Consider the following 144,179-nt stretch of genomic DNA (forward strand, 5'->3'; position numbering starts at 1 on the left):
GTTATCTATGCTGGAAAATTAGGGAAATCTATTTTCTTCAAAATCACCGAGCTTTGGAATAACCTTCCTGCCCTGCTGCCGAATCTGGGCTCCTTCCAATTATTCTGAAAGCATCTGAAAACTTGGTTATTCTCTAAAATGTAAATCTCACTACCCTCTTTATAATCACTAATTCTTATGTTTTTCCTTTCTTATATTAAAGTTCTTGTAAACCGTGCCAAGGTCTATCTTTATAGAGAGGATGCGGTATATAAACTTAAGGTTTAGTTTAGTTTGCAACTGGCGGGAGTAGCATTGCTTGCTCTGTTTGCCGGCTCTGCTTTTTTAAGCATCAGAGCGGCTCTGCTGAGCTGCTCTAACAGCTTTCAAACTCATGTTGAGGGGTGCTCCTTAATTTAATTTATAAATTTGAATTTAAGCTTATTCTGTTTACAAGTGTGGAGGCTAGGGAACCATATTGCCTGTAATGCCCTAGGGCAGGGGTGTAAAAGTCCCTCCTCGAGGGCTGCAATCCTGTCGGGTTTTCAGGATTTCCCCAATGAATATGCACGAGATCTATTTGCATGCACTGCTTTCATTGTATGCTAATAGATCTCATGCATATTCATTGGGGAAATCCTGAAAACTGGATTGCGGCCTTCGAGGAGGGACTTTGACACCCCTGCCCTAGGGCATACCCTGCTTATATCATTGTCTTTTGATAGATACATTCCTGCACAACATTTACAGGAATTTCATCACATTTCTCACACCATTGCCCTAGCTAGAAGATATATGGCAAGATCTGCTTATGATGTGTTTGAATCATCTTCCAGAGCCTCAACTATGTCAGTGGCAATGAGACGTCTTGCATGGTTAAGAGTCTCGGATATGGACATCCAATCTTCAGGACAGATTAGCGAACATTCCCTGCTTGGGAGATGAGCTGTTTGGTGACGCTATTGAAAATGCCACATAAAAGCTCACTGATCATGAAAAACATTGGATGCTTTGCTTAAATCCAAGCCTAAATCTTTTAAGGCTTCTTTGTATCAAATGTAAACCTTTTTGTCACCTGGACTCTGTAAAGCTATCACCTTTAATGAATCTCAAAGGGAAGCCTCAGCCCCACCACTCCACCGGAAAGCCACTTTTCAAATTGCGGGAAGCTTTACGTGGTGCCTCATCATTGGCTGTCCGCTTATTTGTAATAAAATATTCCTTTTTCTAGTGTTTTTGTGAGTCCAGTGCGTTGATCGCATTTCCTCAAATAAATATGAATAAATATAAGGTGCTTATATGATAAGTTTGTACTTAGCTTGTATCACAGCCAAAACCTAGGAGTGTGACCCGACATGTTTCTCATATAATGCTGTATTAAGGGTCCCCCGAGGCCGCTGCTGTCATCCTACTCCAAAGTATATATTCACAAAAACACTAGAAAAAGGAATGTTTTACTACAAATAAGCGGACAGCCAATGATGAGGCACCACGTAAAGCTTCCCACAATTTGAAAAGTGGCTTTGCGGTGGAGTGGTGGGGCTGAGGCTTTCCTTTGAGATTCATTAAAGGTGATAGCTTTACAGAGTCCAGGTGACAAAAAGGTTTACATGTGATAGGACTGGACATCAAGGAATATTCTAATTTATGCTATAGAATTTTATATCAAAGGCATTTTTCTTGAAAACCAGCTGCTCCTCCTAGACCGCAGCAGAAAAAGCAAAAACAGCACCCTCAGAAATCTGTCAGCAGCAGCTCAAAAGCCTGCTCAGTGTTTTTGATAGGCTTCTAGAGAGCATAGCCGCTGTTCCTCTCTCGGCCTCTTCTTCCTCAATCTATTGGAGATTGGCTCCAATTGTATTCCGTTGGGAACTGATAACCACAGACCTAAACTAAACTAAAGCTTAGCTTTGTATACCCCAGGATCCAAGATGGCCGTGGCAGCCGTTTAATGGGAGAGACGCCGAAGAACTTTTTTCCCCTTACATACTTTTTCTGCCTTTTACGATGCCCAAAAGGAGGGGAAAAGTAGTTGGTGGAGCCTCCTGATATCCTGAGACCCCTTCTACCGGTACGATCGACGAGATTCTTCGGCACCTTGCAGGAGGTGTAGATCGGTCTGGGAATCGCCTGCTGCCGACGCCGGCAAGTGACGCCACTGCAGACGACTTGGCGATGCTGAGCCCAGACTATAGAGTCCCGCCCCCACGGCCACAGCAGGCAAGCTCTCCGCAGGAAATGGGCATGCCCGGTGAGGCAGGGCTCACCCTACGAGAGGCTAATCCATCTGAGGGCTTGCCGTTGGAATCAGCGGGGGAACTTGAGTCCCTGGAGGTGACTGAGGCTGGAAGATCTTTGGAGGAGCAGGTACAAAGGACATTAGAAGCAAAACCAGCGACTGGTAAGACTGTGTTGCTTTTGCAAGACTTTTCTTTGCTAGTAAAACCACCAGAAGTTACCCTGGAGACCATTTGGGATTTAGTGGTGAATTTAGGAAAAACTTTTTCCCCACAAGTCAAGGAAATTGAAGGGAATTTAAAGATACAGAAAGAAGGAATTTTGCAGCTGAAGCAGGAAGTTGAAATAAGGAAAATTGAGACTCAAAAATTGAACACAGATTTGAAAACAATTAAAAATCTTCAAGAAGCTCAAGTTAAAGACAATATTAATATGCAGAGAAAAATAGAATCTCTTGAAAATTATAATCGAGCAAATAATTTATGGATTATAAATTTTCCTAAAATCCCTATGACAACTCCTCACGATATGTTGAAGAGATATTTCTTGGAGGTTCTGAATGTTCCAGAACAATCATTACCCACTCTTGCTAAAGTGTATCATCTTCCTGATAAGAAATGCCAGGAACAATTAGATCAAAATTGTCAGGATAAGCCTTTTGATGTTTCCGAATTATTGGAAACTTCTGAGGAAACTCTTGTGAAATCAGCAACGTTACTAGTAACAGTGGTGTTAGCACCTGATAAGGACTGGATAATGAGATCATTTTTTAAGAATAAGTCAAAAAAAATTTTGGGACAAAAAATATTAATGTTTTCAAGGACACTCAGAGAAGAAGGAGAGAATTTTTGTTGATGAGCCCAGCGGTTACTTCTATTGGTGGTGTTTTTTCTTACGCTATCCATGCAAATGCATAATTAGATATAAATCCTTTAAATATGTTTTCTTTGATCCATCCCAGCTGACTGGATTTTGTCTCTTAAACGCCTTGATAAAGAATAGATATGACAACCTCTAAATGAAGAATCAGTCTCCTACCATTATAGGCTGTCTCTTTCTTCTTTCCTTATTTTCCTATATTATGTTTAGTCACTTAATGAATCTTGGTATCTCTAGATGTTGAGGACTTGAAAATGACAGAATTAATTGAATTTTTGAAATATGATTTGTTGTTCTTCGTAAATTGGTGATTTTATTTCTGTTTCTTTCTGTTCAAGATGTTTATGCTTGGAAATGTATTTTGAAAATTGCATAAATAAATAATAATTAAAAAAAAAGCTTTGTATACCAAGTCATCATTCTGAGAAGGCTTGACTCGGTTTACAGCAATTAAATAAACAGGGAATGATTTACAAATGATAAGTAGATGATAATAGCAAAATTTCAAAATACAGTAATTCATTTTCAAAATGTTTGGCAAATAGAGTAGTTTTTAAAGATTAATTGAAATGAACTGGAACTCTTTAAAAAAAAAAAAAAAAAAGGGGGGGGGGGGAGATCATTCCAGAGCTGAGAAAATTTAAAGACCAAAGATTGACTGAAGATCTTGACTCCTTTAATCCGTTGTTTAGAGTTTAAATTGTTGGATACCTCTTGCAAAGGAGAATCGATAAATATTCCAAAATAAAGGAATAAGAGGATTAAAGATAACATGTAGAATTTTAAAAGAAATACAAGTTCATTTAAATTTAATTCTAAAATAAACCGGAAGCCAATGAAGACTCTGAAATTTATGTTTTCCAAAGATCAGCTTCGCAGCAGTATTCTGAATTAATTGTAATCTATGAAGACAAATGTTTGTAATGCCGAAGTAGATAGAGGTTGTAAAGGTCGTTCAAGAGGAATACTCTCTTCACTTCGTCATGCCTCCAGAACATCCACCAAGAGAGTCCTCTTTCAAACCTCAGCAGACATCCCTTCTTCGGGAGATAGAATCCCTTCGTCTCAATGCTATAGAAAAGGGTTCCACCTGCGCAGAGAAACCAGGCGTTTTACTCCCAATATTTTCTTATCCCAAAGAAGACGGAAGGTCTACATCCAATCTTGGACCTCAGGGGCCTGAACAAGTTTATAATGAAGGAAAAGTTTTAGATATTGTCCCTGGCAATTTTATATCCCCTTTTAGATCACAATGACTGGCTATGCTCTCTAGAAGACCTCAAAGAGGCTTATACTCGCATTCCAGTGAATCTGACCTCCAGGAAATTCCTCAGATTTCAGGTAGCACAGCACCATTATCATTACAAGGTCCTGCCCTTTGGCCTTGCATCCTCTTCCAGAGTATTCATCAAGTGCCTGGTTGTAGTGGCAGGTGCATTGTGGACTCAGGGTCTCCAGGTGTTCCCCTATCTGCATGATAGAAACATAGACATAGAAGATGATGGCAGAAAAGGGCTACACCCCATCAAGTCTGCCCACTCTGCTTACCCACCCCCTGTCTATGCCCTAATGACCCAATTTACTTATCTTGACCCTCGTAGGGATCACACATGGGTATCCCATTTATTCTTAAAGTCTGGCACGCTGTCTGCCTCGATCACCTGCACTGGAAGCTTGTTCCAATGATCAACCACTCTCTCTGTGAAGAAATACTTTCTGGTGTCGCCATGAAATTTTCCGCCCCTGAGTTTGAGCGGGTGCCCTCTTGCAAGGGGTAATTGCAATTAACAATTCTCTTTCTTCAGCAGTTGGGCTTTGAAATCAATTTTCCCAAATTCAACCCTCTTAGAATCTGCAATTTATTGGAGCTCTGCTAGAAACCATTTATCTCAGAGTATTTCTCTCTCAACAAAGGCTAGAAAATTTGTTTCAGTTTTGCACTCAGATTTTTCATCTTCCATCACTCTCGGCCAGGCAAATGATGGGTCACATGGCTTCCATGGTGCATGGTACTCCATTTGCGAGACTTCATCTCAGGATGCCTCAGTGGACTCTTGCATCTCAGTGGTCTCAAGCTCTCGCCCCACTCTCAACACATTACGGTCACTCCTGCACTTTGACATTTTCTGCAGTGGTGGATGAACTCTTCCAATATTTCCAGAGGTTTGTTGTTCCACACACCTCCACATCAGAAGGTTCTAACAACGGACTTGTCCACCTACGCTTGGGGGGCTCATCTGGACGGTCTTCGCACTCAAGGTCATTGGTCTGCCCAGGACCAGCTTTGCCATATCAATCTGTTGGAACTCAGAGTGATCTAGAAAGCTCTCAAAGCTTTTCAGCACATTGTCCATGCGGATAAGAGGACGTGGTTGAAGACAATCAGGTTGCAGTGTATTACATAAACAAGCAAGGTGGCACGGGCTCTCTCCGTCTTTGTCAGGAGGCCCAAAAGATTTGGATTGGGTGATTGCTTACAACATATTTCTGAAAGCAATGTACATTCAGGGAGAACAGAATTCTCTTGCAGACAGACTCGGCAGGTTTCTTCAGCCACACGAGTGGATACTCAACTCTGCAGTTCTGCACCACATCTTCTATCAGTGGGGGACTCCTCAGATATACTTGTTTGCGTCCCCTACAACCACAAGCTGCCTCAGTTTTGCTCCAGGCAGTACTCTCCTCAACCTCTAGAAGCAGATGCTTTTCTACTAGATTGGACACTCAAGTTTCTCTTTGCGTTTCCATCAATCCCTCTCATCCTCAATATGCTTGTCAAGCTCAAATGGGAGGATGCCACCATGATTCTCCTAGCTCCTCGGTGACCCAGACAACCCTGGTTTTCCCTTCTACTTCAACTCAGTATCAAGGAACCAATCCCTCTTCAGATTTCTCCATTTCTTCTCATGCAGAGTCATGGATCTCTTCTGCATCCCAATCTTCAGTCGTTGCACCATTGCCTGACCTTCATCTTTCCCAGCCTGTCAGACTTATCTTAGAAGCATTAAGAAAACCGTCTATACAAAAGTGTTATCAGCATAAATGGAAATGTTTTTCCACGTGGTGTACTCTTAATCATGATGCTAAATCCACCTCTGTATCTTTAGTATTGGATTACCTTCTACATTTTTCCAATTCAGGCCTCAAGACCACTGATTAGAGTTCATCTCAGTGCTATCAACGCTTTTCATAGACCAGTTGATGGAAAACCTCTCATTGCTCATCCTCTTGTATCCAGATTTATGAAAGATCTTTTCAATGTCAAACCACCTCTAGTGTTTTGGGATCTTAATGTGGTTCTTGCTAAACTAATGAAGCCTCTCAAATACCTCACTTGGAAAGTTGTTTTTCTCATCTCCCTTACTTCTGCTCAAAGAGTAAGTGAACATCAAGCGCTGGTGGTGGACCCACCCTTCACAGTGTTCCACCATGACAAAGTTGTGCTTCGCACCCATCCAAGGTTCCTCCCTAAAGTTGGCACTGAATTTCATCTCTATCAATCTATTGTATTTCGTGTTTTTCTCTAAGCCTCATTCTCATCCTGGAGAGATGGCTTTTCACACTCTAGACTGCAAAAGCACGTTGGCTTACTATTTGCAGAAAACTCAGTCACATAGAACTTCTCAACTTTTTGTTTCCTTTGATCCTAACAAGTTGGGACGTCCTATATAAAAAAGAACAATTTCTACATGGTTGGCGGCATGTATCGCCTTCTGTTATGCTCAGGCTGGGCTCCAACTGGAGAGTTGACTCTCAGCCCACAAAGTCCGAGCTATGGCAGCTTCAGTTGCTATCCTATGCTCCACTCCTATTGATGAAATCTGTAAAGCTGCTACTTGTCCTCAGTTCATACATTCACATCACACTACTGTCTGGTATTTTATTCCAGATGGGATGGTCACTTCAGCCAAGCAGTATTGCAAAATTTATTTTCCTAATAGCCAACACTCCCTCCATCCCACATGTGAGAATATGCTGCCTGCTTGTCCTGGGATAACACAAAATTAGAGCTATGTCAGCTTCTGTAGCTTTCCTGAGATCTACTACCATTGAGGAAATCTGTAAAGCTGCCACCTGGTCCTCAGTTCATACCTTCACTTCTCACTACTGTCTGGAGTCATTTTCTAGATGGGATGGGCACTTCGGCCAATCTGTATTACAAAATTTATTTTCCTAAAGGCCAACTCTCCCACCATCCCACTCCTGTTAGCTTGGAGGTCACCCATACGTGAGAATATGCTGCCTGCTTGTCCTGGGATAAAGCACAGTTACTTACCGTAACAGGTGTTATCCAGGGACAGCAGGCAGATATTCTCGCAACCCACCCTACTTCCCTGGTTGGCTTCTTAGCTGACTTATCTTAACTGAGGGACTGTGTGCTCTACGTCGGGCGGGAAGGCACTCACACATGCGTGATTTGGGCTATCTCAAACTTTCTAAGATCTTAAAGTAAAGTGGCGATGCACTTTTAAAGTAGTCCGTACCGGGGCTCCATCAGGGACGTCACCCTACGTGAGAATATCTGCCTGGTGTCTCTGGATAACACCTGTTACGGTAAATAACTGTGCTTTACTTACCATAACAGGTGCTATCCAGGGACAGCAGGCAGATATTCTCACAACCCACCCTCCTCCCCTGGTTGGCTTCTAAAGAGCCACGAGCGGCGTCAGGTAGGAAGGCATTCCCGCCTGCATGGTGTGGGCAGTTCACAAACTTTCTCAAGTTCTTAAAATGGCGATGCACTTTTAAAGCTGTCTATACCGGAGCTCCGTTGATGATGTCACCCATGTGAGAATATCTGCCTGCTGTCCCTGGATATAACACCTGTTACAGTAAGTAACTGTGCTTTATCTGCCTTCGTGTTTCTATGTTTATATTTTATAGAAAGGGGCATGAAATCAAACTTACCCAAAGTTAAAATAAAGAGGTTCAGAAAAAAAACTCCAAAAAGCTGTGTTGAAAAATAATGCATAGACACAAAAGGAATTGTGATTTTAGATGATATTCAAAAATCAATTATATCGTGCTACTTGAACCTGGTAATGGTTTCACACTGTCTGCAAGACAAACCACCGACATGACATATATGCTATGAGGAAAAAAGATTTAAGGTCAAAGCACTTCTCACATAAGGGTTAGCTTATATTGAAAATATGCCAATATACAGAATGATCCCAACAGATAATGGCTCTGTTCAGAGATGGGTTCTATCGGTACCTATATACAACTGCAAATACAGGTAGTAGAAAGTAAAGGAAGCCCAAATGGCGAAGGACTGTGTTGTCATATTTTCTCAAATATATTAAAACAATGAGAAAATTGCAGTGAAAGACCTTAATTACCATTTGAATTAAGGTAAAGTGGTGTTTCAAACAGTAAAGGTGCAATTAAAAAATAAAAATGTAATAAAAACAAGAAAACCCCTTTAAAAATAAGTAAAAAGGATAAAAAAGCAAATATTGACAGTCTCGATGAAATGATGTACTTAAAAACTTAAAAAACCCCAAAGGAGTCTTAAGTAAAAGGAGGGGAAAAGGAAGAAAAGGCCACCCAGGGCACTTGATAGTTGAAACAGTGACACATGTTTTTCACGTACATAAAAAAAGTGTAGGCGAACTCATCAATAAATAAAAATGGGTAAAAGGGGGACTGACACATGAAGATAGCTGTAAAAACATCAATAAATTGTCATAAAAGGGTTTTGTTGCTCTCAGTTCAGCTTTCTCCTAGGATGCTTTGATACCAGTGAAATTACAAGAGATGGTGTAAATGTACTTAGGGCTGGATTCTCTAACCAGCGCTGCCAATCATGTAACAGTGCTGGTTACAGAATCACGCCTCTGGCAAAGATGGGTGCTAGAAATGTAGACCAGGGTTTTCTAGGCCTACATTTTCGGTGCCTATCTTTGATGTGAATTGTGCTTATGGAGGTGCAATTCCAGTGCAGATTAATTTTTTTAGGCACCTTGAAACTCAAAAATGTCATTATTAAATGGTATTTTTTTTTTACTGAACTTAGGTGCTATTTAGAGAATCTGGCCCTTACTGTATAAACAGACCACTCATAGCAGCAAGAGTCTGTTTACAGTCATCCTGATTAAGGCTTGATCCAAACCTGTAGAAAATCCATGGTTAAAATGCATTAAAAAGTTTACCATTTTGGAAACTCAATATTCATTATGAATACCCTGCAAACCTTAATGACCATATTATGAGGGTTCCAAAATGTATTCAAATGTCTACAGGAGTAGCCTGGTTGATAGAAAACAATAATAATAATAATAACTTTATTCTTCTATACCGCCACAATCTTGCGACTTCTAGGCGGTTTACAATCAAGAGTGCTGGACATTCAGCGAAATACAATAAGTAGATATTCAGAGAAAATACAGAGATCAGAGACCTCAGGAGGCAATAGTATAGAAATACAATTTGCTGAGTGAAAATGTAATATGTACATTTTAGTAGGTAATGTCCGATAGGACCTGTTGGGGATAAATAGCAACATAAAGTTACGATAAGATAAAGATAACAGATTATATTTATAACAGTGCTGTGAGTTCAGGTGGAATAGGGAGGGGAGAGGGAGAGCGGGTCAATTGTTTAGGTATTTCTGGATCAGGTATGTTTTTAGGCGTTTCCTGAATTCCCCGTATGTAGTGGGCGAAAGCAGTTGGTCTAGATCTTTGCCCCATAGGACTGCTTGGTGAGAGAGAAGGTGTTCGTTGTGTTTTTTCATTTTGCAGCCTCTAAGTGGAGGGGAAATGAGTTTTGGGTGTGTGTTTCTCTTGAGTTTGTTATTAGAAAATGCGAAAAGGTCCGTTATGTACTTGGGAGTCAGGCCGTATAGTACTTTGAAGCAGAGGCAGGCAAATTTAAACCTTACTTGGGCTTCCGTTGGTAGCCAGTGCAGCTGCCGATAGTAGGGTGTCACGTGGTCGAATTTCTTCAGCCCGAAGATAAGTCTGACCGCAGCATTTTGCATTATTTGGAGACGTCTCATATTCTTTTGTGAGATTGCTAGATAGGCAATGTTGCAGTAGTCAAGCTGACTCAGTATGAGGGATTGCACTAGGATTCTGAATGTTGACGTATCGAAGTATGATTTAATGGTTCTGAGTTTCCAGAGAGTAAGGAAACCTTTTCTGAATAGGGAATCCACTTGTTCCTTCATTGTTAGGCATTGGTCTAGAAGAACACCTAGTATTTTCATGGTGGGCTGAATAGGGTAGTTGAGTTTATTGATGCATAGTGGGGTTTTATTGTTAAGCGGGTGAGGGGAGGCAACGAAGAATTTTGTTTTTTCTGGGTTGAGCTTGAGCTTGAAATCTGTCATCCATTGTTCCATCTCATTTATGGCATCGGATGCCTTGGGAATGGTTTCCGAGATGGAGTTGGCGAATAGGATGATGATTGTAAAGTCATCTGCGTAGCTGAATAGTTTTATTCCTAGTTGTGTTAGTTTCACACCTAATGAGGACATGTAGATATTGAAAAGCAGTGGGGAAAGCGGTGACCCTTGTGGCACTCCGGATGAGTTGCTCCAGGTATCGGAGTGTTCGTTGTTAAAGCGTACCTGGTAAGAATGGGATGTGAGGAAGCCACAAAACCAGTTTAGTACCTCAGCTCTGATACCAATGGCGTCTAAGCATTGCATCATTTTCTCATGGTCTACCAAGTCGAATGCAGAGCTCATGTCGAATTGCATGATCAGGGCGTTGAGGCCCTTACTAAATAATAGGCGCAGATAGTCTAGGATGGCAGTGATTACTGTCTCCATACTGAATAGGGTTCTAAAGCCGGATTGAGTTTCATGCAGGAGAGAGAACTGATTAAGGTAGTCCATTAGTTGGGTGTGTACTAGTCCTATGATTTTTATAATGAATGGGATAGATGCTATTGGTCTGTAGTTTGTTATTAGCGCTGAGGATTCTTTTCTATTTTTTGGGATGGGAGTTATTATTATGTGGCTGTTGTTAGTGAGGAATGAGCTAAGAGGCAGGACAGCTAGGATGCAAATACCATTTCTGCCAGTGATGGTGCATATTGTCAGTACAAACTCGCATTGTAGGCCCTCTGAAAACATTTACTGTCCCTACCCATTGTAACTTGCCTTGAGCTCAGGTTTTAAGAATATGACTTGCTCAAATCATTATGTACAGAACTGACCTGCTGAGGAGGAATAATGCAGTGCTATATTTGGGGTGGCACCTTGGTGTACTTTTCTTATAATAGATTTTCAGATATAAAAAGCTTAAACTGTGAGTTTAGTGGGGTTCATAGATTTTGGGAGATGCTGCTATCTGTTGCCAGTAGATTGAGGCCAGCTACAGTGCATGCACCTCAGATGTTCTATTTGTCCAGGTGGCTACAGAGTGTGGTTGGGGAACATGGTCATTCAAGGGCAAGGTATAGAGATGGTGGAGTACCAATTTTCACTGCGTGTTAGCTAGTGTCTGGTATTACTGTGACTGTTGTTGCCAATTCTGGAAGGAAAGTGCTTTATTGCAGGAGCGTGGATAGGCAGTTGATTCTTCCAAATTCCACCTACCCATGGATTTGAGCAGTGGGAAAGCCGCTGCACTGCAGTGTCTGTTGAATTTCTGATTTGTGTTTTGTAGTTTACTGAAAATATTGGGATAAGCTAGAATGCTTTGCAGATTTTAGGATGTCTTCTTAACTAGCACTTTATTTCTCAAAAACTGTATTTCATGCTCTATATGCAAAATAAATAATGGTGTGCTAACTGTATGTTGTGTAAGCCTCTGCTGTGGGATTTGTGAGGGATTAAATATAGATACTGTAGAAGGCTAAAGCTGGGCTTTGGGGTCTACTTGATGGTTATGTCTTCAGGGTATCCATTTTCCATGCAGCCAAGTTCTTGTCATCAGAAGGTTAACTTATTGAGAAGCGATCTACAGTCTGGTTGTATCCATTCCACTGTTTCTTATAGCCACAATGCAGAGCTGGATATGTAAAAGACAGTCTGTTCTTTCCCATGTCCATAGTGATCTGGTACTCGTACATCAGAGAGGTCTCAACATAACTGAAGCTTTTAAAAACACCATATGTACCTGATAGCCATTTCTCTCCACAGTAAGGAACAACATGGCAGGGAACAAAAACTAAGTCTTTGAATTAATGTAAATAAATTTGGATGTGCTTAAGAGTTTGCTTTTTTTTCTTCTGTATATTTGGAATACTTGATCTAGAAATAAAACTGGTTTTATGGTGTGGGTTTTTTTTGTGTATTTGCTTTAGAGTTTAGATGGAAACATTAGACTTTGATTACATTTTGATCACTTCTCAAAATACCATTCCTTATCTCTGCTGACTGGCTCAGACAGGCAGATTGTATTCTTTCCCTTCCAGCTGATGCAGCCTGCCAAGTCTCCAGTATTTCTCTACCTCTAGCACAGGGATGTCAAATGTCAGTCCTCGAGGGCTGCAATCCAGTTGGGTTTTCAGGATTTCCCCAATGAATATGCATGAGATCTATTTGCATGAACTGCTTTCATTGTATGCTAATAGATCTCATACTTATTCATTGGGGAAATCCTGAAAACCTGATTGGATTGTGGCCTTTGAGTACTGACATTTGATACCCCTGCTCTAGCAGATGCTGAAGGTTGATCTTGGACAGTACAACTCCCCAGGGCCTAGCTTTGTACCCTTGTGGTGGAATACTTTGCTCCTAGGGTTCAGTCTGTGGACCTTACCCTAATTGAGCCAGAAGGCTTTTAATCCTACTGTTGCACCAAGCTTTAGCCCATGGGGTACTGTTTAGCGAACAAGGCCACCAGTGGGGGGTTGTGATGCATCCTCCCCCACCCCCAGGGCTCTTGCAGCTTATTAATATTATAGCAACCTGTCTGATCCTTTATGCTCCTTGTTGGGAAGAAAGTTGGTTGAAGAAAGTAAAGAAAAGTGTTACACATTTTAGTGTATGGATTATGACAGTGAGCATGAGCTATGGGGATATACATTTCAAATCTGACACATGTAATAATTTTATTTTCTATTTTGTGATAACAAAACACACTTGAATGTCGTATAACTGTTAAGTTCTATGTGGTTCACAAAAGAATTTGTGAAAACACTAAGTAGAAAAATGCATCAATTACCCAAAGAATCTAGAAAACAAATATGTTTTAAAAGTCATCTAAATCGATAGTAGGTGTTTGAAGACATAATTAAATGATTCAGGTCCTTGCCCCAGGATGCTGCCTGATAGGAGAAAAGGCGTCGTCGATACCTTGACCAATGGAAAGGAAAATAAATCATGTGAATGTCTATAAGGCTTTTACCTAACCAATGTAAATGAATCAACAAGATAGTTTGGTGCAAGACCTACCAACATCTTGAAGCAAAAACAACCAAATTTAAACATTACACGAACCTCAACTGTTAACCAATGCCATTGCCTAAAACTGTAACATAGCCCACCTTAGATCAAAGCTCAAATGGAGAGCCACATTCTGAATATATATAGTCTAAAGATTTTTTTGACTACCTACAAGATGACAATAGTCAAACTCACTTAGAACCAGGGATTGCATCAGAACTCTAAAAGATGAATTATCAAAATATGCTTTAATGGTGTGCAATTTCCACAAAATATGAAAACCTCTTCGCACAAGGGTATCAACCTGGTTCTTTATAGACAAACTCGGATCCAGAATTACTCTCAGTATCTCGATAGTGGGTTGGATAGGATAAATTTTATTATTTAATACTTATCTCAATACAAGTCTGACGTGCGGATGTGTAAAAGAATTTAGTTTTTTTCTGAATTGAGCTTTAATTTAAACTCGGCCATCCATCGCTCAATTTTCTACCTTTTGTTGTCTGGCCATTTTATTATTTGAAGCATGTTCGTCCCAGGCTCTGATTTCTATTTGTCTTCTGTTAACTCACTCGCCAGCCTTTCCTGCCCATTTGACATTTTCTTCTTTCTCCATGCTCACATCCATCTTCCATCTCTGAACCGTCCCTTCTCCTCCCTGCAGGTTCTGCACCATCACCCTCAATAGTCCAGCACCCTTTCTCTCCCTTCCCGTCAAGCCCCCATTCCACTGTCTTGCTCCCCTCCATCCTGGCCAGCACACTCTTCCCTTTCCTCCAGCCCACCCCACCCCTCATGACCCCTTGCAACCATTATTGCTCTCCCAATATCCTAGAAATCACTAGCACATCAGTTCTGGTTTCCTTAGCTCATAAAAGATAGAGCAGCACTAGAAAAAGCTCAAAGAAGAGCAAACACGATGATAAAGAGGATGGAACTCCTCTCGTATGAGGAAAGACTAAAAAGGTTAGGTTAGAAAAGAGATGGCTGAGGGAAGATATGATTGAAGTCTACAGAATCCTGAGTGCAGTAGAAGAGGTACAAGTGGATCGATTTTTCACTCCAGCAATAGTTACAAAGACTAGGGGACACTTGATGAAGTTATAGGGAAATACTTTTAAAGCCAATATGAGGAATTTTTTTTTCATTCAGAACAGTTAAGCTCTAAAATGCATTGCCAAAGGATGTGGTAAAGGCAGTTCATGTAGCTGGTTTTAAAATATGAGTTTGGACAAATTCCTGGAGGGAGTCCATAATCTGTTGGTGATTCAGACATGGGATGGTAGCATGGAATGCTGCTACTATTTGGGATTTTACCAGGTACTTGTGATTTGGATTGGCCTCCATGAAGATGGGCTCGATCAGGGATCTCAAATCCAGTTGGGTTTTCAGGATTTCCCCAATGAATATGCATTGAAAGCAGTGCATGCACATAGATTTCATGCATATTCATTGGGGAAATCCTGAAAGTCCGACTAGATTGTGGCCCTCAAGGAGGGGCTTTGAGTCCCCTGGGCTAGATGGACCATTGGTGTGACCCAGTAAGGCTATTCTTATGAGTGCCATTTTGCTGCCATGCCCTTTCCTAGTATTTACACTTCTCCCTCCGTATCCGCAGATTTGCTTATTTGCAATTTTTCAGAAGCTGACTCTGCCCCCCCCCCCCTCAATTATGTCATTAAAATTATTTTTCCTTTTACTGTACTGATAAAAGTGTATCGCTGCTACCATGCTTTCTTCCACAAAATTGCTGCTTTCATGGAGAGAAAGGCTTCTTCCTAGCATGCCTGTCCAGAAATTGCTGCAGAAAAGTTATTTGCGGTTCCAATAATAAAAATGGAAGGCTTTTTCTTAAAAAACACAAATAACATTTAAAAAGTTATTCGCAGTTTTTCCTTATTAGCACCTATAGTCCACCCACATCCCCCGCGACTACAGAGGGAGAAGTGTAATCTTTTCACCATCTCCCCTGCCCCGCATCTGCCTTTAGATTTGGCAGTAATTTATGTTCAATATATTTATTGATTTTCAAAAGGAACAATACACACAATCGGACAAACATGGTGTTCAACAGAATACATGAATACGGTCATTCTCCCAAACTTCACCATAGTCCTAAACTCCCACCTGCCCCCCAACCCACTCCACCCCAAAACCAATCCCAGTACCACAGAAAATATGCTCCATTCCAAAATAGACCACTAAAGAAAGTCAAACATTAAGCAGATGACTGCGAGCTCTGTGTGTTAACGTAAGCCAGAATGGTTCCCAACAAGCGCTAAACGCTTTACCCCCCGCTGTGTCCAAATCAGAAAATTGTAAACGTTCCATAGATGTGCCAATGTGAAAATGTGGGGGAGTCAGGCGAGATCCAACAGTGCAAAATCACCTTATTCCCCAACAACACCGAGCGAGCCAAAAATCCCTGGAACCCCTTCGGAGAAGGGAGAGGGAGATGGTCCAATGTAAACAACAATTCAGGGTGGAGAGCAAATTTGTAATTCCACATGGTCTGAATGTGTCGATGAAGCTGTTGCCAAAAGACGTGCACTCTCGGGCAGGACCAATATTGATGTCCAAGAGTAGATGGAGAATAAGAACATTTAAGACATTGTGCCGAGGTACACATGTTTGCTCGAAATAAGTAGGCAGGAGACCTATGCAAACGAAGCAAAAATTTAAAATTCATTTCAATCAAAGGCACACTAGGCGTCAGACGTGCCGTCCCATGGAGTCCTCTCTTTATCATTTGAGCAGTCACTGTGCAGGAAAGATCCACAGACCATTTGTCTGCATAGAACTCATAAGAAAGTTCACCCAATTGTTGGCAGTAATTTAAAGAGCGGTCCTCGTGACCCTGGCACTTCTCTTTACTGTAGCCCACCACAGCGGAAACAGAAAGTTGTTAAGAGAGGGTCGGCTGCAAGGTTGAGAAATGCCAGGGTCATCAGGATTGCACTGTGACACTGCCACCGCCAACAAATCTAGGGGAGGGAGAGAGGGTGAAAAGATTAGATGCTGAGCTGGGGAGCGGTAGAGTCAACCAGTAGGTAGACTGTTTAGTGACAAGATGCTGTGCCCTCAAGACTAGACATACAAACCAACGCCCCAGCATTTATAGATAGACTTTTGTTTCCGTATGACCCCTCGAGTGTACTTTTTCTTTTTTCAACCATCTTTATTTTCTCTTCTTTATTAATTTCCAGGTACTTTAGTTAGATTGTGAGCCTTCGGGACAGTAAGGGAATTTTTTAAGTACCTTCTTACTTCTCATTTATAATCTTAATGTATATTTTCTTCAAACCGCTTAGAACCTAACGGATGTAGCGGTATATAAGAAATAAATTACATTACATTACATTACTTAGATCTACTTCACAGTTTACCCTTAACGTCCCTTCCCTGAAAATAATCAGAACTCGCCGTGCTCTTATTTTTTCTGTAACAGCTCCTATGACTTGGAATTCTCTTCCCCTATATCTAAGAATGGAACGAGATTTGCAGAAATTTAAAAGCAGTTTAAAGAGCTTTCTTTTTAAAGATGCCTTTAACTGAAAATACAATGCCTTTAATTAAAATATATTACTTATCAATTTTAGCAGTTTCCAAATTTGACATATATCTTTGCCAGCAATCCTTTTCTTCCCACCCCCCTTATGTACTTTCCTTTTATGTACTTTTTCTTTAAAAATTGTAGTTCTCCCCTACTTTCCTATTGTTTCTTGTGGCTTTACAAAGCAGTTTCTCAAGTATGTCCTTTAATTTCTTAAAATGTTTAATGTCCTTTTATTTTTTACTCTTTGTACCTTTGGATAAGCGTTTAATCAAAATACATTAATAAACTTGGAACCTTGACATGGGGAAGCCACTGCTTGCATGAAATGTTGCTACTCCTTGGGACCTGGATTGGCTACTGGGCTGGATGGACCATTGGTCTGACCCAGTAGGGCTATTCTTAGGTTCTGCAGCCTCAGTTGGCCTCATTATTGGGTCGCCCCTGCAGACAGATATGCAGTGCTTGTCAGTGTCTCCCATCATGAATAGTCATGGTTGCAGTGGAGAGGCTGCCGTTGGTGGGGGGGGGGGGGGGGGGCAGGATCGTGCACTACAACTCCCATAGTGCTTTGCGGCGTAAGTAGCAAAACAGGACCGAGGAACTGTGAGCATAAGTAATGTGAGTTCCCGGGGGCTGGGGTCGAGTACGGCGGATCTCGCAGTCCCTGGCCTTTGCGCGCTGCTTCCACCGTCGGAGCGCGTTGAAGCGGCCACGCCGCTCTAGCCCCCGCCCCCGCTCTCTACGGCGCCTGCGCGAGGTGCAGGCCGGCAGGGAGGCGCCTGCGCGGCCGAGGGGTTGAGCGGCCGGCGCGCGCAGGGTCTCGCGCCTCTTTGTGCTGGTTCGCCATTTTGCGTGAGTGAGACGCTGATTGGGCTTCGGCCTCCGGTACTGGAGCCAATCAGCGCGGGAAGGCAACCGGGGAGCGCGGCACGGTGAGTGCGAGCAGCCAATATGGAGCCCCCGCTGGCCCGGATTGGCGCGTCCGAGTGGCCAGTCAGGAGGCGAGAGGCCCCGGATGAAATGTGGCGGGCGGGGCGCGCGCGCGCGACGGCCCCTCGCTCGATGGCTGAGGAGGGGGAGGGGACGGGCCGGGCCGGGGCTCCCCGGGGCCGCCTGACGAGCCGCTGTCTGCTCTTGTCGCCCCTGCAGGTGTCGGGATCGAGGGTCCGCCATGGAGCAATACACGAGCAGCAGCAACAGCTCGGCGGAGCAGATCGTGGTTCAGAGCGGCCAGATCCAGCAGCAGGTGCGACGGCAGGGGTTAGCTTAGCAGGGTTTGAAAAACATAGGCCTAGCATGAGCAGCGTGGAGTCTGATGGATGAATAGGACTAGAGCAGTGGCCCCTAGCAGGCTTATATGCAAATCTCTCTCATGCATATTCATCAGGGTAGCCTGGTGGTCCTCCAGGACAGGGTTGGGGACCACTGGTCTAGATGACTTTAGAACAGGGGTGCCCACACTTTTGGGGCTTGATCTACCAACAATAACATTTTTAAAAAACCACAGAGAAAATGTTAATTATCATTCCTATTCCGGGGTTTTTTCAAAGAGGTCAAGGCAGATGACTCTATGCACTGTCACCTCAGTAACATCCATACAAAAATAGACAAATATACCCCCCTCCTTTTTTACTAAACCACAATAGCAGTTTTTAGCGCAGGGAGCTGCGCTGAATACCCTGCTCTTCTCTCGACACTCATGGGCTCCCTGCGCTAAAAACCACTATTGTGGTTTAGTAAAATATAAACAGCAGATATAAATTCAGACACATTTTGATCACTAAATTTAAAATAAAATCATTTTTCCTACCTTGTTTGGTGATTTCATGAGTCTCTGGTTGCACTTTCATCTTCTGACTGTGCATCCAATCTTTCTTCCCTTCTTTCAGCCTGTATGCTTCTTCTCCTCCAGACCTCATTCCCTCCCCTAACTTTTTCTTCCTCTCTCCCTGCCTCCCTTTCTTTTTTTCTGTTTCCCTTCTTTCCTTCTGTCTCCCTGCCTGCCCCCTTTCTTTCTTTCTCCCTACCCTCCACCAAGCCACTGCTACCACCATCGGGGAACAGGCCCCAAAGCCGCCGCCGCACCAAGCTCTCTCTGCTTCCCTGCGGGCCGACCAGCATTCCTCTCCCCGATGTCAATTCTGCTGTCAGAGAGGAAGTTCCGCCCAGCCAGGCAGCGATTGGCTAGGCCGAACTTCCTCTCCGACGGCAGAATTGACGTTGGGGAGAGGAAGGCTGATCGGCCCGGTAGATTGCCAAGGCAAAGTGAGTCTGATCGACTCACTTTGCCCTGACGATCTACCGGTCGATCGCGATCGACCTATTGGGCACCCCTGCTTTAGAAGAACCATCAGTTGATTGAAGTTCAAGGCTTCTTGGAAGCCACTTTAAAACAGCTCTTTCTACTTGCACTTCTAGTCAACACAGAGGTCTAAGAACATAAGAATAGCCATATTAGATCAGACCAAGTGTCCAAGTACCAAATAGCAACATTCCGGGTCTAGTGTCTGTTCAGTTGTGTTATCTTATGAAAGAGAACTAGTTTGCTCATCATACCACATTGGGTGTTCCCTCTTGATCTTATGCTAAGTCTTCTGCAGCCTTTACTGTTGGATGGTGAGAGGAGAGTAACTGTGTTTTATCATACACTAATCCTGAAAACACATGTACTGTGTTTCCCTGAAAATAAGATCGGGTCTTATATTAATTTTTGTTCCAAAAAATGCATTAGAGCTTATTTGGGGAAGTTAAGTCTTATTTTTATTTTCATGTACAACAGTCCTCTCTCCCTTTCTCTCCTCCACCCCAATTTTTCTTCTTTCCTTCCAACCCCCCCCCCCAATCAATTGCAGCATCTTTCCTCCCATCCCCCTGTGCGCAGAACCCCACTGACCCTCTTACCATGAGAATGACGTACCTTACCTTTGAGGCCTCCAAAAGCAGCGGCAGTGCTCTTAACAGGCTGCTTTGCAGTCTTCTCTGCCAGGGCTCCAGTGGGTAAGACCGCAAAGCAGCTTGTTCAGAGTGCTGCCACCGCTACTTTAGGAAGCCTTGGAGTAGAGGTATGTCAAGTCTCACTGGGTGGGGGGGGGGGGGTAGCTGAATTGACGAGTCCGATTTTTTTGGCAAATCGGGCAGCACTAGTATCGGGGATGGAGTCAGGGGGCTTCAAGGGTTGATCTTAACTAGAGCTTATTTTTTGGGGTAGGGCTTATATTAGGAGCATCTTTAAAAATCATTCTAGGGCAGCGGTCTCAAACTTGCAGTCCACGGGACACATGCAGCCCCCTGGGTTCTATTTTGCGGCCCGCGGTCTAGGGCAGGAAGTGATTGAAATCAAGTTTATTTTAATTTGATGAGTCGCTTAATTTAATTTTTACTAAGCGAGTTACAACATTGAAAAAAAAAATAACATCTATTTTAACTTAACGTTTAAAAATTTTAAAATAATAGTTAAGACCAACAGACTTACAGACAAACCGAGACACTAGGTAAAAAAAGGGCAGAACTACAATTCAATATTTTTAGAGTGCAGGAGAGAACCATAAATGGAAAAACATTAGGGGGGGGAGAGGTGGAAACCTGGAAGAAGGTAATGTAAAATTTTTGAACAAAATTTAAAGATTAAAAGCATCTATAAAAAGAAACCTTTTTAAGTTACTTTTAAAATGACTCAAATTATTTTCCTCTCTCAATTGCTGAGGTAAAGTGTTCCAAAGTTGTGGAGCCATCACCGAGAACATATCTTGTCGAGTTCCAATAATTTTCAGGGAGGGAACTACTAAGAGCTTTTGGTTAGTAGACCGAAGGGAAAATACATACTATAAGGAATAAGTGATTTATTGATAAATTGGGGTTCGTTAGTGACAAGAGTTTTGAATACTAGTAATAAAATTTTTAAAGTGATGCGGTGATTAATAGGAAGCCAGTGAGATTTGATCAGAAAAGAAGTAACGTGATCATATTTTTTACCGTTATGAATAAGTTTAACGGCAGTGTTCTGAATTATTTGTAATCGCTTCTTTTCTGAGAAAGGAAGGATGTTAAACTTTAACTGTGAGGGCTGCAGAAAAAATAGTTAATGTCTTATTAAAGAAATGACAATTTTGCATGAGGTAAAACTCTTTAACTGTTAAATTCTTTAATAAGACATTAACTATTTTTTCTGCGGTCCTCCAAGTACCTACAAATCCAAAATGTGGCCCTGCAAAGGGTTTGAGTTTGAGATCACTGTTCTAGGGCTTATTTTCAGGGAAACACGGTAGCTGTAGTCTAACTTCTTGATGGTGCCAATCTTTTGACTGGATTACAGAAATTTAAGGGGTCTACAAAAGTATCTTTTTGGTTAACAAAGACCAGAGTCTGGCTGTATTATTTTTGAGTTTTGGTCTAGCTTTATTCTGTTGCCCAAGGCCAGAATGCATTGGTACAAATAAAGCTACTCCTTTTTAGTAGCCATCTGATTTTTCTTCCTCTTGGATCTTGTTCTTCCCACTTTACCTGTCCTGTACCTTTTTCTCATTGTCTTTGCTCACTTTTAGTCTCTCTCTTTTTGTATGTTTGAGCTGTGAATTTCTTGCTGTCCGACAGTTCTCTGTCTTGTTCCTGTTCCCAACAGCAGGGCACTGTCACTGCTGTCCAGTTACAGACAGAAGCTCAGGTGGCATCGGCCTCAGGCCAGCAAGTGCAGACCCTTCAGGTAGTGGTGGTCATTCTGTCTGTGTCCTTGTGCTTTTTCTTCAACCTCACGCATGACTCATTCACCTATCTTGCATATTTACATCTATTCTAGTCTTTTGTATTTGTCATTCCTGAACAAAAGCAGCAGTTTGTGAATGTAAGAGTTGAGTGGTATAACTGCAGGTACTGTAGTATTGTTTCTGCTGGTGTCCTCACATTGTGCTTTTTTCTCTGTCTGTAGGTCCAGGGGCAGCCATTGATGGTGCAAGTCAGTGGTGGTCAGCTAATCACATCCACTGGCCAGCCAATCATGGTGCAGGCTGTGCCTGGCAGCCAAGGTCAAGCTATAATGCAGGTGCCTGTTTCTGGAGCCCAAGGACTCCAGCAGGTCAGTGCATATGATTGAAAAGGACATTGTGGACTAATAATGCTGCACCCAAACAAGTTTTGGCTTATGGTTTTATGAAAATATTAAACTATCAAATTATCACAGCTCTGAAATAGTCTTAAAATACTATACTTTATTCTATACGTGATACTACATATAATGTTTTGTGAAATGCTCAGACCCTACACCCCGTGATTTAGTGATAACACCAAACTGAGGTTCATAAGGGGACCATCATGGCTTTCATCGTCCCCTTTACCAACCATATCAGACTAACTCAAAAAAGTGCTATTTGCCTAACACTTTACTAGATTACTAATGGTAGTAATTATTTAATAACTTATTTGGAAATGGCGGTATTGTTGATTGTCGTGAACCCCAGTCAGCCCTGTCTCTGTTGTTCATCCATTTTGGAGAGCCAATCCAGTGTCCTTCCCTGAAGAAGACGCGAAACTCGAGTCAGGGGGACGGGGACATCAACACAGTTACATCAAAAAGAAAATAAGAACAAAAGAGAAGAACTTGAACCGAGTAGTTTTAAAATTGGGGTTCACGACAATCAACAATACCGCCATTTCCAGATAAGTTATTAAATAATTACTACCATTAGTAATCTAGTAAAGTGTTAGGCAAATAGCACTTTTTTGAGTTAGTCTGATATGGTTGGTAAAGGGGACGATGAAAGCCATGATGGTCCCCTTATGAACCTCAGTTTGGTGTTATCACTAAATCACGGGGTGTAGGGTCTGAGCATTTCACAAAACATTATATGTAGTATCACGTATAGAATAAAGTATAGTATTTTAAGTCTATTTCAGAGCTGTGATAATTTGATAGTTTAATAACCAACATCACAGAGGAATAAACAGTATCTCCCTATTAATTTTTGATTTATGAAAATATTGACATCCTGTTTCTTAAAGGGGTAACATGTTTTCTAGGTCTATATTGGTGTTTGCCTTCCCCTCTATGAGGGGTAGAACTCGAAAGTGATTCATGGAGTGGTACATTTAGGACCTGATCTTCTTCCCTTGATTTTTGGTGCCACTTATTTGCATTTTAGGCGATCTTTGAAATAGGTTTATATATTTTTGTGTGTAATTCATTGATATTGTCGGTTATCTTATTGTAAAGCGCAATAACTTGCAAAGTACTGTGGTATATAAATAAAATTGTAATTGCCGCAGCTTCATACATAAATGCAGTCCACACGTTAATGCTTATATTTGAACTTTGATTATGGATTAGTATTTATTCCAAATGAATGGAGCTAAGATAGACAGAAAGCACACATTTTTGGAGGTATTGAGAACAGAGTGGCGAGTTAGGGGGAAAAAGGATGATTGCTGTGTACAGTCACTACAGTATGTTGTAAGATGTTGTCTAGCTAGTTTTCATATTAATGGTGAGAAGTTTGATGCCAGTAAGTCTTCTAGTGTTTCTCTGAGAGACAGCATAGAATCAGCACCAAGAATCTTCATTTGTAACTTGCCTTTCTCAAACCATGATGTTAAGCAATATTTATGATTTTCAGTATTTTTGTTCTTTGTAAATTTTTTGTAATCTTTTGTAAACCGCTTTGATTCCAGTAGCAGATGTAGCGGTATTAGCATGAGCATTGTATTTCCTTAGTTTAGCTTTCTTTGCAAAGTCTGGACATGTGCACCTTAGGCTCCAGCCACTGCATTTTGCCATTGAACAATAACTGCTGTCAGCTCCCTGCTCTCCTTCCGAGGGAATGTGAATTCTCAACCTCTGCAAAAAGCAAAAGGAAGCCTCAAGAATTACAAGAAAAGATGCTATCATTCTTAACCCTATACCTATCTCATTTCTAGCAGCAGCAGCCACATGTAGAGCAAAAGCCAGACCCAGGCTTTTCTGCATTGCATTGGTGCAAGGCCATACTGGCCCTAGGGATTTTATAGAGTGATGAGGAAGGAGTTCTTGTCTCCTGTAGTGTTACAATAGAGGCTGCTAAGGAAGCTGAAGGTGCAATATATTGCTAGTTTAGTAGTTCCCTGACCGGCTGCAGAACACAGGTGTGCTGACAGCAGATGATTCAGGGTTTGCTTTATTGCACTTTCTGCAACAGATTCAGTTGGTGCAGCCTGGGCAGATCCAGATTCAGGGAGGACAGACGGTCCAAGTGCAAGGTCAGCAAGGACAGACACAGCAAATCATCATTCAGCAGCCACAGACAGCAGTCACAGCGGGTCAGAGTCAGGTATGTACCTTTTAGATGGCCTGTGCAGCAGTGATGCACACGCTTCAACTCATACACTATGTTCCAACTTGTTGTTTCCTGTATCTGAAAAATTTTTTAGGATACCACTAGAAAGTCCATCTTCTCAGTCATAGCCTCTTCACTCTGGAATACTCTTCCCCTGCATATAAAGCAAGAATCCTTCAAATCAAAACTTAAAACCTTTTTATTCAAGGATACCTACGATACCTAATCCATTCAACTCAGGTCATCTACTCCAAATGCCTCCCTGGAGGCAAATTAACTCCTACTGTTCTAACCATCCTCCTCCCTCCTTTATATATATATATATATATATATATATACATTTTTTTTTAAATCTTGATGCATTTTTTACCACCTCTTGTTCCTTCCTCCCCAATCATGTCAGTCTTAAATGTAATCTCCCTCCTCCTCCACACCTATTGATTATGTGGTGGATTTTCTTTTTTTTTAACTTTGTTACTAAATTCTTTTATTGATTGTAAACCGTCTAAATAAATTTTAATAGACGGTATATCAAAGCTATAATAAACTTGGAAACTTGAGAGACTCCTGTGAAAGAATGTGTCAGACCTTTGTTTTCCTTTTTTAACAAAAATATTGTATTTTTTCCCTATTCCTCCTATATGTCTCTTATCTTTTGCTTTTATAATTGGCTTTTTCAGTATGATGTATCGTTACGTAATGTTTTGGGGGGTTTTCCCCTTTGTATTTTTATTAGACGTAATGATAGGCGGGATATCAAATGTATAAAACTTGAAACTTTGATGATAACAGAAGGAGCTTTTTCTTGTTTCCTCTTTTCAGAACCAACAACAGATAACAGTTCAGGGACAGCAGGTGGCACAGACTGCAGAAGGACAAACTATTGTTTACCAGCCTGTGAATGCAGATGGAACAATTCTGCAACAAGGTATAGACTCTGGGTACCCCAGCCATGTTTGCTATGCTTCTACCAGCAGCTAAGGCTTATTGATATGGTTGTCTTTTCTTTGTCCTTTGAGTGCTAACTAATAGCAAATGGACTAATGCTCTTCCTTCTGGTGTGTATGTGTAAGTTACAGTCCCTGTTACAGGCATGATCACCATTCCAGCTGCCAGTTTGGCAGGAGCCCAGATTGTGCAAGCAGGAGCCAACACGAGCACTACAAGCAGTGGACAAGGGACAGTCACAGTGACATTACCCGTCACAGGCAATGTGGTGAATTCTGGCGGCATGGTCATGGTATGTATAATATAAAACTTTTGTACAACACAGATCCCATTAGCACACGATAGTTTAGACAAAACGAGATTAATCACTTGATCATAAACAAAATCACAAAATTGTTCATAAATATTAAAAAAAATAACAGTCTTAACATATACAATTTAAAAATAATTTTTTCACTTCTAATTTCCACCGGAAGAGAATTCCATAAGTTGAGGAGAACCATGATAAATAGTTTCTTACAAATGGAACCAATACATACAAGAAACGGTAAAAATTTCAGACTTTTATTTTAATGTATTGAGGGGTCCTTTTACTAAGGCATACTAGCGCATGTTAAACGCTAATGCATCCATAGACTATAATGGACGTGTTAGCGTTTAGCATGCGCTGAAACGGCTAGCACGCCTTAGTAAAAGGACCGTTGAATGATTAGAGACCAAAGTTGGTCTAATTTTCAACAGTGATAGTATATGGGATTTGTCCATTATATTTAATGCTTAAAAAAGCAAAACAGAGATCTAAATTCAGTAAAAGTGGCCACTGGTATCCAGAGAAGATTTCTTAAAAATTGTGTAATCTTCACCATAGTGTTTTGTTTTGGTTTTTTTTTTAATTTTTATTTATTCATTTTTGAATTCTTACAACAAGTGAATTAAACATATTATAACCAATTTTCGTATATCACTTGTATTTACAAACAAATCATCTTGTAATATAGAATAAATACCCCCCTTTTTATCAATATTCCTAATTCCATATGATATACATTTCCCACCCCTCCCCCACATATCTACTACCCATGTGCCATAGTGTTTTGTAATAATTGGTCTAGTTCAGGGGTAGGCAATATGCATGAGATAGATTTGCATCTCAAGGAGGCAGTGCATGCAAATCTATCTCATACATATTCATTGTGGATATCCTGAAAACCTGACCTGGCTCCGGCTCTCGAGGACCGGAATTGCCTATCCCTGGTCTAGTTAATAAAATCTTATAAATACCCAGATAAAGCAAGTTGTATTCATTTTTTTTCATATTTCATAAAAACTTACTTTCCAAAAACAATTTATAAAATATAATAGACTCGTCAATTCGAAAACTTATATATAAAATATAATAGTCTTCGTCAATTCAAAAACTTTGTTCTCTTAAATCGGGCTCGCCAATTCAGTGACCAACCCTCTTCCCTGCATAACTGGGCCTCCTAAACCAGTAGTGGCAGCACTCTGGCAGCAAAAAGCCTGTCCTAAGCGTTGCCTCTTGCTGGCCAGCCGCTGCTGCTCCTGTTCGATAAGTTTATTACTTAGTGAGTTTTATTATTGAAATTCTATTTTAAAAATATTTGCATTTTTTACTGTATTATTGTATTTCTCTGATTGTCCAGCTCTTTTTAGTGTAAACCGCCTAGAACTTTTGGTTATGGCGGTATAAAAGAATAAAGTTATTATTATTATTTATTATTGGTGGAAACAGGAAGTAGCCAAAATTGAAATGAGTGCTTATCTCTCTGATGCCATGTATGACCTGTTGTGGGCATCGGCCAAGTCCATGGCTCTCGGGGTGGCCGCTCGTCGTACTTTGTGGCTTCGGGCTTGGTTGGTGGATGTGGCATCTAAGGCTAAGCTGACAAAATTTCCCTTTTGGGGATCAGGAAAAGTTGGTTCAGACCTTAACAGACTCTAAGACCGTGCCTGCCCGCCTGCTTGGGGTGGCATTGCTCGGGGGCATTTACGTGATTGCCGTAGATATTGCCCTGGTCGAGGGGCTGCTTCTTTTCCTGCCTCTGGGTCTCCCCGGGGCTGTTTTTTCATCCTTTCGGGGGGGACACGTGATTCCTCCACCAGTTCCTCTGCTGCCCATCCCGCCCAATGACTTGTTGCTGGCGCCTCCCTTGGTTCCGGTGGTCTTTCGGTTGTGAGATTTTTACCAGGGGAGGGCCAAGATCACAACTGATCAGCGGGTCCTGGAAGTGATTTGGGACAGTTATGCGCTGGAGTTTTCCTGCTCCTTGCCAGATCACTTGTCAGGCGGCATGGAAGAAGGGGGCTTTTCGTCAGACGCTACAAAGATTGCTAGATCTCATAGCGGTATTTTCAGTGCCTCTGCAGGAGTGTGGCACCAACCAGTATTCCATTTATTTCATGGTGCCCAAGAAAGAGGGAACTTTTCAGCCCATCTTGGATCTGAAGGGGGTCAACAGAGCTCTTTGAGTTCCATCTTTTCGCATGGAGACCCTGAGATCTGTCATTCTGGCGATTCAGCAGGGAGAATTTCTGACCTCAATCTGATGGAGGCCTACTTGCGTGTTCTGATTCACGCCTCCCATCAGCGGTTCCTTCTCTTTGCAATCCTGGGACGGCACAATCAGTTTTGTGCGCTTCCGTTTAGTCTGGCCATGACTCTGCGGACGTTCATCAAGATTATTGTGGTTGTGGTGGCGGCCTTGCGCAAGGAAGGCATTCTGGTTCACCCCTATCTGGACAACTGGTTGATCTGAGCAAAGTCCTTTCAGGAGAGTTCCCAAGGTTGTAGATTTCCGGCAGTCACTGGGATGGGTAGTCAACCTGTCCAAGAGCCGGTTGGCTCCATCTCAATGCCTGGAGTATCTTGGGGTTCTTTTTGACATCAGCTTGGGGAAGGTCTACCCGCTGAAGGCCCGAGTAGTCAAGTTGCAGTTGCAAATTTGCCTTTTGATGGTGACCCGGTTTCCCCGGGCGCAGATTTTTCTACATGTCTTGGGGTCGATGGCGGCTTCTCTGGACGTGGTTTGGTGGGCTCACATGTGCCCGCTTCAGCATGTTCTGCTTCAGCGGTGGTCGCCCCAGGTGCACGATTTGGACTTTCCTGTTTCTCTTCGGGGGTTAGTTCGTACAGTCTTCCAATCTGGTGCAGGGAGTGAGTCTAGATCAGCCCCAGTAGACAGTGCTTCTCACGGATGCCAGTCTCCTCGGTTGGGGAGGTCAGTGTCTCGGTCGCTTGGCTCAGGGCAGCTGGTCTCCGGAGGAGGCATCTTAGTCGATCAATGTTCTGGAGACCAGAACCATCTGGCTGGTGTTGCTAGCGTTCCAGACATTGTTGATGGGCAAGTCTGTTCAGGTTCTCTCGAACAATGACACAGTGGTGGCTTATGTCAATCGTCAGGGGAGAACCAGGAGTCATCTGGTGGTGCAGGAGGCTGCTCTGCTCATGGTTTGGGCATCTGGACATTTCAGCTTTCCACATAGCAGGAATGGAGAATGTCCAGGCGGACTTCCTCAATCGTCATGTGCTAGATTCCGGAGAGTGGTGTGTCTGTCCCGCAGCTTTCAAGTTGATTGTGCAGGCTTGGGGTCTGCTGGTCTTGGACCTGATGGCCACGAGTGTCAACGCCAAAGCACCCCGGTTCTTCAGTTGGCACAGGGATGTTCAGGCTTAGGGGCTGGATGCGCTGGTACAGCCTTAGCTGGCGGTGTGCAGAGTCCTTTGCTTTGCTTGGCACCCTGGCCGCTTGATCCTGGTGGCTTCCGAGTGGTTCAGGTGCCCATGGTACGCGGATCTAGTTTGTCATCTTGTGGCAGATCTTCCGCTGCCCCTCTCACCTGACCTTCTGATTCAGGGCCCCATTCCAATGTTCAATCTGAGTCCCTTTTATCTTACAACTTGGGTCTTGAGAGGGAACAACTAGGTAAGAAAGATTATTCAGATAAAGTGGTCTCCACTCTTTTGGGGTCCCAGAGGCTTTCCACTTCTCAGGCTTATGTGCGTGTTTGGCGTATTTTTGAGGAGTGGTGTGCTGCATATGGAGTGGTTTCCTTTCACGCTTCTTTGCCTCGCATCTTGGAGTTCTTGCAGGATGGCCTGGATAGGGGCCTGGCCTAGTCTTCTATCTGGGTTCGGCTTGCAGCTTTTTCAGTGTTTCACGGTTTGCTGCAGGGTAAGCGTTTAACTTCTTATCCGGACATAGTTTCACTTTTTGAGGGTGGCTAAATTGCTTCGGCCTCCCATGCAGCCTTCGGTTCCGGCCTGGGATCTCAATCTAGTCTTGTCTGTGCTAGTGCGCCCTCCCTTTGAGTCCATAGGTTCCTGCTCGTTGAAGAACCTTACTCAAGGTGGTTTTCCTTGTGGCCATTACTTCTGCGAGACATGTTTCAGAGCTGCAGGCTTTCTCTTGTAGGCCTCCCTTCCTGGAGTTTTTTAGTGAGCGGATTGTGCTGCAGCCTGTTCCTTTCTGCCAAAGTGGTCTTGCCTTTTCATGTCAATCAGTCCGTGGTCTTCCCGGTCTTGGGTAGGTGGGAGGGCTCTTTGGAACAGAGGCAGTTGCGCAAGTTGGATGTCTGTCAGGTCCTTCAAGACTGAAGCGAAATTTGAAGAAGGGAAAGTCAGAGATTCTAGTGGGAGACTCGATCCTGAGGCATGTGGAAAGCCACATAGCAGGAGGAAGAGAGGTGACCTGCCTCCCAGGAGCAAGAACCAAGGACATTGTGGACAAAATTGGGAAGATCCTGGAAGGAGCGGAGACGGAAGAGACCGCAGTAATGATCCACATCGGGACGAATGATGTCAGCAGGAGAGACTACAGAAGAAGCACGCTGATAGAACAGTTCAGGATTCTGGGAAGGAAGCTGAAGATGAGGACCCAGAAGATAGCGTTCTCGGAGATTCTACCAGTACCGAGGGCAGATGTGAAAAGGCAGGAGGAACTACAATCAATAAATGCGTGGATAAGGAGATGGTGTGAGGAAGAAGGGTTCCACTTCGTGAGGAACTGGACAAAGTTTTGGGGCAAGAGCAAGCTCTACAGGAGAGATGGAATGCACCTGAGCGCGGCGGGAACAAGAGAGGAATAGAACAGGCTTTAAACTAAGAGGAAGGGGAAAGCCGACAGTCGACCTAGTGTCGACGATGCGGAAGAAGGTATCCCGTGAAGATACTAAGGGGAAAAAAGGCTGGGAAGAAACAAGGGACGAATTACAGGACTCAACTAACCCAGAAGAAGAGGTTAGAAAGATTGTATCAAAAGCGAAGATACTAAAGACCGAAGCACAGGGAAAGGAAATGAAGACAACAAAATGCCAGGATCTAAATTGCATATATACTAATGCAAGGAGCCTAAGAAACAAAATGGGGGAACTAGAAGCCGTGGCTAATGCAGAGGACATAGACATCGTTGGAATCTCTGAAACATGGTGGAATGAGGAAAGCAAATGGGATACAGCGCTGCCGGGGTACAAGCTCTATCGCCAGGACAGGTCAGGACAGAAAGGAGGTGGGATAGCCCTATACATAAAAGAAAGCATACAATCGACAAGAATAGATACAGCGGAGACAACCAACAAGCTGGAATCGCTATGGGTTAAAATACTGGGTAGGAAAGGACATGAAATAAAGATGGGCCTATTCTATCGTCCACCCGGGCAAACCGGAGATATCGATAAAGAAATGGAAGCTGAGATGAAGCGAGAATGCAAAAGCGGTTACACAGTTATTATGGGAGACTTCAACAACCCCGGGATAGACTGGAGTCTTGGAAGTTCAAGATGCACTAGGGAGACAGAATTCCTGGAGGCTACACAAGATTGCTTCATGGAGCAGCTTGTTAGAGAACCGACGAGGAAATGCCACTCTGGATCTAATCCTAAATGGGTTAATGGGACCTGCAAAGGAAGTGGAAGTAGTGGGACCATTGGGAAACAGCGATCATAATATGATCAAGTTCAAGGTTGAAGTAGGAATATCGAAAAGAAAGAGAACCATAGCGACAACTTTCAACTTCAGGAAAGGAAACTATGAAGCAATGAGGGAAATGGTAAGGAAGAAACTTAGGAACACTTCCAAGAAATGCCAAACGGTGGAACATGCCTGGTCTTTTTTCAAGGACACGGTGAGCGAGGCTCAAAATCTGTACATCCCCAGATTCAGAAAGGGGTGCAAAAAGAGTCGAACAAAAGATCCGGTATGGATCACTAAAATAGTGAAGGAAGCGATAGGCATTAAGAAAAATTCATTCAGGAAATGGAAAAAGGATAAAACTGGGGAGAACTGGAAAGAGCACAGGAAGTATCAAAAAGAATGTCACCGTGTGGTTCGTAAAGCCAAAAGAGAGTATGAAGAGAGGCTAGCCAGGGAGGCACAAAATTTCAAACCGTTCTTCAGATATGTTAAAGGGAAACAGCTGGCTAGGGAGGAGGTGGGACCGCTGGACGACGGAGACAGGAAGGGAGTAGTGAAGGAGGAGAAAGAAGTCGCAGAAAGACTTAACATGTTCTTTTCGTCTGTATTTATGAACGAAGACACAACCAACATACCAGAACCTGAGCAATTCTTCAATGGAAATCAAGCAGAAAAATTAACATCCATGGAAGTTAGCCTTGAAGATGTGCGCAGGCAGATAGAAAAACTAAAAACTGACAAATCCCCGGGTCCGGACGGAATCCATCCAAGAGTTCTGAAAGAATTAAAGGAGGAGATAGCAGAACTACTGCAGCAAATTTGCAACCTATCCCTGAAAACAGGAGTGATTCCGGAGGATTGGAAGATAGCCAACGTCACGCCCATCTTTAAAAAGGGATCAAGAGGTGACCCGGGAAACTACAGACCGGTGAGTCTCACCTCGTTTCCGGGGAAAATGGCGGAAGCACTGATAAAAGAAAACATCGATGAATATTTTGAAAGAAACAAACTTCTGAAAACAAGCCAACATGGTTTCTGCAGGGGGAGATCGTGCCTAACTAACTTATTGCACTTCTTCGAAAGAATTAACAAACAGATGGACAGAGGAGACCCCATAGACATCATATACCTGGATTTCCAAAAAGCCTTTGACAAGGTGCCACACGAGCGTCTACTCCAGAAACTGAAGAACCATGAGGTGGACGGAGACGTACATAGATGGATCAGAAACTGGTTGGCGGGAAACAGAGGGTAGGGGTGAAGGGCCACTACTCGGAATGGAGGAGGGTCACGAGTGGTGTTCCGCAGGGCTTGGTGCTTGGGCCGCAGCTATTTAATATGTTTATAAATGATCTAGAAACAGGGACGAAGTGTAAGATAATAAAATTTGCAGACGACACCAAACTATTTAGTGGAGCTCGGACTAAAGAGGACTGCGAAGAATTGCACAGGGACTTGAGCAAATTAGGAGAATGGGCAACGAGATGGCAGATGAAGTTCAACGTTGAGAAATGTAAAGTATTGCATCTGGGAAGCAGAAACCTGAGGTACAACTATACAATGGGATTGATGTTAGTGAACAAGAGTACCCAAGAAAGGGACTTGGGGGTAATGGTGGACATGACAATGAAGCCGACGGCACAGTACACAGTGGCCACTAAGAGAGCGAATAGAATGCTAGGTATAATCAAGAAGGGTATTACAACCAGGACGAAAGAAGTTATCCTGCCACTGTATCGGGCGATGGTGCGCCCGCATCTGGAATACTGCGTCCGGAACTTGGAGGCTGGATGGTGGCTGGCTGACAGTTGAGCTCCCTCCTTTTACATTACATTACATTACATTAATGACTTCTATTCCGCCTGTACCTTGCAGTTCTAAGCGGATTACAACAAAAAGATAACTGGACATTTCCAGGAATAGGAATACAATTAACGACGTAGGGCCTAATACATCTAAACGATAGCTGGACGTTTTCAGGAAGAGGAATACAGTTAAAGGCTTTAGGTCTAAATCACATTTTGAAGGGAGGATCCTAAGAAGGGGGGAGAGGGGAGAAGAGTGGGGTTAGGAAATTAGGATGTATTTCTTGAATAGTATGGTTTTGATTTCTTTTCGAAAAGCTTTGAGGTCAGTTGAAGCTGTCAGTAGGTTGGTGATGGAGGGGTCCAATTTAGCTGCATGTGTTGCTAGTAGGTTGTCGTACATCTTTTTGCGCTTAGTTCCTTTATAAGGGGGGTAGGAGAAAGGGGACTGGGTTCTCCTTTGTCTGGAATAGAGGTTCCTATTTAGGCGGTTGTTTAAGTGGGAGGGTGCCGTTCCGTTTAATGTTTTGAATATTATGCAATATAGCTTAAATTGGATGCGGGCTTGTATTGGAAGCCAGTGTGAATCTAGGAAGGCGTTGGTGATGTGGTCAAATTTTCGAAGGGAATAGATCAGTCTGAGGGCAGTGTTCTGGACAGTCTGTAGTTGTTTTATTAGGTAGGTAAACAACAATTCTTCATCTATTTAATTATAAAATCCTCTAAAAGGACATCAACCAAGCAAAAGAAGCATATGGTATATGCGTTATGAGAAAAGACCAGCTGTAAATTCTAAACATCAGCAGATACTATGAGCTCCTGCCTTTTGCCTGCTCTCACCGTAACTGACATCTCCAGGGCTCGGCGTGTGAGCGAGCTCAGCCCCCCCAGAAGCAGCCGGGAACCCTCCTGAACTGCGGCAATTGAGCCGTTCGCCTGCTCCTGCCTTTTGCCTGCTCGCACCGCAGCTGACATCTCCAGAGCTCCCAGGCCACCTCTCTTCCTCCGGGGCTTGGCGTGTGATCGAGTGCTGCCCCCCAGAAGCAGGCAGGAACCCCCCTGAACTGCGGCAGTTAAGCCGTTCACCTGCTCCTGCCTGTTCCCTGTTCGCACCGCAACTGACACCTCCGGGACTCCCAGGCCACCTCTCTTCCTCCGGGGCTCAGTGTGTGAGCAAGCTCCACCCCCCAGAAGCAGCTGGGAACCCTCCTGAACTGCGGCAGTTGAGCCGTTCGCCTGCTCCTGCCTTTTGCCTGCTCGCACCGCAGCTGGCACCTCCAGGGCTCCCAGGCCACCTCTCTTCCTCCGGGGCTCGGCGTGTGAGCAAGCTCAGCCCCCCAGTAGCGGTCAGGAACACTCCTGATCTACGGCAGTTGAGCCGTTCGCCTGCTCCTGCCTTTTGCCTGCTCACACCGCAACTGACATCTCCAGGGCTCCCAGGCCACCTCTCTTCCTCCAGGGCTTGGCGTGTGAATGAGTCATCACTGGACCTTCCTGCACCTCAGCGCAGTTGCCAACTCTGCTGCAGAAAAAGAGGAGGAGTTAATGTGCCCCCGACCAACATGGCGCCCAGAACAGACCGCCCCCCTCCCTTACGATGTCACTGTTCAGTTTTTATCAGGCATTGTTGGGGCAAGTCGCGTCAGTGAGGATTGCCGAGTTGGAGCTGAAGTATGCGGGCAAGGAGATGCCTCCGGTGCAATCGCTCACCCAGCCCCTCCATCCCATCATCACCGTCACCCCTGTTGCCGAGAAGCCGGCAGCCAACCCGGCGCTCGCCCGCCGCTAGAGGCACCCAGCCCTGACGCCAGCCTGGGCCTGCTGACAGCGTCGACTCAGAGAAGGCGCTACAGCTGCTAGCTTCGGCCATGATGAGGAGCGACCCCCACGACCACCACGAGGGGGAGGCCATGGTTGGCGCCGCTAACGGTCAGAGAGACGCGAGCGGTGCCAGTCCTGAAAGGAGACAGATTCAGCGAATTTGACATGCAGGCGGAGAGAATGAATATCTTAGACGAGTTGATGACCGGAGACACTGGATTTGGGGCTTCCGGTTTGCTGACAAGGATCGGATGACATCTGGAGAAGTTTCGCAGCCAAAGCAGTGAAGTCATTTCAAGCTGGACTTCAGTCTTGACTGTTTGTTTTTATTTTTTCACTTTCTTTTTTAGTTTATGATATTTTATTTTTAAATCTCATTCATTGTTTTGCCACTTGGTTTTTGTTTCCTACTTTATTATTTAAATTTCATTTAAATTTCCCAAGAATTATATAGTTTCAACGGTTCTCCCTTCTGCTTCTATTTCCTAACTCCCCTCTTTTTCAACCTTTCAAAGTCCTTTAGACCATTGTAGTCTTATTAGAATGTTTATTTTCTTATTTTTTCTCATCTAGCTCTATTTTATTTTTTCATTACTCTACTAATTGTCATTTTTCTAGGTACTTTAGTTAGATTGTGAGCCTTCGGGACAGTAAGGGAATATCTAAGTACCTATTTTACTTATAATTTTAATGCACCCTATTGTCTATTTTTTCTGTAAACTGCTTAGAATCCTAACGGAGTTTAGCGGTATATAAGAAATAAATTACATTACATTACATTACATACCTTAAGAAGGATATGGCGTTACTCGAGAGGGTTCAGAGGAGAGCGACACATCTGATAAAAGGGATGGAAAACTTTTCATACGCTGAGAGATTGGAGAAACTGGGTCTCTTTTCCCTGGAGAAGAGGAGACTTAGAAGGGATATGATAGAGACTTATAAGATCATGAGGGGCGTAGAGAGGGACAGATTCTTCAAACTTTCAAAAAATATAAGAACAAGAGGGCATTCGGAAAAACTGAAAGGGGACAGATTCAAAACAAATGCTAGGAAGTTCTTTACCCAGTGTGTGGTGGACACCTGGAATGCGCTTCCAGAGGACGTAATAGGGCAGAGTACGGTATTGGGGTTTAAGAAAGGATTGGACAATTTCCTGCTGGAAAGGGGGATAGAAGGGTATAAATAGAGGATCACTGCACAGGTCCTGGACCTGTTGGGGCCGCCGCGTGAGCGGGCTGCTGGGCACGATGGACCTCAGGTCTGACCCAGCAGAGGCATTGCTTATGTTCTTATGTACAGCGGACCCAGGAGTTCCAGAAGTCGGATCATCTGTTTGTTCTCTTAGCAGGTTTCTCGTAAGGGGGACGGTGCTTCCAAGGCTACCATTGCGTGCTGGATCAAGGAGACTATTGCTTCCGCATACCTTCTTCAGAAGAAGCCTGTTCCGGAATTTATCAAGTCTCATTCCACTCAAGAGTCAGGCAGCTTCTTGGGCTGAGCCTTCTCTTGTGCCTCCAGTGGATATCTGTAAAGCTGCGGTTTGGCCTTCTCTGCATTTTTTTGAGCGACACTATCATGTGGACGTTCAGGCATGTCGGGAAGCGGTGTTTGGTGAGCGTGTTATGGTGACAGCCCTCCCTGGGTCCCACCAATGATGGGTGCTGCTTTGGTATGTCCCATCAGTGAACTGTACAGGTCTGGAGAGATGCTAAAGAAGGAGAAATTTGGTTCTTACCTGCTAATTTTCTTTCTTTTAGATTTTTCAGACCGGTACAGTCCCCACCCTGTCTGTCTGTCTGTCTGTTATTCTTACAGAATTTGCGTGAAGAGTATGTTTTTCCTGCGGGTTCTTGTATGTTTATAGGGTAAGGGAGATCAAAAGATCAGTGGCTTTGGCTCAGCTGGCGAGCTGTGGGGACGTTTTTCTGAAGGGGTTTCTTCTGTGCAATTTCCAACATCATTGCTCTGTTAGTTACTCCAATTAGGAGTGTTGTTACTGTTATAATTAGCACTTCTTAGCTATTCGGCAGACTGGTTATGTAGAGGGAGGCTGGTTATGTAGAGGGAAGAACAGCTATTAGTACTACAATCAAAATTTTTGTCTCAGTCTCCATCTGCTGGTCATGATGAGCTATTACCCATCAGTGAACTGCATTAGTCTGGAGAGTCTAAAAGAAAGAAAATTAGCAGGTAAGAACCTAATTTCTCCTTTTTGCATATTTTGTTTTTGCAGTTATGTGCCTAATAAAGCAATAACAAGCTAATGCTATGCTCATTTGCATAATTATTTGATTCCTAGACCTTTCTTGTAATGCCATGCTATTTTTAATGCTCATATACAGATGGTACCTGGAGCAGGATCTGTGCCAGCTATCCAAAGAATCCCATTGCCTGGAGCTGAAATGTTGGAAGAGGAACCTCTTTATGTGAATGCCAAACAGTACCATCGGATCTTGAAGAGGAGACAGGCTAGAGCTAAGCTTGAAGCAGAGGGGAAAATCCCTAAAGAGAGGAGGGTAAGGCCTTTGAGAGAGGGGCAGAAAAAGGTGTTTGATCCTTGTCCTCCCCTTCCCCCACCACCATCACCATCATAGTTAGCTTGCAAGAGATACTCAGATATCTAACCTGTAAGAGCTTCTGTAGTCTTGTTGGCCAGAATATCCAGCAATATCTGTTGCCTTTCTCCATTATCTGTCTTTCTCATACCCCCTTTTTTCCTGTTGTCTCTCACCAAGTTTACTTTGGTGCTGTTGCCTCTGAGCCTCCTTGTTTCCCCTTTAAAGGGGGAAGGTTTGTGACTGACCCCCAATTCTCCTTTTTTCATCTAGGCCAGAAGTGGCACTGAGATTGAGAGAGAGGGGATTATAAACCATGATTGACCTTGTTAATGTCCCGTTTTCAAGTCCAGAGTGGTATGGGCTCCAGAGGTGGAATGCTGTGATTGACTTGGATGTGGCGAGGGAGGGGGGCAGCATGCAGTTTTCTAGTGCAATAGGTGTGTCATTCTGGATAGTAGAGTATTCTCCCTATAATCTTGAGTCATACACAAGGAATCCACTCCAGGTTGTCAACTCCTCCTACCAAGAGCTCTGCTGCCCCTTTCAGGTATATTTCTGATCTGCTTAATTATTTTTGGCATGTTCACATTTTATTGTGGCTTTTTGTTGTACCAGAGCTCCCCAGTGTGGGGGAAGCTCTACCTGCATGGAGAAGAAGCAGACTTGGGGGTTTGCAGCTGGCAGGTTAATCCCTTGGGGACCTGTTTGGCCAGCCTGAAAAAACTTTCTGTACCTTGGGGTCCAATTCCTAGTAGCTTAGAACATAAGCAGTGCCTCTGCTGGATCAGACCATAGGTCCATCGCACCCAGCAGTCCGCTCACGCGGCGGCCCATCAGGTCCAGGACCTGTATAGTGATCCTCTATCTATACCCCTCTATCCCCTTTTCCTTCAGGAAGTTATCTAATCCCTTCTTGAACCCCAATACCGTACTGTGTCCTATGACACCCTCTGGAAACGCATTCCAGGTGTCCACCACCCTTTGGGTGAAGAAGAACTTCCTAGCATTGGTTCTGAATCTGTCCCCTCTTAATTTTTCTGAGTGCCCTCTTGTTCTTGTAGTTTTCGAACGTTTGAAGAATCTGTCCCTCTCCACTTTCTCTATGCCCTTCATGATCTTGTAAGACTCTTTCATGTCCCCTCTAAGTCTCCGCTTCTCTAGGGAAAAGAGCCTCAGTTTCTCTAATCTTTCAGCATATGAAAGATTTTCCATACCTTTTATCAATCGTGTCGCTCTTTTCTGAACCCTCGAGTATCGCCATATCCTTCTTTAGGTACGGCGACCAATATTGGACGCAGTGCTCCAGATGGGGGCGCACCATCGCCCGATACAACGGCAGGATAACTTCTTTCGTTCTGGTTATAATACCTTTCTTGATAGTACCTAGCATTCTGTTTGCGCACTGCCGACGGCTTCATTGTCTTGTCCATTATTACCCCCAAGTCCTTTTCTTGGGTACTTTCACCAATTACCAGCCCTCCCATCGTATAGCTGTACTTTGGGTTTCTGTTTCCTACATGCTTTACATTTCTCTACATTAAACTTCATCTACCATCTCGTTGCCCACTCTCCCAGCTTGTTCAGGTCCCTGTGTAAATCTTCGCAGTCCTCTTTAGTCCTAACTCCACTAAATAGTTTGGTGTCGTCAGCGAATTTTATTACTTCACACTTCGTCCCTATTTCTAGGTCATTTATGAATACATTGAACAGCAGCGGTCAAAGTACCTACCCCTGCAGAACACCACTCGTGACCCTCCTCCAGTCCGAGTAGTGGCCCTTCACTCCCACCCTTTGCTTTCTACCCGCCAACCAATTTTTGATCCATCTATGTACGTCTCCTTCCACTCCATGGTTCTTCAGTTTCCGAAGTAGGCGTTCATAGGATACCTTGTCAAAGGCTTTTTGGAAATCTAAGTATACGATGTCTATGGGGTCCCCTTTGTCCATCCGTTTGTTTATTCCTTCGAAGAAGTACAATAGGTTTGCTATGCACAATCTTCCCTTGCAGAAGCCATGTTGGTTTGTTTTCATCAGTTTATTTCTTTCTAGATGCTCATCGATGTTGTCTTTTATCAGTGCTTCCGCCACCTTCCCTGGCACCGAACTCAAACTCGCCTACTGAATTGCAGGGGCTTGAGCGCAGCCTATTAGGCATCCCCAGTGGGCTCAGCAGGGCTCCTCAGGGTGCCAGCTGTGATTTCACCTTCTCTCCCTTTTCGTGTGCGTTTCCACAGGGGTTGAGGATCAGGTTGACCTCGGTCCGACTGTCAGTCCAAAGATCTCGGCATTTGAGCACTGATTGAGACAGTTTCTTCTCCCAGATCCAGTTATTTCTTAGAGTTGAGGCAGACTAACACCTTCAGAGCACGTAATAGTGAGTAAGGGTGTTACAGCCTATGGGTAAAATCGAGGGGGAGAAGAGTCTGACCAGCACAGAAACTGATGGGTTTACGCTCTTCCACCAGCAGGTGGAGACTGAGACACTAGCTTTGGCTACAGTACAAGTGGACTGTGTAGTCCCGATTACACTCGAGCCTAGATTTTCAAAAAAACCATAGGCTTCTAAAGCAGACGTTCTGGTAGCGATTTAAAAAAATGCGAGTCATTCTCCAAAACACACTCATGCAAATGAGGTTGACAGAGAGTAGTGAATTTGCATGTGCCTATTGCTGGTGATACACATGCACAGAATAAACGCAAAAAAGAAAAAAACTAAACCAAAAACACAACAGCAGGAGGAGATGTCCACTCTCTCCCACTGCCAACCAACACCCCTACCCCCCCACCCCAGCAGCAGGAGATATTCCCACTCTCTCCCACCGCCAAGCGACCCCCCCCCCCCCAAGCAGCAGGAGAGATGCTCATTCTATCTCGCCGCCAATCTACCCCCTCAGCAGCGGGAAAGATGCTATTCTCTCCAAATGCCACAAAACCTTCCCCTCCCCCCCCCCCAGGTGCCTCCAACAACCGGTACACTCCTCCTTACCTTGATTTAGATGGCTGACCAGAGGGATGCCTACTCCCTCCAGCCAGCTGGCCTGCCTCTTCAAAATGGGCCTTAACCCTAACCCTTGGTGCATCCTGAGGCTCTGATTGGCCCAGGTTGTTTAAAGCCCCTCCTAAGGATGGGGCCTTAAGCGTCTGGGCCAATTAGAGCTTTAGGCTCCTCGTCAAGTCATCTGGGGAAGGACATAAGGTTGTGATTGGCCCAGATGCCTAAGGCCCGCCCATAGGAGGGGCCTTAACCTGGGCCAGTCAGTCTCAGGCCCCTCCCCTGTGCATCCCAGGATGCACCGGGGAGGAGAAGACCCATTTTGAAAAGTCTAATTTGTCAAAATTATATGTGAAACCACCATCTGTGGCTTTTAGAATGTACATCGCCTAGATATTACGATAGGCGATTCATAAAATGCTAATAATAATAATAATATTTTGGTGTTTGTTTTTGAGCTAATTAAGAGTTCTTTGAGTGTTGGCATTTCTGTTTCATGCCATTTGATCTATTCCTTTTCCAGGGGAATTAAATAGGTATGTGTGTCACTGAGTTAGCACAGTGAAGGCACAAATGGAGTGGAGACTGCAAGACAAGCAAGTGGAGGATATTAGGGCACATGATATTTTTCTGGTATTATCCAATCAACATCTATTTAAATCCCCCTCCCCTCCTGTAAATCTAAAATCAGCCTACATATAATCATGAATAAAATTACATCTTTTTAGAAATACTTGCATGAGTCCCGACATCGGCATGCTATGGCCCGGAAGCGTGGAGAAGGTGGCCGTTTTTTCTCTCCCAAGGAAAAGGACAGCCCACATTTACAGGTAAGATGTGTTCTCCTTCAGCCACTGATGGAGACAGGCACTAAGTTTAATTGGCAACAGGCCATAGTCCTCTTTAGATAAGAGCAGATTACACAGTCTTTAGTTTTGGGTTGGGTTTTTTTTTCTCTAAATGGGGCCACAGGCTCCCTGGTCATCCTAGGAGACTGAGACTAACATCAACCTTTCATAGAAAATGGAGAGCCTCGTTAACTGGCTTATGGTTTCACCTCTGCAGCGCAAGATGATTAAACAAGAAACCTCTGGGTAAAACTCCATCCTACCATTATGTAGCTACAATTCACTCGGGGGAATTGCTGTTAGTAGAGGAAGCCTGGAATTACCATGGACCAGTGAGCCAAAGCAGTTAGAAGAGAAAACTTTGTGAGTAATCTAGAAGGGTACTGAGCATAAATCGAGAGGTATTTTCATGCTTACCTAGAGAGCTACGCTGTATGCACTAGTAGTCCCTTTCAAAGGTGCAGTTTAAAGATATAGAGATAAGCAGTTAGAATGGCAAGAAGATTGGGAGGGGACTTCATAGGAACAAAGCTGAAAAATGTTAGCTTGGAAAAGAAGAAATTATCAGGACCAGATGAGGAAAAATGTGAAACACTGGGGTGCCATTGCCGGAAATACAGGAACCTCTCTCTCTCTCCTGTACCTTGACGGGTGATTGGCTGGATCCAGAGTGTTTTCTCAGTTGTGTCCTTCCTCCTCTGATGAAACTTTTCTGTATAGTTGGGATGCATTTGAGGGAAAGCTCCGGATACGGCTGTCAAGGTACGAGAGAGGGAGAGATGCTGATATTCTCTGATTTTGAGCAGAAGAGCAAGATGGTGGGAGAGCGTGAGTATGAGTAGACTGAGGTAGGGGTGAATTTGGGTGGAGAAGTCAGGGTATGTGGAACTGGGAGAGAAGAGCACACAGTAGTTGGTGGAGTCCAGGTTCCAGAGGGCCAACGTTTTGGGCTGTCCTGAGGGGAAGTCAGGGTTGCAGTGTTGCTTTGCCAAGTCATTTCACCCTTCCATTGCCTCGGGGGAGGGGGTGCGTCCTGGCAAAGTGTTGATGCCACTAACAACCGAGGAACTCTGGAAACCGGTTGATAAGACAACACTAACACTGAGGTGATTGTGTATTGATAGCTACAGAATCTCTTTTTGTTTCATTTGTTCATGCAGGATTCTCAGGGAAGTGATGACGGGATTGGACAGATTATCCGGGTGTCTCCCTAACATCCTCATCAAAATAAAGAAAATGATTACACTATTCCCATCTCCATGAGGCCTGGAACAGGAGGTGCCTGTATCACATTCTCAGTAACTTGCCTTTTCCCTGCTGTGGGCAGCAATGAGTTAATCCTGCTGCCACCCTTCTGATGAGGCAGTAATTTCAGCTGGTCTCTTGGCAAGGAATATAACTTCACAGAGTGGGCACAGAGCTGATGTGATGCTATCTGGGTCCCTTGTCCCAGGCAGGCTGGTAGAACCTTTGTTTGTGTGAACCAGCACTGCAGTATTGATTTGTGTGTGTGTGTGTGTGTGTAGCATGCTCTCAGCTGGACTGCCTGCCATGACGGATTTCTAGAAGAGGAGTAGCGGATGAAAAGAGTGGGCCAGCTGGCAGATTGTGCGACTGCTCATTGTGCCAGCTTATGCTTTTAGGAATGAACGAATGAATGTTTTACATGTGGATAGCGGCAAGGTGTCATGAAATAAAACGCTGCACTTAGAGCAGGCAGATATTTAACTGCTTGAAAAGCTGCTGTGGAATTTATTTTCTTGGGTTAAGTTTGTGGTTTGTTTCTTGTTTTGGGGAGGGCAGAAGGGCTTTCAGTTGTGACTTCTTGGAGGTTTTCCTTCCCTCTTTTCTAACTTGTCTCCTATGTAGTTAAACAATTGCACAAATGGTTTTCATTCAGGGACCTCAGGAGCTCAGCACATGAGTATCCTGTCGGGCAGTTGTTAGGATTCCCCTCTGTAGCTGTAAGAACTGCCTACCCCCCCAAAACAAAAACAAACATGGTTACCCTCTGAAACACTTGCACTTATCTGTCTACCCTGCCTCTGGGACATCAATTGGAGCTGATCTGAACTGTCACTACTTACAGATCCTGTGTAAGGAGTAGAGCAGAGCATGCAGGCTGCCTGGTTTTGCAGTCATTCTGTAATTAGTGTTGGTATGAAGAGAAGATTCAATGAGGAATGGCTTTTCTTTTCTGGGGTTCTTATATTGAAACACATTATCTGGTTTGGAACCCATCTTTGACCTTTATACAACATGAATCTGGTGCTCTGAATTCATGATTCTAGGCTGGCACATTTTGGGCATCACCAAAGAATTGAGGATGTGGGTTTTCTAGCTTGTGTTTATAGTTTTCTGAACAGATTGTGGTTGGCTTGGGAAAAATAAATCCTGTGCTGCAGGTAGGTGAGTTAGCACATCCTTGTAGAGTCGTGGAACAGTCAAACTCCGTATCAACATTGATAAGGGTCAAAGTCTTTGCATGGTCATATGTTTTTACCATATGATATGTGGGTGAGCAAATATGAACTATTACAAATGGTGAATTTGTTATAGAAGGCAAAAGTGTATATAGAGAATGTTTATAATTTTTATATTCTCTTTTTCCAAGTGTAATTTTGTCTTTATTAGCTGTGCTTGTAAGTACTGTGTACATTCTCCAGCTAATAATAAAGTTTGTAAACTAACTTCACTTGTAAGGCTGTCTCTGTGATAGGAATGAAGTTGTTTACCTTCATCAGGTAATTAAAATACTTGGTTTAGGATGGTGGTGGCCAACAGTTCTCGCACCAAGAGTAACAAAACCAGAGCTCCCTATCCCCCCTACTCCTGAAAAAGGGAACGAATGCTGTAGGGATGGGTGCTAATTAACTTTTCTAAATGATCTGGAAATTGGAACGATGAGTGAGGTGATTAAATTTGCAGATGACACAAAACCAAAGTTGTCAAAAACACATGTGGGCTGTGACAAATTGCCAGAAGACCTTAGAAAAAACTGGACATCCAATAGCAGATGAAATTTAATGTGGACAAATGCAAAGTGATGCACATCAGGAAGAATAATCCAAATCATAGTTACTGGATGCTAGGATCAATATTAGGAGTCGGCACCCAAGAAAAAGATCTGGGTGTCATTGTAGACACTACACTGAAATTTTGTTTCCAGTGTGCGACTGTGGCAAAAAAAGCAAACAGGATGGCATCACTCCATGGTGCATCCTCACCATGAGTATTGTGCACAGTTCTGGTTGCTGTGTCTCAATAAAAGATATAGCGGAATTAGAAAAAGTTCAAAGATGAGCGACCAAAATGATAAAGGGGATGGAACTCCTCTTGAATGAAGAAAGACTAAAGAGATTGGGGCTCTTCAGCTTGGAAAAGAGACTGTTGAGGATATGATTGAGGTCTACCAAATTCTGAATGAGTAAGAGTGAATTGATTTTTCACCCTTTCAAAAAGTACAAAAACCAGGGAAGAGACTCAGGAGTAATCTACTGAATGTTATTGCACGGAAAAAGTGGTGGTGGTGGAGATAGTGTAGTTGCTTACCTGTAACAGGGGTTCTCCATAGACAGCAGGGGAATGTAGTCACAGTTCCCCTCCCTCCTTCCCCTCTAAAATATGTATATATGACTTCTTCAGCTAGAGACAAAACTGAGCATCAAGGGGAGGGGCTACTGAAGGCGGGAATCCCTGCACATGCTCAGTAAGCCAGAGGCTTACTTTTGCTATGGGAGAGCACTGACACACAAATTCCCCTGCTGTCTATGGAGAACCCCTGTTACAGGTAAGCAACTACACTATCTCCACCACCACTTTTTCCGTGCAATAGCATTCAGTAGATTACTCCTGAGTCTCTTCCCTTTCAACTTCATCCTGTGCCCCCCATTCTAGGACTTCCTTTCAGTGACAGGTATTTAAATCTCAAGTCCAAAACAAGCAGCAACACAGTCGGGGAGACGATGGGCCAAATGCTTTGATGGCTACTGCCCATTTTAGTAACCATTTCTGGATCAACTCCATCCTATCTCTATAACTGTACATCCTACTCTAAATGAGGTCTCACTAGAGACTTACACAGAGGCACTATTACCTCCTCTTTCCACGTGTCGCTGTTATCTTTTCTACCTGTTTGGTCACCTTAAGATCATCACATACAATGACCAAGTGCTTCACCCTCTTTACTACCACCACCACCTTTGGTTCTTGTAGCCAAATGCATGACTGCATTTTTTAGCATTAAATATTAGCTTCTGAATCAGATTCTAGACTATTCAAGCTTTCTACTCTATCAGGGGTGTCTACCCTATTGCAGCTTTCTGTACCTTTATTTATTTTTGGAATATTTACCATTTTTTTTTATTTTTCTGCCTGTTTTGAACTGTTATACCTTATTTTGTGGAGGTGGTGGTTGTTTTTTTTTTTTCTGATTGACTGGTTTGGCTCCTACCTTTTTGCTGCAGCATTTGGGGGCAGGCAGACTGTGATGGTATCCCTTTTTGAGCTGATTGAGGTTTGGATTTTCAAGTTTTCGATATTTATATTTTATTGATTTTAAGATTTGACAAATTTCAAATCAAGAGAAAAATACAGTGTAACCACAGTCAAACATAGAATTAAGATTTAGGAATTTAAAGAAGATATTACAAAGTATAGTTAGTCCACCATTTAAATGAAAGCGGAGCTGATGATTAGCTGAAATTTTAACAAATAAGCAAATAAAACAAAAGGAAAATGAAGATGCAGTCTAATTGCTCTTGAACTATTCTTTCTGAGCTATCTAAGAGCCAGCCATACCCATAATTAATCAAGAGTTATAAAAGACATAGCTGTCCTCCTTATAAGCCAATACACATTTACAGGGGAATCGCAGAACAAAAGTTGCCCCTAGCTGAATAACCTGTGGTCTCAAAATAAGAAACTGCTTTCATCTTTTCTGGGTAAAGCGAGATACATCAGGAAACATTCTGATAGTATTAGTCAAAATTGGAACATCTTTATATTTAAAAAACAATTTTAGCATCCATTTTCTATCAGAATCAATAGCAAACTGTACCATCAATGTAGGTGACAACCTGAACCTCAGTCTCCAACTTCTCAAGGAAATTAGTTAAATCCAAACTATCAGCAGATAAATTCTGCTGGTTTGGATTTTGAGACTTAATTCTCTTTGGAAGGTAATATGGATTTTCAAGTTTTGACACAGCTCTTGTCTTTTATTTATAGCTATTAGCTGTAAGACTTTGAGATCATCTTTGCAATTTAAGCATTGTCATGTTGCAACAGAATCTCCTCCTCCTGCTTCTGAACTTTTTAAATCATTCTTTCAAAGTTTTCAAGGTTGCAATGTAACACTTGAGTTGTCCTGTCCTCTACAAGTTTGCCAGCCTTTCTCATTTAAGACATGGCCAATGTTGTCATAGGTCATCCACTTCAGTTTTGATCATAGAAATCATCTCTTTCTGGTCCACAATATTTACATCAATGCATTCACAAACATCTTACATGCAGCAGTGAAGTTCAATTGGAACAACACCTTCAGAAATTCTATCATGCTGTGTTGCTTAAATCGCACCTAGTGTGCATTGCATGCTTTATTTCATAAGCAATAGCAAAACAGCCTCTTCATAAAGATTCTTCTAGCCAACATGTGAAGGAAGAGATTTTGAAAAGCAAGTAAGCTCCTGTGGTGGTTAGTGCTATCATCTGTTGAATTATGCAGGTGGAGGTATTATTTTTCATTTATTTATTTTAAAAAACTTATATTCTGCTTCTACCTAAAGCATGTTACAAAACAAACAAACATAATCATAAGATAAAAACAGTATAAAACAAAACAATATACAGACACCTTTTCCATTAATCACTTCATTCCTTCAGTCGCTGCTTCTTAACCACTTAAAAAGCTGCTATAAAAAGAGATGTTTAATAATTTTTTTAAACTCTGAAAGTTATTATTCATTTTCAGTTGTCCAACCAGATTATTTGGGAGCTTTACCCCTGCCACCGAAATACGAGGGGGGCTACTGAAAAGTTCTCAGCCCAACCAAGAAGAGAATGATGTGGAGCCATGAAACTTACAAGTTATTCCACACTTTTCATTTCAATGATATGGAACAAAAAGTGTCAAGAAAAGTGTGGAATAACTAGTAAGTTTCATGGCTCCACATCATTCTCTTCTTGGTTGGGCTGAGAACTTTTCAGTGACCCCTTGTAGCCATAGCTCTGGTACTAGCATACCTTACATGCTTTAACTCATCAACAGTTAAGTGCATCATGTTCTCCGATCTTAAGGACTAATGGGGCTGATGTAATGTTCCAGCATGTAAAAGATACCACAGTATCCCTCGGTGAATTTCTTGAAAAATCAATACCAACACCTTAAGATTTAAAAGGTAGCTAATGCAATTTTTGTAGTAAAGGTATCACATGCTCAAATTTGCTCTGTAAAGATCTACATTTGGCTGATGACATACCCAACCACAGTGCATTACAATAATCCAACCTTTGTAATACAACTGAACTAGAAGATGAAAATCATATGGTTTTAATCTACTCAAAAGCCGCATCTGAAAGCGAGCAGTTTTAATGACAGATAAAACCTGATCCTTTATGGATAAAAGAGAATCTGTCCAAACACCTCAAATAAAGGTAGAAGAGGTAAGGAAGCTCTGAAATGAAGTCTTAAAATGTGGGTGAAAGGCAACAGGGTCAGGAGTAATCTGAGGAAAAATTTCCTTATGGAAAGGTAGTGGATGTATGAAACTGGTGATGAGGACTGTATCTGAATTCAAGAAAACCTGGGCACATGGGGCTGTATTGGTGTTTATTTGCCTCATTTTCTCTTTCTATGAAAAATGAACACTGAATCAAGATTTTTACTATGGCAATAGAAGAATCATGAAGAAAGTCTGTTCTACTGGAAAATCCACAATCTTTTACCCCATGCTCAGCTTTCTTTCATTGTAGAGTTAGTACAAAGGATCAGAAAAGATTATTTCTCTTATGTTTGCCAAGGGAATTGACTCTTCCTGTGGCTATATCTCTCCAGGCCTCTCTGATTTACCTGCATCTTCTGTACAAAGTTCTTGCTTGTGCTTGGGAAGCAGGTGCAAACGTGCTGTAATGCTGGAGTCTTGTTACCTGCATGAAAAAGCTTTTCCACATTTTACCAAGATCAGACAGGTGATCATAACCAGAAAGAAAATCCAGCGAAGTATGTCCCAAACCTGGTAATGGCTTTTTGTGTAGCTGATTGAAGGGGGGAAAAAGGAGCATTAATGACTAATAATATACAAAGCAAGTATTACAAGTTGCTAGTCGTTCCAAGTATATGCACAAAACTGAGCCTAGGATTCAAGATGCTGAGATGCAATAGGGGCACAGTAGGCAGTGTGAATAAATAGTTTTTAGCAGGGGCAGCAGTACCTGGATGGTGTAGGATCAATCTGGGAAGAATTGGTGTGTTGGGGGAAGTCAATGTTGGAGATAGAGTTGATAGAGCAGATGGTAGGTGGTCTTTCTGATTGGATAACTGGGCCTGTCAGGAGAGAAAACGTAGTGCTCAGGGAGCATTCTGATAGTACAGCATAAGAGCAGCATAGTGGGTCAGACAAATGGTCTGACCCAGTCTTCTGTTTCCAACAGTGGTCAATCCAAACTATCGATCCAAGGCAAGCAGTGGTTTCCCCCATGCCTGTCTGGCAGACTATGGACTTTTCTTCCAGAAACTTGTCTAAATCTTCTTTAAATCTACCTACACTAACTACTGGAACCACCTTCTCCTATTTGTTTTAAAAGTATTCCCATGTAATTTCATTGACTGTCCCCTGGTTTTTGTACTTTTGAAAAGGGTGATCAGGATTTTGTAAACCTCAATCATATTCCCCTTAACTGTCTTTTCCAAGCTGAAGAGCTCCAACCTCTTTAGTCTTTCCTCATATGAGAGGAGTTCCATCCACTTTATCATCTTGGTAGCTCTTCTTTGAACCTTTTCTAATTCCACTATATCTTTTTTTGAGATTCGGCGACCAAAATTGTGTGCAATACTCATGGTGAGGGCACCCCATGGAGCAATATAGAGGCATTTTAATATCCTTGGTCTTGTTTACCAACCCATTCTTAATAATTCCTAGCACTGTGAGCATGCTTGGAGAACCTAAAAATGAAAAAAGTGAGAGAGAATGAATGAATAAATAAAAAAATATGACAAACCCAAAGTTTATTATAATAAAAACCTAACTATCAGATCTGTATAAGAACAATTTCCCCAAACTGGAAGTTCAGAAGATGGACTTCCAGTGCGATGGCATATGTCGGGAGTCACAACAATCTGGGACCACAACTAAAAGTACAAACATCAATCAATCAAAAGATGTGATGGACTATAACATTTTCAAATAACTGGCTCTTTATCTGCCATCATTTACTGTGTAACATGGTTTAAATCTTCAAATTGTTAAGTAAGGCACTTCCAAACATGATGATGGCGAGTTGAAAAGGGGTTCCAGAGTTGTATAAATCTTTTCTTTACCACTTTGAGCCATCATTCTCTCTATATGGAGCGAATGGTACATTAAATTTCGCCATAAAACCAGTGTGGGGGATTCAGGTTGTATCTATTGGATTAAAATATATTGTTTAGCAATTAAGCAAGCCTTCCTCCCACTGGTGGGGATGCCAAGCCCTGCCAGCTGAAAACATCTGTCTGAGTTGCGCCTGAGGCAGGCGTACTTTGGCTGATAATGCCAGCTCTCTCGCACATGCTCAGTTCAGGTCTAGCTAGCTATGCTCCTGCTTCCTGGCAAATGATGCTCATCTCTTTCCAGCTCTAGATTATCTTCCATGTCCAGCAGACATAATCTTACACTCTTAATATAGACTGGCTGAAGAGATGTTCTACATGCCTCCACAAGTTTATCTAGATACTTGTAATATTTGGGCACATCCACCAACAATGAAAATATGTTGTGTTATGACCCACTGAATACTCATTAGCTTGTTCTAGGCAGGTTTCAAGCAGCATAGAATTCTGTGTAGAGTTAAACATGCTATAAGGAATAAGTTATGCTACATACAGTCTGAGGTAATATATCAAAGATAGCAGCTGACCATTAACATTGTGACTTGTATTATTAGTCTGAGTCTCTTTGTACCCCTGGTAGGGATTTCTTAAAAAGCTGCATTTTTAGATTTTTGCCAAACGGTGTGCATACAGTGGTTGTGCGAATTTCAATGGGAAGTGAGGTCCACACTTTTGCTCTTTGGTAGTTGAATGATTTGCTGAGAGATAAGAACATAACATAAGAACATAAGCAGTGCCTCCGCCGGGTCAGACCATAGGTCCATCCTGCCCAGCAGTCCGCTCCCGCGGCGGCCCAAACAGGTCACGACCTGTCATAATCATCAGAAGGGGCTCCCTTGCCACCTTGGCTTCCCATTTAAGTCCTATCTTCCCATCAAAGTCCTCACCCTCTGGTCTTGCCCATGCACGACCTGGTTGGCTTTCTATACTTATTACCTGGTTAGCTTTCTATACTTGTGTTACATCCCAGCACCTCTCTCAGTATCCCACGATCCCTTTATCCCTCAGGAATCCATCCAATCCCTGTTTGAATCCATGTACCGTACTCTGCCTGATCACTTCCTCCGGTAGCGCATTCCAAGTGTTCACGACCCTTTGGGTGAAGAAAAACTTCCTTGATGTCTTGTATTTTACATCTTTCAGAATTAAGAATGATAGGATCAGGCTGTTAGAGTTACATTGGTTCAGTAAATCTGGGGAAGCTATTAGGGACATCACCGTATAGCATTTTAAATGCCACACAGCATAGTTTGAATTCTATTCAGTTACTCCTGGCAGAATTCCTCACCCCCTCAGGACACACAGAATTGTACAAAAGCAGTGCCGACAAGGGCAGTAGAGGAGGAAATGAACCGCTGCACAACAGGTCACTTCCTCCTCCTGTGCTGGCTTAGACCCAACTGTTTATGTGAATCGCTGTCTCGCATGTGCAGAATTCCACCAGGAGTAACCAGTGTAGTTCTCTAAGCAGTGGTGTGACGTGGTGAAATTTTGATTTGTAGTATATGAGTTTTGCCATAGTGTTTTGTATCAGCTGGAGTTTTTCATTAGTTTCATAGAGTAGAGCATTGCAGTTGTCTAGTAATGATAATATCGTTGACTGCCCTGGTATCCTGTAGTGCTGTTGGAAGAAGTATGGTTTTACCATTTTTAGTTTTTGTAGTGTGAGAGAGGATTTTCGGACTAAGTTGTTAACATGATCTTCAAAACTTAAGCTGGCTTTTACTAACCTGTGGTAGAGGTTTCTGCTGTGGGCCAGCGAGGTAAATTTTCCAACGCTCATAGAATTCCTATGAGCGTCTGAGCATTTACCTCACCAGCTTGCAAAAGAAACTTCTGTAAAAGGAGCCCTTAATGAGCTATCTAAAGTGACTCCCAGTATTTTAGAAGTTTTCTCACTGTTGAAGCTGATTCCAGTTGTCAGAGTAATGATAGTGGGATTAGTTTGATTTTTTTCAGTGTTTAGTCTGAGATGGTATCTCATTGCCCATTCTTGCACTTGAGTTGTTATTCTTGTCATGCTTGCTTGGTTCAAACTTGCAGAAATTAGTAGAAAGACCTTTGCGTATGAGAAGAGCCTTTCCCTTGGTCTGAGGATTATCTGAAGCGTCTTTTCATCAAGAAGCCTTGGGACCATTGTAATACCATTCCTGAAACTCCTATTTCAGCTAGTCTGATCAGCAGCAGAATGTGGTTGACATCGAACTGTAATAGTAATATTTGTTTACCTGTGCTTAATATTGATATAACTCTCGATGTTAGATCAATCAAGGATGTTTCTGTATTGTGTTCATTTCTGAACCCATGTTGAGAGGGCAATAGTAGATTCCATTTTTGAAATATAATCTTTAGCTGGGCGGCAACTACAAACTCAATCAACTTTATCATGAATGGTACCAGTCTGTAGCTTGCAGCTTGGTATAGGTCTAAGTATGCTTTTTTAGGGAGGTGTAAGTAGAATTTCCTCAAATTCCTCTGAGAACCATCCTTGTTCTAGTGTAGAGTTAATCATCTTGACTAACCAATTTAGCATGTCTTCCAGTATAGGTGGGATGGACATAGATCCAGTTAGCATTTTGTTTCAGATAATCTATTTACCAGAGGTCTTGGTTCTGTTGTTGTGACTATATTGAACGCTGTCCATGGTCTGTTCACTGGTATCGAATAAATTACTTTCAGGATTAGTATCTTCAAGTTGATTGCCATATTATCAAATCGTTTAAATATATTCTCTTATCTTATTTGTAAAGTATGATGCTAGTGAGTTGGGTGTGGGGAAGAGCTATGTTTGAGGCAGTTATTGCTGTGCAGACTGTCAGTTTTGTTAGAATTTTGAACAACTTCCTTATTTTTGGTTATGTTCTATATGTCTGTTATAATATGCATGTTTCCTCCGTCGGTGTCAAAGTGCTTGATCTCCTGATAGCTTTTGGCATCCTCTTCTCAGTTCGGCTTTTCTCGCTTCTGGGTACTTTCCTCTCTACTACTGGAGCTATTAATTCTAATGTGATCTCTATGGATTCCATCCATTTTTTTTATTTTGGTCCAGGTTTCTGTTTGTCATTTGTAAAGAGGGTCCCAGTTTTCCCAGAACATTTGGGCATTGATTTTTCCCTCAAGATTTGATTGATTTTCTTTTTGATCTTGGATTGGTGTGTGATGTTTCACGATTTAAAGTGAATCTACATATATAATGATCTAACCATATTAGTGATGACCATTCAATAAAGGACAGCAGTTTTGGATCATTTGCCATGGCCATGTCTAATGAAGGGCCACTACTCGGACTGGAGGAGGGTCACGAGTGGTGTTCCTCAGGGGTCGGTACTCAGACCGCTGCTGTTCAATGTATTTATAAATGATCTAGAAACGGGGACAAAGTGTGAAGTAATAAAATTTGCAGACGACACCAAACTATTTAGTGGAGTTAGGACTAAAGAGGACTGCGAAGATTTACAAAGGGACCTGGACAAACTAGGAGAGTGGGCGACAAGATGGCAGATGAAGTTTAATGTAGAGAACTATAAAGTCTTGGATGTAGGAAACAGTACAGTACAGCTATACCATGGGAGGGCTGGTAATGGGTGAAAGTACGCTAGAAAAGGACTTGGGGGTAATAGTGGACAAGACAATGAAGCCGTCAGCACAGTGCACAGCGGCCTCTAAGAAGGCAAATAGAATGATAGGTATTATCAAGAAAGGTATTACAACCAGAACGAAAGAAGTTATCCTGTTGTTGTATCGGCCCATTAGGTCCAGGATCTGTATAGTAATCCTCTATCTATACCCTTCTATCCCCTTTTCCTTCAGGAAATCATCTATACCCTTCTATCCCCTTTTCCTTCAGGAAATCATCTAATCCCAAAACCGTACTCTGTCCTATCACACCCTCTGGAAGCGCATTCCAGGTGTCCACCACCCTTTGGGTGAAGAAGAACTTCCTAGCATTGGTTCTGAATCTGTCCCCTCTTAATTTTTCCAAATGCCCTCTCGTTCTTGTAGTTTTCGAACGTTTGAAGAATCTGTCCCTTTCCACTTTCTCCATGCCCTTCATGATCTTGTAAGTCTCTATCATGTCCCCTCTAAGTCTCCGCTTCTCCAAAGAAAAGAGCCCCAGTTTCTCTAATCTTCAGCATATGAAAGATTTTCCATACCTTTTATCAATCATGTCGCTCTTGGTATGGGTAGGATTACAGGTCTATTGCATGTGATTGTTTTTAAGTTTCTCCTGGAGCTGTATGTGTGACCCCCTCCACACTCCCACATTTATGACAGTTACCTGACCTGTCCTCCCAAACCCTGCTAAGCCCTCTGGGATGCATGTAGAATCTGTAATGCAATTCCCTCAAAGAACTACCAAATCTACTCCATATCACACTCCTCCAAGAAATCTCCTGATATATAATATTCAGCTAAATTTGAAGCACATTTTTGGATTGTATGTTCAAAAAATGTCCTCTGAAATTTTTTCATATACTTCATATAATACTTTCCTATAAGGCCCTTAATCTCTCCTTCCTTTTGGCCAAAATTGATCAAATTCAGCATTAACCATGCATTAGGATGTATGTGAGGTTCATGTGCTGCCTTTCTGTTGCCACCGTTTCAGAAGAGCTGTTGAGATGGTGGACTTTGGATGCAAGAATTTTGGATGGCCAAATGGTGGCACCCAAAAATCCTCTGCTTCTTCTTCCCCATCCCATGCATTGACCTTTGGTACTTTAATAGAAACATACAGCCTGTCCTGCTGCAGCTGGGGGTCCTTGAGCAGAAAGGAAATTGGGTTGCCTCAGGCGGGAGAACAAAACAAGCTTCCTGAAGAAGCATCCTTCCTCACAGGCACCACATCTGCATTCTGACCAAGGACCTTGGCTGCAGTGAGTAGACATGGGCCCTGCTGCTGCTGATACTGGAAGTCAGTACGGTATGTGGTGGGGGAAAGGCAGAGGGGTCTTAGATGCCAAATTTCATACAGCCAAAAGTCTAGCATCCTAACAGAGGGCTCACAGCAATGCCCAAAAGACCTGTTTTATGCATTAGGATAAGTCCTATTTGCAAATGAGACATTATCTCATGCATTCAAGCCAAATTTATTTTGAAGCTTTTCAAAGCGCAGCACCCTTCTTAACTCACTTGTTGCAAAGTATGGATGGCCTTCTGTCCCTATTCTTTAAACCTCATTCCCTGCATACCAGGAGGTAAATCTCCATTACCCAACAGTAGCAGATAAGGGGAGCAATGGGCTGGCATCCCAAATCCCTTCCTATACATTTTCCATGACAACCATAGTCAACTCAGACAAAACCAAATTTTTTCTCGTAAGCCCTAACGATAAAATCAAAGATTTAAAAATTTCCTTGAATGGTCAGGACTTCCCTATTGTCGATTCCTTAAAAATCCTGGGAGTGACTCTTGACCGTTACCTTACTTTAGACACACTCATGGATTTACTGACTAGAAAATGCTTCTCGACATTATGGAAACTAAGAATCATCAGGAAATACTTTGATGCAGCATCATTCCGTTTACTGGTCCAGTCTTCTATTCTAAGCATGCTGGACTATTGCAATATTATCTATTTGGGAGCGTTCAAGAAAACCCTTCAAAGACTCCGAATTATTCAAAATTTGGCAGTACACCTCATTTTCACTTTAAAAACATGGGAACACATAAGTCCCTATTATCAAAAACTCCATTGGATGCCCCTCGAAGCAAGAATTTTGTATAAATTTTCTTGTCTCTGCTTCAAATCAATCTTTGGTTTGGCCCCTATGTACCTGGCCCACACGTAGAATCCACATATTTTTCCACCCAACAATAAAGGCCTGCTGTTACAAAAGATTCCAGGCAGGCAAATTCAACGATTGACTGGGAAACATTATCACCCACTCCTCATCCTATTTTAGTTTTAGAAAATTAGTAAAACCGAAACTGTTCAACCGATTTGTTACCTAAGAATTTGTCCATTCATTACCCCTCCCCTTTTCTGTTCATCACCTCTCCTACTCTGTACTATGATATTCATTGCTTCTACATTGCAACATTGCCACCGATTGTCCAGCTTTCTTATTATATTTGCATTCTTTGTACTTGTATTCATTGATTCTACACTGTAACTATATCGCTGATTGTCCAGCTCTTCTTATTGTAAACCGCCTGGCAGTATATAAGAAATAAAATTATTTATTATTATTATTATTATTATTATAGTGAGCCTTAAATGATGGTAAAGTTTGACATTTTTTGAATGCAAGAAATATGCCAGTTGATATAGAAGCATGACAGCAGATAAAGGCCAAATGGGCCATCCACTATCTCCCACTCTCCCTGAGAAATTCCAAAATTGGATTTAGCAATCATATTGAGAATGCCCCTGTCTATGACTCAAATCCATGAAATAGTTCAAAATAAAAAAGATCAGTTTGAAAAGCACACCTTGGTGAACATTTATGCTCCCAAGACAGTGCAAGGGAAGCTTCTTGCTTAGATTATGGATAAATTGCATGTTTTTTTGGAAAGGAAGCTAATTGTGGGAGGGGACTTTAAATGATGCATTCCTAGTGCCCGAGGCAGAACGTCTGTAGAAGGAGGCAATGAAAACGGGAATTTAGATTGGGTGCATTTTAAGACCGTGCTTCTCATCACAGGCAGCATGAGAACATTTTTTATTAAATAGCAGATTCCACCTTTTTTAATTGCCTCCTTTAAGAGAGTATTTTGCCTGGTTGAAGAAGCGTTGATTGGGGAATTTTTCTTCACTACTTCTGGGGAAAATGGCTATATAATTTAACTGTTTAGTCAACTGTAATTTTGACAGGAACACTTTTTCTTGATTGTATTTATTTTGTGAAAAAAATGTTAATAAAGTAATTAGCAAAAGAAAAAAAAATGATGCATTCCAATTTAGATAATAAAGGGAAAGGGAATAGTAGAGATGATCTGGACATTTGGAGGAGGCCTATCAAGTACTAGGATTCACTCCTTTTACTCAAGGGGAGTTGGTAGGGGGAAGTAAAATCCATCACCTGAACAGATCCTACCCCAGTGTGGATAGAGGGTGGCAGGTGAGGAAATGTGGATGACCCCAACATTAAGTGAATCCGCTGGTAGCATCTCGATTGCATGGAGCGCAGGTGGGATGAGGGGGATGTATCTTTATTAGAAACCAAGTGAGGGGAATTCTTTTTAACCTAGCAAATGACAGCAGATAAACCCGTTACTTACACGTATTATACTTCAGCCTTTGAGGAAACAAGTTTGTCAGGTTACTGGTACTGCTCTATTAGTGAATTTGTGAAATTCTTTCTGACAAGGATGAGTTGGAAACGTCTAGTCATTTTAGTAATCCGTCCTTTTTGGTACTTTTGTTCTGAATCATTTTTGTCTCTTTCGTCGTGTGTTACATTCTTTTTCGCTTTGTATTTGTTTTAATGTCTTATAAAGTGGAAATACAACCAGACTTTCAAAATTGACTGAAAGTTGAGGTTGCTGTGCAGTTACTGAAATGGGAGATTTATGTCAGGGTGAAGAGAGCACTACAGAATAGGTAGTTAAGCTACTGTATATACTCCCTCCCTCCCCCCTGAAAAAGAGAAAAAAGGTTGACTCGAATATAAGCCTGGGGGAAGGGGGTGGTAATATTCAACTGCACCTGTTCCCCTCCCTCCTGATGCCTTGCAGGCCTCCACCAGGCCTGCCGTAAGACCTGGTGGGCCAGGACAGGAGGGATCTCTCCTGTCTCAGTCGACTCCTCCCCCACATACCTTTTGAATTCCTTGACTGTCTCGCGGTAGGATGGGCAAGAGGGATCCCTCCTGTCCCCGCTGAGAACTTGTGGCAGTCATTCAGCTAGCAGCTCTTCACAGAGCAGGAATTCGGGAAGATTAGTCCTGCTTGGTTCATCACTGGACCACCAGGAAATCGAAAGGCGGGAGGGAAGTAAAACTTTTTGGAGTCGGTGGGAACAGGAGGTAGGAGGGATCCCTACTGTCCCAGCCCACCGCTGGACCACCAGGTCTTATGGCAGGCCCAGTGGAGGCCTGTAACAGGTCTGGGAGGGGAACGGGTGGGGGCTGACCCGAATATTAGCTGAGACCCCTTTTTGGCCCCAAAATCTTGGCTTATATTTGAGTATAAATGGTATATCCATCCTCCAGTATACATTTGAGAGTGTTACCTGTGGTTGGTCTGCTCTCTTCTGAAATCAGGAGAAGTATGGTGTTTAATGTTCTGCTTTTGTCCAGTTTCTCACACTTGTATAGTCCAGCATCCCATGCCCTTAACTCCTTCAGAGTGACAGTCATCTGTCCATTCTTCTGGTCATCGAACACTGCTGACCTCTTCTCATAGTGGTTAATAACGTTTCCATCAGAATGAAAAAGCCAGTCGCAGTGATCCTGTGTTTTCTGCTTGCACCACACTTTAGACCAACGCTCCCTTTCAGTGTACAAACAGTGCAGAGTGGCTGTTCCTCCCAGAACCCCTCTTACCACCTGTGCACCAGCTAAGGGGTCCAGTCCTACACAGACAAGAATCATTAATTGCACAATTCTGTCTATCTGGAACCACTGTTGTGACTTTACTCCTGTTTAAATCTTTATTAATTTTCCAAAGTTAACAAAAAGGAAGTACAGTATCTACTTAAACACATCAATCATATATGCATTTATAATCAATCAAAATCCCCACAACAAAGAAAAAAACCCCACCCAATCAATACCTTACAAGAGAATAAAACCATGACATAAATATCCTTTTCCCTCCCTCCCTTCCCCTGGGTGTGTGTGCAATATACCAACAGAATCAAAGGGGAAAAAAAAAACCCAAAACCAATTACAATGCAACCATAAAAGATATCAAAGGGCCCCAGATTAACTTAAATCTCTTAGTATGACCCAGTATATCTGCGTTCATTTTTTCAAACCTGTAAATTAAACATAGATTTGCCCACCAAAAATTAAAGTTAAGGCGATCCCAGTTCTTCCAGTTGGGTGTAACCATTTGTATGGCTACCCCAGTCATGATAAGGAAAAGCCAACTTCTATATATGTCCAATGAGGGCTTCAGATGTAACATTGTCCCACATATGACTGCCTCATATGTCAAAGGAATCGATGCCTCAAGTATAGCATTAATCTGTCCCCATATCGACTTCCAGAACTTGAGTATTAAAGGACAATAGAACAACAGATGATCCAGTGTCCCTATATCAAGATGACAATGCCAGCATCTATTAGACTTAGAACTATCTAACTTTTGTAAATGAACAGGGGTCCAAAAAGTTCTATGCAATAAGAAAAACCATGTTTGTCTCATAGATGCTGACACTGTATATCTCATCCTCCAAGTCCAAATTCGTGGCCATCTGCTTTATCTCAATGTTCCAGATGTCTCTAAGACTATTTTTTGGTTTCTTATTTAAAAATTCAGAAATTAATTTATACCACCTGGCGGCCTGATGTCCCAGCAAATCCGTCTGGAAGCATAGGACTTGCAAATTATAATAGGTTTTAAAATTCTGCCATTCAGGGAACCTACTCTGAACGGCCTGCTTCAACTGCAATCATTTGAGATTTTGAAATTCAAAATGATTGTTGCAGCTGTGAAAAATCCAACAGTTTCCCATTAGATATAATGTCATCTAATGTTCGAATGCCTGCCTGCATCCAATGCTTCCAGGAGATCCCAGACTCGCCTATTTGAACCTTGGAGTTTAACCATAAGGATTGATAAGTGGATTTTTCCACTGGAACATCCGTTAATTTACTAATAAATTTCAATGTGTTCCATGTATCAAATAAAATACTACTGTCCTTAACATATCTAGGTAACTTTATACTCAGAAAATGAAACAATCGTAATGGAGACATGAATTGCCATTCCAAGTTCAGTGACTTTTCTCCTGCTCACTTTTCTGCTCTTATCATTTCATTAGAAATGTCATCTGGCCCTAGATGTTGGCCTAGGAGAGGCACATGGGATCTCTTAGCGAGGGGAAGAGAGAATGGGCAGACTGGATGGGCCATTTGGCCTCATGTTTCTGATTTTTCACCTGTCACAGTCTCAGCCCATGTGCACATCACAAATGTTTCTTTAAAGGGGAGAATTCAAGACTACCAGCAAATCATAGCTAAAGGAATGGCTGGTTCCCTTCACTGAACTTCCTGAGATCAATCCCAAATATTCTTGTGCTACTCACCTTCCACCAGCAATAGGATCTTTTCTATCACTTGATATGTGTAACCTGTCCAAATTCTCCACCAGTACAGCCCAGTGTCCCATTCTTGAAGCTGCCTTATGGTTAAATTCATTATTCCTTTCTTGTCGTTGGCAAAACTCATTGTAGTTCTTCCCACATAGCCGCTGTTTAATCTGTTGATTTCCACTACATTCACACACTCCCCTTCGTTAATCTGTCTGCACCAGCTGTTAATGTGGTTTTGGTATTCTGGAACATATCTGCAGTGTAACGAGAGAGTCTCCCCAAGGGTTCCTCTCACAACTTGGAAATTGCTGGAAAGTTGAGAACCTGTAGAGTCAAACACATACTAACATAGTGACATAGAAGGTGACGGCAGATAAAAACCTGCATAGTCCGTCCAACAAGATAAACCTAGATTAACACCTGTGTCCTTGCCATTTCTCACACAGTCCATAGAAGTCTGTCTGGTATTGGCTTAATATTCAACTAGTGGGGCAAAAACACATAGCCCCTCTAGCACATATGATGTTTTGACAAGCACATCCAGTCACATTGGCATGTATGGGGAATTGCTTTATTTCCTGCAAAAGCTTAGAAGATTTGCATTTCCTGACCAGCTGCCCCCTCCTAACTTCACCTTTAAAGCTATCATATTCCATAATAAAAACAGACTGATTGTGGCAGATACAGGCTAAAACGGCCAGTTCAATATGCCTAGTAAGATGGCTAGGATTATAACTGCTGCTTCGTGCAGATGACAAAGAAAATGACATCAGATAAAGTGCAAACAACCTATTGAGTCTGCCTCCCCACTCTAGAGCCTCTGTTCTGAATTCATCTCCACCAGGAAGCTTCCTTTACTTCTCCTACTTATAATTTCTATAGCGCTACCAGGCAAACGCAGTGCTGTGCAGCAAACATGGAAGAGACAGTCCCTTCTCCAAAGAGCTTAAATCTACTTATGACAGACAAATTGGACACCTCCAGGTAGTTAAATGTCTCTATCATATCTCCCCTTTCCTGCCTTTTTTCAATGTATAATAATAATAACTTTATTCTTTTATACCGCCATAACCAAAAGTTCTAGGCGGTTTACACTAAAAAGAGCTGGACAATCAGAGAAATACAATAATACAGTAAAAAATGCAAATATTTTTAAAATAGAATTTCAATAATAAAACTCACTAAGTAATAAACTTATCGAACAAAGTGGTCTTAATTAATTTCCGAAAACTGCAATAGGATAACATAGCTTGCTGAATACATTTACCTAACCAAGATTGTTGCCTACCAGCTTGAAATGCTAGGGTCCTATCTAAGAAGGTCTAATTTTTGGTTAAGCAAATAAGTAGAAGTTTCTAGTTTCTCTGGATGGTCTATGTAACACAAAATGAGGAAAAAGGTAAGCTGGAGACAATCCCGATATTAGCTTAAAGCAGATACAGGAAAATTTGAATAATACTCTTGCCTCCAAAAGCAGCCAATGAAGTGAACGATAATATGGACTAATATGGTGATTCTTTTTTAAACCAAAAAATCAATCGAACAGCTGGATTCTAAATTATCCTTAATTTTCTTAGAATTTTTTAGGGTGCTCCTACATAGATGATGTTACAATAGTCTAAAATAGATAAAACTAATGCCTTATGATGAAGACCATGGACTATTTTAGTAGCCATCCAGAACTGTATACAGTATTTGAACCTTTATTTAGGATTGCAACTGCTGCTGGGGGCAGGCACCCCCTCCCTCCCATTCCGCTATTAGCAGCAATGGGGTTGTAAGTTTCTGTCATCTTACCTGGCATCCAGAGTTGCAAAAGTAAAAGCACAAGACCCTTCATCTTGGAGAGAGGAGATCTGTCTGGCAGGAGCTTGCTTAGCATTCTCGCTTTAGCCACTTCCTTCCTGGCTTTCCAAGTCTTCCAAATCCTCCAACTAGAAATCAGCAGACTGCCTGCAATGTAGGGTATTAAGGGAAAAAGGAAGCACCTCAGACTTTTGAATTGAGGAATATTTATTTATGTATTATTAAAACTTATAACCTGCTTAACGCTAAGTGGGTTACAGTAAAAATAACAGACAACATTCCAGTAACAGGAAAAAAAGGAGATAGTAACGTAGTAAATGACGGCAGATAAAGACCCGAGTGGTCCATCTAATCTGCCCAACCATACATGCTCCATAAATTAATTATTTTGTTTAAATGGTCCTTTTTCTTAGATATTTCTGTGCCAGAAACCCAGAGCCCTGCCCAGGTTCCATCTACTGGAGTCTCCATCAAAGCTCACTCCAGCCCATCTTAACCTCCCCAGCCCATCCTCAACTGAATGTCCATATATGGAACACAGACCGTGCAAGCATGCCCAGTACTGGCCTTAGTTCCTTCAATGTATACCCGTTATTTTCTGATTCTAGATCCTCTGTGTTCATCCCACACTTGTTTGAACTTTGTCACCATTTTCTTCACCACCACCTCCCTCGGGAGCGCATTCCAGACATCAACCACCCTCTCCGTAAAGTAGAATTTTCTAACATTGCTCTTGAATCTCCCACCCCTCAACCTCAAATTATGCCCTCTGGTTTTACCATTTTCCTTTCTCTGGAATAGATTTTGTTCTACATTAATACCTTTCAAGTATTTGAATGTCTGAATCATATCTCCACTGTCCCTCCCTTCCTCTAGGGTATACATATTCAGGGCTTCCAATCTCTCCTCATACTTCTTCTGGCGCAAGCCTCTTATCATTTTCATCACCCTCTGGACCGCTTCAAGTCTTTTCATGTCCTTCGCCAGATATAGTCTCCAAAATTGAACACTACTCCAAGTGGGGCCTCACCATCGACCTGTACATGGGCATCAACACCTACTTTCTTCTACTGGCCACACCTCTCTCTATACAGTCACACTGTTTCTTCATGTATATCTCCCTTCAAAACTGGCAGCTGGCACACATCTTTTATAACCACTCTAGTCTCTGGAGCAGGTAGAAGTACTCGCCTGTAGATTTGTATTTTGGAAAGTGTGTCTTTATCTGGATACATGAATTTCTAGGTTTATCTTTCAGCTATCCCTTGGGACTGCAGACCGTCACATCACCATTCATTTTGGCCCTAAGTGGCCACTTTCATAGCAATTGTGAACGGATAGGGGAAATGTCAAACTTGGGTGATTTGTGGTGTTATGTGGAGGCCTGAAATACACTCCTTATAGCTTATTTCACACACTTCTGCCACTCGGTAGCCACCTCCCAGTCTCTCTGAATGTGACTGACTGCTCTTAAGAGTTGTAGCTTACACTTAAGTCTCTGTTTTACAGATGGATGTTTAAACATGTGCGCCTGAAGATTTCCACTGAGGGCCAAGGAGAGTTATCAGTTGAGCAGAGCCAAAATACTTGGTCAGGTGTCAGGTTGATATAGTGCCAGGCGCTCACTAGTGCTCGTGCAAACCTGGGGCGTTATACAAAAAAATAAGCAAGTAGAGAGATGAAAATAAAACTTTCTCTCAAAAAATATATGATTAAAGGAGGCAAAGCCTCCGATCTTTATGCAGACAATGTACCACTGTCCCAGATCCTTCATCTGAAGTAGATGTTTGCCAGTGTCATGCCCTGCTTACATCTGCAGCTCCCCCAGTGAAGGCCCAATTCAACTAGATTTTGAGGGGTGGGGCACTGAAGACTGAATACCATCATGATGGTTGGAGGAGGGAGTTTTCATTTTTCTCATGCCTGTTTTAAAACTGAATCTGGAAAAAGTAAAAATCTTATGGATAAGAAATACAAAAAAGTTCACACTATAGCAACGGAATCTCCTGTTTGAGTGCAAGGGACAAGGGAAAGAAGATCTTGTCAGGTCACTTATTGCTACCTCCAGGGCGACATTATGATGAAAGCTTAAAAGCTTTCCCCCATCTTTTATTCTATAAATACACACAGGATAGGCAAATATATTCAATAGAGGAAGCTGGCTTGGTGTGATAAAAGCCACATCCTTCCCTCTCCAGCTGTGAAGAGGGAGACAGAGAAGAAGGATGGAAGGAAGCCCTGTTTTAGGAGTCACAGCTGTATATGGGTTACAAGCCACTGGCCAGGACGGCTTCAGAATAGGACTAGGACATGGCGAGATCAGACACATGCATGGAAAATGAAATCATTAAAAGCCATAACATGCTGTGTGATGGATTATATCCCAATTCACAGCGGGTTACCCTCAATTAACAATGCTATAAGATGCTTTTATAAAGTATCACAGTCATCAATATATCAGCTCTGACAAGTCCATTACTTTAGCCCAGGAAAACCAGAAACCTTTCATTGAAAAGTAGCCTTTTGACCTGTTGGGATCTTTCTTGAACCTTTTCCCTGGGATTGGGTTTAGCACACCTTCATAGGAAAGGGGATTCCCCATCGACCAGAATTTAATTTAATTTCAGTAACAGCTGATTGGGGGGGGGGGATGGGGGCAGTCTCACTCATTTGAAAGCTTTCTCACTTTCATACTCTTTGAGCCTGATTTCTCACTCATCAGAGCTTCAGTACCAGCACTGACCTTGACCACTGCTTTCATGAGAGGGAAGTCTTCCAGAAGTAAAGCAATAAGATTCTCTAATGTTCACAGTAAAATCTGTCAAGACTACTATTGTAATAAATTAAAAAAGACGAGTCATTCTTAAAACCACACGCATGCAGATGAGGTTTGCAGAGTCTCAGAAGGTCACTAAATTTGTATGGGATGAGTTGCTGGTGACAGCGATCGGCAAATGCGCAGAATAAGCCTGCAAATAAAAAAAGACCCAGAATTGAAGATTGGCAGGAGGGATACCCACCCCTTCCCCCTACCTTCATGAAGGCTGGTATGACAGCTCAGACTCTGCCGAAAAAATTTGCCTGTAAATGTACTATGACAAGGTTAGGGAATCCCCCAGTGATGAAAGAGAATCGCCCGGAGTGCTCATTTTAATGTTAATGACCTCATTGCACTACATTTGCATGTCAGAGTCGGATTCAGCTAGAAAGCTTGGAAAAAAACTCGGTGAGCCGTTCTGATCATACTTCCCTGCTAAATCGGCTGGAGTGACCGCGTTAAGGCAATGTTAAGTTTTGAGAATCTTCCCCTGAGTACACCTTCCTGCTTCCCCCTTTCCTACAAGTACATGTGGTCTGAAACCCAGGTACATACTTTTAACTACTGGGTGAGAGAGAATTTTCAGCTCAGAAAAAATGACCCAAACTGCTCCAAAGAAAAGCCAATAGCATGTAATGCTGCCTTCATTCATTTGCAAAGCGATACTGATCATTCTAGGTTTCTAAAAATCTCACTCATTGGGGGCCTAATTCAGTTGTCCTAATCTGCATCCACTAAGGTTAGCCCTGGCAGAGTAGGGTCAGCTTTTAAGTCTTCTCTGCTAGACCCAGATCTCGGATGTCTTTGCACAACTGCTGAGCTCGGCATTTCAGCCATGTTGAGTGTTGCGTTTTTCTTCTATAAATATCTTCCATTACAAGAACTAATCCACTGGTTTGCAGTTTTTACAAAATAAGGAAGTCGTTTAGACTGAGCTTCTTTAGAAAGCTCGTCACTTCATTGCAGCATTTTTTTCTCCCTTGTTCTCTGCTCTTTGTAAATGGTGACATGTGAACATGGACTGTAGTATAGGAAGATTCTCTCATTGGTGAAAAATGGTTACTCGGTCCACCTTTCCACAACAATGACAACAAGAAGACTTGTGTTTATTCTTACAAACCACCCTCCTCCCAATTTCAGAACTTTTAGATGGAAAGAAGCCAGAAATGCTAATGCAGGATGTTTGCAAAAAAACATCAGTAGGTGCTCGAAGAATGATATTCACAAAGGCCAGAGAATTTTCCGTGACTTTCTGGCAAGGTCTTCTGATAATACCTTTGGTATCCCTCGGGTGCAAGGATGACAGTTGTAGCACATAGTTCATTCTATAAATGAAATCACTTTAACTGGTCAAAATGATTAAATTTGTGTCCAATTAATCCAAACCACATAATAGACTCAAAAGTTTAATCTCATAAATGCTGAAAATCTTTTGATTTTTTAACTTTTTTACTTTTCTTCCCAGAAAACTGTTTTTACAGTGCTTACTTTTTCTTCTTAAAGTGCTTAATATTATAATATTTAAATATTAAGCTCTTTAAGAAGAAAAAGTAAGCACTGTAAAAACTACGACTTGGGTCATGTTTGCTACTGTTTATGATTCTGCTAGGTTCTTGGGACCTGGATTGGTCACTGTGGAAACAGGATACTGGGCTTGATGGACCTTCGCTCTGTCCCAGTATGGCAGCTCTAATGTTCTTATGTGAGCCAATTATAGGACAGTCGAGCCATTGTGACATCACTGATGAGGTTGGCTCTTAGTCATTGGTGGAATGAGGCATTATGACATCACAGTCTCAGCTCTGGAATGTTGCTACTCTTTGGGGTTCTGCCAGGTACTTGGGGCCTGGATTGGCCACTGTTGGAAACAGGATACTGGGCTTGATGGACCTTCGCTCTGTCCCAGTATGGCAGCTCTAATGTTCTTATGTGAGCCAATTATAGGACAGCCGAGCCATTGTGACATCACTGATGAGGTTGGCTCTTAGTCATTGGTGGAATGAGGCATTATGACATCACAGTCTCAGCTCTGGAATGTTGCTACTCTTTGGGGTTCTGCCAGGTACTTGGGGCCTGGATTGGCCACTGTTGGAAACAGGATACTGGGCTTGATGGACCTTCGCTCTGTCCCAGTATGGCAGCTCTAATGTTCTTATGTGAGCCAATTATAGGACAGTCGAGCCATTGTGACATCACTGATGAGGTTGGCTCTTAGTCATTGGTGGAATGAGGCATTATGACATCACAGTCTCAGCTCTGGAATGTTGCTACTCTTTGGGGTTCTGCCAGGTACTTGGGGCCTGGATTGGCCACTGTTGGAAACAGGATACTGGGCATGATGGACTTTTGGTCTGTTCCAGTATAGCAACTCTTATATTCTTAGTTAAACCAAAAATTAAATATGTCTTGACCTTCACATTTTTCTGGGAGGCCTAATATTTTGATGACGCTCTTTCTAGATCTCATATTATTTAGGTCTTTAAATCATGTTCCAAAGTATGGAAATTTCTGGAACTCTACAGTAAAGATTGTAGCGGTGCATCATGGGTACTCAAGTGGTTTTCTTCATAAAGAACACATCGTCTTTTATTTCTGATAATTCATCCTGATTTTCTTTACCTGTAGGAGTTATTTTAAAAGTGTGCTTAAAGAGATGTCCTCATGCTGATTTGGTAGCATTTTGCTTGGTGATTGTTTCTTGTTTAGAGCGCTTCACTTCTTGACTGTGAAGAACTTGATCGTGCTTATTATGCTTTGAAGAAGCCACGTCTTGTCAGTTTCATGCAGATGATAAAGGTAAATTTGATATGGGCGTGCAGAGCCGAGACTCTAAGCTGCCATCTTGTTCACTGTTTGCCGCTCTTCCTTCCAATTTCAGGTAGCTAAGCACTGGAATGCACTCCTTTTAGATCTGAGTCAAATTGGGCTATGAAAGCTTTCCATTTTACAAAATAAGATGCTATTTTTAATTGAGTAGTTGATTTTGATTTAGTCTTGTAGCTCCTGGTGTCTGAACCAGTCTTACTTTTTATATGTAACTTAAGAGCCTCAATATAGGAGATTCAGCAGCTAACAAATACCCAGGAACGTCACGAGTGGAGGTTTAGGGTGATTGAAGGGGGGGGAGAGAGCAAAGGTGTTCAAGATAAAGGATGGAGTGAGTGGCAGGGTTCAAAGTCAAATGCGCACAAGACAACAGTGCGTGGACAAACAGGCCCAAAAAAAGGACCCAGTACAATGGTAGACAATCACCCTCACTACACACCCAAGCCAAGAAGTTTAAACCAATAAGCCCCACCGTCAGCATAATGATCCTATCCTACTGTTCTGATTTAGCAAAATGAAGAATATTATGATCTATCCTCTTATGAACGATACCTGCAACAGACAATGGTACCTATTTGTCTTTATGAAATGCCTTTATAAGCACACTCAAATTAAAAATATTCAGATACTAGACTTGCTGGCATAAGAGATTTTACCTCATGCAAAAATGTTTCTTTACATCTTTATTACTTTTCAATTCTATAACTGCATACAATTAATATCAGACATCACATGATGCATAATATTAATATCATAAATCACCCTTCTCGCGCTTTTACTATGCGGGACAACTGAGCGCAAGACGGGTGCAAGAATGATGAAACTTTGATCCGCGCATGTGCGCTAAGAGTTCCATGATAAACAACAAAACTTTAATCTGAACAAGCGCACTCAGAGTTTTATTATTATAACCTCGGTTTCCATGCGATTGTGTAGTGCGCATCTTATATCGCTTTCAAAAGTAATGACAAAAATATATTGTCCACGTGCGCGTGAACCAAAAATATAAACATACCTGGAAATGAAGAAATCTGAAATCTGGAAGTCGTGTTGCTCTCACCAGAGGCGAGTAAAATCCGCGCAAGACAAATATCTGTTATAGAGCAAGTTCTAGCAAAACCAGAGCTTTACCTATAACGGACACGGTCAGGCAGCGAAAGGAAGGCGGGCTGTTCTGAGCACATATATAAAGAGGAAACGTAACCATAGTAACGGAAATGCATTCACGTGACGTATATGCAAAGCACAAACTAATGACCCACCCCCCTAACTTCTTCCCCTAAGAGATCCCACATGCCTATCCCATTTTTTCTTAAAATCTGGCACGCTGCTGGCCTCAGTTACCCTTTCGGTGAAGAAATACATGCAGGTGCTGAATATCTTAGCAGGGGATGGGAAGACATCATCAAGTGAAATGTTGCTCGTAATAAGTGACTAAGCTTCTGCCATTTACTATGTTAATAAGATAGAGGAGGAGGTATGAAATATCGGGCTTTTTTCCTTTTTATTAACACATATGAGGGTTATTCCCATGAGTTTATAATCATCATGTTCAATACCCTCCATCTTTTACAGTGTAGCACAAATGGGGCACCTGCCTTTTGTTAAAAATGACTCCTATTAACATTAGCCGAGTCCCGCCAATACCCCACTTCCAAGTACACAATGCCAACAAATGTATACAAATATAACATGAAATTTGCCTTAATAGTCAGTATGCAATTCAGCTCATGAATTGGTTCTTCTTTCTACAGTCATCTACAATTATGTTGATTCTTTTTTTGTTTCAAGATGTTCCTTTAATATCTGAATATTGATCCATGACTGTTCTTGGGGAGGAAGAATATGAATGAAGGCTTATAGTGTCGGATCTAAGCCTGGTGCTGATTTAGCTGAAAAAAAATGGGGCAGGAATATTTTGGTTCTCTCCAGTAAGCTCAGTTCATGGGTGGAAGTTACAAGAAAATGATGTCATTCCCCCCTTCATTCTAGCCGTGGAGGGACATTTCTAAAGAAAAAAGTCTAAGTCCAACTTGGCCGTTTCCAGTTGGAGGAACAAAAACGGCCATTTTTGAATGGCAAACTGCTGGACATCCAAATATAATTATTATTTTTTAAATTGTCTATTTAGACATCTTGGCCACTGGGACGTCTAACTTTATACCATTCACACAAATACAAAATATGGTGTTTCAAAATATATCAACAAAACCAAAAAACACCCAAATAATTAGCAGACCAAAAGAGTAATAACTTTTAATACAGGAAATGGGCCTCAGAGGCCTATATTCAAGCGGTTGTTTTTTTGCAACAAACATCAGCAGTCAACTGCCTGAATATAGGTCTCTGAGGCCCATCTCCTTTGTTAAAAGTTAGTACTCTTTTGGTGTGCTAATTATTTGGGTGTTTTTTGGTTTTGTTGACGTCTAACTTTATACTCCATTTTCAACCAGAAAAACATCCATGTTGAAAACGTCCTAATCCTGACCATTTGGACGTGGGTGGGGTCAGCATAGTAATGGACTGGCCACATAGACATCCCAACAGAGCAATGGGACACCTTGGAGGGAACTGCAGTGAACTTCACATAAAGAATGCCAGCTATATATCTCGCCAGAACCCCCTTATGATTGATGAAAACCTACTATACTCTCCTGTGTACCACCGCAATAGCACTTATGTCTGCAAGTGGCAGTAGAGTAGGGTTTTGGTGGGATCACATTTCCCACCATAAATATAGTGGTTCAAGTGGCTAATGGACCTGGGTCCTCCTCTATGGTTCACTAGCCCACCCACCAGGCTACTTAAGACACCTTAAGATGCTCTACTAGGCTTCCCCATACCTGTTTTAGAAACAGGTATGTACCTTTTTGTTCTCATTTTTGTGTGCTGGAAGGAGGGTCAGTGAGCACTGGGGAGTGTGGGGATGTCTTACCTTGATGCATGCAGTGATCATCTGGTCAGTTTGGGCACCTTTGTGGTACTTAGACCCTTCTAAAACAGGACTAGTTCCAAACATTCAGGATGTCTTGCAAAATGTTTGATTAGTGCTGCAAGACATCCATGTGTAACCTGCCCTTGGGAACACCCATAGTATGCCTCCTCAATGCCCATCTCATTCTCTGGACGCACAGAGACTGGGTGTGGTGGGTGTGGCTTGAGGCAGGGAGGGGGACCTTGCTTTGCTGCCCAATGCTGCTGGGCTGTTGGAATAACACTTTAAGACGTCCAGATTATTGGCACTTGGATGTCCTGACGCTTAGGACGTCCAAGTGCCAATTTATCATGTTTTTTGATTAGGAGCCCGGTAGTCTCTGGTCCAGCAGTGACCACGTCCAGTGAGGTTAATTGTTACTTAAGTTGCTTGCAATGTCTCCATGTGATTCAGTTGGACACATCTAATTAACAAAACACAAAAATCACTGTACAGTAGAAAATACAGAAACCCACATAAGTATGATCATAAGAACTGCCTTCCTGGGTCAGACCAATGGTCCATCAAACCCAGGAGCCCGTTCTCACGGTGGTCAATCCAGGTCACTAGTACCTGACCAAAACCCAAAGTGTAACAATATTTCATGCTACCGATCCAGGGCAAGCAGTAAGTTCCAAAACTATGACCTTTTCTAAATCACAAACATCCCAAAAACTCTTAACAGGTGGAATAAAGGTCCTGAGAAAGTTAAGAAATAAAACTAGGAAATGCCATCAGAGGTCCAGATTGTTCTTAAGCAAGACAAAATGAAATTCAATGAATGCAGTGAGAGAGGTTTACTTTACTGAGGGACTCTTCAAGGATGCAGTTTGATCTCGGCTCTTACATTTGCTGCTAACACTCCCTGACATTGTCCCTCTGGAGTTTGTAGAACGTAATGGGTCTAGACAACTTATCCAAGAGTGCTGCAACTTTTTAAAAACAATTTTAAATCAAGCCTCTGGCTTCCAAGTTTATCAAGTTTCAAGTTTATTATGCAATTTGATTAATCGCCTATTCTGCATTCTAGGCGATATACAAACAATAACGAATAAATAAAAACTTGGGGTAATTATTACATAGACAAATAAAATTACATAATTACAAAAACTTACAATCATGAAACACTAGGAAAACTATATTTAAAGGGTTACATTCTGTGTCAAATTCTATAATTCAGGATTACAACAATAGGGAGGGAATAAAAGCACAAATAAGAAAATAAAAGGTTAAGAAGGAATGTAAGGTTATTTATTAACTAAAAACGTCATTGAAAAGGAAACTTTTAAGCTTAGTCTTGAAATTAGCTAAGTTCTTTTCTTCTCTTATATAGATAGGGAGATTATTCCAGGTTTGTGGGGCTAAGCCGTCTAGTGTTAATAACTTTCAATGAGGGAATAGCCAATAGATGTTGATCCTGAGATCTCAGTGTTCTTGTAGTTATATAAGGAATTAACACTCTGAAAATAAAAGCTGGGGTTTGAGACATTATTGATTTGAACGTAAGCAAACATAATTTATATAAAATACGATGTGCGACGGGAAGCCAGTGGGATTCTTTAAGTAAAGGAGTGACATGGTCGAATTTCTTTGCTTTATGAATTATTTTTACGGAAGCGTTCTGTATGATTTGAAGATTTCCAGTACAAAAGGAAATGTTTCTGGAGCTACCGGGGGGGGGGACGGAAAGGAATCACAGTGTATATGATTTCTTGTCATTCTCTCCATGTCTCCTCCAGTGCCGTTGAAGTATCACCTGTATGAGCAGGATGACCAGTAACTTACTGACCAGTAGAGCTGTGAGCAGTGAGATCACTCTCTGCATGTGCTTGGACTCTGTTGTGCTGCACAGGAAAAGAAATGTCTCTTTAAGTATTTTAGGCAGACATTTTCCATTTTCATGTATTTTCAAACAGAGGCAAGACCCACAGGGTGCGACTGTTCCTTGGTCTAGACCAGCTTGTTTGTGACTGCTGTATGTCCCCTAAGGAACGGAGCATAAGTCAGCCACACACAAGCCTGTTGCTTTCTTCTTGTCCTCACCTGCTCATACTGCGCTGAACCTTCAGAGTGTCCAACGTCTGGTCCGTGGCAGAATCTAGGGAGAAAAGAGAGTCACCAACATTTAACAAAGCCGAAGAGGTCAGATTAAGGGGCGACTCAAGTTCTCCTGACATGACACATCACACAAGTGAAATGAGGAGCTCCGTGCTTTGCTAAAGCCTAGCGTGTGCTAACGGACACTAGTGTGGATTAAGACAGTAACAGGGCATTTAATCGTTTAGGGGTACTTTCAAACTCCCCACAAGTGCAACAGCCACAGACTTGACACAAAAGTTCAGAGGGAAGGTTTTTCCCTCTGAAAATAACACAGAAATTTCCAGGTTCTACTTTTCAAAATCATGACAATTTCATACATATATTACATATGCTTTTAAGACATTTATAGTCTGATTTCATCGCAAAACTCTGAGCAAGGAGCAAACTCCAAACAGGAAAATTAATGCATTCAGAACAGTAATAAAAAGATCAAATAGATTGCAAAACTAAACTCATTCCATTAATTCAAATTAAGTGGAGAAGTTATCACATTGCATTTGAGCTTTATTTTGCCCTTAACCCCCCCCCCTCCTGCCCCTCCTTTTATGAAGCTGCGTCATGTTTTTTTATTGCCAGCCATAGCGGTAGAAGCTCGACACTTAGACATTCTCTGAGCGTTGGAGCTTTGACCACCGGCCTGCGATAAAAATCCCTAATGTGGCTTCATAAAAGGGGGGAGGGGGTTAATTTCTCATGAGATTTATGGCACTGTGGATTACAAAGTAATGAGATGCAAAATAGACATTTGCAAGTTTTGTATCTCATTACTATGCAAATACCCTAATGTGACTTGCTATGATAGACCACAAGACACATTAGAGGGGGGAAAAATGAGAGTAAAATAACCCCAGGATTTTGTTCGGGTCATTTCATTGCAAAATCTGTAAAGCTGGCATAGCAGGGGTCCCCCAGCTTCTACCCCCACCCACCCCACTCCCCTCTTCCAAGGGTGGGGGTCTATGGGCAGGTGGTCAGAGATGGGGGAGGGGCACCTCTCACCTTCGCTACACCACTGGGTCAGAGCTGAGATTGTGACATCATAATGCCTCATTCCACCAATGCCTAAGAGCCAACCCCAGCAGTGATGTCACAATGGATTGACTGTCCTATAATTGGCTCACATAAGAACATTAGAGCTGCCATACTGGGATAGACCGAAGGTCCATCAAGCCCAGTATCCTATTTCCACAGTGACCAATCCAGGTCCCAAGTACCTAGCAGAATCATAAACAGTAGCAAACATGATCCCCAAGTGGTAGTCACACTGTTATGAGAGTTCAGGAAGTATCTTGGAAGTTAAGGGTGTGGTGGGTGTGGCTTGAGGCAGGGAGGGGGATCTGCTTTGCTGCCCAATGCTCCTGGGCTGTTGGAATAACACCGTTTTTGAGGTGACTTGCAATGAGCGTAATACCTTTAAGACAGAATTCAGTAACCTGCAGAACTGAGATTTACTGGGTTGGTGTATCCTGTGGGAAATCGGGATGTGGTAAAAGGCCATCTATTGCCCCTTGATATCTCCCCCCCCCTAAGAAATTATAAAAAGCTATCCCTAATTCAAAAGCAGCGCACGGAGGTACACAGTCTGCGACTGCCCTAGATAATGAGTTCACCGTGCGCTAAATCCTACAGAAAGCCTCTCAGCAGGTAAAAGATGGGGAATTTTTAAAAGCCCTTGCTCCTGCTTTCTGAGGGCAGTTTGTCAACTGTCCTGCAGAGCTGTAAAGTACCAGGGGCAGTTATAACGCTGCTCTTTGTTCAGATTTAGAAATGGAACCCTACCCACATTTTTGGCATTTGTTGGCAAACATATTTTGGGAAATGAAGGTTCTCCCAACATGGACTGAGATACCTCTCTTTAGATGTGGTTAAAACTTTGCATTTCTGTGGAACCTGAGTGTACGAGGAAGTCAGTTTTTAGTGAGGGCTCCAACTAATGTGGTCCACATTTTTCTTAGTAGCAGGAATTGGTACTTTCGACTTTTACTCTGCCTGGTGTCTGGGGATTTTTGTATCTCTCCTTTTGGTATCTCCATTTTAAATCTAATTATTCAGTTTTGCAAATCTGAGATGTGGGTTTACCAGGTAAATTGCACCTGAGACAGCGAAAGGGTACAGTGCCTTGTCCAGGGTCAGAAGCAGCAGCATTGAGAGAAGGAAGACTTGAACTCTGGTCATCCTGGTACTAGGGACCTGGATTGACCGCCGTGAGAACCATTGGTCTGACCCAGTAAGGCTATTCTTATGGAATACGTACCAGAGTGCAAGCCAAGCCCATCAGACACATCTAACCAGATCTTCTTCAGTGTTATCACTTTGTCCCGCTGAGATATTTGGCACTGATACATCCCAGTATCTTCTCTGCTCAGCTCCACAATGCGTACTGTGAGGATGCCCTCGGTGGTGTCATCAGCAATTGAAGTGCTCCCATTTCTCTTCTGTAGAAAGTGCAGCCAGAAGCGCCGGGCGCTCACGATGGGCTCACAGTAAGTCTCAGTTACGTGCTTGCACCAGGTCTTCTTTCTCCAGCGATCCCTCTCGTGGTTGTAGTGGCAGTGGATAACTGCCGAGTGGCCGAGAGTGCCAGATACAATGGTCACATTCTCTCTGCTAAATGCTTCTGAAAGAGAGTAAGAAAGAAAGCAAAAACATCACAGCTGGGATCGATCTGACCTATAGACCTCAGTTCTCAGGATATTCGTTGTGGTAATCCTTAAAAGCTGATCGGTGAGGTGTGGCCCAGGACAGGATGGAGAAGCCCTGACCTATGTATAGAGAGAGAGTTGTCCATACAAACAGCAAAGATAGTCCCTGTAGCATGAGACAGAAACTGAAAACTCATTGCCTGCTTATTATTGGGAAGAGAACAGGGACATCATACAATCATATTCACATACGACCATTTGCTGTTATTTTATTAGGAGCTAAATGCACCTATTAATAGCACTGTACTTCTAGAGTAAATGCTACCAACATCGTAGGCAGCTTTTAGGATGTGAATAAAGAGGGTCTGTTTCATCCTTGGGCATCAACCCCAATGATGCCCGACAAACTTAAAAAGTCATCATAAAATGTTAATCATATTAGAACTTCCAACCCTTGATCAAGAAAAGCATCAGTCCCTCCACTAGATTTAATCTAGCCCTCCACAGTTGTGAGCATCTCCTTGCAAAGAGGGATCCAGGGACCTCCAAGAACTCTTCTTAGGCTGTGTCCTGCCAAAGTAAGGGCATTCGTTCTTACCCAAGACAAGGAGGAGGAGAAGGAGAATTCTTTCCATGGCTGCCCAGTCAGACCCTATGCACTGGGCAGAAGTGTTCCTGTTCTTTAAAGGCAGAAAGAGCCCTCTGAAGGGGAACTAGTGATTGAGAAATATTAGGACCTGGCAAAAATCAGAGAAGAGCTACATATCTGGAAGGAGTTTGTGCTCTAATCAGCTGGCAGATGTCATCACATGATGGCAGGAAGCAGAGAAACTGAATTTGTGGCTTTGCAAGCAGGCTGAGGAGATCTCTCCCTGCTAATCCTCCTCCTACCTTGCTTTTAGCCAGAGGAGTCTTTTTTATGGTGCTGGGTCTTCTTGGATCACTCCACACCCAACACATGTCCACAGCGTATAAGTTGCATGTTTTCAATGGCATTTCAAGAATAATCAACTTATAGTCTTGTCTAAATATATCAAACTGTATGTTTCTGATAGTAATTACATCATTGATTTGTTAATCCCCTGAACCAGCCCTAACAGGATGAAACTAGGAATCCTTGTCGAGACCCTGAGATTTTTATAATGGCTTCGAGGAAGATATTGCTCATCTATTAAACTACTGCTGATAAAAGTCTACCTATCGAGGAATCATTTGACAAAGAGAAGTAGCTTTTTTGTTCTTTCATGTGGACTGTATTTATTTTATTCATGTCCAGTCCCTAAATCTTGTAACCGTTTGATTCCCCCAATTCTACATCCAATGTACATCTAGTCGGCCCATCCACAGTAACCATTATCTCTTTCTCTTTCTGTCAACATGGTGGCACCCCATCTCATGTGCATCCTGGGGAGTATCAGGGATTATTTTTGGAGATGCCAACAGTGAGACAAATGCAACAGGTGGCTCCGGAGGTCTGGGTTCCAGAGATATGGAATAAGTGAAAAGAAAGAAGCTGTAGATTGTTCTTATAATAATAATAATAACTTTATTCTTCTATACCGCCACAATCTTGTGACTTCTAGGCGGTTTACATTCAAGAGAGCTGGACATTCAGCGATTTACAATATGTAGAAGGAATACAGAGTACAGGGACTTGAGAAATCGAAATTACAAAATGTGCTATTTGCTAAGAATTTCGGAGCAGACCTGTAAAGAAAAGTCGCAGCTTTCAGAAAAAAATAAAAAAATGAAAATTACAATATACAGTTTGTTTAGAGATTCAGGGGGGACATATTTAGAAGAAAGGTCCTGAAATTTCAAATGCTGCTCGTTTAGGATTTCAGAAAAGAGACAGAGTGTTTGGTGAGGTTCTGTTTAGGTGATATATCTGTCGAATAAGGTAGTTTTTAGGAGTTTTCTAAAAGCTTTGTAGGTCAATTCGGCTTTATTAATGTAACTGTCTAGCCACTGTTGTTGTTTGTGTGCTTGGTGCATGAAAGTTCTGTCCAGGAAAGTTTTATATTTACAATTGGTTATGCTTGGTTATGTGTAAAAAGAGCTATTTCTGGTTTGTCTTGTTGGGTTGTAGAATACAAAGTGTGTCTGCAGATACGTAGGAGCTAGTCCCCAAACTAGCAGAAGAATTTGAATATTATTCTTGCCTCGACTGTCAGCCAGTGCAGTAGTTTGTAGTAGGGGGTGACATGGTCATTCTTTTTTAATCCATATATCAAGGGACTGAAAACATGGCTGTGTGCCTGGGTTGGGGGTTAGTGGTTTTATTGTTGAAGCTCATAAATACTTCCAATCTATGCAAGTGGTTCTTATTTGTGGTTAAAGAATTTGTCCTGTACTTTTGTGCAGGTGGCTGACAAGGGGAATTAACACACATTCTTGCAAAAATGTCCCATATACGGGGATTCTCTCCATCTTAAACCTGCCTTTTCCCATCTTAGATAGAATATGCACTCCATGAAAACCCTATTGCACAGAGGAAGGCAGAAGCCATTTTACTTAGATCCATAGTTTTGGAAATTGGGTGTGTTGCTTATCCTGACCACTGAGTGGCAGTCTTGCTTCATGGAAGCTTTTCATCAGAGGTGCTGGTTCTTACCATGAAGAGCAAGAGAAGGAAGCTTAAAGGTTTTGTGGGACAACCACGTCGTCCAGCAGGACATGGCTAAGCACACACCCATCCCACGCGTCCTCTTTTTCAGAATCGCCCCATTCTCCAGCTCTGGACCATGTTTGGAGGGGCTGAAGTTCAACCTCACTCCTGTTTTTAAAATCTATGAATAGAATTGAGGATGAAAAGACCTGAGGTCCTGCAGCTTCAGAACTTTTTCAATGACTTCAGCACTGCCTCTCCCACCTCTGTCTTTCTATGAATTTAAATGATGCTATGGTGAGGGAGTCAATTCACACAGGTTCATCCATTTCACGACAGCTTAAAAGAATCACATCAGGCAGCTGCAGAGCAGTTTTTAAGAAATGGAATACATTTTGTTGATAGATAATATATAGTTTAACCACACGGTTATAATTTGCAGATTAAATGATTTCCAGATTTAAGAGATGTCGCTGCAATGACTGGAGGATAGAGAAGAGGGAAACCATTTGTGGCTATTATAAAGAAGTCAAAGTTTATAATTGGCCACTTAAAAATTCTCAACCAATCAACAACAACATAAAACAATAAAACATCAACTTTTTAAAATAAAGTGTGATGTCTGCTCATCCAGCAGCACCTGACTTTATAGGGGGAGAGTGTGGTGCAGTGGTTAAAACTCCAGCCTCAGCACCCTGAGGTTGTGGGTTCAAACCCTTGTGACCCTTGTGCCCTTGTGACCCTGGGCAAGTCACTTAATCCCTCCATTGCCCCAGGGACATTAGACCCATTGTATAGCATTCTGAGCTCCCTGGGTGAACAGTATAGAAAATTGAATAAATAAATAGGGAACAATTTGGGTCTTGTGTATAGGTCACTGCAAGGGAAGGTCACATTACCTTGTTTGTTTTATTATGTATGTTATATTGTGATCTGCCTTGGGGTTCTGGTCCAGATCAAAAACTCACCAACTGTTCAGGAGTCTATTGCTGATTGGAATACATGTGACTCTAGTGTTAGATTTTTAGCACAGTTTTTGTTTTTGACATTTTGTGCTTTTTCACACTGAACAAGGATTTTTACCTCATTTGTAATCCTAAGCACTTGAAGGAAAACATTCGTGTGGGGCAGTTTTTGCACCTGAGACAAGTAAGTTCTGCTGGTCCATGACCACTAGATTTCTTGAAGAGCTGATCCTTCCCCAGCGATGAAAAAAGATGATCTTGTGACCAGCCCCAGCCCTCTCTAGTCTGTTAAACATCTGAGTTCTACATTACAGTCTCACAAAGGTTTTGCAGATGTTCCTGGATTTGCCTATGGACGAGGGGAAAACTTGGGCATTTCTTAACCCATTCGAGTTCTCTCCTGAGCATTGCTGCAATGATGTGGAGACGGTTCAATCAATGATCTAAACAGACAATTTTATTTCTGCAAATTGGCACTTAATGCTCCAGTGGCAAAATAACGCATCCCCTCCTAAATTGCCCTTGTAATATGTAGTACTCTATATTTGACACACAAAACCAAGATTAGAAAGTGGGGCATTCGGTTATTACAGTGGGAAGCATCTTTGACATCCCACTGGCAAGGTGGCACCCTAGAATGGAGCATTTACACCGAAGAGCTCGAGGCAGAGATGTAACAGAATTGCTCTTCTCTCTGTGCCCAAAGGCTCCTTCGCTTTTCTTTCAACCAGTGGACGTACTGAAGAAATTTCCTGACAATGTTTGTTCCCCATGTAACAAAATTCAAGGTGGCTATTTCTAATGTCTCAATAGACTCCTTATATATTGGAATTATCAGACTGTACAGACTTTGTATTAAAATGGATTTTAAAATTCTCCTTCAGAAAGAGGATGAAAAATGTATGGCTCAGCTAATTAATGGCTAAAGGAAAGAGGAAAGCAAAAAAAAAAAAGGGCCAATTTCTGTTGATGAATCCGGGTGCAATTAACTATCTTCTTGGCTGGGAAAGAGCCGTTTCTGAACCTCCTCTCCAGCACCTCTTGCCACAGGGATTCCTTCGACTAGAAAGTCTCTCCTCTGAGATTATGTCTTCATTGTTTTAGAATGGCCTCTGTATTTCAGGAGGAATTGTTTGCTTATATGTAATTCTGATTATTCCCTGTATTTTTCCTGAGATTATTTTCTGTACTTGTTTTGGTTTTCTATAAAAAAAAAAGAAGAATTGTGTCTTTGGTGGACTGAAGGCCAGATGTAGGGGGCTCTGCAATATGTTTGGCATTTTTTAAGCCATTAACCCCCTTCCTTATACAAACATAGAAACATGACGGCAGATAAAGGCCAAATGGCCCATCCGCAGTAACCATTATCTCTTCCTTTCTCTAAGAGATCCCATCTGCCCCTCTAGGCCCTCACAGTCTCTGTCTCCACCACCTCTTCCGGGAGACTGTTCCACACATCTACCACCCTTTCTGTAAAAAAGGATTTTCTTAGATTACTCCTGAGCCTCTTAACTTCTTCCTATGCCCTCTCATTGCAAATGAAAGAGACTCGACACATGTGCATTTACACCATGTAGGTAGTTAAACGTCTCTATCCTATCCTCCCCTCTCCCGCAAAGTCTACAGATTGAGATCTTTAAGTCTGTCCCATACGCCTTATCACGAAGGCCATGCACCATTTTAGTAGCCTTCCTCTGGACCGACTCCATCCTTTTTATATCTTTATGAAGGTGCGGCCTCCAGAATTGCTACTTGTGTGTATTTGATTTTTTCAAAGTACTATTATGACCTCCTTTTACTAAGCCATGGTAGAGGTCTCAACCGCAGTCTGGAGCGCTAAACGCTACAATGCTGAATTCTATGAGTGTCGTGGCATTGTGAGAGCATTTAGCATGCCAGGCCATGGTAGAAACCTCTACCGCAGCTTAGTAAAGGGGGGAGGGGTAAATTAGAAACTAAAAATACACAGTTATATATGTTATGTTAATCAGGTTTTCTATTCTGCCTTTACCTATTCAGTTCAAGAGTGGATTACATTACAGGAGGTTGGGTCAATTACCCAGGAAGTTACAATGGACAATTTGACATGGATAGTTGGTCTGTTTCAATATTTTTTTAAAGTGTCCCAATAGATATTTTTCTTGAATTATAAAGAAGTATCATGGTACTAGATCCCAGCCCAGGTTCCAGCTCAGCTGCAAATATAAAGAAAGAGGCAAATCTGGGCCAGTTGTGTGAGTTTAACTCTGCCCCCTAGAGGTAGTACTGCCAGACCACATTTTGGGTGGTGCGGGATTGGAAGGAAAACTGCTCCTGCCCAGTCCTAGAACCACCAGGTGAAATCCCTGTCAAGGTGAGGTGTCTGGGGGAGGTAGGATGGGAGATTGGAGTGGCATGCGGCAACCCAGACGTTATGTGAGTGCCAGAGAATATTCTGTGCTTTTGGGCACCAGGATACCATCACTGGATATGGTTTGTGCCTGCTTAACTGCTGGCCCCTCCCTAACATTACTCCTGGGTCGTCCCCAGTACTGCTTGAACTGGACCTGGGCAGTTAGTATGGTATTTAGTGACTCTGCCCAGTTAACTGTGGTTCACAGGACTTTGGCGCGCTGACAATCCCGCAGCAACATTTGCATGCAGGATATGTGCATGCTGCCGCTTCCCCCGCTTTGAAGCTTTCCTGTTAGTGCTGTGAGGGGGGGTTGGGAGATCCCCCCCCAGTACACTGAAAACTCCCATTCTCCTTTCCGTTTTCGCTGTCCTGGGGGGAGGGGGGGGCTCTGCTAAGCTATCATATCACAGGGCAGTCAGAGACACATGCCTGGAAACTGCTATAGCTCAATAAGTAAAAGCCCTCTGCTCCTCTTCCAGAGGTCATAAGTTCACATCCCAACTTGCTCACCAGCACATATTTTAAATTGTGGCATTCTACCTTGTAGGTGCACCTTGATGATCTCCCAATGAGGTCACCATTGTGCAGCTGCAAATCTCCATTTGTAATGAAGTAGAAGCCATGCTAAGGTCTATGTCTGTTTTTTCTGTTTTGAAGCTTTTGCAAATGAAGTTATGTATGCAATCTATATATTTTTGTCATGTGCTTTCTTTGCTTTCAAGAATGAGCTGATTGGAGCACTGTTTAGTCAGAAAAAAAGGGTAGCTTTTTAGCAAGAAAACTAAAGCTATGTTTTTCAAGTGCTATGCTTCAGTTAATGGATCTTTTCCTCTAATTAGCAAATAGCATTGCTATTTGTCCACAAAAATAGGTTTTGCATGCAATATATCTGTTTTGATGTGCCCTGTTTATGTGGTGCCTTATTTTAAATGTATTTTGAGCTTAATAAAGCAAAAATAAAAACCCAGAGAGCTATTTAGCAGATCGCATTAAGGACATCCAACCTGCGCCTAAATTCCGGAAGAACGTCCAAGAAGTGCCTACGTTCCATCCATAGAACTCTGGTCTATCTGAAGCCCAAACTAAGCTCAAAAGTAGACTTCCTTACAATGCCTATAAGGACCAGTTTTACAATTGCTAGGCCGTTTCCTAGCACACTGGTTAAACCTGTACCCTTCTAGCCTAATGTTGCTGGCTCGAATCTCAGTAGTATTACAATTATAATGAAAAACAGCATAAAATCTCCAAAAGGATCTAACGCAGCTGGAAAAGTGGGCCGAAAAATGGCAAATGAGCTTCAACATAGGGAAATGCAAGGTCATGCACGTGGGGAAAAAGAACCCGATGTTCACATACAAAATGGGGGGAACACCACTAGGGGTCAGTAACCTGGAGAGAGACCTGGGAGTGATGGTAGACGCAACACTGAAGGCATCGGCGCAGTGCGCCACAGCCTCAAAGAAAGCAAACAGAATGTTGGGTATCATTAAGAAGGGTATTACGACCAGGACGAAGGAAGTCATCATGCCGCTGTATCGTGCAATGGTGCGGCCGCATCTGGAGTACTGTGTCCAGTACTGGTCGCCGTACCTCAAGAAGGACATGGCGGTACTTGAGGGAGAACAGAGAAGAGCAACTAAACTGATAAAGGGAATGGAAAATCTCCCATATACCGACAGATTAAAGCAGCTAGGACTTTTCTCCCTGGAAAAGCGGAGACTTAGAGGAGACATGATAGAAACCTTCAAGATCCTGAAGGGCATAGAAAAAGTAGACAGGGACAGATTTTTCAAATTATGGGGCACCACAAGTACAAGGGGGCACTCGTAGAAATTGAAAGGGGACAGGTTTAGAACAAACGCTAGGAAGTTCTTTTTCACTCACAGGGTGGTGGATACATGGAACGTGCTTCCAGAGGCTGTTGTAGACAAGAAAACATTAAATGGTTTCAAAGGTTTGGATAGATTCCTAGAAGAAAAAGGGATTGAAGGGTATAGATAGGTATAGACCACTACTCAGGCAATGGGCCTGATGGGCCGCCGCAGGAGCGGACCGCTGGGCAGGATGGACCTATGGTCTGCCTCAGCGGAGGCAACTTCTTATGTTCTTAAGGACATTGTTTGGACGTCTAAAACTCACCTGATTCTCTAAAGCAGTGGTTCCCAACCCTGTCCTGGAGGAACACCAGGCCAATTGGGTTTTCAGGCTAGCCCTAATGAATATGCATGAAGCAAATTTGCATGCCTATCACTTCCATCATATGCAAATCTCTCTCATGCATATTCATTAGGGCTAGCCTGAAAACCCGATTGGCCTGGTGTTCCTCCAGGACAGGGTTGGGAATCACTGCTCTAAAGGACGCCTAAACGGTACAAGAATTACAGGCTAACATCTCTGCCGTGGGCTCAGCAACATTTTAGTAGCTTCCTGGCTGCAGGACCAGAGATGGGTGCAGGTCGGCTTATTTGAAGATGCCTCCACAGTTTCAGCTGATATAGCTCAGAAATTTAGAAGCCTAAAATTCCACAACATAAAATAAAGACCATCTCCAGCCAATGGCTCTTTTGCTACATATGGAGTTATCAGACACATTTCTCTTTTTCGCATTCTGCCTTTAACGTTCCTGCCGGACTGAGTTGTTCACACAAGCAGTTTGGCTCACTTCACAAACCCTTTTTTCCCACTTTTCTTCTTGCAGGTGGTGGTGAGGGAGGAGGGTTTGTATCACAGCAAGAAGCCTGGTCAAAACTTGCTCGGCCCTGCCTCTAAATACACAAAAGCCTCTGGCCTTCCACAAGCCCACACACAGGACTTCAGACGCTCCCATCTGCCGTCTTGAAACCGAATCCTGACCTGCACACAGCTGCCAAACACTGTAACCTTTCTATGCACCCTAACTTTGAAACTTGTGCCTGGATACTTCTGGTGCTCACACATGCAAAGCAGTGTGCACACATGTATGTACACATAGAAACATGCACGGACGGACACACTTAAAGCTCAAATGCAATGTGATAACTTCTCCACTTAATTTGAATTAATGGAATGATTTTTAGTTTTGCAATTTATTTGATCTTTTTATTACTGTTCTGAATGCATTAATTTTCCTGTTTGGAGTTTGCTCCTTGCTCAGAGTTTTGCGATGAAATCAGACTATAAATGTCTTAAAAGCATATGTAATATATGTATGAAATTGTCATGATTTTGAAAAGTAGAACCTGGAAATTTCTGTGTTATTTTCAGAGGGAAAAACCTTCCCTCTGAACTTTTGTGTCAAGTCTGTGGCTGTTGCACTTGTGGGGAATTTGAAAGTACCCCTAAACGATTAAATGCCCTGTTACTGTCTTAATCCACACTAGTGTCCGTTAGCACACGCTAGGCTTTAGCTCCTCATTTCACTTGTGTGATGTGTCATGTCAGGAGAACTTGAGTCGCCCCTTAATCTGACCTCTTCGGCTTTGTTAAATGTTGGTGACTCTCTTTTCTCCCTAGATTCTGCCACGGACCAGACGTTGGACAATCTGAGCAGGTGAGGACAAGAAGAAAGAACATTAGTCTAGAACCTGGGAGATTGATTTCTATTGGAACTAAAATCAAAAGCGATCCAAATCCCTCATATCTCGCCTTTGTATCAGCTGCAAAACCAATCATTACAATCCATCCAGAGCAGGTCGGCTGTAAGATTGTATTTCTGTGATATCTTTTTTGAGATGCAATGAGCAGATTTGCACTCAGTATTCGAGGTTTGGCCATACCACAGAGCGATACAAGGGCATGATAACATTTTCCTCTTTGTTTTCCATTCCTTTCCAGATAATTCCTAACATTCTATTTGCTTTCTTAGCAGTCGCCGCACATTGAGCTGAGGGTTTCAACACATCCTCAACGATGACTCCTAGATCCTTTTCCTGGGCTGTGGCTCCTAATGTGCGTAAGTCTTATTTATTTATTAACTGCCTCTTCATGAAGAGATTCCTCCAAAGCTGTTTCCACTACATTGACTAGTAGTCAGGTATTCTTAAATATTCAGTCCCAGCAGGCTCACAATGGAGGCTTAAGTGACTTCCCCAGAGTCACATGGAGCAGCTCTAGAGACATAGAAACATAGAAAGATGACGGCATAAAAGGGCTACAGCCCATCAAGTCTGCCCACTCTACTGACCCACCCCCTTAAGTCTATACCCTAGTGACCCTATTCCTTATCTTCACCCTCGTAGGGATCCCACGTAGGTATCCCATTTATTCTTAAACTCTGGGATGCTGCTGGCCTCCATCACCTGCACTGGAAGCTGGTTCCAATGATCTATCACTCTTTCCGTGAAGAAATACTTTCTGGTGTCACCATGAAATTTCCCTCCCCTGAGTTTGAGCGGATGCCCTCTTGTGGCTGAGGGTCCTTTGAGAAAGAAAATATCATCTTCCACCTCGACACGTCCCGTGATGTACTTAAATGTCTCAAACATGTCTCCCCTCTCTCTACGTTCTTCGAGAGTGTAGAGCTGCAATTTGTTCAATCTTTCTTCGTATGAGAGACCCCTGAGCCCCGAGACCATCCTGGTGGCCATCCGCTGAACCGATTCAATTCTGAGCACATCTTTACGGTAATGTGGTCTCCAGAATTGCACACAGTATTCCAGATGAGGTCTCACCATGGCTCTGTACAGCGGCATTATGACTTCAGGCTTCTGGCTGACGAAACTTCTCTTGATACAACCCATTATCTGCCTTGCCTTAGATGAAGCCTTCTCCACTTGAGTGGCAGTTTTCATGTCTGCACTGATGATTACTCCTAAATCTCGTTCTGCTGTAGTCCTAGTTAAAGTTTCTTCATTCAAGGTGTAAGCTCTGCATGGATTTCCTCTTCCGAGGTGCATGACCTTACATTTCTTGGCGTTGAAGCCTAGCTGCCAGGTCGTGGACCAACTTTCTAATTTAAGCAGGTCCTGCGCCATAGTATCCTGTAGATTGCATTCACTTACTATATTACATAGTTTAGCGTCATCAGTGAATAATGTTATCTTACCTTGAAGCACTTGAGTCAGATCTCCTATGAATATATTGAAAAGGAGTGGACCCAGACTGAGCCCTGCGGCACTCCGCTAGTCACCTCCGATGTTTTAGAGAGGGTACCGTTAACCACCACCCTCTGAAGTCTGCCGCTTAGCCAATCATTGACCCCTGCAGTTAGTGTCTCTCCTAACCCCATCGATTTCATCTTGCTCAGCAGCCTGCAGTGTGGGACGCTGTCAAAGGCTTTGCTGAAGTCCAGGTACACGACGTCCAAGGACTCTCCCAGGTCCAACCTTCTTGTTACCCAATCGAAGAAGCTGATGAGATTGGATTGGCAGGATCTACCCTTGGTGAATCCATGTTGACTGGGATCCCGTAGACTCCCCTCATTCAAGACCGTGTCTAATCTATGTTTAATTAGTGTTTCCATGAGTTTACACACTATTGATGTGAGACTCACCGGTCTATAATTTGCAGCCTCTGCCTTGCAACCCTTTTTATACAGAGGAATGACGTTAGCTGTTTTCCAGTCCAAGGGAACTTTCCCTGTACTAAGTGAGAGATTGAAGAGCATGGCCAACGGTTTCGCCAGGCGTCGCTCAACTCTCTGAGCACTCTTGGGTGCAAATTGTCCGGTCCCATGGCTTTTTTCACCTTGAGTTTTGTCAGTTCGCTGTATACGTCTCCTGGTGTGAACTCAAAATTCTGAAACGGGTCCTCCGCGATTTGCTTTGCCTTCAACTGTGGACTGTGTCCTGGTGCCTTGCAGGTGAAGACTGAGCAGAAGTATTCATTCAGTAGTTCGGCTTTATCGGAATTCGCTTCCGCGTAGTTTCTGTCCGGTCTCCTAAGGCATACTATCCCGTCTGTGTTCCTTTTCCTATCACTAATATACCTGAAGAAGGATTTTTCCCCTTTCTTAATGTTTTTCGCCAGAGTTTCTTCCACTCGAAGTTTGGCCTCCCTAACTGCCGTTTTGACCGCTGCAGACCTGGTCTTATATTCCATGTTAGCTTCTCTTTTCTTCGTACGCTAACGAGACATTCTTGAAATGACCTAGGCAGCTCTGAGGAGTAGCCTAATTGTAAGTGTAGTAGACTGAGAAGCAAGGGACTCAAGTTCAAATCCAACTTTACCTCTTTATTTCTTTGTTTTTTTAAATTGTGAGTCCTCCTACTGGGGTGAGACATCAGAGAAAGAAAAGGAGAGGGGCAGGTTACAGTCAAACTGGCAATTAAATTTGTGGTAGGACACGGGGGCTGGTGGATTGGGGTGAGGAAGCCGCATAAAGGTTGTTGAGTGTCTGCTTATTTCGCTTTGGAGATATTGATACGTTGGGGTGGCTTTGATCTCATTAAGTCCCATGTTGGCGTGTCTGAAAGCTGCCTGGAGGAAGAGCACAGGACCCGTCCTTGGAAAACCCTAATGAGAGAGCTCCCATCCTGTGAATTCCAGGGCCACAATTTGAGATACGCCTTATACTTGTTCAGTTATGATCCACACAAGTCCAAGGAACATCCCCTATGCTCCTGTGTTGTACTCAAGTTTATGCACGTGCACTAAAAGTGGTGGTCCCAGCACAGATCCCTGGGGAACCCCACTATTTACCCTTCTCCACTGAGAAGTAGGCTAGTAGGAAAAAGGAGTTATTGATGCCCCTGTATAAGACTTTGGTGAGACCTCATTTAGAATATTGTGTACAATTCTGGAAGCCATACCTTCAAAAAGATATAAAAAGAATGGAGTCGGTCCAGAGGAAGCCTACTAAAATGGTGCTTGGTCTTTGTGATAAGGTGTATGGGGACAGACGTTAAGATCTCAATCTGTATACTTTGCAGGAAAGGCAGGAGAGGGGAGATATGATAGAGACGATTAAATACCTACGTAATGTAAATGCGCATGAGTCGAGTCTCTTTCATTTGAAAGGAAGCTCTGGAACGAGATGGCATAGGATGAAGTTAAGAGGTGATGGGCTCCGTCTTAATCTAAGGAAATACTTTCTTACAGAAAGGGGGGCAGATGCATGGAACAGTCTCCCAGAAGAGGTGATGGAGACAAAGACTATGTCTGAGTTCAAGAAGGTGTGGGACAGGCACGTGGGATCTCTTAGGGAGAGGAGATAGAGGATGCTGCAGATGGGCAAACTGGATGGGTCTTTAGCCTTATCTGCTGTCATGTTTCTATGTTTCTAGAATACTGACCATTTAACTGTTGGACAGAATGGATGGACCACACAGGCCTTTTATCTGCCATCATTTACTATGTTACTATGTTAACCATCCTATGACTTTCTAATTTTCTCAGAAGTCTGTCTTTTGAAATCCAGATACACAATATCAACTGCTTGACTTTAATCCACGTTTATTCACCCCTTTGAAGAAATATGAAAACATATCCCAATACTACAAGCAAAGCGGTTTACATCTAATATAATAAAAGCCTGAGCATGTGCACTCTTAACTGCATGCTCCCATTTTCCAACAGTGGCCAACTCAGGTCCCAAGTACCTAGCTAGATCCCAAGGAGAAAAACAGATTCTATGCTGAATATAGGCAATAGATAATAAAAATATTCAAACAGTATATAGTATGGCAGAGTATGCTACTTAATAAAATACAAAATAAAACCTCTTAATAGACAACATAGGGTATAAGCAGAGGTGGAACATAGAGACAGATAAGGCACGAGTGAGTAATAGGAGTCAGAAAGTAAAGGTACATATTGAAGTCAGAAAAGGAGCAGGAAAACGATCTTCCTAGGGTGGGATCAGCAAGTCCTGCAACCGGCGTTAGTCCTTGTGGGTGTGACTAGCTGGTTAGTTACTTCTTTGCATTAGGTCAAGCCTCTTTGGGGAGTGCATTCCACCGTGTGGGGGCTATTGCATTGCATAATGCCCTTTGGAAGAGGGGGTGCTAGGGATACTCCTGGGGAGGGAGTCTGACACTGAATATTGGCCCCCACATACTTACATTACATCAGTGACTTCTATTCCGCCAGTAACTTGCAGTTCTAGGCGGATTACAAAAGAAGATAACTGGACATTTCCAGGAAAATTACAATTTAGGGTGCTGTTTACATAATTGAGTCTTTGAAGGGAAATTTACAAAAGAGGGGATGGACAAGGGGATGTGTTTTGATATCTAGATACATTTTTTGAATAGCAGGGTTTTGATTTCTTTTCAAAATGATTTGAAGTTGGTCGTTGTGGTCAGCATGTTGGAGATGGGGTGGTCAAGTTTCGCTGCTTGCCTCACTAGTAGGTTGTCATCTATCTTCTTGCACTGAGTACCTTTCAATGGAGGTAGGTAAATGGGGTCTGAGTTCTCCTTTGTCTAGCTATATGGTTCCAATTTAGGCGATTGTTTAGATATGTGGGGGCAGTGCCATTTATTACTTTGAATAATAGACAGTATCATTTGAATTGAATTCGCGCTTGTATAGGTAGCCAGTGTGATGTGGTCATATTTGCTTAGTGAATAGATCAATCTGAGGACTGTGTTTTGTACAGTCTGTAATTGTTTTATCATGTTTGCGGGGCATGGTAGGTAGAGGATGTTGCAATAGTCCACTAGACCTAGGACTAGGGATTGGACTATGAGCCTATATTGCTCTTTGTCGAAGAATTTTCTTATTTTTCGTAGATTGCGCATGATTAAAAAGGCTTTCTGGGTAGTCTTGTTGATTTGGACCTGCATCACTCCTAGGGGGTTTAAGAGCGGACTGTATAGGGTATTTGGTGGCATTTATTTCTAATTCTGTAATGGATGGGGTTTTGGCCTTTTCAAGCAGTAGAAATTTTGTTTTGTCCGAGTTCAGCTTCAATTTGTGGTCTATCATCCATTTTTCCACTGCTTCTAGTGTTTTTTTCACTTTTTCTGGTGAGTCGAAGGGGAGGAGAATGGTGATGTCGTCTGTGTAGCCGAATGGTGTTACGTCTAGGTTATCCCCCTTTCAAGCACCGTGCCCTCAATGTCACCGTGTCTCAGAACTAAGGCACTAGGTTCAAAGCCACTTGAAATCTCTGTCATTTTTTATGATGACTTGATTTTGTTTTCTGCAGGTGGTTTGGGGACTCACTTTCCACATCCTCTTCTCTCTTACTCATTAAAAGCTGAAAAAGTCATGTTCTTAACCCTTTCAGGACTGTAAAGGAAACTCTTTAAAAGAAGTCTTCATTTTGAGAAGGGCACAGTGTGACAGGTCACTTTCAGAGCTCTTTCCCCCCCCCCCCCCACCTAGTCGAAATAATTTTACAGCCTGCATTTCCTGACAGGTAAATTGCAACCTGTGCTGAGGCTTGGAAACAGATCCTGTCTCTTTAACTCTGTAACGAGACAAAGACTTTTCCCCTTTGAGAGCTGAGCTGGGTTCAGGCCTGTCAGCTCGTCTCCCTGCACTCGGGAGACTTTGCAAAGTCATAATTATATCTTTTAACCTGTCTTGCTCCTTGCAAAAGAAAGGTCCTATTATATTGAAATGAGATCATTAGCCATCACATCCTTTCTCTTTCAGGATTTTTTAAAATTCTAATACTTGAACTGCCGTGCAAAGGAATTTCTATAAGATTAAATACCTAAATAAATGTTCTGTACAATAGTGGAGAGAAAAAAAAATCTTTTTTATTCTAAGGGAAAAACTGTTCTTAATATATACCTAGGGTTACTATCTGCCTCCAGAAAAAGAAGGATGGATTGAGACATCCAAATTTTACTTCCAAGTAATGGAAGTAAAACCTCTTTCTTTCTGAAATCATTTGTTAACCCTATATCTACCCTTCCCCAATAAAACAAATTATAAAGTGGAGGGGTGGGGCTTAAAAAAGCTGCATTTTAAGGTCACTGCGGTTTGTCCTCTAAAGCTGGACTCACTCGTTCAGTCTCATCTGGCATAACCTTCCTGAAAACAGAATAGAATACTTTGCATATAAGATAATGGATACAAAGGAAAATCATTTCAATTAAAAGACTAGAGGGAGACGACAGAAAAAAATAACATCATTCAAATGTGAAAACAAGCAACAAAAAAGCCAACAAAATCATGTTTTAGTAAACTGTTTTCAAGATGAACTAAATCTATTTGGAGCAAATGGGAAACGCAGTTGAAAAGGATCCTTCGCTCTGGGAATCATCACATTATTTCAAAGCAGACACTGCTAGGTTAGGGTCATAAGAACAGGGTCAGACCAATGGTCCATCAAGCCCAGAAACCCATTCTCATGGTGTCTTTAAGGGTGCCTAGCTCATGTTGTTTATGGGACTGTTGATTTGGTTTAGGGCGTGGCCAAGTGCGTAGAGCACTCAGAGGTTGTGCGTTTGATTCTCACCACAGCTCCTTGTGGACTTCATTGCCCCAGATACAATATAAGTAACTGTCTAAAATATTTAAAGCACTTTGATTGTAGCCACAAAGAAAAACTGGTATATCAAGTTCCATCCCCTTTACCTTTTTCAAAAAAATTGACAAGTATTTATGACACATGAGAAAATACTACATTTCATGTTTTTCCCATCATTTCTGTTTGAAAATGACATACAGTGACATGGAAAATGTTTCAAAAGAATGTACATCCCTATTTGTCACATCCTAAATGCTCATGGAGACTGGTCACAGAGACACTTCTGGCATTAGCCAGTAGGAGGCACTGTACAAGTTGGAAAAGCAAAGGCAGAGGTTGGAATATATGGGCCTTAGTTGAAATGTTTTAGCTTGGTTTAGTTTCTACTTGACCAACCAAAATACACATGTCAGAGTGGAGCAGAAGGTTTCTGAGTGGATTGAGGTTAGCTTTGAGTTCCTAGGGGTCTGCCTTAATCTGTACAAGAAGCCCCTCTGTAAGAACATAAGAACATCCTTACTGGGTCAGATCAATGGTCCATCATGCCCAGTGTCTTGTTTCCAACAGTGGCCAACCCAGGTCCCAAGTACCAGACAGAACCCCAAAGAGTAGCAACATTCCAGAGCTGAGACTGTCATGTCATAATGCCTCATTCCACCAATGCCTAAGAGCCAACCTCATTAATGATGTCACAATGGCTTGATTGTCCTATACTTGGCTCATCTTCCATCCAGCGTCTCCCTTCTCCTGTCCATCTTTTCTCCTCTCCTCCTCCATTCAGGGTCTTCTATTTCCTGCCACTGCTGCTTCTTCTGATGAGCAACGTTGGCGACGGGAAAACAATAAAAGGCAAGCACGGGGCTGCAGGCTTCAAACATGCGCTGTCAGCTCTGCCGATGCTCTGCCCCAGAACAGGAATTTGACGTCAAAGGGAGCAGAGGACTGTCAGAGTCAACAGCGCATGCGTGAAGCCTTCAGCCCTGTGCTTGCATTTTATTGTTTTCCAGCTTAATGGGAGACTTGGCTGGTCTGCGAAACTGGGATGGCAAAAGGGGAGCAAGCCATTTTTTTTGGGGGGAGGGGGGGCACTTGCTCCTCTCATGGCCCCCCTTAGCAACACCTTTGCAGAGCAAGCCACCCCATCCTCCATTGTCTCAGGTACAAAAATAACTTGGATCGTGTGTCTGTTAAGGACAGAGATTGTTACCTGCTTCGGTTGTTCTATGCTAGGACAGTAGTATAGTATAGTAAATGAATGACCCTTGTATAATTGTGAGTTCGTGTGTAGGTAGTGAGTGAGGGAGTCTGTCTGTGTATTATTGGCCATAAGTTATCTTTAGATTTCTCTCTGTTGTCTTGGATGGAAACCCTGATCTTCAAAATTCCTCTCTTGTAGCACCTTTTCCTTTGGTCACAACAAGAACTTAAAAATTCTGGACAGAAAGTAAAGGAAAGTCTGAGTTTGGGAAGGGAGTGTGACTTCACCTTGCTGAATTGGGAGAGGAATGCGTGTATGCTCTGGGCCGGAGGAGTGTGTCATGAACAGTGTTGAGTTAGTAATTTGAACTCTGTACATAGCTCCAGGGTAGACGGGCCCATTTCAGGCTGAGTTTATTTAATAAAGAGCCAGTGAAGAAACTGCAGCTTCAATGTCAGTTTCTTAATGCAGTGCTGTTATGTTTCTTAACCTCAACTTTTGACCTGAGAAGCCGACTGTGCAGACCTAAGTGTCAAGCCAGCTCTTCTTATGACTAGATGGGGGGGCTGATTAAGATCCTGCCTTCTCAAAACACACAATCATTTTCAAAGTTCATCTGGGAAAAATGCCACATAAAATAGGGCTGGAGAGGTAGGTGACCATTCTCCTCGTAGGCATGCAGAAGTCAGATCAGGGCTTCCTATTGTGATGGGGGTGGAGGTAGGGTCCCGGTTAGGAGGGGGGGAAGTTAGATCCAACCCTTCATTTGAGGACTTCCTGGAAGCCCTGCAATTCCCTAAGGGCCCTTCTCAGATGCCACGCTTAAGCCAGAGGTACCCCTGGAAGCTTCTTAGACCCTGGGACATGTCATTATGAGAAAGGCCAGGGATCTAAGAGGAAGTCTAAAGACCCTGGAAAAAGAAGAGGGATTGAACCATGGAGAACCACCAGAGAGGGTAGAGGAAATTATTTGGGAGTATTGGGCTGTGAAATAGACCAAATCATAATGCTAAAAAAATTAGATATGTAGCTGGACAAGGTGGACATTTTCTCCACCCACTTCAAAGTCGAACTTAGATATTCTATCGAAAATGCTCCTCCACGACTCTGTCCTCCTCAGGGTGCAAGTGTATGTGTGTGTTGCATTCCCCACACTACACTGAAATCAGTGAAGACATGGCCAAACAGAAGTGGTGAAGCCAGCAGGAGATGAGAAGGTGCTATTTCTGTCCAGGTTCATCTCTTCAGAGCAGACAGCACCGATTACTGCAATCAAAGAGTTGAATCCAATTATTCTTCTCTCATTACAGCCACAGAAAGGGCAGGAAAATTAACAGACCATTTGGTTTTGCATATCTTAATCTCACCTGACAGGATGTGATCTAGGGCAGGTGACCCTGCCAGCATTTAGGTATGGAGAAGCCAGTAATTTCCATCCCATATTGCACCCAGGCAAATCTTAACTGGAGGCTTGAACTAGGCCAGGTCAGCACTGGTCCTCCAAACACTTCTTAGTCCATTTGCTTCCACTATAAATTCTCTTTTCTGAAGCTTGTTTTTTGTGGATCTGGCGCAGGTTGGAATGAAACAGCCTAGGTTTACATTTTTCAATAATAATCATCAATATAGGGGAGTGTGGTCACCCAAATTCCCCTGATCCGAGACCCTCCACTGATGTACTTCATCCAACCACGCCATCATATCATGTTCTACCATACCAAGTCCCCCCAGTGCTGTAGTGAGGGTGAGAGGTACCTTTCCTTTCTTCGAGTGACTTCCATTAACCACCACCCTCTGGCGTCTGTCCGACAGCCAGTTTCTAAACCAGTTAACCACTTTGGGTCCTAACTTCAGCCCTTCAAGTTTGTTCAACAGCCTCCTATGAGGAACTGTATCAAAGGCTTTGCTGAAATCTAAGTAAATTACATCTAGCATATGTCCTTGATCCAGCTCTCTGGTTACCCAATCAAAAAATTCAATCAGGTTCGTTTGGCACTATTTACCTTTTGTAAAGCCATGTTGCCTTGGATCCTGTAACCCATTAGATTCAAGGAAGTACACTATCCTTTCTTTCAGCAACACTTCCATTATTTTTCCAACAACTGAAGTGAGACTCACCGGTCTGTAGTTTCCTTCTTCATCCCTGTGACCACTTTTATGAATAGGGACCACATCCGCTCTCCTCCAATCCCCAGGAATCACTCCCGTCTCCAGAGATTTGTTGAAGAAGTCTTTAATAGGACTCGCCAGAACCTCTCTGAGCTCCCTTAGTATCCTGGGATGGATCCCGTCTGGTCCCATCGCTTTGTTCCATCTTCTCTCTTCAGGCTGATCCATGATGCTTCCTCCGCTCCCCAGGGCCCCTGTATTTCATCTGCTTTAATATTGGTTTTCACATATAGCGCTGCTCCTCCACCCCTTCTGCAAAGATTATAGCCTGGTATGGTTACATCCCATTCTTGGAAATCATTGAACCATGTCTCTATGATGGCAACAATATCTAATTCAGCTTCTAACATCAGGGCTGGCAAGTCCTGAACTTTGTTAGCTAAACTATGAGAATTCGTGCTCATCGCTTTCCAGTATTTGCTTCCTCTCCCCTTCCCCTTTGTTAATGATGGTGTCAGCATTAGTTTTCCTTCTGCTGTTGCATTTTTGCATTTTCTGGAGGTGACTTCTTGATTCTACCCACTTCCCTTTGTCACCCCCATACTCTAGTTTAAACAACTCGACCTTCCTGATAAATGGCAAACTGACTTATCAGCAACAAATCAGTTTTATAGTACAAAAGACTTTGAATGATACGTTTTCTTTCCAAAGTCCTTGATTCTTCTGCGCTGAACATTCAGATCCATTTTATCATTTCATGTCTGGATTATTACAATGCACTTTATAAAGGAATTACCCAGCATGCAAATTATACAAAACGCTGCAACAAAGCTTATAGAAAACGCAAAAAATAAAGGCTCATTGGCTCCCAGTATCACACAAAATCACATATAAAATTCTGCTGTTGACATTTAAAACACGCAATACAAATCTTCCAGAATTTCTGACTAGACTCTTGATCCCATATGCCCCGCAAAAACTCTTAGATCAAACACCCAACATCTTCTAACTATCCCTTCGATTCGTCTCTTTAGCATGACTTGATCAACAATCTTTTTAGTCACAGCTCCCACCTTCTGGAACGCAATGCCCTCTGATTTACGTGAAGAAACTACACTAGAACACTTTAAAACAAAATTAATAACGTTTTTATTTAAAGACGCGTTCGACCCGTAACCTAAAACTCAGTCATGACGTCTAACCTAAATCTTTCCTCTTCCAGTTGTACCACACTTATATGTCTCTCTTTCCTAGATCTCCCCCTCCATCCCGTACGGACCAGTGTGTCTGTTGTTTTAGTCAATGCTAATCGATTTTATATTTTTATATATGTATACCGCTTAGAAGTCCAATAAGCGGAATATCAAATTTTAATAAAAACTTGAAACTTTAATACAGAGGGATCCATATTCCCCCCCCCCCTTTCGAGAGAGGTGCACATTCTCTGATCAGAGTAAAACCGCTCATTTTATGAACATGTCTCTTTGTGAAATGGCTGTTGTCATGGACAGAGATTTTGTAAAACACCAGGGAATTATGAATGTCCTAATCTGGCCCAACCATTAGGTAAGACTAAGTGGTCGCCTAGAGTAGCAGCTTTAAGGGGTAGCAAAGAACATCAGAGCACAACGATAGTCTCAACAGCCAAAGAAGCTCAAAAGAATCATCAGAACATAAGAATAGCCTTACTGGGTCAGACCAATGGTCCATCAAGCCCCGTAGCCCGTTCTCACGGTGGCCAATCCAGGTCACTAGTACCTGGCCAAAACCCAAGGAGTAGCAATATTCCATGCTACCGATCCAAGGCAAGCAGTGGCTTCCCCCATGTCTGTCTCAATAACAGACTATATTGGAGGAGTGTGTGGCACAGTGGTTGGATCTACAGCCTCAGCACCCTGGGGTTGTGGGTTCAAACCCCGTGCTGCTCCTTGTGATCCTGGGCAAGTCACTTAATCCTCCATAGCCCCAGGTACGTTAGATAGATTGTGAGCCCACCGGGACAGATAGGGAAAATGCTTGAGTACCTGATTGTAAAACCGCTTAGATGGCCTTGGTAGGCGGTATATAAAATCCTAATAAAACTTGAAACTATAGACTTTTCCTCCAGGAACTTGTCCAAACATTTCTTAAAACCAGCTACGCTATCCACACTTATCACAACCTCTGGCAATGCATTCCAGTGCTTAACTATTCTCTGAGTGAAAAAATATTTCCTCCTATTACTTTTAAAAGTATTTCCTTGTAACTTCATCGAGTGTCCCCTAGTCTTTGTAATTTTTGATGGAGTGAAAAATCGATCCACTTGTACCCGTTCTACTCCACTCAGGATTTTGTAGACTTCAATCCTCCCCTCAGCCGTCTCTTTTCCAAGCTGAAGAACCCTAACCTTTTTAGTCTTTCCTCATACGAGAGGAGTTCCATCCCCTTTACCATCTTGGTCGCTCTTCTTTGAACCTTTTCTAGCACCACTATATCTTTCTTGAGATAAGGAGACCAGAATTGAACGCAATACTCCAGATGAGGTTGGACCATAGAGCGATACAGAGGCACTATAACATTCTTAGTCTTATTAGCCATCCCTTTTTAAAAATAATTCCTAGCATCCTGTTTGATTTCTTGGCCAACGCTACACATTGTCTATGATGATATCCAGATCCTTTTCTTGGGTGCTAATCCCCAAGGTGGACCCTAGCATCCCTAGCTTTTGCTTTTACACACGGAGAACATGACAGTTTCCAAACAGCCCATTTATCCAGATAAAGAGCTTAAAACCCCCCAGCCCTCATTATGCAAGAAATAAAATTAAGTATTTAAATGTTTGAGACCCAATTATGCAGTTTTATAGGACTGTTCTGGGAGAGGTGGCATTGATTGTTGGGTTTATCCAAATCTCAGGAGTTGCACAGGATTATTGAAGTTCAATGAGTGAGATGGGGGGGGGGGGGAACCTAATACACTTGTACCAATCTGTCGGACGTTCCGTTTCCTGTGTACCTGATGGTCATCCTATTATCCTTATAGCTGGTGGATGTCCCATTTCCCAGGTAGTGGCCTCCTGTTTGCTAAACTGCGTTTCAATAGAGCTTCAAAGCAGTGGCCAAGGATCGGTGTAAAATGGAAGAGATGTTCACTGTGGGAGCCGCCATGGTCCTGCTGGAGACAGGAATGCAATGGTCTTCCCTCGCTGTTGCCTCATATCTGTGCTAATCTGCAATTTGTGGATTGCTCTTGAGGATCAAGACGGTTTACAATGTTAAGAGACCCATAGAAATCATGGGGAGAATATAAAGAAGAGATTGTCAGTAGAACAATGAACTAATACAGAATTTTTGATGGAAGCCTGAAGACCTGAGTTACAGTCTAGGGCAGGGGTGGGCAACGAGGGCTGCAATCCAGTCGGATTTTTAGGATTTCCCCAATGAATATGCATGAGATCCATTTGCATACAATGGAGGCAGTGCAAGCAAATAGATCTCATACATATTCATTGATATAGCATCAAACTAAGGAACTATTAATTCATTTAATTACATATCTTTTATTATAATATCAAGACAAGGACAGATGCTGTTCGTTTTAGACCCCGCTTGGACGGGTGATGCACAAGAACTTTTTGCACTGATATAGATATATGGGGAGGGCTTTGGTATTTATGCTGGATGAATGAGTTGTATGTTTATGTGTTTATTTATTGTGCATAGTTATATTTATGTGAATGATATATATTGTTATGAGTATTATCACCTTATAATAAAAGATATGTAATTAAATGAATTAATAGTTCCTTAGTTTGATGTTATATTAGTAATTTATTGGGGCTATTGAGTTGGTTTTTGTTTGATGCCTATTCATTGGGGAAATCCTAAAACCCCCGACTGGATTGCGGCCTTTGTTGCCCACCCCTGGTCTAGGGGAATCATTGTAGACCAGGTGTGGTGGTGGTAGAGACGTCAGTGATCCACCTAGACAGTTATGTAATTTCAGGTTTATCAGATATCAGAAGAGTTGAAAACACTTTCCTTTCGCTTGGATATGAAGAAACGAAGACCGACTTGATCTAGCTTCTCATGTGGACTGGAAGATCAGGAGAAGGCTGCCTTGTCTGTCTCAGCTAAGAGCCCTGGATCTCCTTTGCCTCCCACTTTTCCACAGCACAGCACACTGGTATGGCAGGGGTTAAGGCAGGCTATGGAATGTAACGTCTGGTCAGAGACTGGGCTGCCTGAGGTCACCTCTGAGGGATTAGTGGGCCCTGCTGGCTGTTGTTGAGCAGCCCCCCCCCCCCCAGGGGGAGATTGGGGTATTGAGGGGATGGCAGAAGTGCAGAATGACTCTGCGGGTGGGGGAGGGGGGACCTTCCTGTCATGCTGAGATTAGAGGACTCTGAGAAGGAAACTGAACGGCTGCTCTGTGGCACTGCTCAATTTGCCAATGGGAAGGGAGGGGAGTCGGCCATGAGGCTGGAGGTCTGAAGCTCCCACACTGCTGAGGTCAAAGGCTTTCTACCTGAACAAAGAGTAGCGAGTGCAGTCCCGGAGAATAAAGACTGCAAACTTTCACCATTGTGAACCTCAATGCCTTAAGTGCAATGTGGAGTGTAGGCGTCATGTAGGGAATGTGTACCCGTGTGATGAATTGTCTGCAAATGTACGATGGCACAGGGAAAAGCTGTGAGCTCAATCCAAATGCTCCTCTCTGTGTCTGTGCACTTTCTTCCAGGTGTGTATTTCTCTCTCTCTCTCTTTGAAAATGTGGTTCTATGCAGTGGCGAACCTAGCATATGTGGCACCCGGGGCCCATCATTTTTTGACACCCCCATCTGTATGAAAATCATGATATTTAGTAACAATCCACACGTAACACAAGAGTGTACCTAGGAAAAGGCAGCATCTTACATATTGCAGGACATCAATACAGCCATTGTAAAACTAAACAGATCAATCCTAACAGAAAACCATGCCTTTTTGAACCCTTCGCCTAGTATGGAATCTAACCCCTCCCTCTTTTACAAAACTGTAGTGTGGTTTTTAGCCGCGGTGGTAACAGCTCAGATGCCAACACTAAAAAATGCTCTATAGTTTTGTAAAAGGGGAGATGGAATAAAAATACGTAGACAAAGGTTAAACTGAAGCACCAAGAAGCTGGACTCTGCATACAATGCAACATCACAGAAACAGCGATGCATCTCACCTAAAGCAAAAAATAAATAAATAGAATTGTTTTCTACCTTGTCTTCTCTGGTTTCTGTTTTCCTCATCTTCTTGTCACTTTCTTCCTTTCATCCACTGTCTACTCTCGCTCTGCCCCTTCTATTTGACAACTGCTCGTCTTCTATTCCCCTTCCAGAAACTTTATGCCTCCCCTTCCATCTCTCCCTTCACTCCCATTGGTCTGGCATCCATCTTCTTCCCTTCCCTCCTCCAATGATCTGGCATCTCTCTCCTCTCCTTCCCTCTCCCACACCCCCATGGTCTGGCATTTCCCTCTCTCCTCTCACTTCCCCCCCCCCCCCACTTCCATCAGCATCTGCCCCCTTTCTTTCCCTCCAACCCAATTCTATGCAGTATCCTTCCCCCTTATGTCTCTTTCCCTGCACACCAATTCAGTCAGCATCCTCCCCATTTCTCTCCCTCCACCACGCTTCCATACCACCCTGACCCCTTTTCTCACCCTCCACACCCTTCCATACCACCCTGACCCCCTTTCTCACCCTTCACCACACTTCCATACCACCCTAACCCACTTTCTCTCCCTTCATCACCCTTCCATACCACTCTGACCCCCTTTTTCTCCTTCCACCACCCTGCTATGCTCCTTTCTCTCTCCATGTAAATCAGCAAGGTCCCGCGATGACTACTTCTGTTGCCTCTGCTCCAGAAGAGGTAAGTGATGTTGGAGGGGGGTGGGCCAGCAGACACAGAGAGTTGCAGCAATGTCCTGCGATGACTGCGGCTGCCGTCACTTACCTCTTCCGGAGCAGTGGCAGTAAACGCAGTCATCGCGGGACCTTGCTGCACTTCAGCGCAGCTGCTGACTCTGGAATAAGTATGGCAGCCACACTGAGGTGCCGTTTAGAGCAGCGCGGGAGGTTCCGGACCTGGCCGGCTGTGTATCTCCTTGGAGCATGCACCCAGGGTGGACCACCCCTACCTTGGTACGCCACTGGTTATATGTGTACCTCTGTCTCACAGAATGAGGTTTGTGTGTGTGTGGTTGCACTTCTATGCTCCATGTCTACCTCTGTTTACATGTCTGCTCCTACTATGGATGCAGTTATTTGAATTTTTTAACCCATCTTCCCAGAGGATGTCAGAATGGGTTGCAATCAGGTACTCAAGTATTTTCCCTGTCTGTCCCGGTGGGCTCACAGTCTATCTAATGTACCTGGGGCAGTGAAGGATTAAGTGACTAGCCCAGGGTCACAAGGAGTAGCATGGGATTTGAACATACAATCTCAGGGTACAGAAGCTGTAGCTCTAACCACTACGCCACACTTTCATGTCACAAAACTCGCTGTTATATCTGCCAGCATCATAGACTTTGATGTCTCTTATTCATCCAATTTCTTTTCTATACCGTTCTCCCAAGGGAGCTCAGAACGGATTTACATGAATCACTAGAAAAGTTTCCTCAACTGTCCCCTCAATGGATGGTGGTGGAAAAGAGCTTCCAGGGGCAGAACATGCAGGCAGGAATTACTTTCCATTCTTGGACTGAAGAGTCAGGACACTGGATTCTGTGTTGGTGCCTCAGAGAAACACAGGACTCTCGGTGTCAGTGTGTCATGCGGGGCCAGGTCATGCCATGCCAAGGAGAACTGAAGAATGAAAGCCAACCATACCTACGAGACAAAAGGACAGCAGGTTTTCAGAATGAATGGGAATAGGAAAGGGGGAGAGACATCTAAAAGGAGAAGGCATCCTGGGAGCTGATACCTACGACGGGATCATCTAGAGGTGACTTTGTTGCCCCGTGCCTTTTGCAGCAGCGGCAGCTATTTTCTTGGCGGCCCATCGGGCAGGCACTGGAAGAGACGTCATTGGGTCCGTCTCCACCAACATCCTCAAATTGAAGCCGCTGCCGCGCGACCGCAGGGCGTGGCCGAAGGGGCATGCCCAAAGGGGCATGTTTTTCCCCTTGGGAGCCCCTTGGAGCCATAAGGAGCTGAGGAGCCGGAATCTAAGGTTGTATTATCTTTTTTACATTTCTTAATAGCCTGGTCATGGGAAAAAGAAAAATTAAACCTAAGAGCTCAACACCGGCTGTATCTGGTCCTATGGACAGGCATTTGACATTATCAACCGATAACCCTTCACAAATACCATTTAATATGAACTCTCCTATTTCAGGAGCTTCAATGAGTCCCCTTGAAAGGACTCCTCCCCTTCATCCAATATCAAGTGATAGTAGGAATATAAATCCTACTATTTCCACTGAATATGGGCTATCCTCCACTCAGACGAATAAATTAGCTTTTATTGGAATACCTAAATCACTTGAATTTTCAGGTGTAGCGGAGGATCACACACGATATTACCCTTAAAGATTTGTGGTTAGGTATTTCTAGAGTAGAAGGGTTTCTCAGGGCAATAGTGAAACAAACAGTGGACTTTTCACAGTCAATTTTCCATGCATGTTATCACCCGAGTGGACCTACTCTGGATCACATCCTGACTATCTTCCAGGAACTCTGTCAAGTTCATTTCATTTGTAACCAAGTGGTCCACCTCCTGGGCGGATTCTATTTTCTTTTGAGGAACATAATAATAATTATTTATTGGGAAATTTTCCGCATTGGGCAATCCCAGTATTTCTTTAAAATATTTCCTTAATAAAATTTCAGAAGATAGTAAATGAATTACTGGAAAATTGACCAGTATACATATATACATATTTTCCATTAATTCCATTTTAGAATGTATCACCATAGAATCCTTAACAGCAGATACTGAGACAGCTTGTAGTGTATTACATTGAGTTTCTAGCACATTTAATCGTTTATCCAAACAATCTAAATTGGAATCCACATTTTCAAACTTATGAGACACAGACTGTGAAAAGTCCACTGTTTGTTTCACTATTGCCCTGAGAAACCCTTCTACTCTAGAAATACCTAACCACAAATCTTTAAGGGTAATATCGTGTGTGATCCTCCGCTACACCTGAAAATTCAAGTGATTTAGGTATTCCAATAAAAGCTAATTTATTCGTCTGAGTGGAGGATAGCCCATCTCTAAATTTCTTTGTCCCAAAGCACTTAATATACTGATTCACTCTTTGGTGATGTCTAAAATCGACTACTGCAATTCTTTATTTAAAGGAATTGCGTTACACGAAATAAAACAATTACAAATTATACAAAATGCATCAATTAAATTAATAACCAAGTCTAAAAAATTTGATCATGTTACACCACTTCTCAAAAATGCTCATTGGCTACCAGTCATTCACAGAATTACTTATAAATTATGTATAATTATTTTTAAAACCCTATATAACAAGACCCCTGCATTTTTATTTAGGTTTTTAATTCCATATACTGCAAAGAGAATTTTACGATCTAGTGAACAAAATTTATTATCTATTCCCTCACTAAAAATTATTAATACGAGATGACAATTTATCTTTTCTTGTACTGCACCGCAGACTTGGAACGCCCTCCCTATTTTTTTACGGGAGGAGAAGGAGTTTGGGAAATTTAAAAATAAGTTAAAAACCTTCCTTTTCAAAGATGCCTTCGCAACTTAATTTTACTACTTTATTGTCTTATTTAACTTTGCTATACTTTTGTTAATTATTACCCTTTTGTATTTTCCCTTAATGTCTTCTCTTTACTTTAAGAATTGTATTTCTTCCCTCCTTACCCATTGTTTAGTAATGTTAATTTAATGTAAATTAGCCCTATTTAAGTATTTGTACGTATTGTATTGTCCCCTAAACAAATGTGAATTTTAAAGTGTACATCGCTTAGAAATCCTGATTAAGCGATTAATCAAGTCTTCTAATAAACTTGAAACTTAAACTTGAAACTTGTTTGTTAGTTCATTTTTATGTTTCTTTTTTAAAATCAATAAACAGATTTAAACATAATATTCTCTGAGTTTTGCTAATTGGGGGGATAAAAGCAAAACTGTAGGTTCCCTTATAAAGATAGTTTTAGATCTTAAAAGAGCAAGCTTTACTTAGCTAGTTTCCATAAAATAAAAGCCTGTTATAGTTTTTAAACTTTCTGCTAGAGATATTCTCTGGCAGGCAGGGTCTGACTTAGTCTGCATTCCCTCCCTCCCACCCATTCCACACCCACCCCTAGCTCATTTCATTTACTTATAGTCTTAAATAGTCAATTATCCGACTTAGGACAACAGGTGAACTGGTTATTACATATTCTTATTACATTTCATTATTTGCTAAAATGCTAACACTAATTAAAACATATTTGGTCTTTTTACTGCTGTTAATAAAATTGTAACCTGCCTTGGGTGAATCTCTTCATAAAGGCAGTTAATAAATAACAATAAATAAATAAGAACAGCCATCCTGGGTCAGACCAGTGATCCATCTAGCCCAGTCTCCCATTTCCACAGTGGCCAATCAGGGTCACAAGTATCTAGCAGAATCCCAAATAGTAGCAACACTCCATGCTACCAATCCAGGACAAGCAGTGGTTTTCCTCATGTCTGTCTCAATAGCAGACTATGGACTTTTCCTCCAGGAACTTGTCCAAACTTTGTGACCTGCTGTAACTACATGCTGTGGCCATGACTTTCCTTCTTCTTAAACCCATTCTCTCTTCCTTAAGAGTCATGGGCTGACATTCCTTCTTCCAGGCAAGTGATGAGTGCAAACACCATGTGACGTCTGGGACCTTTGTTCCTTTCCCAGAGCCTCGGCAACATCCTTAACCCCGTTCTTTTTCACACAGCATTACTCCATGGCATCATTGGACCAGACCCTGAAAACAACACGACTGTTCCTATGATGAGTCTAATGCTGTAGATTAACTATCCCGGAGAGGTCATGTTCTTCAGTCATCTTTTTCTGACCTTTCCTTTGAACCCCAGCTCTGCTGTACTCAGTTAACAGGTTTTGACAGTGTTAGCTGTTTATATGTCAGTCTAGAAGCTGCTTTGATAGTTGCACTTTCCATCCCCCACCCCTCTGCATTCCAGCCTCTCTATAAAAGAGATTTTCTGTAAACCAGCTCTTCTATTTCCTCAGCGCTGTGTTTATATGGATCTCTGCTGAAATAAACCAGGCTGAGTGAATGACGTTTGTGATTCATTTATCTATCCGGCTCTTTCAGAAAGAAAGATGTGGAGACTCATGAGGGGAACCTACACAAAATGTTTAAGGAAGGAACAGAATGGCATTACAAAAAAAAATATAGGGGTCCATAAAAAACAAAATCATACAGCAAGACAATGAGAGGAACAAGGAGAGGAGGAAAAGATGACAGGTCTGGAAGTGGCTTGGAGGATGGCAAGACAAGAAGGGGACAGAGGGTAAAAAGGCATAGGGATTGGTGAGTGGGATCTAAGAACATAAGAGTTACTTTACTGGATTATACCAAAGTATCCTCTTTCCAACAGTGGCCAGTCAGTTCACAAGTACCTGACAGAGTCCCAAAAAGTAGCAAGATTCCAGGAGTGCATTGTTTGGAGTTAGGAATCTCTAAGGGATGTACCCGTATTTTTCGCACTTTTTTCCCTCAAAAAAGTGGATCAAAAAGTGGGTGCATCTTATGGAGCGAATATAATTTTTTTTTTTTTTAAACACCTCCGCCCGCCCGGTACCTTTTTAAAAATGCTCTCTTGCGCAGATCCGCCAACTCCTGCTCCTCCGAAGAACCTTGGGAGCACAATGAAGACGCAGAGACCCAAGGAGATGGCAAGCAGCGGTGCTGGCCAATTTGGTTTCGGGGTGACTCAAGCGCGAGGAGTGATTTCCTTGCGGTTTGCCTTGAGTTCGCCTGGGGGCCATAGAGGTGAGCCTCATCTGCGTCGTATGCATCTGCCTCTTCATGGAGCCCGTCACGCTCCTGCTCTGCTCACAAACTTCTGCAAGCACTGTGTGGTCGAGTGCAGAGCCCTGGGCCGCGACCAGCAGCCCCTTCATTCCCTGGCCAGGGAGACGAAGGTACCGTGCCCCCTCTGCCGCAAAATTAGCGCCATGCCGGGGGGGCCCCTCCAGCCTGCCCGTCAACACCACACTGGCTGAGGTGGTCAAACTGAATAAGCTGGGAGCGGTGAGCAGAGACTGCGAGGGTGGGGATGGTGAGGCGGAGGCTCCGGGGCTTAAAGGCTCTATCCGCCCCAAACACCCGGGCCGTAGCCTGCAGCTCTTTTGTAAAATGTGCCGGCAAGTGGCCTGCGGACAATGTGTGGCCGGGGAGCATAAGGGTTTATTCCATGGGTGAAGCGCCTGGTAATTGCGACTCCTTGAAATAGCTGAGGCCAGATCACTAAGGTTCAGGGGGCGGGCTGGGCCCCTATTTGGGCAGCACAGCGGCTTCGACCTTGGGCTGTTTATGGAAACCTATGCAACAGCCGCTTCCTTCCGCATGGGCCCAGGGCTGTCAGGCTTAGGGTTCAGGGTCTTTGCATGAACAGGTAACATGGAGCATAATGAAGGCTATTACTGAATAGTATATATATTTTTGTGTATAGGCCCCGGGGAATGGAGCAAGCTTCCATCAAATATCTGTCAGCAGAATAATTTATGGTGTTTAAAAAAATTATTGAAGAAGCATCATTTTTTTGTCACATGAAGTATTGTATTTGAATTTGGTCGCTCTATTTTCTTTTTACTGTTTGTAACTGTTTGTCGCAGGGAGGGGGTAGGTGTAGAGCCTGGCAGGGATGGGGGACAGGGTGCAGAGCCTAGCAAGGAATGTGGGGTTGGGTGAAGAGCCTGGCAGGGAGTGAGAGGGGCTGGGTGCAGAGCCTGGTATATATTAGTACACAATTTGGTTCCGAATGATTTTTTTCTTGTTTTCCTACTCTAAATCTAGGGTGCCTCTTATGGTCCGGTGCGTCTTATGGAGCAAAAAATATGTTAATCAAAAAGGGAAGTTAGGGAATCCTAATAGAGAGGCTGCAACAAAGTGAAAGAAAGCCAGGAGCCCTGACGGGGAGAGCAGAGTAAAAATTGCAAATTATCCCTGTCAACTTCTAAGCAGCTTGTAGCTACAAAGAAAAATCACAATTTGGAATGTCTGTACTCAGATGCTAAGAACATAAGCATTACCATACTGGGACAGACCAGAGGTCTATCAAGCATGGTACTATCCTGTTTCCAACAGAGGCCAATCTAGCTCACAAGTACCTGGCAAGATCCCAAGAAGAAAACCAGATTTTATGCTGCTTATTCTAGAAATAAGCAGTGGATTTTCCCCAAGCCATTTCAATAATGGCTTATGCACTAATCTTTTAGGAAATTATCCAAACTTTTCTTAAACCCTGCTAAGCTAACTGTTTTTTACCACATTCACTGGCAATAAATTCCAGAGTTTAATTAACAACAATAACCATGACTGGGATGTAGTTATACTGGGCTATAATCTGTTCAGGAAAGACAGGGTAGGAAGAAAAGGACGGGGAGTAGCGTTATATGTTAAAGATCATATTAAAGCCACACAATTTCAAGATCTGCAGGGCAAGGAAGAGGCACTGTGGATCAATTTGGAAAGAAGGAATGGTGAATATATTTATATTGGTGTGATATACAGGCCTCCTTCATAGACAGAAGAATTGGACAGAGATTAAAAAGTAGACATTCAGAATATATCTAAAAAAGGGGAAGTATTACTAATAGGTGATTTTAACATGCCGGATGTTGATTGGGGTGTCCCTATTGCAGGGTCTTCTAGAAGTCGGGAGATCCTGGATTCTCTACAAGGAGAACTGTTCTAGCAGTTGGTAATGGAACCCACTTGGGATGGGGTCATACTGGACTTAATGCTTACAAACGGGGAAAATGTTTCAGATGTTACAGTGGGTGATCATTTGGCATCCAGTGATCACTGCATGGTACGGTTTAATATTAAGATGGGTATAGAGAGGGCTCATTCAAAAGTAAAGGTTCTAGACTTTAAAAAAAACTAGTTGTTCGAATGGGAGTTTACATCAAGGAATTGTCTGGATGAAAATGTCAGGAAGGAGTGGAAATGCAGTGGGCATAACTGAAAGGAGTTATTGTAAGAGCGACAAATCTTTTTGTGAAACAAGTAAGTAAAAGTAAGAGGAAAAGAAGGCCACTTTGGTTCTCAAAAGTAGTAGCTGAGAAGGTAAGAAATAAGAGGTTAGCTTTCATAAATTACAAGATCGTAAAAAGAGGAAGACAGGCAAAAATATCTGGAAAAGTTAAGAGAGGCTGGTCGAGAAGTCAGGAAAGCAAAGATACAAATGGAAGAAAAAATAGTAAAATGGGGAAACAAAACATTTTTTAGCTATATTAGTATTAGAAGAAGTGCAAAAGTGGCATTGTGAGACTCAAAGGTGAAGGGGAGAAATATGTAGAAGATGATAAAGAAAAGGCTGAATTGCTTAACAAGTATTTCTGTTCTGTGTTCACAGATGAAGCAGAAGAGAAACGCGAATAGGGATGGAGGAGTGGTAGACTCTGATTGATTTTCAGAGGGTTGTTTTCATGAGAAACTAGCTAAATTAAAGGTAGACAAAGCAATGGTATACATCTGAGAGTGCTGAAGGAACTTAGGGAAGTTCTGGTGGCTTTGTTGACTGACCTCTTCAATGAGTCTCTAGAGTTGGGAGTGGTACTGAGGGCTGGACACTTACAAAAGTGGAAGTAAGGAAGAAGGAGGGAATTACAGGCCGGTAAATTTTACTTCAGTGCTAAGCAAATTAATGGAAACACTTTTAAAACAGAGAATGGTGAAGTTTCTGGAATCCTGTGGATTACAGGACTGGAGGCAACATGATTCACTAGAGGTAGGTCTAGGTATTTAAACATCTATCATATCTCCCCTCTCCCGCATTTTCTCTAAAGCAGCAGTCTCAAACTTGTGGCCCGTTTTGAGAAAAGAAAGATGTTAAACTTTAACTGTGAAGGCCGCAAAAAAAATAGGATACTTGGAGGGCTAAAGAAAAAATAGTTAATGTCTTATTAAAGAAATGATGATTTAGCATGAGGTAAAACTCTTTATAGTTTATAAATCTTTCCTTTAACAGCGACGTCAGAGAGAAGGTTCAAGCGCAGGACGCATGTAGGAGCCGCTGCCCATGGCTTTGTGCACCCTGTGGCAGTGAGGAGGAGAGAGCCGGCCAGAAGATAACACCAGGGGTGGCAGTGAAAATGCTGCATCGCATTGCGAGCCATGGCCTGAGGGTCTTGAGTTTGACACCTTTTTCTGTAGGCCAATGTCTCTCAATCTATGTGCCACAGCACAGTGGTGTGTTCCGAAGAGATTCCAAAATTTTAAAAAATTCTCTCCATAAATATACGTTAGAATATATGACATGTATGTCGCGTCTGAATGCGTAAGGATACAACCACCCAGACAAGCATCATTCTTTGATGTGATTGGTCCTCTAGCTTGTATGTTAATGATCCTGAAAACTACTGTGTAAGTATCTTTGTAACCTGTTCTGGGCCTCAGGCTATTTAATTATATAAAGAAATAAAAACTAATGGCAAGTAATTTTATTTTTATGCGGTATTTATCTTAATTTGAGCAACAAGCAATCAAGGCTTTGTTACCGTTTGGATCTTCTTATCTTTGCGAATTTGGATTTTCAGCTCTGACAAATTAAATTGAACAAAAAGAGAATGACTGCCAATGGTGGTTGATGAAATGCGTGTTTCCATGTTGACTATCGAGCCACGTTTTGAGTTCATTTGCACTCAAAAACAAGCACATTCATCACATTCTATTTACTTTAGTTTCAAACATACAGAACTTAAAGAACTCCTACTGTATTTAATTTTTTGTTGGTTTTGCAGTTTTATCATTTCAATTATAATGTTCCATGAAAAATGTTTGCTCGGTTTAGTGGGTCGGAGGTGAAAAGTTTGAGAGATACTGCTGTAGGCACTCCATCACAATACTTATCACAATCAAGAACTAACTTATCAATGGATAAGCGTCAAGTAGAGCAAATTGCCAACGTGCTCACATTCCCCTAGGTTGTCCACCTTTTTAATGCTCTATCCTGTATACACAGGGCACCTCTTCATGGCCAAATATTCCCACCCTGCTCCTCAGCTGCTGTCTCTGTCAAGAGTGTGCTGTGCACCAAACCAAATCAATCAGAAAAGAAGAGTTTCAGACCAACTGGCTGTTCTATGCGAAGACAAAGACTCTCTCTCTTCTTTCTCCATTCTCTTTCTCTCAGCGCATTTAATTTCCCCTTCTCTCCCTGGACTCTGCTCTTCACTCCTTTCCCCTCACAGCCCTTCTTTCTTTCTTCTGACTGCCTTTTCTCCCCTCCCCCCTCCCCCTTCACCCCCTCTCTTCCCTTTTCTCTAGGCGGAGGACTTATATAGTTAATTGGAGCTTCTTGAATTGTGCATTAACACAGAGTTCAACAGCTAGGCAGACAAATTTGGCAGTGAATTGTCATTATCACTCCTTGAACTCCAGCCAAATTCCCTTTGCGGTCAAAACACAATTCTTAAACTAAACAATTTGAGATTTCTCTTACTGCAGTGGAACATTAGTCTGGGAAGGCCTGAGGCTTCCAGTGTATCTATACAGAGCTGGCAGCTCTGTGGATCCAGGGGGCACTTGAGCATTTCCAGTATTCAGTAAGCCCCTTAGTTCAAAGTGTCTAGGCAGGATTCATTTATCACCCCCCCCCCCCACCCCAATCGTTTTGAAAAGTCAAGCTCTATACACTCAGAAACCTGTCAAAAGACCAGAAAACCCCTGTACAGGGGTTTCAGTGGCACCTGCAGAAATCTAGGGACTTACATGCCTGTTTCTTTCCATTCAGTTTAATTTCAAGGAGAAGCTGAAACCTGCCACTACCAAATTGCAAGAGATGGAGAGTGGTCTTCCTTTAATAGTGGTCAGTTAGGATAAAGTAAGAGCAAGATGACCACAAAAAGAACGGTGAATGCTGCTGCCAAGCACCATCCAATGGAAAGGTAGGGATTGTCGATACGGGAAGAAGTGCGCTGAACCTTAATAACATTGTATTACACGTTTCAACTTGTTCTGTGCAGTCGGTTGTGAGTTACAGTTGAGAGAAGGTGTGTTTTAGTGTGCCGTAAATCATGGATCACACACAACACATTGACATGAAATTTTGTTTCAAACTACAAAAGTGCTAGAGAAACACATGAAATGTTAAAATTAGTTTAAGGTGATACCGCAGTGACCATGAAGATGGTTTATAAATGGTTCGAGCGATTTCATAATGGTTGGGATTCGGTTGAAGATGAGGAGAGATTGGGATGTCCTTCAACATCAAAACCCAACGAGAATGTTGAAAGAGTAAGCGAACTGATTCGATTAAACAGTTGAATGACTATTAGGGAAATTTCTGAGGATCTGAACATCTCTTATGGTTCCAATTATGAAACGATGTGCGTAAAAAATGACCTGAGAAATGGGCAAACGGTTTCATCATCCATCATGACAACTTTCCATGTCACACATCGCTTCTGGTTTGGCAATTTCTGTCAAATAAAAACATTACGGTGTGTCCTCATCCACTTTATTTACTAGATCTGGCACCGTGACCATGAAAGGTAAACGTTTTGAATCGATTCAGGACATTGAGGCAGCCATGACAGCGCAACTAAAGACACAAAAGAAGACTTCCAGAACCGCTTCAGATGGGATAAGTGTTCGAAGCGAGGGGGGGTTAATGGCAATGTTATTTTTACTGCAATAATTATTTTTATTTAAACATTCATTGTATTTTTGATCACACCTCATACGAGCTGTCCTGTGGAATCAGACCAAGGCGGGTCATCTAGCCCAGTCTCCTGTTTCCAACAGTGGCCAGTCCAGGTCTCAAGTATTTGGCAAAATCCAAAGAATAGCAATATTCCAGAAACCCAAAGAGTAGTAACATCCCAGCTATTGATCCCCAGGGATAAACTGTGACTTTCCTTTGCTCTACCTTAATAGCAGTTTATGGACTTTTCCTCCAGGAACCTGTCCAAGTCTTTCTTAAACCCATCCACATCCTCTGGCAACACGTTCCAAAGCATAACTATTCTTTGAGTGAAAAAAATATTCCCTGTTTGAGGGGGTGCTGAAAAGTTCTCAGCCCAACCAACCAACTTCCTAAATTCTGAGCACTATTTTGCCGCTGTAGTTGAAGAGTCTTATCTTATTTTGTTAAGGGCCGATTTGCAGAAACAAAATTACCATATTCACATTGTTCTCTTCATGGGTGGGCAGGGAACTTTTCAGTAGCTCCTCGTGTTTGCCTGTAACTTCGAGTGTCCCCTAGCCTTTGTACTTTTTGAAAGGGTGAAAAATCGATCCACTTGTACCCGTTCTACTCCACTCAGGATTTTGTAGACTTCAATCCTATCTCCCCTCAGCCGTCTCTTTTCCAAGTTGAAGAGCCCTAACCATATGAGAGGAGTTCCATCCCCTTTACCATTGTGGTCGCTCTTCTTTGAACCGTTTCTAATTCTGCTGTGGAACTCATTTTCAAAAAAGATAGACGTCCAAAAGACTGCAAAACTAGCACTTGGACATCTTGTTAGTCAAATCTAATCTAATGCATCATTTATTAATCGCACTGTACCAAGAAGGATCAGGTGATTTACATTCAAAGAGGCCGTAAAATCTACGGAAAATATGAAAGCAATAATTTTCATAACTAACTTTTTAGATGTCTTTCTGGTCGTTTTGTCTCCAGTGCATCTAAATTGTAAGGGGGCATGTTAGAACATAAGAAACGCCCTCACCGGATCAGACCGAGGTCCATCTTGTCCGGTGATCCGCATACGCGGCGGCCCATTTAGGTACTCCTTTTTGGAGACCCGGATTTACCGTATCCCTCAATATGATATGCAAGAAGGTGTGTGTCCAATTTTCTCTTGAATCCCAGTACAGTAGTCTCCTCCACAAGCTCCTCCGGGAGCGCATTCCAAGCACCCACCACGCGCTGTGTGAAACAGAACTTCCCGACGTTTGTCCTAAACCTGCTGCCACTCAGTTTCAGGCTATGACCTCTTGTCCGTGTCACCTCTGAATATTAGAGATGTGTTTTGGGTGGGATTAGCACTTAGATGTTTTACAACGATAATTAAACATTTTACAATTTGCATGTTTTGAGCTAGACCTCTTTTTAAAATAAATAAAGGACAAACTCCCCCAGTGAACACTAACTCCCTCCCACCAGTCCTAGTAGTTCTCTAGCGTAGCCTGGTGGTCGGTGCAGTGGATGCAGAGACGGGGACCCAGGCCCAGATGCCACCCTAACTAGTACACTTGTAGTGGAAGGCGTGAGCCCACTAAAACCACTGTATTGCCATATAGGTGACACCTGCAGGCATAAGGCTCCTAGGGTGGTAGGCAGGTGTATTCAGTAGGTTTTGGGGGAGTTCTGGAGGGCTCACCATATAATGTACGGGGGTCATAGTGCGATGTGTACCTGGCACCCTTAATGTGAAGTTCACAGCAGTGCCCCACTGCTCTGCTGACATGTTTGTGTGGCAGGCCATTAAAAATGCTGGTCCCTCCTCCATGCAAATGGTTTGTTTTGGACATTTTTAATTTGGTGGGTTTATTTTCGATAATAGAAATAAATTAGACGTCTCCCTTGACAAAACATTTAGCTGGGCCATTTTTGAAAGAAAAGGTAGGCGTCTTGAAGGTTTAAAAATGGACCTTTACTCCACCCGATTTGTGGACATTTTTCTCAAAACCTCCAAAGTCGGACTTACACATCCTATTGAAAATGTTTCTCTATATCTGTTTTGAGACACGGCATCCACAGTTGATAGGTCCCCTTTATGCCCTAAACCTGACTGTGCCACAGAATTACCTTGGAGCTAACCACGATATGAGTGGCCCTCAGCCAATTAAGTGTCTATCCCCAACCAAGGATTTAACTGGTCATCGGCCAGGTAAATCATTTTGAATATTGGGCAGATACTTTCTCTTGCAGGAAGGAAAAGACCTCAGAGCCACTGACATAATGGGACAATGACCTCACTTCCTGTCTTTAATTTCAAAAACTCTTCACTTTCTGTGCATGTAGTAAGTGTGTTTGTTAAATGATCCCGTGATAATGGCCAGTGTTTCACTATAAAGCCGCCTCAGGATAAAAGACCACGTAAAATACAAAGAAGAATGTAACTTATTCAAATTTCTCATCCTTTCAAAGGTTTAACCACAGAGGAGCCCTTTGATTCCGAACTTGCCTGGCTGTCAAAAAGGGCTGTGCATCTAAAAAAAAATGCCTTCACTCAACTTTCAAAACAAGTTTGTTTGTTTTTTCTCAAAATCCCATTCAAATATAGGTGGTAAGACTTTGGGTGAGAGAACTGAGGAGACAGAAAGATGCAGAGGTGGAGGGCTGAGGGGACAGAAGTAGGCCAGGAATGGAGGCAGAATGAGGTCCAAGATACAGAGGACTTAGAGAAAAGAGGCCGAGATCAAGGGCTGAAAGGACATTGGGAGAGAGGGAAGGCAGAAAGGGCTGAGATGGCAGACTGAGGGATCAGGTGAGAAAGAGCTTTAGGGTGCTAGAAGAGAGCTGTCTTGCTTGTGAGATTTCCTATGGCTCTCACTGGGAAACTTCTGCGTTTTTTCTTCTCTCTTTTTAAATAAACAGAGCTGTTTCCTGGAGAGCTTAGGTTGCACCTGTTGCTATGGAAAAGCCTCTTTATTATAAACACTGGGTAAAGAGCTGCGAAGCTCCTTCTGCCGAACTGAGGTTTATTTGGAGAAAGTCAATAAGGAAAAATAAACAGAGACCCAGGCTCGGGCCCCACACCCACTTGCACGGCTGCATTGTGAGGGGGAGGAAGTCTGAAAAGAACAAGAAATTCAAGTTTCCAAACTCAAACAACAGAAGCAACTTCAGGAGCAGAAAAGGCCCCAGACCGTTTGGTGGACAAAATGATTTTGAATCAGGAAGAAATCGGAGATCTTTCAGGCTTTCAAATGTTTTCTATTCATTCTGATTTTACGTCTGCACATTTGAATTTGTTTTCACAATCTTGAGTTTCTCTCTGGCTTTTCTTTCCCCTTTTTGTCTCCATCTGCTCGAATACACTCCTTAGTCCAGATGGAAGACTTACTCCTACTGTGAAGAGCTTTTTATTGTTTTGTTAATCCTCATTCTCCTTGCTTGGAGCCTCATACCATGACCCCTTCTTATAGAGATTCCTGTAGGATATTTGAATCTTTCTTCCTACCTCTCCTCTGGATTGGTTTAGCGCTTCAATCCTCAGGTCATACAGTACAAGCTTTGGAACAGACTTTGGGCTGCCCCAGCCTGGCTGTGTTTTTTGGAGGTTCAGGACCAAACACAATATTCTAGGTGGTTGTCATCATGTGACTTGTCACATATCCACCCCCAGACACCTTCTGGTCTCTTCCAGGTCTCTGTTAAAACTACAATAGGTTCTGTTAATCCACAAGAAAATAGAGCAATTAGAGAATCATGACAGGTGTATTGCTAAATTTCCCAAAATTGTCTGAGATTTCCTTTGTTAAAATGTTTAGGAATATTGGGTTTTGCTCCCGAAGTCATTCCTCCCGTAAACAAAATCTACTATTTACCTGGTCCCATAAAGAAGACAAGGAGCGAAATACCAGGAGTAATCCAAGGAGTTTTGGATCCACCACTAGACTTGGAAAATCTTTCTGAGATCTTGGAAACATCTAATACGATAACTGAGCAGAGAGCCACCATGCCTGTTTCATTCGTTTTCCAGCAAGACCTCAACACTTTTGTAAAGCACAGGCTCCTTATATGGGACAGCGTATTTGGATCTATCCCGATGTTAACAAAGAGACACAAGCAAGGAGGAAATCATTTTTAGTTATGAGGCAAGAAGTGAAAGACCTGGGAGCCATTTTCCAATTGGCATATCTTTGTAAATGCCTCATTAAATATTTGGGGACAAAATATACTTTTTTTGTTCCCGAACATTTCAAGAACTTTCTTGACATGAAAAAGATCGTCAGGGATTAAGAGAGTGTTATCATATATGAGAGGAATTGTTTCTCGTTAAAGCTGTTCCCTTTAAGTGGACCCCTCCCCCCTATGGTTCTATATTGGGAGTCTAAGAAGTGGTGTATTGTTGTTTTTAAATTATACTTGTTAAAGCAACATTACGAGAAATACTTCACAAGCAAAATAAGATCAAATAAGTAACTAGAGTTTCAAGTTTATTAGGTTTTTATATACTGCCTGTCAAGGGTATCTAAGCGGTCAAAACTTTCCTGTTCCAAGTACGTCTTCATGAATACTTGCCGTCAGCACTGAATTGGTCCCGCTAGGCCTTTTCCTTTTTTTCCCTTCAGGTCTCTTTCTCGCCCTCGTCTTCTGTCCCCTCCCCCATCCTAAATTTATATGACGTATCCTTTTCCTTTTGTATCCAATATTGCCCTAAAGTGTCTCTTTACTGTTTACTCCCCTTTTATTATTACCTTTGAAAATTTGTACAAATGTTTTCATTTTATGTAAACTGTCTAGGCGTTTAGGCGGCATTTCAGACTTGAACTGAGATAGAGTTTTTGTTTCTGCCACTTCCATCAGAATTCACCACCCTCTCTATGAAGTATTTCCTCAAGTTATTTCTCAGTCTGTCCCTTTTCACCTTCACCCTATGCCCCCTCATTCTAGAACTTCCTTTCAACTGAAACAGACTCTCATTCTGCGCATTTATGATGGGAAATATGCTATGGAGGTATTTAAATATCTCTATCTCCTGCTTTAATTCCAAAGTCTACAGCTTGAGATCTTTAAGTCTATCCCCATACGCCTTTTGACGAAGACCGCGCACCATTTTAGTAACCTTCCTCTGGACCGACTTCATCCTTTTTATATCTTTTTGAAGGTGCGACCTCCAGAATTGTACACAATATTCTAAATGAGGTCTCACCAGAGTCTTATATAGGGACATCAATACCTCCTTTATCCTACTGGCCATACCTCTTCCTATGCACCCTAACATCCTTCTAGCTTTTCCTGTAGCCTTTTCCACCTATTTGGCCACCTTAAGATCATCACATACTATCACATCCGTCCTTGATCTTTTTTGTGCACAGAAGTACCCCTACTTCATCAATGAACTGTACCACTCCCTTGAGTTTTTGCAGCCCAAATACACGACCCTGCATTTATTAACATTAAATCTTAAATTGAAAATTCTAGACCATTCTTCAAGCTTTGCTAGGTCTGTCTTCTTGTTATCCATCCCATCAGAGGTGTCTACCCTATTGCAGATTTTGGTTTCATCCACAAATAGGCAAATGTTACCAGACAACCTTTCAGCATAATAAAAATGATAAAAAGAAGCATACAACATGGGATATATTCCTTCTCTTTCTGTCTATCCTCTGACTCCCTCTCACTTCTTCAACGTTATGTTATGTGCAGTCTTATATCCCACAAAATTCTCATTAGTTAGAGTTCTAGGATGGTCACAGACAACATATTGTTACACAGAATTTGGGATAGAGTTAAATATGTTACAAAGAATGCTGTATGCTGCATACAGTCTGAGGTAATATATCAAAGCTAGCAGCTGACCATTAACATTGTGACTTGTATTATTAGTCTGAGTCTCTTTGTACCCCTGGTAGGGATTTCTTAAAAAGCTGCATTTTTAGATTTTTGCCAAACGGTGTGCATACAGTGGTTGTGCGAATTTCGATGGGAAGTGAGGTCCACACTTTTGCTCTTTGGTAGTTGAATGATTTGCTGAGAGATGTCTTGTATTTTACATCTTTCAGAAGTGGAATGATAGGATCAGACTGTGGGGAGGAGGGACATCCTTGAGTTCTTGTATTACCAGTCCAGTTACATCCGACATCACCCTTTTTTAGATCAAGTCTTGGCTCCCAAGGTTCAAAAGATTTGGTGCATTTCAACCGTCAATGGACGGTGTCCACGTTGCATCAGGAAGGGACTCTCCTTCCCCCTAGAAGACAGGAGGAGTCCCGGTGTGCTGTGCTGTAGCAGCCAGGAGCAGGGAATTAGCATGTTTAGATGGTAATTATTTCTTCCAATGTGAGCAATGACACTTCAAGGGGCTTTTTAAAAAAACAGGTAAATTAAAGGTTTTACAGCATTCTACTGAAAGGGATTATTTTTAGCTTGGAGGACGTTATTTTCTATCCACGCAGTGAATGATGAAGTGCCCTGGTTAATTCAGACAGGACCAGTCTCAGCAGCACTTCAGAGTGACTGTCAGGTGGCAGAGAGCTCATAGAGAGCTGCAGACACCTTTCCTGAACAAGTTCTTTGCAAGGCTCAGAAATTGCTTCCTAAAGCCCAGTATAGAAGTCAGAGAGAACCAGATAGAAACATGATGGTAGATAAAGGCCAAATGGTCCATCCGCAGCATTCACTATCTCCTCCTCTCCCTATTGGCTAAGACTCTTAACATTTGCATCTCCTCTTCCTATAGGCTAAGGCTCTTTACACCTGCATTGTGAGGTCATAGAGCTTTACGGTTATAGATACATGATAGCAGATAAAGGCCAAATGGCCCATCCGCAGCATCCACTATCTCCTCCTCTCCCTATTGGTTAAGACTCTTAACATTTGCATCTCCTCTTCCTATAGGCTAAGGCTCTTTACACCTGCATTGTGAGGTCATAGAGCTTTATGGTTACAGAAAGGCCAAATGGCCCATCCGCAGTAACCATTATACAGTATCTTCCTCTCTCTATGAGATCCCATGTGCCTATGCCATGCTTTTTTTAAAGACATATAGTATCCATGTGTGAGAAAAGCCTGTTCCTGACAGGGTTTATCATATCACTGTCCCTTTCCAGTCCAGTTTTGTGCCAGATGGTATCTGCATAGTTATCCCTGCCAGAAGGGATTGAGTGCTCTCCACTGGGCATCACTGATGCCCTGTTTACATTTTGGCAGTATGCATAGGCGCTCTTTTCTATCTTCCCTAGTCCACTTAAATGCATGGATGGACATAAAGATTTGCAAATAATAAGGTGATACTTTTAATTTGAATAACTTAATGCATTAGTTACAGAGCTTTCTGAAGTCCACTTCACACTTCCTTCTTTCCTTCCTCAGGTTGAACCAGGAGTGAAGCAGGAATGAAAAAGATCTCCAGACACCCAGGACAGGATAGAGATAGAGCCGGAGCCGTGACCTTTGCCACCCTGTCCACTTCTTTCTTCTAATTCAGCTTATGGACGACTGTTTATCCCAATTCCTGGAGTAACCCTAACTCAGGAACATGGTTTTCATCTTGAAAATGATGTGTTCTGTTGAGGGTCTGCTAGCTAAGAGAGTCCTTGCTAGTCAGATATGGGTGTTGGCGGCCAGTTTTCATTCTGCTGCAATGCTTCTTTTCTTGGACTCAACTAAAGAAAAAGATTTTGGGAGAGGACAGTTCTCAGCTCAGCCTTTGGTACAAACTTAAAAGTAGATTGTCTTTGTTTCCATCATTGATAGAAGAAAACTGTTAATTATGGGATGAGTAATGGTGTTGGAAGCAAAAGAACTCAGTAGCTGAAGCTGGGTAGATTTGGGTCTCTCTGAACATTTTGACTCGTGAGCCACTTGCAGCATTTGAGTCCCTTGTAATAAAAATTTTAAAAATGAAACCCATCCAAACCAAACAAGGCATGAAAGGTCTCTCCCTTCCCCCTCTTGAGTGACGCTCCCTGCATGTGTCACAGAGTGGAAGCAAACGAGGCCCAGAAGATGGCAGTGACAATGCTGTGGTCACTTCAGACCTTTCAGTCCCTGATAGGATTTTATCTACTCTGGTCTCCAAGCAATTGGGAGGGGGGGGGGGGCCCGAATTTACTATACAGAACTGTGTTTATGCTTAATGATGTTTCGTCTCTGAGATGTCTGTGAAGCCAGCAGTCCTTTCCTAGGGAAGGTGATGCCTCCTTAGGGCAAAAGCTAAAGGGCGAATCTGAGAGGAAACTAAGATGAACTCAATTTGAACCTAAACACTTTCAGGGCCAGCTCTGAGCACAATACAGAGCTGGAAGAAGTTGTTTGACAAAGATGATGGAGAGACAGTCTGTGTCTGCTGAGAAAAGGAGCGTTGGAAATAATATTTCTTTATCCAGCTTCTTTTCCTTCAAGGAAACTAAAAACTATTGAGCCAGAAGAACTGAAATGGGGGGGACGGACGGACCTCAGGCTGCAGCAGACTCCAGAGCTAAGAGTCATAGGGTTACCCTATGGCTCCAGAAAAAGGAGCACGGATTGAGACGTCTAGGTTAGGGTTAGCAGAAGTCTGGATTTACCTGGATACGTCCTCTTTTTATAGGACCAGGTTAAGCTTGGGGCCCTGTCTGTGGAGGCGATGACATCATCGCATCTTATTTATTTAAAATCATTTATAACCCGCCTAGGCACAAAAACACATACACAGTAAAAATAAACTCAAGACAACATGACAAATAAAATATAAAAGCAAATCACAGGCATTGCAGAAAAGAGCATATTCAATAAAACAAACACACATCATAAGAACAGAAGCAAAGCCTTACTGGGTCAGACCGATGGTCCGTCAAGCCCAGTAGCCCGTTCTCACGGTGGCCAAAACCCAAAGAGTAGCAACCTTCCATGCTACCGATCCAGGGCAAGCAGTGGCTTCCCCCATGTCTTTCTCAATAACAGACTATGGACTTTTCTTCCAGGAACTTGTCCAAACCTTTCTTAAAACCATCTACACTATCCGCTCTTACAACATCCAGAACTTAACTATTCTCTGAGTGAAAAAATATTTCCTCCTATTGGTTTTAAAAGTATTTCCCTGTAACTTCATCGAGTGTCCCCTAGTCTTTGTCATTTTTGACGGTGTGAAAAATCGATCCACTTGTACCCGTTCTACTCCACTCAGGATTTTGTAGACGTCAATCCTATCTCCCCAGAGCCTTAACCTAACACACAGCATAAAATTCACACATGCCCCAAAGAAGTGCTCCAAAGTCTTCACTCCTTTTCCAAAATGTAAAAGCACATTCGATTGACGCAGAAATAACGGATGAGCAATCCAAAGCATTGGACCCTGGACTGACAGCATTGACTTTCCATAGATGCCCTCCAAACATAGCCCCGAAGAGACGAGATTTGTCTGGGGTTGGAGGCGGAATAGGGCGGAGCTGTGGGTAGAATGGGGCAGGACCAGGGGCAGAATGTAGCGAGCCACACATCCTCTTTTTTGTTTAAATATAATCTAGTAACCCTAATCTGAAAGCAATGGAAGTAAAACCCAGATGTCTCAATCCTTTGCTGGCATCCAGCATTCACCTGTCTTGAAAAGAGACATATTTGCATAGAAGGAATCGATAGAGAGAGGAGGAGAGACACAGACTTAAAGAGAGAACATAAAAATTGCTGCTGCTGGGTCAGACCAGTGGACCATCGCGCCCTACAGTCCACTCACACGGCGGCCCCCAGGTCAAAGACCAGTCCCCTAACTGAGACCAGCCTCATCTGCGTACATTCTGGTTTAACAAAACTTGTCTAGCCTTGTCTTGAATCCCTGGAGGGTGTTTTCCCCTATAACAGACTCCGGAAGAGCATTCCAGTTCACCATTCTTCATATAGAATCTCAAAGAGTAAGCAAGATTCCGGAACCCTAAATAGTCGCAACATTCCATGCGGAATCTCCAAAGAGTGGCAACATTCCACATAGAATCTCAAAGAATAAGCAAGATTCCGGAACCCTAAATAGTCACAACATTCCATGCGGAATCTCCAAAGAGTGGCAACATTCCACATAGAATCTCAAAGAATAAGCAAGATTCCGGAACCCTAAATAGTCGCAACATTCCATGTGGAATCTCCAAAGAGTAGCAACATTCCACATAGAATCTCAAAGGGTAAGCAAGATTCTGGAACCCTAAATAGTCACAACATTCCATGCGGAATCTCCAAAGAGTGGCAACATTCCATGCTACCGATCCAGGGCAAGCAGTGCTTCCCCATGTCTTTCTCTCGTACTTGGCTTGCCACATGCCCAGAATCACCAAGAAGGGGCACATTAGGTTTTAGTCATGTCCCTCTTCCTCATCTCAGTGCAAATAAGCTGAGAGTTAATAACACTTTTGCAATAACGGTTCTCTTAAGTTCCTCCTTTATGCTTTTGCTCTGGTCCACTTGGACTCTAGTAAATCTCTTTTTGCAGATCTCCCACTCCTGATTTAATTCTTACCCCTCTATGCTTCAGTTCATGGTTCACGTCATTCATCTCCGCTTAGTCCATTTGCATTCCTCTCAGCCAATCTCTTACTACGGTTTTCCTTGCTTTTTCTCATGCAACAGATTTCTCTTGCATTACATAAGAACATAAGAAGTGCCGCTGCTGGGTCAGACCAGTGGTCCATCATGCCCAGCAGCCGCATATCAGCTCCCTCTCTGTCTCGAGAACCTTCAGAGAAGAAGTTTAAAAACAGCCTGTAGCATTCCCAACTTATGAATTATAATTCATTACTTTTGGAATATTTATGAACTTTTACTCCCCACTTTGTGCTCCATATTTAGCATAAGGCAATTATTGGTGTTCAATAAATGAAAAGTAACAGAAATCTCAGCTATAAATACAAAATAAATATATAAGTAATCAGTCCTAAAATGTGTTGATAGTGCAGACATCATCGCACCCATCCTACCTCCTGTTGAAAAATGTCAAATACTTGACGACTTATCTCAAGTGGTCTATAATCGTCCTGCAGCTGCCATTAGCAAACAAATATCTTTCCCCTTAATCCAGGGGTGTCAAAGTCCCTCCTGGATTTCCCCAATGAATATGCATGAGCTCTATTAGCATACAATGAAAGCAGTGCATGCAAATAGAGCTCATGTATATTCATTGGGGAAATCCTGAAAACCTGACTAGATTGCGGCCCTCCAGGAGGGCCTTTGATACCCCTGCCTTAATCAATCCCAGTGGTCAAGTGGTTTATAGTGTCCAACTCATAATAATAGTATTTCAATCGTCCTCTTCAACACAGCTCGTGTTTCGCTTAGCATTATCAAGAAGAAGAATTCACAGGCAAACGTCCCAACTGAAAGAGGCTTACATCATTGCTTACTGGTGTTCTATATATTTAATGTGACCCCCCCCCCTTGTTTACTGTTTCTTTTCTTTCTTTTTACTCACTGTGATGGTCTTGTGAATGGCACTATATCAAAATGCTTTTAAATGGACAAAATAAAGGTCTTGGGGAGAGTGGGAAAAGGCAGTCGAGTGACCTGACTTCCTCCCAGTAAGGAAAGAGCTGGAGAACGCAGAAGACCACTTACATTTTCAAATAAAGCTCAAACATTCACTGCTGTTTTCAAAGCAAGCTCAATAAACAGATGTAAAGTGATAACAGCATTTCTGCATGGCTGACAGCTTGGAATTAAACATCTGTCCATTAGAGTGACATCTCACCAGGAGAGGGGGAGGGAGGGAAGCTGCCATTATTCTCTTCCCCATCTCTATTAGTGGATGATTCACACTAGTGTCATCACTTCACCTCTGAAGAAAATTTACCTATCAAACATTTGAACATAGTGAACGCTCAGAGTCAAGAACTGCTCTTCTGAAAATAAAGCAGTGAAATTGCCCAGAAACAAGGGTTAACCAGCAGAATCATCATATCTGTTCAATGAACCAACTTAAAATATTTTCAGGACTAGTTCCTAGGACCACTGTCAGGTCTGAACAGTCAGATGCACAGAGGACAGTTAGCTTAGCAGAGTTTAAAAAAGGTTTGGATAAATTCCTAAAAGAGAAGTCCATAGGCCATTCTTGAGATGGCTTGGGGAAATCCATTGCTTATTCCTAGGATAAGCAGCATAAAATCTGTTTTGCTACTTGGGACCTGTTGGAAATAGGATCCTGGGCTTGATGGACCTTCGGTCTGTTCCAGTATGGCAGCTCTTAAGTTCTTATGTGAGCCAAGTATAGGGCAGTCGAGCCATTGTGACATCACTGCTGAAGTTGGCTCTTGGGCATTGGTGGAATGAGGCATTATGACATCACAATCTCAGCTCTGGAATGTTGCTACTCTTTGGGTTTCTGCAGGGTACTTGTGACCCGGATTGGCCACTGCTGGAAACGGGATACTGGGCTTGAAGGACCTTCGGTCTGTCCCAGGAGCAGGAGCGCGTGGACTCATGGCAGTCATTCAGCTAGCGGCTCTTCGCCAAGTAGGAACACAGGAAGATTGCTTCTGCTCGGTTCACCACTGGACCACCAGGGAATTGAAAGGTATGCAGGAGAAGTGGGAGGGAGGTAAAAATTGTCATAGTTGGCGGAGACAGGAGTTGGGAGGGATCCCTCCTCTCCCGGCCTACTGCTGGCCCACCAGGTCTTATGTCAGGCCTAGTGGAGGCCTGCAAGGCATCGGGAGGAAGGGAGAGGGGACTGGGCTGGGAGGGAGAGGGGCTGGGTATAAAGCAAGGCAGGGTGTTTGAATATTACACTCCCTCAAACTTATATTCAAGTCAACCCTTTTTCCTTCTTTTTGGGGCTTATATTCAAGTATATATGGTATATGGACTGTAAATCAAATTCACCACCAATACATAAAGGCTCTGCAGAAATACAATCAAGGTATTTACAGCCTGTTACATAGGTACAGCTGAACTCTGAACAAGCCCTAACTGGGCAGCTGGGCACAGGAAGCAAGTGTGAATTACATGCCTAGATCTTGGATCACAATTTATTCAACAGGAGCAAATATTTTAATGTCCTGATCAGCTGAAGTTTGCAAAAGGCTGACTGGGCAACTGACTTCACTTGAGCTTACAAGGACAAATGCACATCAAAGCTGGAATTGCCGAATTTCTGACTGTAAATGAAAACTCCTCATAACCCCATGATCAGCTTTTTGAGGGCAGTGAAGGTGGTCTGGAGTCTCCTTCTGAGCATTGGGTATCTCTTCCCCCCCCCTCCCCACAAACAATTCAGGGACCACGGGGATTTTTGGCTGGCAGGACAGGCCTTGTCCTCAGGCAAAGCATGAGATCTGGCAATTCTGACTGCGATCATTTCATCTGGACCCTCTTTTCCTGGTGGCGGAGAGTGTGTATTTGTCAGCTAACAGGAAGGTCTCAGCCTCTCTCTAATGAACCCCTTTAATCATATTCAAATAGGGGACTGGTCAGGGGGGAAATAGAAATATGGATTTGATAGTAATAAATTTCCATCACTGGCTAAGCCCATCGCTTAATTGTCCTGTGCCAGGGCACATTTCATTGTTCGTTAGCAGCTTAAGTCTCTGTTCTCATTTTGTGTCAGTGACATTACTGCTGATGGCTCTAATACTCTCATAATTTGAAAGGGGATTTGCATGATAGAACACAGAGTGGGGAGGGGGCTTAGGAAAGAATCACTTTCTTCAAAGTCAAACCCTTGTTTTATTAAAACGAAGAAAAGAGAGCGAAGCGTGCTCAGGCCAGTAGGATGGGGGGTGGGGGGGCTATCGCATCCCAGATGTCCTTGGTATGCTTGTATTTTGGCTATGTTTGTACACGGCTGTCTCTAGACATGTGTGTTTGCAGGGTTAAACTGATGAATAATAATAATTATTTATTTTTTTACATACCGCCAAAGCCATGATATTTCGAGGCGGTTTACAATAAGAGGTGCTGGACAAACAGCGAAGTGGTACAATACAAAGTCATCGTATTTGGGGCACCGTGATACATTATAAGATAATTAGGTTACAATCGATTGAACAAATTTGTTTTTATTGCTTTTCTAAAATTGAAGTAGGATAAGGAATGCCTGACAATGTTACCCAGCCAGTCGTTCCATTTACCTGCCTAGGTGGCAAGAGTTTTGTCCAGGAATCTTTTGTAGCGACATTCCTTTAAGGATGGTAAGGAGAACATGTGGATTTGCGTGTGGGAAGGAAAGGGTCTGATTTTCCACTGCTTTTCCCTCAATCGGTAAGACACATTATCAAAATCTAACCTGACCTATTTGTTTTGCATCCAGGTTTTGAAGAAGCTTCGGCCATAGCTCCCCCTCGGTCTATGCATTGGGTCTGATCTGTGCTCCCGAGCTACAATTCTGAACATGGCTCCCAGAGCAGGGGGAGATCCAAGAGTGGCTACAAGTGGACTCCCCTGAACTGCAGGTTCATTTGGGGGCAACTTATTCTGCTGCTTTCCATCTGTTTGAATAGGATCCATGCACAGGGCCTGACCTTGGAGCTAAAGAAACCCCCTTTCTGGCTTTCTGGCTAAGATTTCAGAACCTGCTACCCAAACTCACTGAGGACATCATTAAGTTACCACAATTTCCAAAACTTTCTACTGAAAAAGCTGTTCTTGTCTATGTTCTCACATTTTATAGGGCTAGAAAATGTCTGTGGCGTGAGGCATGTGGGAAATCTTTATTCCTGGAAAATGTAACCTCTCTCTGCACAGTCCCTGATACTATTCTCAGTAAACCCTCATCAGGGACTCCTCCTGAACCAATTACTTGGTGGCTCAGGTTCCATTGCTTTTCCCCAGCCATGAGTAAGTGAAGAGAGCTCCAGGATGGACATGGGCTGCAAATAGAGGTCTCAAGTTCTCTGGCTGTCCACGGTTCTTCACATGCACTTCCAGGAGACAAGGATGCAGGTTCAGAAAGAGGGAGTAGCAGCTTGTTCTCGCCAGGCGTTAGGGCTGCTACAGTCAACAGAAACACAGTGAAGGAGGCTGTGCTCAAGTATCCAAAGAGATGGCACCGTTGTCTGTGGAACCCATAAGATGGTTGTGACAATTATACGGGAGAATGAAAATCAGATATGTGGGAGACCTTTTCACAGAGCTGGAGACCCATCTCAGCTGCTTTCCTCAGGTCCTTCCTCCTCTTCGGTCACTCTCAGAGGGGAGGGGGAAGAAGGACGAAGGGAGGAGGGTTAATATGCTCCAGTGACAGCACAGTGTCCACATTGGGAAAAGATTAATGACAAAAATTAATCGTGTGACCTTTCTTTGGAAGAGCTGGAGGTGAGGCAAGCTATTAAAGACTCTTATGTTGTAATTAACGTTCGAGGGGAGAAAAGAGCTCCTCCAGAATGGATGTGATCATTTAATTAGGGTTATGCGTCAGTGACACCACAGCAGGTTCAAAGAAGTCATAATTTAAGTATTGCTTTAAACTGCGCATTGAAAGTGGATGGCAGAGTTTAATGGCAGGGAAAACAATTAAATAAACACTCTTCCAAGGAGGGGAAGAAAGAAGTAATTAAATGTTATTGGTGGCAGAATGTGGGGGAGCGGCTGCCTTGCTCCCTCCCTGCAATGATTTCAGTGCAAGCTGAAGGGTTAGGGGGCTGAGTCGGTCCCTGTCACCCGGCCAGTCAGGTTTTCAGGATATCCCTAGTGAATATGCATGAGAGAGATTTGCATATAATGGAAGTGACAGGAATGCAAATCTCTCTCATGCATATTCACTAGGGGCTGGAGGAGTTGCCGTACAGTGAGAGACTGAAGAAACTGGGCCTCTTCTCCCTTGAAAAGAGGAGACTGAGAAGGGACATGTTTGAAGCATTCAAGATAATGAAGGGAATAGACTTAGTAGATAGAGACAGGCTGTTCACCCTCTCCAAGGTAGGGAGAACGAGAGGGCACTCTCTAAAGTTAAAAGGGGATAGATTCCGTACAAACGTAAAGAAGTTCTTCTTCACCCAGAGAATGGTGGACAGCTGGAACGTTCTTCCGGAGTTTGTTGTAGGGAAAAACACCCTCCAGGGTTTCAAGACTAAGCTGGTCAAGTTCCTGCTAAACTGGGACGTACACAGGTGAGGCTGGACTCATTTTACAGCACTGGTCTTTGACCTGGGGCTGCCGCATGAATGGACTGCTGGGCATGATGGACCACTGGTCTGACCCAGCAGTGGCAATCCTTATGTTCTTATGGCTGGGGCTCCCCCAAGACAGATTTCAGAAGCACAGTATAATCTTCAGCATATGGTGAGGATTGCTATGGTGAGATCTGAACTGGGCTCCCCTGGTTCTCGGCCCCTGCTCCAACCATTCAGTCACTTTTCTTCTCTTTAAAGAAGAGGGAAAAGGCCTGGTGTGCTGAGTGATGGACACTGAAAACCTGGCCCAGAGCGGCTCCTCATTGCTTCCTCTTGGGTTAGAGACTGTCTTGTGCTGCCCTCTTTGAGCCAGGTCCCAGGTCTCGTCCTTTACAGTCAGGGTTTCAGGATAGCTCTAATGAATATGCATGAGAGAGATCTGCATATAATGGAGGTGCCAGGTATGCAAATCTGCTCCATGCATATTCATTAGGGCTACCCTGAAAACCCAACTGGCCTGGGGCTTCTGTACAGGAACTATGTGAACAGCTCAAAGGCTGTAAAACTGAGATGCAAACTTGGGGGGGGGGGGGTGTTTCACTGTGAGCCACATTTAAGGACTCTGTTTCCTGGGATAATATTTCTGAGGCTTGGTATCTTCCTTGCAAACAGTGACAGCTGCAGAGAGTTACTTGTTCATGATTGTTTGGAGCTATTAATGAACCTGTCCAGACACCGTTACAAAACAGAAAGTTCCCAGTGGGAAGCTGAACCCCAGGCAGCCAGAACAGTGAGCAATGGTGAGACATTCAAGTGAACAGAAAAGAGGACACGTGCAGGGGCCCATTAAGACTGCTGCTGTGACTTTTACAGGCGCTGGAACCAAAGGATTCTGGGCCAGGGACTTGTTAGGTTTCATTTTTAACGAACTGTAAACCGAGTCGAGCTCCTTAGGGAGTAGATTAGATTAGATTAGGTCTGGGCCTCCTCTTCCAACGTTTTCATTCTCTTTTTAAGTAAGGTAGGCACGGTGAAGGATAGATGCCCTAGCCATGCATCCTGTACCCTTGAGAGGTACAGCAGAGACCTTCCACCCCCCCCCCCCCTAGACCCACATCTCCTCTTCCCAGGTAGTCACACAGGGTGCAAGAGAGGTTTGTTGGGGGATTAGGCTGCAGTACAAAGTAGCTCCTTTTCCTGCTCTCTTCCTCCCACAGTCCTCCTCTCTTTGAGACTTCCATTTACAAGGGGGGAGGGGTCTGTTCTCAGCAGGTGTCCAAGCAGTGTTCCATGGAGTCTCCTGCTTGGACACATTTCAGGTGTCCCCTTCCTGTTGCTGTTTAATTAGGTCCTGGCAGTGTCTGGATATTTGCTGAGCTGGTCTTTTGTGGGCAGGTGGGGGGTTTGGATAGGGTTACCCTATTTGTAAACTGAAAAAAAGAGTTGACATGAGCCCTGCTCTGCCCCGCTCCTACCTCCCACTAGTCTCACCCCCCCGCACAGCTTCTCTCTCTCTCCAGCCCCCCCCCCCCCGAGTCTCCCTTGTCCTCACATACCTCCTCAGCGCTGCAATTTCAAACATCAGGCAGCCGACAACAGGAAATGGTGGTAGAGTGAAGGCTTCTGGGACAGGCCGATGGCAGCAGGAGCATGTTGCTGCATCTCTCTCTCCTCTCCATACCCCACCCAAGTGATCAACATCTCCCCTTCTCTCCCTCCCCCCCCAATAGTCTATCATCTCCTCTTCCCCTTGCAACCTCCCATGTAACTAGCATCTCATCTCCCTTTCCTAGCCTCCTTCTGTTTACATAAGAACATAAGAATTGCTCTACTGGGACAGACCGAAGGTCCATCAAGCCCAGTATCCAGTTTCCAACAGTGGCCAACCCAAGTCCTAAGTACCTAGTTAGATCCCAAGTAGTAAAACAGATTTTATGCTGCTTATCTTAGGAATAAGCAGTGGATTTCTCAAAGCCATCTTAATAATGACTTAAGGAAATGAACCAAACCTTTTTTTAAACCCTGCTAAGCTAACTGTGTTTGATTGCAGGTTGATTGAAGAAATATTTTCTCCAGTTTGTTTTACATCTACTACTTAGTAGCTTCATCACATGCCCCCCAGGCCTAGTATATTTGGAAAGAGTAAATAACATCTTATCTCTCCTTCCCAATCCCGTATCAAGCATTTCTTCCCTTTTTCGAGACTCCTGCTGCTGCCACCTGCTCTTCCTATTGAGTAACATAGTGAAAGGGTCTGACCTGTGATGTTTTTGAAATCATTGGCAGGAGGAGGTGGTTATCTTAGCAGGTTCTCCGATAAGCACTGTCACACATCGCATGGAAGTCATGATATAGTCATACTGAAGGTACATTTAACAGATATTTATTTATTTATTCATTTTTATAGCCCATCCTCCCCAGGAGGGTTACAAGGATATATCCACAAAGTTTTCAGGAACAGAGATACGTACATTACAGAGTCAATAACATGATACAGGATCAAAACACAAAGCTATAGGATCAATAACTTACAACTTATAGAGAATGTGACTAAGAACACATGCTTTGTAGATCTAGAAAATAAATCATAGAGTCACGAATGGTATTAACATATCTGCAGTGAACAGTAGAAGAACTAGTTAGCAGGCACAGGTGTTCTGAGGAAAGGTATGTTCTATATCATGGCTGTTGTACCATATTATTCACATATGTCTATGTACGAGTATGTTTTAAATTAATTTTAGCCACTCTGCTTGCAAGTTATGTCGGACTGTGTGCTGTACTGAGTTGGAGTTCTTTCTAACACAGTCCTTTAATGGGCAAAAAGTGTTAGAAATAGCTGTCTCGAGTCAACAGCATTGTGGTGGTCCTGGAAGCTACATACTTGGCTTTCTTTCATTATCAAGAACATTTGTAAATGTTTCATGACTAAATTATGTTTTTTCAAGCATTTGGGAGGTTTTATAAGGTGTTCTATGATCAGCCCATGTCCATGTTCTGCATTATTTCGGCTAGGCACCGATTCAGAGCCTTTACGGCCTAAGAAGGAAATGTGGGTTCCGTTCATACCTACATCCCTAGAGATTAAAATCGATTCAGACTTAGATGGACAATATCTTTTGCTTTATTCTCGGGGGCTCCGTTGATCCCCAGTTGCATCTTTTTTTTCTCCAATTTGTTGACGCTCCTTTTTTAGCTTTTTGGATATGATTTGGGACTTATGAACATCCTGCCAACATTGAGGGACATAGTTGGGGTTAATTATGTAAACCAGAAGGTCCTTGCAACGCCAGGGGTATATAGAATGTGTCAGAACAGCAAATATATTGGAAATAGAGAGACTGCCTCAATGGTCAGGAGACCTGAAAGCGAGATCAGAGATGTACCAAAAGGCTCTTGCCAAACCTGAGATGGTACTGATAAGAGAAAAGGGAGTGAGAAGTAGTTGGGTGAATCAACTTGTGTCATGCAGAATTAGTACCAAATAGTAATGATTCAACCTCAAGTTGTTAAGCCAACAGGAACCTAGTACAGTCTTGTACCCTCAGGTGATACAATCTGTTGAGGAAGATGGCCTTAGCTCAGTGGTTCTTAAACCTCCAGCCAGTCGGGTTTTCAAGATATCTCTAATGAATATGCATGAGGCAGATTTGCATGCCTGTCACCTCTATTATATGCAAATTTACCTCATGCATATTCATGAGACATATCTTGAAAACCCGACTGGCTGGGAGTCCCCCAGGACAGGTTGAAGAGCCGCTGCTTTAGCTAATTGGTGCTTCTGCTGTCTTGTTTCTGATCAGCATGAACACCAGTAAAGAAGAATTAGAGGGTTGGAAGAAAGGACTTTGGACTTTCAGAACTTGTCTCTTCTGTGGATATTGTCTGTTTGTGCTTTTTTGCAAAATGATGCATGTGAGAAAGAGGAACATGATACAGGTTTCCACGCTAGGAATCATGGCCCAGGAAAAGGATCTAGAAATAGTTGAGGATACATTGAAACTCTCAGCTCAGTGTGCATTGGTAGCTAAGAAAGCAAATAAGAACATAAGACTAGCTTTATTGGGTCAGACCAATGGTCCATCTAACCCAGTAGCCATCCTCAAGGTGGCCGATCCAGGTCACTAGTACCTGGCCAAAATCCAAGGAGTAGCAACATTCCACATAGAATCTCAAAGAGTAGCAACATTCCGGAACCCTAAATAGTCGCAACATTCCATGTGGAATCCCCAAAGAGTTGCAACATTCCATGCTACCGATCCAGGGCAAGCAGTGGCTTCCCCCATGTCTTTCTCAATAACAGACTATGGACTTTTCCTCTAGGAACTTGTCCAAACCTTTATTAAAGCCAGCTACGCTATCCGCTCTTACCACAACCTCTGGCAACGCGTTCCAGAGCTTAACTATTCTCTGAGTGAAAAAAAATTTCCTCCTATTGGTTTTAAAAGTATTTCCCTGTAACTTCATCAAATGTCCCCTAGTCTTTGTAATTTTTGATGGAGTGAAAAATCGATCCACTTGTACCCGTTCTACTCCACTCAGGATTTTGTAGACTTCAATCATATCTCCCCTCAGCCGTCTCTTTTCTAAGCTGAAGAGCCCTAACCTTTTTAGTTTTTCCTCATACGAGAGGAGTTCCATCCCCTTTACCATCTTGGTTGCTCTTCTTTGAACCTTTTCTAGCGCCACTAAATCTTTCTTGAGATAAGGAGACCAGAATTGAACGCAATACTCCAGCTGAGGTCGTACCATGGAGTGATACAGGGGCATTATGGCATTCTTAGTGTTGTTAACCATCAGTTTCTAGCATCTTGTTTGCGTTTTTGCTGCCACCACACATTGGGCAGAAGATTTCAGCTTATTGTCCACAATGACACCCAGATCTTTTTCTTGGGCACCTAAATCATGGGAATGTCCCAACTCATCATGGCCACACCCCCATAGAGTGATGCACTATGACATTAGACACACATATTATAGAACAGAGCTTAAGGCCGATCCTTGTGTAACTCCTAATTACTGTCAATTAAATGCTTGTTAACACCAGTAATTAATTGTCACCACCTAATTGACTGAAGAGTTTATGCACAGATCTGGGGGTTAACTTTTTTGCACATCTTCAGTAAAGAGAGTTGGAGCATCCCATATCTGTCAGAGATTGTTTGAGGGGGTCTCTACACCAGGGAGTTGAAGGGAACCCCCTGCAGAGAACCTGCTCACATGGAAAAGAGTGCGCATGAAGAGGACTGAGGGGAAATACAGGTTCTGGGGGGGGCCTGGGGTGTGAATCTGCCAATGGCCTATCCTGTAGCTGGGACCCCTCCATGATACTACTCTCTCTCTTTTAAAAACACACACCATTACAGCGACCGTCTCATTCTCACAGACACCCCCTCCTGTACTTTTTCTCTTGCTCTCTTTCATGTACAGAATTTCTTTCTCTGTGTCACAAATCCGTACTGTGTACACACTGACACTTGTAAACACTCTCCCTCTCTCTCTCACACATACAAACTTTCTCCATTACCTCCCTATCTCAGTTTTTCTTCCATCTTTCATTCACTGTTGTCTTTTGTTCCTTCCACCTCCCTTAATTTATTCCAGCTGTGAAAACCTCCTTGCCCTCTGCTCGGTCACACAGACAGAGAGGTGAGTTGCAAGGAAGAGAAGCCCCATAATCTCTTCCATATGCGTGAGCTGGCAGCGTGCCCACTGCCTGGCCACCATGCAGGTCACAGCGATGAAAACCTCTGAAATATCCAGCATCACTGAAGGGTGGTCTGTAGAAAAGAAGCTCTTTTAATATGTGGTTTAAAAACATTAGACACCAATGGGAAAAAATATAGTCATGTCAGCAGCGCTTTGCGTAGGAGTTCTGTTCAGTGACCACTGACTTTCTGTAGAGGTGGCTGCAGCCCAAGGGTGGATTCACTGGTGGCTGGGTGGTTGCAGAATCAGACGTAGCGGCCCTAAACCTCCGAGGAACTGACTTCTGCACACAGACACGAGCTCCATTTCTTTATATATTTTGATGTACCGATTTCTCCTTTTATTTTGTGTTACAATCACCCCTTATGGGGTCATTATACATCGGCCGGGTGTTACTAACCAGATTGATTTGGTAGCCATAAGTTGGTTCTGAATTTGAAAAAATCAGTAGCCATGTGGGTGTCATGAAAAAGTAAATCATTGTGGTTGGTGCCTAGAAAAAATTAAGACCTTGGGACCCTATTGTGATTGTGCTTTAGATTTTGGTATGGTGGTCAACAGCTGCTTTTTTCAGTTGTGCCTGATCAAACAATTGAGATCTTTATTGGCTAAAACAAATCTGGTGAAGATAATGCATGCATTGATAACTATTCGATTAGACTACTGTAATTCTTCACATAATGGGATGAGTGAAACCTGTTTAGCTAGACTGCAGTTAGTGCAAATTTCTGCTGTAAAATTCAGACCATGTCATAGCTGTACTGGTTGATTTGCATTGGCTGCCCATTGCAGAACGAATTACTTTCAAAGTTTATGTCTGGTATTGGAAGCCTTGTGGTGGAAGGTTCCAAAGTTGATAACGTGTACACCATCACTTTCTTTGCGCTCGTCACCAAAGCATCCACTTCAACTACCATCTCTGGATAAAGTATTTTGTGATGCAGGTTCCAGTTTGTGGAATAGATTGAAATACAATGTATACAAAGTTATTTGAGTTTTCATAAATTATTGAAAACGTGGCTTTTTATTGAGAGTTTTACCCCATTTTAGAGGTTTCTACCATGATTCTGAGCACCAAATACTCCGATGCACATGGAATTCCTATGACTATTGTCTTCTCTCCTATCTGAAATTGGCATTCCTTTCTAATTTTTCCATTTGTTTAGAAATGTACACCACTTAGATCTGCAAGCTAGTTTTGGTAGTATAACTAGCTCAATAAACATAAATATAGTCATTTGGCCTAGGAGCAATCTAACAAGGAACTTCAAATTTTGGGCTTTGTTTGCTAAAGTTTTCTCATAGGCATAGTGGAAAAAACTTATAATAAACAACTTCCTAAGGTGCTTATTTATTTTAATTAGTACATTTACAAAGAAAAAGCCTAGGAATAACCGATGTTGAATAAAAATATTTTCAAATTATGTCACTTTGCAGACTGGTCACAGAGGTTAGAACTTTAAATCAGACGTGGACATTGCTTAAAATACCACCATGGATGCCCAGATCAGATGTATTCCATGTACTAAAAAGGTGGAAAGAAGAGCAAATGACAGCCAGCATGGTTAAAAGGTAAAGTGGAAGAGGCTATTAGAGCCAAAAGAACATCTGTCAAAGAATGGAAACGGGATCCAAATTAAGAAAATGAGAAACATAAGCATTGATAAAGATGGCTAAAAGTGAATATGAAGAGAAACTTGCACAGAGACAAAACCTCACAGTAATAACTCTTTCAGGTACAACAGAAGTAGAAAGCCTGAAAGGGAGTCCATGGAGCAAAAGGGGCACTCAGGGAGGATAAGGACATACTGGAGAGACTGAATGAATTCTTTGCTTCAGTCTTTACAGAAGAAGATGTAAGAGATCTATCTATACCAGACATGGTTTTCAAGGGTAATGATGCAGAGGAACTGAAAGAAATCTTAGTGAATTTGGAAGATGTACTGAGCCAAATTGACATGGAATGATAAATCACCTGGACCAGATGGTATATACCCAAGGATACTGAAAGAATTCAAGCATGAAATTGCTGATCTGCTGTTAGTAATCTGTAAACTGTCACTAAAAAATTGTCCATAGTACCTGAAGATTGGAAGGTGGCCAATGTAACATTGATTTTTATAAAAAGGGTTCTAGGGGTGATCCGGGAAATTACGGACCAGTAAGCCTGACAACAGTGTCAGACAAAATAGGGGAAACCTTTATAATGAATAAAATTACAGAACACATAGACAAAACATGGTTTAATGGGACAGAGTCAGCATGAGTTTAGCAAGAGAAGTTTTGCCTCACCAATTTGCTTCATTTCTTTGAAGGCGTGAATAAATATGAGGATAACGGTGAGCAGGTTGACATAATGTATCTAGATTTTCAGAAAGCTTTTGACAGTTTTTCATGAGAAACTACTGAGAAAATTGAAAAAGTTGTGAGATAGGAAGCAATGATTTGTTATGGATTAGGAATTGGTTATTGGGCAGAAAATAGAAGGAAGGGTTAAATGGCCATTTTTCTCAATGGAGGAGGCTAAATAGTGGAGTGCCACAGGGATAGGGTTACCATATGGCTCCAGAAAAAGGAGAACGGATTGAGACATCCAGGTTTTACTTCCATTGCTTTCAGTGGAAGTAAAACCCAGATGTCTAAATCCGTCCTCCTTTTTCTGGAGCCATATGGTAACCCTACACAGGGATCTATAGTATATTTGGACTGATGCTACCTAACATATTTATAAATGATCTGAAAATTGTAACAATAAATGAGGTAATTAAATTTGCCAATGACATCAAACTATTCAAAGCGTCAAAACAACATGCAGACTGTGAAAAATTGCCAGAAGACCTTAGGAAATTGGAAAACGGGATATTCAAATAGCAATTGAAATTTAATGTGAAGAAATGCATCATAACCCAAATCATAGTTACCTGATGTTAGGGTCCACCTTATGAGTCAACACCTACGAAAAAGATCTGGGTGTCATTGGAGGCATTAAGCTGAAATCTTCAGTGTGCGACAGCGGCCAAAACAGGATGCTGGAAATTATTAGGAAAATTATGATAGAGAAGACCAAGAATATTATAATCCTTGTGTATCGCTCCATAGTGTGACTTCACCTTGAGCATTGTGTGCAATTCTGGTCTTCTTATCTCAAGAAAGATATAACGGCACTAGAAAAGGTTCAAAGAAAAACAACCAAGATGATAAAGGGGATGGATCTCCTCTTCTATAAGGAAAGACTCTTCAGCTTGGAAAAGAGACAGTTGAGGAGAGATTTGATTGAAGTTTACAAAATCCTGAGTGGAGTAGAACGGGTACAAGTGGATTGATTTTTCACTCCGTTAAAAATTACAAAGGCTAGGAGACACTCGATGAAGTTACAGGGAAATACTTTTAAAAACAATAGGAGCAAATTTTTTTTTCACTCAAAGAATAGTTAAGCTCTGTAACTTGGTGCCAGAAGATAATAGTGCTTAGCATAAATGGGTTAAAAAAGGTTTGGACAAGTTCTTGGAGGAAAAGTGTCCTCTTTGACCATCCAAGAACTACTCCCATGTAGTTTCTACCCGCCCCCCGCTGGTTCGTTTCACGATAAGAGGAGTTTGATGCATGAAACATTTGTTGACGTGTGGTTTCTTCTCAAGCACTGAGATTTTTAATGAGACTTTGCTACCTTCGATATACCAGATACTTTAGAGCAGGGGTGTCAAAGTCGGTCCTCGAGGGCTGCAATCCAGCCGGGTTTTCAGGATTTCCTCAATGAATATGCATGAGACTTATTTGCATGCACTGCTTTCATTGCATGCTAATAGATGTCATGCATATTCATTGGGGGAATCCTGAAAACCCAGCTGGATTGCGGCCCTCGAGGACTGACTTTGACACCTGTGCTTTAGAGGGACACATTAATTAAAAGACCCCTGACGCAGGCTTTTTGCCAAAACGCGAGCCCTGTTTTGCAGGCCTGTGTGCATCTGAACCTAGGTGTGGCCCTTTTCAGCTGCTGTTTTTATTCTGGAAGTGGCATGAACCTGACAACCACAACCTGGCTGAATCTGTGGGCAGAGAAAGTGGTGAAACATGGCGATGCATTCAGCTACAAGAGACTTTGCAGTGCTCATGATTTGCCAGTGCTGCCCTAAAGCTCTAAGCACCTTCAGTGTCGCTGAGCTAAATAAAGTGAAAATCTCTCGCATGAATATTTAAGAAAAGGACTCCAGAATTGCTAAAAGAGCTGATTTACTGCAGACCAAAGATATACATTTAAATATGCTCTTCAATATTCAAATTAATATCTAAAGGATTCAGAGAATTTTAATGAATTCCTTATTCCTTTCATCCCCCACCCACCAATGCCCCTTTCTTGCTTATGCAAATTAGCCTTAAAGAAAAAAAATGTAATAATATAGTGAAGGAAATTGTTAAACCTTAAATTCCCTGACTCACACTTTCTCTCTCTCCCCCATCCACGTTTGTGTGTGTCTCTCTCTCCACACATGTCTCTGCTCATCTCTGGCATGCACATGTGTGCTTCTCTCCTCCACCCCTAATGCATGTGGGTCTCTGCTCCTAGCTAAAGCACATATGTATGTGGTTCTCTCTTCTTTGCCCCTCCCCCCACTCATAGTGCACAGGGGTCTCTCTTTTCTCCCACCCCTGACATGTGTGTGTGTCTCTCTCTCTTTATCATAAGAACAGCTTTACTGGGTTAGACCAATGGTCCATCAAGCCCAGAAGCCCGTTCTTACGGTGACCAAGCCAGGTCACTAGTACCTGGCCAAAACCCAAGGAGTAGCAACATTCCATGCAACCAATCCAGTGGCTTCCCCCTGTCTGTCTCAATAGCAGACTATGGACTTTTCCTCCAGGAACTTGTCCAAACCTTTCTTAAAACCACCTACACTATCCGCTCTTCACAACCTCTGGCAACGCATTCCAGAGCTTAACTATTCTCTGAGTGAAAAAAACTTTCCTCCTATTGGTTTTAAAAGTATTTCCTTATAACTTCATCGAGTGTCCCCTGGTCTTTGTAATTTTTGACAGAGTGAAAAATCGATCCACTTGTACCCGTTCTACTCCACTCAGGATTTTGTAGACTTCAATCCTATCCGTCTCTTTTCCAAACTAAAGAGCAGTGAAACTAAGTGATTGAGCAAGAATGAGGGGGAGAGGCATAAATACAAGGGGGTGCTAAAATACAAGGGGGTTCTCACCTCAACCAACCAACATCCTAAATTGTGAGCGTTATTTTGCCAGTAGCTGAAAAGAGTCTTATATTAGTTTGTTAAATGCCAATTTGCAGAAACGAAATTCTCTGTCTTGACATTGTTTCAGATCATTCTCTTGCATGGGCTGGGAACTTTTCTGCGCTTCCTCGTATTGTGGATGTGGGGGTAGAGCCTTGGGGTACTCCTCAAGGTAAGGTGAAAAGGCTAGACGTCATGCTATATGTAATTTTATATCCTGCCGTATCCTCCAAAGCAGAGTTCTACAAATATATATACAACGCAAGGTAGAATCAGATTGGACTCCTAACCGAGATTTCTGATATGGCGGGTTACAGAGAGCATTTTTAATTCACAAAGATAGACATTCATTGTAAAATCAGGGTCTTGCAAAACCCTTAACCAAGACTTCTGGAAGAGCCGTGTTTTCAAAATTTTTGCCAAACAGATCATACACTGTAATAGTACGAATTTCTATGGGTAGTAAGTTTCATAGATGATTGGTCTTGGATGAGTGTATCAACAATTGTGCAAGTAAGAAGTAAACTATAGCAGGGCTGTATCAGCGATACTGATGTTTGAAGTTGGGTTAGAAGAATTGTGTGATCAACTGTGTCAAAGAGATGATCCATATGATAAAGAATGGTGGTAGTGAGGCCTATGAGGGATGTTTCTGTGGAGTGCTTTTGGCGGAAGCCTGTTTGCTTTGGATGTAGGGCATTGGTTTTATCTAGGAATCCCACCAAAGTGAAGAAAACATGTTTATCTGCAATCTTTGCATAGAATTGTAGGTTCGAGATCAGGCGATAATTGTTGCAGTCATTATGTGGCTTATTAGTGTCTTTTAGTTTTAGATGAATGGTGTCGTGTTTCCAAATTGGGGGTACTACACCTGATGATAGACTTTTTGATATCATGGACTGGATAAAAGGGGGGGAGGCAAAGATGTCTAGATGGCGTTTGAGAATAGAGGAAGGAATTGGGTCATGAGGTGCGGTGGTGAATCTCATTGAAGATACAATAGAAGAGATTTCTGATACTGAAGGTAAATAAAAATCTGATACTTTACTAGTGAATGGTGTTTCCTGGAGCGTAATTGAGGGAGTTGCAGAAGTTAGATCGATAATTTTCCCGATTAATGTAGATGCTAAGTCTTGGACTGTGAGAGTATTAGGTGTGTGTTCAGAATTGTGGACGATGAGAGTTTTCAGTATTGAATGAAGAGCAGAGGAGTTGTTTGCCTTATCAATTCACTGCAAATAGAACTTTCATTGTGGTTTGAATGGCAGTTTTGTACTCATGGGCTTTGGATTTATGTCTGCTTAAAGAAATAAAAGTTTTTGAGTTGTGCCAACGAAGTTGTTGCCTTTGCAGGCAAAGCTGTGAATTGTACCTGGGCTCATATGACTTGGTGATAGCAAGAGAGTTAGGGATTCTGGGGGCAACAGTATCGAACATTGTGGGTCTTTGGTTCCTTGTGGGTCTTAAAAAAAGATCATTCTAATCTATTGGCATAAAGATTGAGAAGAGAAAGATTTGATGTCAAGAGTGAAATGGATGAAAATAAAGGTAGAGGTGAGTTTGACAAGATCCCTGTGATAAAGTGAGTGCAGACTACCCTTGTTTTAAGGATTAATAAAAGGAAGATGGAGATGAATTAGGGAGTGATCATACCAGGGAATTGGACATGGATTGGCCACTGTGGAAACAGGATACTGTATTAGATGGACCGTTGATATGCTTACGTTGACTAATGTTACGATTGTGTCTCATGAACATGATGTCTCATGTCTCCACTTGCTTTGTGTTTCCGGTGAAAGATTACAAACTCTGGCACTTTTTATGGGCCACTGGAGCCAAAGACCCACAATCACTGCTAAGTCTTACTGCAAGCTGTAATTCGGTATTGTGCAAAGGATTAGGGCTAGGTCAGTGGTCTGCAACCTTTAAGACATAAAGAGCCACTTGGACCCGTTTTCGAAAAGAAAAAAAAACTTGGAGCCGCAAAACCATTATAAAACAAATCTAACACTGCATATATTGTTTCTTATCTTAATGCTATATACAGGATCACTAAATTGAAAATAAAATCATTTTTCCTACCTTTGCTATTTGGTGATTTCATGAGTCTCTGGTTGCACTTTCTTCTTCTGACTGTGCATCCAATCTTTCTTCCTTTCTTTCAGCCTCCTGTATGTTTCCTCTCCTCCAGACCTCATTCTCTCCCCCAACTTTTTCTTTCTGTCTCCCTGTTCCCCCTTCTTTCTGTCTCCGTGCCCTCCCCCAAGCCACTCGGTTTGCTGCCACCGCAATCGGGGAACAGCCCCCAAGCCACCGCCGTCCCAAGCTTTCCCTGCAGAAGTGTTGCGCTGCTGACCAGCATTCCGCTCTCTGACGTCAATTCTGACGTAGGAGAGGAAGTTCCGGGCCAACAAGGCATTTCTCCTCATTCCATCCAGCCTGAGCCCCATCTCTCCTTGATCCAGCATTTCCCTTCTGTGTCTGTCAGAATTACCATTCCACCTATTTTCCAGCATCACCCTTCTTTGTGTCCATCTCACCTATATCCCTATCTCACCACTTTTTCAGAATCTTCATTTGTCTCTGTCCTTGTCTTTACCCCATGTTCACCATTTGCCCTTTCAATGTCTTTATCTCCCCCCCCCCACACACTTTTTCAGCATTACTTCTATGTCTCTTTTTCACCTCCTCTTCATGTCCCCTCTGTATCTCTATCCTTATTCAGTAGGTCCTGCTTACCCTTTCTCTTCTTTGTGTCACTATCTCCATTTTCAGCTTTCCCCCCCTTTTCCTTTGTTACTGCACCCTGTAGCTAGAATCTTTCCACCCTCCCTCCACTCCGGCCCAGCCCAGTATGAAAGATTTCCTTTTGTTTCCCTCCCCTCTCTCTTTCTCTCTCTCTTCTGCTCCCTCACCCACGAGTCCTGCATCTGGCCCTCTCCCTGCACCTGGCAACACCCCCCTGCTCCGCGGCTCTCTTCAGCAACTCGTCAGCAGCAGTGATCAAGACAAGCTGCCGACATCGAGGCCTTCCCTTTACGAGTCCCGCCTTTGTGGAAAAAGGAAGTTGAAACAAGCGGGACTCGCAGAGGGTAGGCCCCGACGTCAGAAGCTGCTGCTGAGTTGCCGAAGAGAGCCGCGGAGCAGGGGGTGTGGCCGGAAGCAGGTAGAAGGGAGAGGGAGATAGGAAGGCTGTAGAAGCTCCGGAGCATGGCACCGACCCCGGCCAGGATGATTTCTTTTTCAGGCGTGCATCTTACAAGTCCGGCGTCGCGGCGGGAAATAGCCATGCTGAGCAGTGAGCTCAGCACGTACACAGATGAAAGCCTTGCTTGCTGATTGGTCCGGCGGCACAGCGGGGCGGGGCCGCCGGACCAATCAGCAAGCACGGCTTTCATCTGTGTACGTGCTGAGCTCACTGCTCAGCATGGCTATTTCCCGCCGCGACGCCGGACTTGTAAGTTGCATGCCTGCGTGACACACTTCCGGAGCCACGGCAAAGGTGGAAAAGAGCCGCGGGTTGCCGACCCCCGGGCTAGGTCAACCACAAGTTAACTAGGTGGTCACCTATGGTGGCAGTTCTTTTTGGGGGACGGGGGAGGGAAGAAGGCCATAAAAAGCAGCTGTTAATGCAAATGAGATACTTATAGCCACACAGACTCAAAGAAGCATCGATGCACACTTCTCCCCACATGGAATGTAAGGAATTTTAAATAAATTCAAATTCAATGTCTTTTAATAGACTGCAATCATGGTAAAATATCTAAGCGATTTACAGTGTGAAAATAATTAGGGAATAACTCAGACCAAAAATGAAAAAATCTTTCCAAAGGAATAGTTACAATCTTTAGGACGGAGAGGTGGGTGAGACAAGGTTGTCCATTTTATGCTGTCATTCTCTTCTCCTTTGCTCAATTTCTCTGACACTTCAAAGGTGGCCTAAAGTTCCTTTTCCTTCTCACATCTCACCTCTAAAAGGTACCACAGAGGTTCCCAGAGCCTGACACATGAACTCAAGCCAGATGAGAAGAGATTTCAGGTCGGACTATGATAATATGCTTTTTGTTCTAAGAAAGAGGATCAAGGGAAGGAAAGATGAGGGACATTAAAGAGCAAATGAATGATGAATTGCCTTCAACGGTCCCAGCCAAGAGCAGACATCTAATCTTCCTGAAGTAGGTTATCTTTCCACACTGCTCATGGCCAGGAGGAAGGGTGCTTCAGTGCTTCCCAATCAGGGACCCACTTCTCCTACTGAAGTTTCTAGAGACAGTGTGCAAGTCACTGTAGTTCCCACTGCAGTAGCTATAGAGAAGGACAGCAGTGTTATAAAAAATAAGCATTGTATTATTTCTTATAAATACAAAGCCCCTTTTCTCCAAAAATTGAGTCCTAAGAGAGACTGTGGATAAGTTCCCGCCCCTGATGATATGTGTGTGTGTGTGTGTGTGTGGGGGGGAGTACCGTATTTTCTGTTATGTGGTTAATGGGAGAGGTCAGGGGTGTATGATGCTGGAGAGGTCATACTGTGAGGACCGGAGATGCATTGCCGTGTGATAATTAGAAGTCCTGTAGTGCTAATAGAGCTGTTGCCCAAATACATGGAGAAATATCACTGAATTGCCAACATGTTGGATTGTGTGGCGCAGTGGTTAGAGCTAAAGCCTCAGTACCCTGAGGTTGTGGGTTCAAATCCCACGTTGCTCCTTGTGACCCTGGGCAAGTCACTTAATCTCCCATTGCCCCAGGTACATTAGATAGAGTGTGAGCCTACCAGGACAGATAGGGACAAATCTGAATGTAAACCACATGGAGCGGCATAATAAAAAAAAATATCTAAGTCCGTTTTGGGCCTAGGGTGCTAGTCGCCCAAAGGCAGCAGTGTCTAAAGTCAATTCTCAAAAACTACATCCATAATATATATTTTTTTGAGAATTGTCTGCTTAGATGTCCAGCCGTTTGCCACCAAATCATCTCATGTGCCCTGTTGAATGCCCGCTCTTTTTCCAATAAACTTGTCTACGTCCACAACCTCTTCATCTCTTGATCTTTCCATCTGCTTGCACTGACTGAGACCTGGATCTGCCCGGATGACTCTACTTCAACTGCTACCCTGTTCTCCCATATGTCTCACCTGGTTGGTCGTGGAAGTGGCGTTGGGCTACTACTCTCACCGTCTAGCAGATTTCAACTCCTTCCACCTCAGTCTTACCATAGTACAGAACATGGCAGTTCGCTTGATATTCGGATTGAAGAAAAGCGATCACATTAGCCCCTTCTATAGACTACTACACTGGTTGCCAATGGAGGCGCGTATAATGTTCAAATTTGCATGTATTTGTTTCAAGGTCAATCAGAAACTGTAACACATTTGCATACCCAAGGATCACCCGCTGTAAATACAAATCCTTTTTGGACAGATCTTTCATATTCCAAGCAAGCAAACAGCAGTCCTGGCTGGGTAACTACATCAATGGAGCCAGGCTGACCTACGGCGCCTTTAGGAAAGTAATTAAAACCGTACTGTTTGACCAATTCATCTCCTAATCAGA

The 144,179-nt window shown here is 42.7% G+C and overlaps 3 protein-coding genes across 7 annotated transcripts; 1 reads left to right on the forward strand and 2 right to left on the reverse strand.

Moving 5' to 3' along the window:
* The first annotated feature begins 17,631 nt into the window (after positions 1-17,631).
* Positions 17,632-43,889, forward strand: NFYA (nuclear transcription factor Y subunit alpha). Of its 5 annotated transcripts, none has more exons than XM_033918886.1 (10): positions 17,632-17,929; positions 18,147-18,243; positions 21,616-21,696; positions 21,919-22,065; positions 24,158-24,289; positions 25,118-25,223; positions 25,375-25,535; positions 37,144-37,317; positions 41,080-41,181; positions 42,360-43,889. In XM_033918886.1, exons 2-10 carry the CDS (start codon positions 18,169-18,171, stop codon positions 42,411-42,413), a joined length of 1,032 nt encoding a protein of 343 aa, XP_033774777.1. In that variant the 5' UTR covers positions 17,632-17,929; positions 18,147-18,168; the 3' UTR covers positions 42,414-43,889. The 5 variants fall into 5 exon arrangements, with proteins under 5 accessions (XP_033774777.1, XP_033774778.1, XP_033774776.1 ...); XM_033918887.1 differs by having other exon boundaries at positions 17,633-17,929; positions 25,387-25,535; XM_033918885.1 differs by having other exon boundaries at positions 17,634-17,929; positions 25,369-25,535.
* A 3,544-nt stretch (positions 43,890-47,433) lies between these two features.
* Positions 47,434-61,872, reverse strand: LOC117347542 (polymeric immunoglobulin receptor-like). Its single transcript, XM_033918629.1, has 5 exons — positions 61,788-61,872; positions 59,985-60,314; positions 57,963-58,304; positions 48,631-48,742; positions 47,434-48,453 (listed from the first exon to the last, which is right to left on the reverse strand). Exons 1-5 carry the CDS (start codon positions 61,870-61,872, stop codon positions 48,342-48,344), a joined length of 981 nt encoding a protein of 326 aa, XP_033774520.1. The 3' UTR covers positions 47,434-48,341.
* Positions 61,873-71,448: 9,576 nt separating this feature from the next.
* LOC117347735 (triggering receptor expressed on myeloid cells 2-like) lies at positions 71,449-75,826 on the reverse strand. The gene is made up of 4 exons (XM_033919046.1): positions 75,755-75,826; positions 74,769-75,131; positions 72,458-72,512; positions 71,449-72,258 (listed from the first exon to the last, which is right to left on the reverse strand). Exons 1-4 carry the CDS (start codon positions 75,789-75,791, stop codon positions 72,108-72,110), a joined length of 606 nt encoding a protein of 201 aa, XP_033774937.1. The 5' UTR covers positions 75,792-75,826; the 3' UTR covers positions 71,449-72,107.
* Between the last annotated feature and the right edge of the window lie 68,353 nt (positions 75,827-144,179).

This window comes from Geotrypetes seraphini, chromosome 13 (genome assembly GCF_902459505.1).
Source record: "Geotrypetes seraphini chromosome 13, aGeoSer1.1, whole genome shotgun sequence".
Lineage (NCBI taxonomy): Eukaryota > Metazoa > Chordata > Amphibia > Gymnophiona > Dermophiidae > Geotrypetes > Geotrypetes seraphini.

Bases quoted from the DNA above. Each gene is read 5' to 3' on its own strand.
- NFYA (XM_033918885.1), top strand. From the start codon at position 18,169: ATGGAGCAATACACGAGCAGCAGCAACAGCTCGGCGGAGCAGATCGTG. The intron at 25,224-25,368 runs GTATAGACTCTG...TGTATGTGTAAG, and splicing joins TGGAACAATTCTGCAACAAG to TTACAGTCCCTGTTACAGGC. The intron at 25,536-37,143 runs GTATGTATAATA...GCTCATATACAG, and splicing joins ATTCTGGCGGCATGGTCATG to ATGGTACCTGGAGCAGGATC.
- LOC117347542 (XM_033918629.1), bottom strand. From the start codon at position 61,872: ATGCTAAGCAAGCTCCTGCCAGACAGATCTCCTCTCTCCAAGATGAAG. The intron at 58,305-59,984 runs GTGAGTAGCACA...TTGTCTGTGTAG, and splicing joins GATCCTATTGCTGGTGGAAG to GACTGGACCCCTTAGCTGGT. The intron at 48,454-48,630 runs GTACTGCTGCCC...CCCTTCAATCAG, and splicing joins ATTGATCCTACACCATCCAG to CTACACAAAAAGCCATTACC.
- LOC117347735 (XM_033919046.1), bottom strand. From the start codon at position 75,791: ATGGAAAGAATTCTCCTTCTCCTCCTCCTTGTCTTGG. The intron at 75,132-75,754 runs GTAAGAACGAAT...ACTCTCTTTCAG, and splicing joins TCTCCTCCTCCTTGTCTTGG to AAGCATTTAGCAGAGAGAAT. The intron at 72,513-74,768 runs GTACGTATTCCA...TTTTCTCCCTAG, and splicing joins TGGGCTTGGCTTGCACTCTG to ATTCTGCCACGGACCAGACG.